Source organism: Mchenga conophoros, linkage group LG3 (genome assembly GCF_057382185.1).
Source record: "Mchenga conophoros isolate Kocher_MC1m ecotype Shallow Benthic linkage group LG3, M_conophoros_male_GT1.1, whole genome shotgun sequence".
NCBI lineage: Eukaryota > Metazoa > Chordata > Actinopteri > Cichliformes > Cichlidae > Mchenga > Mchenga conophoros.
In genome coordinates this window covers 31,167,525-31,311,703 of record NC_140528.1, presented here as the reverse complement: position 1 = coordinate 31,311,703, position 144,179 = coordinate 31,167,525, and the positions used below count along the sequence as shown (strand labels likewise).

The 144,179-nt window shown below is 41.7% G+C and overlaps 4 protein-coding genes across 12 annotated transcripts in view; all 4 read right to left on the bottom strand.

The window, feature by feature from the left end:
- LOC146578130 (protein NLRC3-like) overlaps positions 1 to 17,481 on the bottom strand; it is a 30,542-nt gene extending 13,061 nt beyond the window's left edge. The window contains exons 1-12 of one of the 2 annotated variants that reach the window (XM_085257420.1): positions 17,288 to 17,481; positions 15,391 to 15,495; positions 15,217 to 15,306; positions 15,035 to 15,148; positions 12,711 to 12,821; positions 11,239 to 11,373; positions 10,407 to 10,485; positions 5,660 to 5,864; positions 3,718 to 5,506; positions 2,174 to 2,347; positions 1,707 to 1,880; positions 485 to 658 (exon numbers count right to left, since the gene is read on the bottom strand). In XM_085257420.1, the coding sequence (XP_085113546.1) occupies positions 485 to 658; positions 1,707 to 1,880; positions 2,174 to 2,347; positions 3,718 to 5,506; positions 5,660 to 5,864; positions 10,407 to 10,485; positions 11,239 to 11,373; positions 12,711 to 12,821; positions 15,035 to 15,148; positions 15,217 to 15,306; positions 15,391 to 15,446 (3,101 nt within the window). In that variant the 5' untranslated portion in view covers positions 15,447 to 15,495; positions 17,288 to 17,481. Of the gene's footprint in view, positions 1 to 484; positions 659 to 1,706; positions 1,881 to 2,173; positions 2,348 to 3,717; positions 5,507 to 5,659; positions 5,865 to 10,406; positions 10,486 to 11,238; positions 11,374 to 12,450; positions 12,508 to 12,710; positions 12,822 to 15,034; positions 15,149 to 15,216; positions 15,307 to 15,390; positions 15,496 to 17,287 lie in introns of those variants that run through there. The other variant, XM_085257426.1, reaches the window with a different exon arrangement.
- Positions 17,482 to 26,269: 8,788 nt separating this feature from the next.
- On the bottom strand, positions 26,270 to 43,916 carry LOC146578129 (protein NLRC3-like). The gene is made up of 12 exons (XM_085257581.1): positions 43,808 to 43,916; positions 40,442 to 40,557; positions 40,256 to 40,357; positions 36,362 to 36,484; positions 35,683 to 35,761; positions 35,317 to 35,521; positions 33,381 to 35,178; positions 31,793 to 31,966; positions 31,373 to 31,546; positions 30,956 to 31,111; positions 27,663 to 27,709; positions 26,270 to 27,487 (listed from the first exon to the last, which is right to left on the bottom strand). The coding sequence occupies exons 2-12, from the start codon at positions 40,528 to 40,530 to the stop codon at positions 26,931 to 26,933; spliced, it is 3,504 nt and encodes a 1,167-aa protein (XP_085113707.1). The 5' UTR covers positions 40,531 to 40,557; positions 43,808 to 43,916; the 3' UTR covers positions 26,270 to 26,930.
- An 11,698-nt stretch (positions 43,917 to 55,614) lies between these two features.
- On the bottom strand, positions 55,615 to 86,022 carry LOC146578128 (protein NLRC3-like). Of its 4 annotated transcripts, XM_085257445.1 has the most exons (13): positions 84,872 to 86,022; positions 84,225 to 84,735; positions 84,009 to 84,140; positions 83,398 to 83,505; positions 82,969 to 83,021; positions 80,816 to 81,100; positions 78,492 to 80,283; positions 66,804 to 66,977; positions 66,475 to 66,648; positions 66,089 to 66,262; positions 60,943 to 61,116; positions 56,803 to 56,849; positions 55,615 to 56,627 (listed from the first exon to the last, which is right to left on the bottom strand). In XM_085257445.1, the coding sequence occupies exons 2-13, from the start codon at positions 84,278 to 84,280 to the stop codon at positions 56,095 to 56,097; spliced, it is 3,702 nt and encodes a 1,233-aa protein (XP_085113571.1). In that variant the 5' UTR covers positions 84,281 to 84,735; positions 84,872 to 86,022; the 3' UTR covers positions 55,615 to 56,094. The 4 variants fall into 4 exon arrangements, 3 of the variants coding, with proteins under 3 accessions (XP_085113571.1, XP_085113562.1, XP_085113583.1); XM_085257436.1 differs by having other exon boundaries at positions 84,225 to 86,022; XR_014889972.1 differs by lacking the exons at positions 55,615 to 56,627; positions 56,803 to 56,849 and adding an exon at positions 61,262 to 61,432 and having other exon boundaries at positions 60,977 to 61,116; positions 84,225 to 86,022.
- A 5,144-nt stretch (positions 86,023 to 91,166) lies between these two features.
- LOC146578127 (ribonuclease inhibitor-like) lies at positions 91,167 to 135,420 on the bottom strand. Of its 5 annotated transcripts, none has more exons than XM_085268529.1 (13): positions 135,330 to 135,418; positions 134,420 to 134,506; positions 129,027 to 129,167; positions 123,728 to 123,901; positions 114,034 to 114,207; positions 108,773 to 108,949; positions 105,962 to 106,138; positions 105,015 to 105,191; positions 103,936 to 104,112; positions 102,976 to 103,152; positions 98,757 to 98,933; positions 92,812 to 92,985; positions 91,167 to 91,612 (listed from the first exon to the last, which is right to left on the bottom strand). In XM_085268529.1, the coding sequence occupies exons 3-13, from the start codon at positions 129,143 to 129,145 to the stop codon at positions 91,603 to 91,605; spliced, it is 1,713 nt and encodes a 570-aa protein (XP_085124655.1). In that variant the 5' UTR covers positions 129,146 to 129,167; positions 134,420 to 134,506; positions 135,330 to 135,418; the 3' UTR covers positions 91,167 to 91,602. The 5 variants fall into 5 exon arrangements, with proteins under 5 accessions (XP_085124655.1, XP_085124656.1, XP_085124657.1 ...); XM_085268530.1 differs by lacking the exon at positions 135,330 to 135,418 and adding an exon at positions 134,863 to 134,964; XM_085268531.1 differs by lacking the exon at positions 134,420 to 134,506 and having other exon boundaries at positions 135,330 to 135,420.
- Between the last annotated feature and the right edge of the window lie 8,759 nt (positions 135,421 to 144,179).

Genomic DNA, 144,179 nt, shown 5'->3' with positions numbered 1-144,179 from the left:
TCTATGAGGAGAACATGATATGTTGAATTAGTCCAGTAGCTTAAAGTGTTGTTCCATCTTCCATTTTAAAAATTAAACTGAATACCTTTGCCTTTGGGTAGCTGACATTTCACCTTCTATTATGGTTCATTCTATTATGGTTCATTCTGTTTTCAATTTATATAACCGCAAATGTTCCATCAGTGACTCAATGACTTCAATAATCATTGCTGGATCTTAATCCTCATTTATATTTTGTCATTTGCAGATTCATAGAGTCTCTCATTTCTCATTTCTGTTTTACTTCTGCTCTTAATGTCCCACCATTGAAAGAATCACTATCCATCCAGGCTCTTGAACATGAAGCTGATGATGCTGGTGCGATGGAGATTGATTGTGGTTTCAACTTACTATTTATGTTAAGAAATTTTTATCAAGTTACTCTTTATGCAGCAATATAAATCCGGTTTTAAATGATCATCAGTGGAAATGTTTTAATTCTGACCTGAGAGTTTCCATTTTGCATTGTGGACTCCTCAGTCCAGCAGACAGAAGATTGACTGCTGAATCCTGGATGTCAGAGTTACTCAGGTCCAGCTCTCTCAGACTAGAGGACTGAGAGCTGAGAGCTGAGAACAGAGCTTCATAGCCTCTCTCTGAGAACTTGCAGTGACTCAGTCTGAAAAATGAAAGATACAATATTAAACAAACACGTTTGTTAAAGTGCAGTGGGGGTGCACTGAAGAGTTATTCGATTTAGAATATTTAATGGTGTTTTTTTTCCAGTAATCCTTACTTCCTAAACAAGGTACAACAACAAATGAATAACATTGACATTTACTAGGTAAAATGCACTGCTCCATAAAATACAAACAACATTTTTAAAAAAGGTTCTCAGTATAGTTGTGGATCAATTATGGTATTCTATGGTAAATGCCAATCCAGGTCCACATGGCAGGCAGTGGATTCAGGACTCACAAGAGGATGTTGTGCCCTCAGACTACCCTCATTATGCATGTTTCTAATTGTTTGGTCAGACCTGGCCTGCTGGAGGTAATTTTGCTCTGGCTGTGTTCATTTTGTTTACACAAAGGAGCAGATACCCATTCAGCTATACAGCCCTGTCCAGCTCTCTTAGAGTAACTGACTGTTCGCTGGAATCTCCTCCATGCTGTCGAGATTGTTCTGGGAGACACTCAAAACCTTCCAGTGATGCATATATTGATAACATCCTTGATAAGTTGGACTAAGTGTGCAACCTCTGTAGGGTCCAGGTATTGCCCCAGGCTACCAGTAGTGACGCTGACTGCAGCTGAAATTCATTAATTACTCTCTCTGCTACTAAAAAGATCAGAAAACTATTGGAGATGTTTAACTGATGATGCTATATTCTGATTAAAAAAATCTTTCTCTATTTTATGTCTTTGTTTTTTCGAGTAGTGTATTCTTATTGCCCAAAAGATTGATTCTGTTCATGTGGAAGTAGCATTTTCAGTGGGAGAAACATTTTGTTTTCATCCAAGTAATTTTTTAAGTCTCAGGTCAGTGCATGTTTCCACAACCTTATAAACAGTATATTTACACAATAACTGAAACCAGCACACTGGATTAATAATGGACTGTGAGGTCAGTTCCCCAGTTCCTGATGATTGAGCATGCATCAAGACATATATTATTATTGGTTAATTCTGACAATTGACAAAAAGCAGAATATCACTTGCACTGACCTCAGAGTATTCAGTTTACAGTGTGGACTCCTCAGTCCAACAGACAGAAGCTTCACTGGTGAATCCTGCAGATCAGAGTTACTCAGGTCCAATTTTCTTAGAGTAGAGGACTGAGAGCTGAGAACGGAGGACAGAGATTCATAGCTTCTCTCTGAGAGGTTACAGAGACTCAGTCTGGGGGAAAAAAAACATTTTTATGAATCTTTGTTTTTTTATGTTAAAGAGGTTAGAAATGTGGCAGCTTACCATAGGTTAGGAATAATAACAATAATAGTAACAATAATAATAATAATAATAATAATAATAATAATGATAATAATAATAATAATAATAATAATAATAATAATAATAATAATAATAATAATAATAACAATAACAAGAAGAAGAACTAAAGACTTAAATAACACTGGATAAATCTGACTACTTGTGTAAATTCATAAAGAATCCAAAATATTACTTTATCTGACCTGATTGTTTCCAGTGTACACTGTGGACTGTGCACTGTAGCTGACAGAAGCCTCATCCCTGATTCATGCAGGTTGTTCATACCCAGGTCCAGCTCTCTGAGTCTAGAGGACTGAGAACTGAGGCCTGAGAAAAGAGTTTCACAGCCTGTCTCTGAGAGATAAGGGACGTTCAGCCTAAAAAATAAACAAAATAAAAACTTTGTTATCAAATTAAATAATTTCGTATGTTGAACCTTCACAAGAAAAACAAATGTCAGTGTATATTACAGAAACAAAAAATATTAAAGACTTGGAATTGGCTCATTAAAACAATTATACTCCTAAACAGAAACAGGCGAGGAGCTGGTAGATTAGTTTCCAAATATAAAGATCGGCAATTATTCTGCATAATCAAGGGTCAAGGTTCTAATCCTCATTTATAACATATATAATATATAATAATATATATTAATAATATATATATTATACATATAATGTATATATAATAATAATATATATATAACTGCAATTGCTGCAGCCTCTAAATATTCACCTGTTTCAGTCGTTGGTGATTCCATCTCAAGTTATTATGTGCTTGCTGCTGAACCATTTATGATTTTCATCTCATGGTAATGTGAAATTGTTGCTTTGTGTTTTAAATATTTTATATCCATCAACCAACTTACAGCATATGTATTCACAATATGAATTTTGATGCCAACATTAAATTCCTTAAAAACTATTCAAGATAAAAGCATATATTTAACAGCATTGTTTTCTCTGTTCTAATTAGAATACTTTCTGGAAAATCCAGATTTTTGGTCTACTCAGACAAGACCATGTACTGACATTTTTGTTTTTGTGGTAAAAATTGTCAGTTTGCTCAATCTAGCATGAAAATCTTCTTTGTGGGGTTTTTTTCCGCATTATTACAACTACATGGTGGCACAGTGATCAGCACTGTTGCATCACAAGATGAAGGTTCCTGGATTAAAATGCATGATCTGCCCTTAACAGTGTGAATTTTTTATTAGCATGTGTTCAAATTGTTTGTATGCTAGTTGCCTGTTAGCATCTAGGACCCTGCTATAAACTGCTGAATAATATAAAGCAGGAGCATCATCACACAGTGTGAATCATAAAAAATAATTTAAAAAAGAAATAAACTAGTGGGTCTGGCTAGTACCAAAGTGAAAAAGTTGTGTCAGAGTGATATTTTAGGATGTATCTGTAACTGTTTGAGTATAAGAGCCCTTTGTTTAAGTGGACTGCTGGACTCCTGGCGAAGGTTTTTCAGGAGGCGTTCACAGGGTCATATCTTGACCGACCTACACACACACCCATTGGATCATCTCATGTGATTTTGGTATGAATAAAAAATGTCACAGATTTTTTTTTTTTCATTGTTTTTGTATTTAGTTTTGAGGAATTGATTATAAAACGTCAAGTATAATATACTTCACAGAGTGCTGATGATCATTTAATAAAATATATTTAAGTTTTTAAGCCATCACAGGTTACACTGTTTATGTTATAAATAAAAGCCTGAACACATGTTTACTTACAGAGCTTTGTTTGAGGCTTTGACCACTGGCAGCAGCCTCAGAAGAGCCTCCTCTGAAGCAGAGTATTTCTTCAGGTCAAACACATCCAGATCTTTTTCTGATGACAGTAAGATGAAGACCAGAGCTGACCACTGAGCAGGAGACAGTGAAGAGAGAAGTCCTAATGTCATATGCTGTTGGATTTGATCCACTAGAGAACGATCACTCAGTTCATTCAGACAGTGGAACAGATTGATGCTTTTCTCTGCAGACAGATTCTCATTAAGTTTCTTCTTGATGTACTGGACTGTTTCCTGCTTGGTCTGTGAGCTACTTCCTCTCTGTGTCAGAAGACCTCGTAGGAGAATCTGATTGGTCTCCAACGAAAGACCCAGAAGAAAGCGGAGGAACAAGTCCAGGTGTCCATTTGAACTCTGTAAGGTCTTATCCACAGCAGTCTGGTAGAAATGTTTCTCTGCAGAGTCTTTTGTTTCACACTTCTGGGTGGTTGTTTGGTTTTTCATTAGATTGACTTCAGAATTGATGAAAGTCAAATGGACATGAAGAGCAGCCAGAAACTCCTGAACACTCAGATGGATGAAGCAGAACACCTTGTCCCGGTACAGTCCTCTCTCTTCTTTAAAGATCTGTGTGAACACTCCTGAGTACACTGAGGCTGCTCTGATATCGATGCCACAATCTGTCAGGTCTGATTCATAGAAGATCAGGTTTCTTTTCTGCAGCTGATCAAAGGCCAGTTTTCCCAGAGACTCAATCATCTTTCTGCTCTCCGGACTCCAGTGTGGATCTGTCTCAGCTCCTCCATCATACTTGACCTTCTTCACTTTGGCCTGAACCACGAGGAAGTGGATGTACATCTCAGTCAGGGTCTTGGGCAGCTCTCCTCCCTCTCTGGTTTTCAGCACATCCTCCAGAACTGTAGCAGTGATCCAGCAGAAGACTGGGATGTGGCACATGATGTGAAGGTTTCGTGATGTCTTGATGTGGGAGATGATCCTGCTGGCCTGCTCCTTATCTCTGAATTTCTTCCTGAAATACTTCACTTTCTGTGGGTCAGTGAACCCTCTGACCTCTGTCACCAAGCCGACACAGCCAGGAGGAATCTGATTGGCTGCTGCAGGTCGTGTGGTTATCCAGAGATGAGCAGAGGGAAGCAGGTTCCCCATAATGAGATTTATCAGCAGCTCATCCACTGAGGTGGACTTTCTAGGGTCAGTTAGGATTGTAGTTTTGTGGAAGTCCAGAGGAAGTCGACACTCATCCAGACCATCAAAGATGAACACAACCTGGAAGTCTTCAAAGCTGCAGATTCCTGCTTCTTTGGTTTCAGTAAAGAAGTAATGAACAAGTTCCACCAAACTGAACTTTTGGTCTTTCAGCACATTCAGCTCTCTGAAAGTGAATGGAAATATGAACTGGATGTCCTGGTTGGCTTTGTCTTCAGCCCAGTCCAGGGTGTATTTCTGTGTTAAGACTGTTTTCCCGATGCCAGCCCATCCTTTTGTAAGCACTGTTCTGATTGGTTCATCTCTTCCAGGTGAGGCTTTAAAGATGTCCTCTTGTCTGATTGTTGTTTCTGGTCTGTCTGGTTTCATGGATGCTGTTTCAATCTGTCTGACCTCATGTTCATCATTGACCTCTGCAGTCCTTCCCTCTGTGATGTAGAGCTCTGTGTAAATCTGATTCAGAAGGGTTGGGTTTCCTGCTTTAGCGATCCCCTCAAACACACACTGGAACTTTTTCTTTATCTTAGATTTAAGTTCACGCTGACAAACTGAAGCAGGAATTCCTGAATAGTAAACATTAAAAACACATCAACAATTAAGTAATGTTTTTAAAAGTGGGCACAAAAATTTCCATCCCACATAGTAATGACTGTATACAAGTTTTTTCATCTTCATTAGTAAACGTTTCATTTGAATCTTTAGAGAAACCCCCTTACTGCTCTGCAGTCGGTCAGCAAGCTTTTCCTGCTTCATTCTCCTCAGGAAGTTTAGTGTTATCTTTAGAAATGCCTCTCTGCTGCTCCTCGTCTTCTCATCATCCTCCCTCTGATTCTTTAAGCATTCTGGGTAGTCTGAACTGAGAACCTTCTGGATCTTCTTCAGTTCGTTCTTCACAAAAGTGATGATGTTGTTCTCCAGCAGCTGCAACAGAATAGCTTATGAATGACCCAATCAGACTGATGTCATGGAGCCAAACATCAGATCCATGTTGGACACACTGACAATCCATTGGTTCACAAAGTGCAGGATAGAGATTACTGTGAACAGAATGGATATAAAAGAGTATATAGTCAGATATAGCTGGCTCCACGCTCAATGCTCAGCACTCAGTAGTGGTGCGGTTCTTGACCATCCTGCCAATTGTGGTACCACCACTGTCAACTTCAATCTCCTAGATATAATCTCTTTTACAAGTGAGGGGCATCTCTTCCAGCATCTCTTCACTGACTGCAAGTTTGACTTTCTCTGCGTAACTGAGAAATGGTAACAACCCCATGACTTATCTCAATTAAATTAATTCACTCCTCCTGTTTTTTTTCCATCTATCAGCCCTTTGGAACTGGCCGGGGACCTTGCAATAATCTATCACAACAGGTGGAAAGACATACTGGTGTAATGGTTCAAGTGAGCAGCTGGTGTGTGTGGATCCCTTACCGAGCAGAGCCAGGTCCACTCATACCCACCTGCTGCTAATCAGCTGTAATAAGTGCGGATGCATTTAAGTCCACCGTGACCATCTCTTCTTCGCCAGTCCATCAGCTACGTACAGTACAATATGGCCTCAGTTTTTGTGATTAACGCTTCCTCAATTGGGTACTTACCTCGTCTCCTTATGGTCGCAGCTTGCGCTGCTCTAACTCACACCCTTGTGACTTTTTGAAGCCTCGTGCCAGCCTGTCACTCACCTCCTCTGGAAAATATGGATTACCCACACTTTACTTGCCTGCCTTTCTGCTTCCTTCAGTTCACCACCTCCTCAGGTCAGGGAACTTCATTGTTTATCTGCCTGCCGCTCACTCTGCCGGACCACCGTAGCTCACCCCTGTGCATCCCTGCCTGAGCCTGTGTAGAGACACTCCAGTGTGCCCAGTATGAGTTCATGTCAGCTACGTGTTGTTATCTGTGCTCTAAATAAAAACTGTGAGAATTGATTTCTGTCTGGCTATTGTCTGCTTTTGGGTCCATCTCTTGTGAGCCCAAAGCCGATGCAGCATGTGTTATGGTTTCCATAACACATGCTGATGCCAGCTGCCCCATCGGCTGTCAAAGGAGCTCCACTGCATTGCTTCTTCTTTTGCCTTTTTTAAGAAATGTGATCTCCCTGGCACCTGAGCCCTTCTACAGTAAGTTGGGGGTTCCTTTTCCAATGCTACCTAGTGTCTGACCATTCTCTCCGCTCTTTTCCAGATGACGGTGTCAAAACATCATATCTTGTGGGCATGCTGATGGGAAAGGTGCTTGCATTGGCTGAGGCATATTTTACCTCTGCCGCTATTGTTCTTCACCAAACTGTTGTTTGGTGAAGAACAATGCATTTTCCAGCACGATGGAGCACCGTGCCATAAGGCAAAAGCGATAAATAAGTGGCTCGAGGAAAAAAAACGCTGAAATTTTGGGTACATGGCCTGGAAACTCCCCAGATCTTAATCCCATTGAGAACTGTGGTCAATTCTCAAGAGGTGGGTGAACAAACAAAAACCCACTAATTCTGACAAACTCCAAGAAGGCATTATGACAGAATGGGTTGCTATCAGTCAGGATTTGGCCCAGAAGTTGATTGAGAGCATGCCCAGTCAAATTGCAGAGGTCCTGAAAAAGAAGGGCCAATGGCTCTTTGCATAAATGTCATGTAATTGTCAATAAAAGCCTTTGAAACGTATGAAGTGTTTGTAATTATATTTCAGTACATCACAGAAACAAATGCAACAAAGATCTAAAAGCAGTTTAGCAGCAAACTTTGTGAAAACTAATATTTGTGTCATTCTCAAAACCTTTGGCCACGACTGTAGAATGTGGGAGAAACATGCTTGCACATGGTTGGGTGCACTGAGATGGACCTCATATTTTTACCTCCCTAACTCAAAGTAACATTATGTGTTGTTTGAACACTGCTTGCTTCATGTATGACAAGACAGCAGCCGTTCAACTGAGCCTTGTAAGGTTGGTGAAAAGTGTAATTATTAAAGGACAAGCATTGTAGAATTCCCAGTGCCAATGTGATCATGAGTTTTTAACTGCGCTATATAAATAAAATTGAATTGAATTTGAAATGAATTGAACTGAGAGTTTCTGCCGCCTCTTCTCAACCTCTGAATATAACCCATGTTACACCAGCCAGAGAGGGACACCATGGAGAAGTACATCCAGGAGTCCCTGGCAGCTGGTAACATCTGTCAGTTTTCATCCCCGTTACGTGCTGTTTGTTTTTTATTTGTGGCTATAAAAGCCAGATACCTCTGTCCATGCATTTATTACAGGGGATTGAATGAGATTCCCCGTGAGGAATAAATGCCCTCTCTTTCTCATTGGGCCTGAATTTGACACCATCATTAATCACTCAGCAGTCAAGCTAAAGTTTTCATCCTCTCTTTTTATTTATCCTACTTTCCATCCATCCATCCATCTTCATCCGCTTTATCCGAGGCCGGGTCACGGTGGCAGCAGCCTAAGCAGAGAATACCAGGCCTCCCTCTCCCCAGCCACCTCCTCCAGCTTATCCGGGGGAACACCAAGGCGTTCGCAGGCTAGCCGAGAGATGTAATCTCTCCAGCGTGTCCTGGGTCTGCCCCGGGGCCTCGCCCAGTGGGACATGCCTGGAACACCAACCCCAGGAGGTGCCTAGGAGGCATCCTTGTCAGATGCCCGAACCACCTCAGCTGGCTCCTTTCGATGTGGAGGAGCAGCGGCTCTACTCTGAGCCCCTCCCGGATGGCCGAACTTCTCACCCTATCTGTAAGGGAGAGGCCAGCCACCCTTCGGGGGAAGCTCATTTCTGCCGCTTGTATCCGCGATCTCGTTTTTTCGGTCACTACCCACAGCTCGTGACCATAGGTGAGGGTAGGGACGTAGATCGACCGGTAAATTGAGAGCTTCGCTTTTACACTCAGCTCCCTCTTCACCACGACGGACCGGTGCAGCGTCTGCATTACTGCAGCTGCAGCCCCAATCCGTCTGTCGATCTCCGGCTCCCTTCTCCCATCACTCGCAAACAAGACTCCGAGATACTTGAACTCCTCCACTTGGGGCAGGAACTCATCCCCGACGTGGAGTGGGCACTCCACCCTTTTCCGGCTGAGAACCATGGCCTCAGATTTGCAGGTGCTGATCCTCATTCCCGCTGCTTCACACTCGGCAGCGAACCATTCCAGTGAGAGCTGGAGGCCTCCACCAGATGAAGCCAACAGAACCACATCATCTGCAAAAAGCAGAGATGAGATTCTGAGGCCACGCCTAGAAATCCTGTCCATAAAAATGATGAACAGAATGTTCATCAGGCCATTTACCATTAAAGATGATTTTCCCGAGAATAGGACATATAATGAACGGGTAGGGGACCTTTTTGACTTTTTATGGAGCTGACCCCACACTGAAAAAGTAATTAAAAGAGGTAAGCATCTCTCAGTTCTGTGATGAGCAAGTTTTCTTCCCTTGCCACTCGAGCAGGAAAAGCCCTCCTACCATTCAGCACTGCCTACCTCTGTGAGTGTGACTTCTCAGCTCTGGTTTAACTGAAGACAAAACAAAGTTGCTTGTGATTATAGAAAAGGCATTCGTAGTTCTCCCATAAAGCCAGACTAAATGTGGCGGGAGTAGCTGTGTTCATCAGGGTTTCTCCAACGCATCTGTACTCCAACCTCATCAGTTGGAGTACTTAAGGAGCAGCGTGGCAGCTCTTGGGTGTTGGATTGTTGTCTCAGCCTCAAGTTGGAATTAATCAACCATCTTTTATTTACCAATTTGATAATCAAGGACTTCCTCCTCCTCTGCTTCCTGCAAGTTCATGACGCTCTCTGACCAGCCGCCCTCAGTCTGGAGTTATCAAAGCAAGCAAACTCTCTAACGAATTCCTTGTGAACATTTTTGTATCTCCTGAACTATGCTTCTATCAGTCGTTAACTTCATTCTCTCCTCTTCTCCCTCTATATATTTCAAGTTTCCTATTCATTGTGCTTTCTCATCTCAGTGTTATGCTGGATATTTGTCCTCACTGTAAATAAACCCCTTTCACTGCAACAGTGTCTGTCTGAGTGATCTGCCATCACTTATGTAAAACCAACACCTGTTGATTATACAGCACACGAACTGCATACAACTGGTCACTTTCTTTTTCTTAAATGTTAAACTCATTCTTTATTACCAAACTCCATCATCTTTCATTCTGCAAAAGTAAGGACATCGATCTTAATGATCTGTCCTCTAGCATCGACTACCTCATGGACATTCACGAGTTCTCCACCATTGAAGAGCTGGTTTCCACATGGTATTTTAACTCCCTTTAAAAACAGATGTTTCCTTTTCTGGACACTAGTTTACACTTAAATTACCTCAAACCAAATTTTAACCTTTTTTATATTTCTATCTTCACTTTTTTTTGTTCATCTAGTGTACAGTATTCTTCGGTATTTTGAAAGGTTACTATGAATAAAATGTATTATAAAAAGCAGTTGTTGTTTATGTACAAACCATAAATATGGAGTCCAGGTGTGTTTCTGTCTGCCCAGCAGCATCACTACTGGGAACCTCTGAGCTCTCCTGGTCAACACTGTAGAGGAATTATGAAGAATTGGTTGTCACTGTACCAGACTTACAATCTGCTCAAAAATGGAAAAAACACATTTGCAATAAATGTGGCCAGTTTGGTTGTTTAAATTTACTAAAAGGTTTTTTATGCTTATCTTATTGTATTGTATTTTTAGAGGTTTTCCCAAGAGAGCAAAAATTATCATTCAAATTATACTCAGGTATCCTGCCACTGTTAATTGATAATTACCACCATTGTATTTTTATATTTAGATTTTTTTTTCAGTTTATTCTGGAAAAACACCTGAGTGGAAGTTCCTCCCTACACTGTGTTTGAAGCAAAGTACAAAGAAGACACCTGCTGGAGCAGCTGGAGTCCTAGAGACACTCAGCCTAACACCTAAAACATCCATTCTTTACACTCTGACTGCTGTGTTTGTGGAAACACTCCAACACACACCGCTTCACATATGAAAATAGATATTTGTGTGAAAAAGAGCTGAGCTGTCGTTAAACATGATGGAGGATTTATTTACAAACACTGAGTCACAACAATGTTTAAACACACATCAGGAGAACAGAGGACTGATTTAAAGTCATTAATGACTTTATTTGGTGTTTACAAAGCAGAGATTTGTTTCTATTCTAACATGATCTATTCCAGGACAGTAAGAGACAGTTTAATTGGGAATGACGTGTTTGCACTGCAGTTTTTATCCAATAACATCAAGCAATTAAATAAGCTCTCAAAGAATTCATGTTATTAACAGCTCACCTCTCTACAGCAGACACCGGCTGCACTTTAAAACCTGTGACTGCATCTTTCGACCGGTCACTCTTTAATGACACACAGCTGGTTCCAGGTTCTGGTCTACTTTCAGGTTCAGGTCCAGCAGCTCTCCCATAGATCCTGTTAGAGAAGAAAATGTGCTTTCCATTTGCTGCCACAGAAGCTGAGGAAGACTTAGAATACCTTCATCATCCCAAAGAGAACCTGGATTGCAGGCTGAGCATAAGCAGAAGGAAACTTCAAAAACTAAACCTAGACAGGCATTTTCTAACTGGATGCCCTAAAAAACAGACAGTTTGAACTACAAACACCCGCCAAAAAAAAATAAAAAATAAAAAATAAGGTTTAGGTTTAATCCAGAGCTGTGTCAACTGCAAGTTAGTCTGCATTGGTACCTTTAGGGTTCACCTAGATATCTTCAGCTGCATTTCAAACTCTGATTACAACGAGTCCACTAAGCTATAATATCTTAATGTAATTTGAATGGATACAAATTCATCCAGTTAATTACTGAATATTATTATTAATATTATTGATTGATTTTCTAACTAACCAAGGGCATAACCAATCAGAAGTGGAGAATTAATGACAGACAAAATGTAGGGATTCATAAACTTCCTGTAGGAATCTCTAGGGATCAGGAAGAGAACTTCATTGAATAGATCACCTCTGTGAGAGTCTCCACAGTTACTTTGTTCTGTGTTGAAGTGCCAGCAGTTCTGGAAACTTGCTGTTAGTTTGATTGCAATGGAGGTGTACAGTGTCAGTCAGTGTGCATGTGTACATGTGTATTTAATGGTTTGCCTTTATTTTACTACTTTCTACATCAGTGTTTCCCAACATTTTTAAGGTACGGCACATACTATAAGTTAGAAAAATAACAGCACACCACCAATCAAAAATGTCACAAAAAGCACATTGATAACTTTTCCCCATGCACCAGGGATAGAGGAATTGGCTCGTTTTGTCCCCATTATACATTTTTTGCTTTTATTGGACAACTGCCCATGACTTGATCTCAGTCAGAATTTTCTCCATCTCACCTGCTGCTTTGTCTCACTTCCAGAATGACTATTATGTAATTTCTTCCCTGTCTTCTTCTGTTTTATTGGCAGTTGGCAACTCATTTAATTAGAGCGGGTAATTGTACTGCCCTCTAATGGAAGAGAATGTAATTGTTCTGCTTGTTACTCGCACCTGTCGTGTAGAGTGCTAATCAGTTGGAACCAGATAATTTTCCATGACACCTGATCATTTTCTCACGACACACCTATGAGCTCCGGCACAGTGGTCTCAAACCTGCAGGACATCAGCCCTCAAGGCCTGCAGTTGCCTACACCTGTCCTACAGAGTTGTATTTTAGAATCCATGAAACAAAAACAAAACAAAAAAAATCAACATTCAAGTCAGACACCGAAGCGATTGCTAATAAAGAGTTCATGCTATTCACAGCTCACCTCTTTGCGGCAGATGTCTGCTGGCCTTTAAAACCAGTGACTGCATCTTTAGACCGGTCACTCTTTAAAGAAATGCAGCTGGGTCCAGGTTCAGCAGGTCTCCCATAGATCCTGTTAGAGAAGAAAACTGTGTTTTTCATTTGCAGCCACAGAAGCTGATGAAGACAGAATACCTTCCTGATCTCAAAGAGAAACAGATTTGCACGCTGAGCATGAGCAGAAGGAAACTTCGAGGCCCAAACGTAGACGTACAAACCTAGGATCCAGAACTGAATTCAAAATAATAATCAGGCCCCATTTTATCTTAATGACCTTGTAGTACCATACCACCCCATTAGAGCACTTCGCTCTCACACTGCAGGGTTACTTGTTGTTCGTAGAGTATTTAAAAGTAGTATGTGTGTGTGCGTGTGTGTGTGTGTGTGTGTGTGTGTGTGTGTGTGTGTGTGTGTGTGTGTGTGTGTGTATTCAGGAGAGAGACACTTCTTGCACACTATCTTCACTTTTAAGGTTAGGGCTGGATCAGGTGACCCTGAATCCTCTCTCAGTTATGCTGCAACAGCTGTAGGCTGCTGGGAGATTCCCATGATGCATTGAGGGTTTTTTTTTCTTCAGTCACCTTTCTCACTCACTATGTGTTAATAGACCTCTGCATTCAGTCATACTGGATATCAATCTCTGGCTCTCTTCGACAGCATGTCTTTTATCCTGTTTTCCTTCTCTCACCCCAACCGGTCACTGCAGGTGGCCCCTATGTAATTCTAATCTTAACTATTATAAAGAACATCTTCTTAAACTGCTTCATGAGCCACCATTATTCTTTATTGCTGCTCATTCTGTATATCTATGACACACCTCCACTTCCGTAATCATACTCACCCCATTGCCACTACGGCAAACCCCTAGGGACAATAAGCACGGAGTGTACAAATTGTACAAAGTGTACAAATTGTAAACAATGCAAAACGCCCCAGTTTGAGCACTCAGGTAGCATCAAAGCATTGGGCCGTATAGTGTGAGACCCTGCATCGTGACCTACGAACTTCTAACCCCTGCAAGTCAATCGTACAGTTTGAGCAGAAGCTGGATAACGTGACTGAAACAATCGCACTGTGTGTGCCCAGCTTAACCGGTCGCAGCAGATGGCCCCGCCCCTCCCTGAGCCTGGTTCTGCTGGAGGTTTCTTCCTGTTTAAAGGGAGTTTTTCATTCCATTGTCACCAAAGTGCATGTTCATAGGGGGTCATAGGGGTTGGGTTTTTCTCTGGATGTATTATTGTAGGGTCTGCTGTGTAATATAAAGCACCTTGAGGCGACAGTTGTTGTGATTTGTATAAATTAAATTAAATTCCAGTGGTGAAAAAGACTCTAAATATATATATTGATGGTTCTGATCGTAGCTGTATCATATTATTAAATATGTGAGATGATCACAAGATATTTATTTTTTCTCTCACTGTTAAAATTTTATTTGTGAAGAAGTTCATGAAGTCATTACTAGTTAACGTTAAAGGCATTGTTGGCTCGATAGAGCTCTGAATTTTTGTCAGCCTGGCTACAGTGCTGAAGAGAAACCTGGGGTTGTTCTTATTTAGTAAGATCTTCTAACTTTGCAGAGGGCTTTCTTATAAAGCAAGAAACTATTTCTCCAGGTTAAATAATCATCTTCTAAATTTGTGACATGCCATTTCCTCTCCATCTTATGAGTTTTTTGCTTTAGGCAGCGTGTTTGAGAATTATACCACGGAGTCAGGTACTTCTGATTTGAGGCCTTAGTTTTCACAGGAGCTACAGTATCCAGAGTCGTACGTAGTGAGGAGGTAAAGTTATTAACAAGATAATCGACCTCTGTTGGGGTAGCATTCAGGTAGCTGCTCTGCTCTGTGTTGGTACAGGGCATTGAAGATGATAACAGTGGGTGGATTATACTCATAAACTTAGTTACAGTGCTTTCAGAAAGACATCTACTGTGATAAAGTCTACTCTCCACCACTGTGTAATCAATTATTGTAAACGTAAATGTTATCAGGAAATGATCAGACAGCAGAGGGTTTTCAGGAAACACTGTTAAATGTTCAGTTTCTATGCCATATGTTAAAACAAGATCTAAAATGTGATTAAAGTGGTGGGTGGGTTCTTTTAAAGTTTGAGAGAAGCCAATAGAGTTTAATAAATGCCATGTTGAGGCTGTCATTTTTAGCATCTACATGGATGTTAAAATCACCCACAATAATTATTTTATCTGAGCTGAGCACTAAATCAGATAAAAAGTCTGAGAAATCAGACACAAACCTAAGCCCCAGGTTGATGTTACTAACTGCTCACCTCTCTGTAGCAGATGCCTGCTGGCTTTTAAAACCCGTGACTGCATCTTTAGACCGGTCACTCATTAATGACACGCAGCTGGGCTCAGTTCCAGGTTTGAGTCTCTGGTGTTTCCTGAAAAAGTTCAAATCATCAATGATAGCCTCATCACATATAAACTGATATTACTGACATGAACTCACTCTTTCGCAGATGACTGTTTTTGTTCAAATGTGTTAATGAAATCTTTCACTCGGTTCCTCTCATAGCTGAATTCCGGTCTACGTCGGTCCCTGTGAATAATGATGGAGCAGTGATGTGAGTGCTGAGCTGTGACATGGAGAAGAGTCATGGACAGCTAGAGATGGTCATCTCACCTCTGAGTGGTTTTAGAGGGAGGGACTCCCTCCTCTCTGTCCTCACACTGATCCATGCTGCTGAATTCACATACACATCAGCTCACACACACTTTCTACCTTCACCTAAAGGGGAAACACAAATCATTCATGTGCACATCAAATAGGTGCTGCAGAGGTCATGTCTGATGTTATTGTACTAACATCAACTCCGTCTGAGACACAGCTTACATCAGTTCACTACAAGAAGTGTCTCAAAGACCCGATTTCAGCCACTGAATCCCTCCATTACTGTAGTCCTACAAAGCAGCAGGTCAGACATGACTGTTGAAATGGCAGAGAGCAGCTTTATTGTTGTTACAATGTCCATGACCAAGCTGACTGCTTACACAATGTTCATACTCTAACTGCTAACTGCTTCTATCAGCTTTTTTTTTAGTTATCTCCCTTGGCAGACACTTTGTTTCTAAAGCTGTGATTGGCTGATTAAACACCATGCTTCCATCTTCTGAGCATCTCCGCCTTTCATTTCTTTTTCATAGGTTGGTTTCTGGCTGACTACAACATCCACCATAAACAGAGGGAACCACTGTGTTCCTGTCATCTGTCCATCTCCATCCACTCTTTGACAGTGGGTGGATTTTTTTCAGCACAGTTACATCACTATCTTGCTCAGTCTGATCTTGTATAACGTTGTGGATCTTATCACACCTTCTGGTTCCTGCCATGTGCTGCTACACGTCCAAGTGTAGGACATGTAGCAGCACTTTACAGCACTTTGCAGAGGAAAACTCATATATGAGAAATGTTGCTGCACAGATGACACTGAGCTTGACGCAAAACATATAAGTGTAGCTGTGAGGGACTAACTACAGTGGGACTGCAGGTAATCCCTTAAAGCCTCCATAAATCCATCCAACAGGATCACTGGAGTCTGAGAGCAGCACTAATAAGGAACCAGCAGGGGGCGCTCACCAGGTCCTGTTAAATATTTTCCATGATTTCAGGAGAACATTGAAGTACGGAGGGAGATTTGAGAAAAAAAAAATTAAGCTGAAGTTTTGCGAGATCTCGCAAATCTAATTCGGTATCTCGCAAAAGTTTTGGCCGCATTCTTCGGAGGCCGCCAGCTCGAAGCCGACCAGAAGATCGAGGTACAATGTTCCTACCGACTGTAGTAGGTCTCGACCTCCCTTTAGCTTCGAGATGGTGTGTGTCATGCATCTCCGAAAACATCGGAGCACTTTTGCAAATATGTGATGTCTTGTAAGCCAAGCATTTACACAGCTACATTCACGTCTCAACATATCGCAAAAGTTTATTTTGTGACCCAGAAAGAGTAATATTACAACTAAGTAGCTGCTGCCATTGTTGGAATTCCTATTTTGCGAGACCTCGCAAAAGTTCATCTTAAGTTATTTTTTTTCCCGTGTCCCTTGCGGGGCTCCACATTAAACAGACATGACTGTCATTATCATTCATTAAACAAGTGGAGTCCAGCATTTTACAGTTTGACTGTGAGCCTGTTCAGAGTCCACATGAAGACTGAGTGTGACTGAACATCGCAGCACAATCACACTTCCTCTGTTAAAGAGGATCAAGCAGTGGAAGATGTGTGAGGAACGTTTCATGATGTTGGTACCGACCTGCAGCACAGTCTGATGAAGACCCACACAGACTGTTAGTCTGACGTGATGATGTGAGGAGAACAAATCTGTAACTGCACACTCTGTTTGAAAGGCTCTGATCTGGATGTTGGAGACTTTGTTGTTGCTTTGGAGTCTTTATCCAACACCAGACGCCAGAGATGAAACAAGTCTCCATGTGTTCTCTGCAGAAATATGCTAACGCTAACAAACAGAGCAGCTAACAAACAGCTGCTCTGTGATGAAGAGGAATGAATCAAAGTTGCACTTACTCAGCTTCTTCCCATCAACTTCTTCACTCTGCAGCGCTCTGCTGTCTGCACAAGGTCTGTGTTGAAAGAGAGAAAATCTGCTTCTACTCCGTCAGTCCTCTGTGTTTGCAGGCTGCCGACACATTAAAAAACACCATAGAACAGTCTTATGACGCAGCTCACAGGTCAAAGCTCAACTGCCACACTCTAATATAACATCCTCACTCTTTATAGCAATTTGCAAATAATTTTCAAAAACATAACCTGAGTATGGGTGTTACTTCAAGCTTGAACCCTTTACACATTAAACACTTCACACTATAAAAGAATCTGAAGTTGTAGCTCACAGGTCAAAGCTCAGCTGCTGCTCTCTTATGGGACTTTAGATTAATAGTTAACCTTCAACAAATGGTCATCATCTTTTCTCTCTATGCACATTTCACCTGGTTTTGTGGTGCTCCTGATTTAATATGTTATCCAGCAGTTGCATAAAGTTGATTCTGTATTCTGATCTGCTGTACATCAGTGTTTAACAACTTTTCCACTCTGTTCCATATCTTAATTTTCAGTCAGCATATATGATCTATGTATTTCAGTTGTTTTAAACAACAAAAGTCATAAATTGGGACTGTTTTGGTTATATTTTGTAGTTGTGTATTAGCTATCTTAAAGTTCCAGCTAAGATTTTGTTAGTTGAAATGGAATGTTCTATAACGTGCTTCAGTTTGTCCATAGATAGAGGATGAGGTAGGTTCAGATTTTGAAATAGTGTATCCAAGATCCTTGAAGCTTCTGACATTCTTTGACTTGATTTCTCTAAAAGTTAGATTCTCCTGTTGCATCACTTCTATCCTCATTTAATCATCTAATATGTAGGCCAGACTTCTCTTTCACCCTTTTCTCAGACTTCCTGCATACATATAATATCGTGTTCCAGTCTCTTCCATTGTGTAACACAATTGACTACTTTGCTTTAGCATTTACAGGTTCTAACATCGATGGTCCCTTAGTCAGAAGTACAGACATTTTGTCTCCATTAGTATGTATCTCAGTAATAAACTGTAGATCACTAATCAGCATTAATATATTGTATCAAATATATCATTTGCCTTTTGTGAAATCCGTGTATTCCAGAAAGACAAAGACAACTCCACTTTTCTGGCATAAGAGCTCTGTTGACGTGCCACACATGAGATGGAGGTGGAGCTTATTTGGGTGTGAGAAGTGATTAAGTTTATAACAGCTAACAGGGAAAAAAACTGATCTTTATACAACCTTTGCAAGAGGTTGTTCTGCATAACCAGCAATAAGTCATACTCATTCAAGGTTGGCTGCTCTTAGTCACTGATTCTGTTCATAATTTTCAGTGAGAGAATTTCTTAGTGATGGCCCGCTTGAAGCTGACGCTCCGGAGCGTGTGTCGAAAAAAACAACACACTGGTTCAGAAGCACTGTGTCGAGGCTTGCTTCGTTTGGCAAAAGTCACGTGACCAGTGACGTCCGAAGCTTCATTACGCACGTAACTGCTTCGGTACCTGATTCAAACAGATATAAGGAAGTGAATCATCCACGGGATTCGTGGAGTGTGTTGATGGTGACAGATAGCGACGAGGTGATCATTCCACTGACAGATATGGAGCCAGCGAGGAAGAGAGGACGTTCTGGCGTGTGGGAATATTTTGAGTTGATTTTGCTCAATTCATTTTATCTGCCGAAGTGAAAAACTTGAAATGTCCAAAATCATGTTTTCATAATGTAAATATCATTACAGCATATGACTTTAGGAACACTTCCATGTGAATTAAAGCTGATGAAGACTACAAAAATGTATTTGACACTATACGTACATGACATTGCTACAGTTTAGAAAATCATTTTGTTTATTGTTTTTAGGTGATAGTCTGCAGGACCCAGGAATACCTGCATATCTACCAGCTTGCAGTGTAGTTCCTGCACTCCACAGCCTCTTCTGTTCCATGCAAGTGGATTTTCTCCAGGGCAGGAGAAACTATTTCTAAGAAAAGAAACAGACTCAGCCAGCGCACAGTAACACTAATCCTCTTTTTAAATGTAAATAACAAAAGGGCTACCTTACATTGATCATGTTTTTACTTTGCAAGTTCTTGATTAGGGATGGGTTTTGATTATCGCTTTTCTGATTACAATCCATGCTAAATTGAATAAAGTGATATTGATTCATTAAAATCCCGTGTCGATTTGTAAATTAACGTTATTATGCCTGAAACGCCAGCATCTCAGGTTAAACCTCACAACATGTCGTCAAACACCATGCAGCTAAAACAGTAACTGGGAGCAGGTTTACGGATTCTGCATACAAACGTGAACACAGAGCGCGGACCCGACGCGTCAGAGTCAGATTTTGATGTGTCGTCAGGTCCGCGCTGTGTTTGCCTCTTTTTTTTTCGCTGGCTTCTGCAGCTGCAGGTTTCATAACTCTCTGTTTACATCTCTAATTAAGTCTCACATGTGTCAGCTTTCTTTTAATAGATACGAAATTATGGATATATACTGTTAAATGATCAGACTTGTAATATTTCTGACTGAGGCAAAACTTTCCAGATTCCAATTAAATTGAATCGGATCCTGTATCGAATCAAAATGATTCTACAAATCAGTGACGATGCAGCCGTACTCAGCTTCCTAAGCATTTTCCCTTTCCAGTTCACAATCAATCCCACCCCTAGGTCAAAAATATGTATAGGACAATTGGCCTAATCTAATATTTTGTATGAACCTGTCCAGCTGTCCAGTGATTAAACGACAAGTAGATGGAGGCAGGACTTCACAGCAGGGGCATACTCCATAATGTGCTGTGCATTATCATATGTATATTATATATATTGCTCACTTATTGTATTTACCAACATCAAGGAGTTATGAGCAAAGAAAGGCCACCATAGTGCATGTTTAAATAGGGAAAGTTTATTGATCAAAATGTATTACGCAAATACGCATTACATTTTTTTCAGCCCCCCAATCGAGAAAACAAAACCAATTACATGTTCAAAGCAACGGAACGGTGGCCCAATATCAGAGAGAACTCCACTCTTGAGTGAGCAGCGATGATTGAGCAGTCCGTTTTATTTTGCAGATTCAAGCTGCTCTTCAAAATTTTCACCACCAGATGTCACCGGAGAGGACTGTGTTGAAAAGCTTCGAGTAATGAACCGTTTTTCAATACAAGCTTCAGTGCTTCGGAAAGCTTCATTTGGCCATCACTAGAATTTCTGGGCATAGTTAAATGGTGGCTTGTTACACCCCGGCCTAGGCAACCGGCGTGCAATGCAGGAAAATATAAATAAGGAAAAAACACACGAAAAAAAACCCCCACTAAGGCTCTCCACCAAAATCCCCAAAACAGAAGTGTCTCAAAACGAAAGTATTGACAAAACCCATTTACAGCTATTTACAACAAACTTTTTATTTACAACACGGGGGGAGATCGCAACCATGACATACGGAAACACAGGGCTTAAATAGATAGAAGGAGCAATTAGGGAATGGACCACAGGAGGGAAACACAGCTGGGGCAAATTAGACCTGACGAGACAAGGAAACGTAACCTGAACACACTAAGATAACACAGACTTTCAAAGTAAAGCAGGAAATACATGACAGTCACGCAAAAAACAAAACACTGACAACACCGAAACGTAACATGGCTGCAGCCATGACTGATGGCCTCTAGTTCGCACTGGAGCTGGTGAAGTGGCAGGGGTGAGAATCCGCTCTTCATTCTTTTTTTTTGCCTGTCCCGTTTGGCTCTTTTGCCATCAGAATTATTGTCTAAAGGTGAAGAAAGATGCCCAACGGTTTTACTTTACCAAATAGACCAGCCCAGCCTTGCCGTAATGGTCCATTTGATTCACCTTTTATTGTTTATTTTATTTTATTTTCACTTGCTAAATACGGGACAGACTTGGCTGGGGAGAAGAAAGCGGAGAAAGAAAGAGGGAAAGAAAAACAGAAGGGAAGAGGGATGGGGATAAAGGGTAAAAAACAAAAACCAACAAAATAAGCCGACAAAAAATACATATATCAATCACCTGGATCACCTGTTGAGAAAGAAAAAAGAGAAAACAAGCAGAAGAAGAAAAAAGAGCAACATAATAAACAACATCACGATGATCTATGGGGATATAACAGTAAATACTAAACATTGAACATTATTGTGCAGCAAGTAAGATCGACAGCGCACAGTGTGCTTTGAGGTAGGAGCCAAAAAGGGTGGTTTGTGTTTGTGAGCACCCGTGTGTACACCTGTGAGCATGAACACGCTTGTTTTTAAAAGGTTCCTTCATGTAATGATCTGCTAGAGGGTGTGGGGGGGCCACAGCCCCGTCCTCCAGAGCATGAAGCAGGTATGGAGGAGATCAAAACTCCAGACATATCCAGATATCATAATGCATGTGAGTCAAAGGAGCTTGCAAAGAAAAGCGTCTGGACTTCTTTAAGTTACTTGAAGACGTTTCACCTCTCATCCGAGAAGCTTCTTCAGTTCTAAGGTCAAATGGTAGAGAGTCCCAGATATAAACCTAGTGGGAGTATCCCCCCACAGAGAGACAAAAGGACCCCCTGATGATCCTCTAATCGCCTGAGCCAAGGTGTGAAACTGGGTGTGGGTCCCAATCAGCCAGAGTTTCGGGTGAGTTCATTGTGAAACCTGGCCCCACCTTATCATGCGAATTCCTGAGATCAGATGGCCCAGGATGTGAGTGGGCGTTAAGGCGTCTGGGAAGGGATCTCAAAACTGGATTATAGATGGCAGAGAGTTGGTGTCGTAAACCCCCGCCTCTGTTCAAAGATGGTCGCTCACAGTGGACATAGATGGCTTCTTTCACTCCTCTTTCAAACCATCTGTCCTCTCTGTCCAAAATGTGAACATTGGCATCCTCGAAAGAGTGTCCTTTATCCTTAAGATGCAGATGGACTGCTGAGTCTTGTCCTGTGGAGGTGGCTCTTCTATGTTGTGCCATGCGCTTGTGAAGTGGCTGTTTGGTCTCTCCAATGTAGAGGTCTGGGCATTCCTCGCTGCACTGTACAGCATACACCACATTGTTAAGTCTGTGTTTTGGTTCACCCGAAAGACAAAATGCCAGATATGGTGAGGGAGGGCAGAGTTGAGGCATGTCTCCTGAAGTCCACTGTCATCTCTACAGTTTTAAGAGTGTTCAGCTCCAGATTGTGCTGACTGCACCAGAGTACCAGCCGCTGAACAAAAAGCCAAACTAAAGTCCACAAACAGTCCTGTTTGTAATGTTTGTGTTATTGTCTAATGTTAATGGTGGCCTATAATGTCCTTCAGATGGGCTGACACCAGTCGTTCGAAGGATTTCATGACCACAGACGTCAAGGCGACAGGTCTGTAGTCATTCATTCCTGTTATGGTGTGTTTCTTGGTAATAGGGATGGTGGTAGAGCGTTTGAAGCAGGAGGGAACTTCACACAGCTCCAGGGATCTGTTGAAGATGCGAGTATTTTTAATGTGTTCGGGAGCAGAAGACAGTAGAAAGAAATTTTATTTTAAGCATCAGCTAGCTAGGACTACACAAAGATGAATGAGTCCAACAGTTAGGGGTATACGACTGTGGAACTCTCTTTATTATAATTTAAAGAATTGTATAAATTTACATTGTTTTAAAAAGTGTTACATGTCTAAAACGATAACCCAACATGGAGAATGTGAATGAAATTAATTGAAAAAGGATCCATTATTTATTTTTATTTTTTACTTCATTAATTTTATTTACTTGTCTTTTCTCCTTGTTACTATGTGGAGTGGTATATTCTGATTGTAAATTTGTTGTTTGGTTTGAGTTAGGACTGGAGATAAATGTTAATGTTGGTTTGTTCCTTGACTTTTGGTGCACACTTGCAATATAAGTTGGATTGTAGATAGGGCCAGGGTTTAAAAAGAATATATTCTTCTTCCTGCTCCTTTTCACACATGGTTGCAGTGCTTTACTGATAGAAAGTGTAGTTGGTTTGTCTGAAAGAACTAACTGTGGAAACTGTTGTACCAAGTGTGAAATAAATAAGTAAATGAAATGAAATGAAAAGGATATGGCCGGCCAGTTGGAGCCTTTTGCGTGCAACGATGTTGTGAAGTTTAACTGTGCCACTCCTTCGCAGGATCTCCTCGTTGGTGACGTGGTCGGTGTAGCAGATCCTAAGAATCTGGCGAAGACATAGTTGCTGAAAGACGTCAAGCTTGGTGTTGATGCAGGCCGACACCTTCCAAGTCTTGCTGGCATAAATGGCAGTTGGGATCACGATTGAATTAAGCAAATGGAGTTTGATCTTGAGGAAGATGGTGGGGGAGGACGAGATCCTGTTCATCCTCTGAAATACTGCAGCTGCCTTTTCACTGTGGCATTTGACGTCCACCTCCGCATCACCGTCATGGGAAATCACGCTACCGAGGTAGGTGAATTTCTCAGATTCTTCTAGCTGCTGTGTCCCGATGTAGAGCCCAATCATAAGTTGGGATGTTCACCTGCAACATTATTGTGTGTGAATAGACATGAGAAGACTGTCTGAGGCTGTGTCCTAATTCAGCGACCACACGCTTCAGATTACGCTCAGTTCGCGTACTACGTACGGCATGTATTAGAAAGTACGAGAAGTGTGGAAGTGAGAGGCTTGTGAAATGGGGCAATCTAGCCTTCGTCGCGCTGCTCAGGTTGCCTAGCAACCATGGATCTAACCGCAAGAAACGTTTCATACAGCATTGTTTGACAAAAATGAAGGAGAAAAAATGTTTTGTTCATTCATTTTTTTTCATGACATCACTTTAATTAGTTGAGTATCTGCGGCTAAGATCACGGGACTGTAAAAACATGATTGTTGGGCCTCATTTCTGTACTGAACAGTCATTTTAAGAGTAGGTAGCAAATAACAATTAGCTAATGCTATCCATGAGACTAAAGTCATCTCACTTTGGTAACGTAAATATGGCTAATATTGTAGTTAGTATTATATTTATCAGCAGTGAGCTTGAACTCTGTGTCAAATAAGCTTCAGTAAAGAGTCAAGTTGCAGTTATTTATATTTCCTATAACCTTAAGTCTTCACTCAAAGACAAGTATATTTAACAGTCAATATATAGATGTATCATATATAAGAGACAAATATTGTTCTTTTATTATGTTGGCATTGCTAAACTTGGCTCAATGCTTACATATATGTGTAAAAAGCAAATGTACAAGCTGTGATAACTGTTTCTGATAGAATGGAGAGTAGACTGATATATTAAATATTCCTTTATTGGGTGAGAAAATCATACCATGTCATAACTGCTTTAAGGCATACAGAATAGATAGCAGAGCCTTAAACAGGCTGACTTCTGCTAAATGGGTCAAACTGGGCACAAAGTATACAAACACATAACATCCTCGTAGAATATACAGGGAGTGCAGAATTATTAGGCAAGTTGTATTTTTGAGGAATAATTTTATTATTGAACAACAACCATGTTCTCAATGAACCCAAAAAAACTCATTAATATCAAAGCTGAATGTTTGTGGAAGTAGTTTTTAGTTTGTTTTTAGTTTTAGCTATTTTAGGGGGATATCTGTGTGTGCAGGTGACTATTACACACATAAACACATGTTCATACTTTTATTCCACAATCAGAGAGAAAGAAACAGAGAGAGAGTGCAGGACAGACAGACAGGTGACAGTCTCAGCTGTACACACTGCTACACAACAGCACCAGAGAAGCAGGATTTAGTGTTTGTGTTATTACGAGTGTAAACAAGAAGAGTTCCAGATGGTACAGTGGACACATGTGTGACTGCTGTGATTAAAGCATCTTTCTTTCAGCTTAACGAGTGAACCGTCAGCTCGTTCAAACACACGTTAAAGTCCGTTTGGCTCGACACCACCGAACAGAGGCAGCAATATAACATAGCTAACATTAACAGTGCAGTGAATCCTGCTTGTGCCGTGATATTCAGGACTGCAAACCGAGCAGCATCACTGACTTTCAGCTTGTTGTGTTTGTGGATATATGACTGACTTTAATTATCCACAAAATCATCACATTCTCTGTAAGATTAAAGTCAACTATTGTACGGTGTATATTTTACAGTAAAGACTTTAAAACCAAGTTAATGCTGAAAGCACAAACATCAACAATGTCACATAACTTTGCCGACATGCGGCCAACGGTAATGTTTTAATGTTCTTCATTATTAAACATTCGCACATAAATAAGTGACATTTTTCAGTACTTACTTTTGAAAGTCTACTCTTCAGCAGCGCCGCTTCAGCTGTCTGCCATATTTTTCGGCAAAATTATCCACACCTGCAACCGCACCACAAATTTGAAGAAAATGACGCCGCATTTGGAGTACACATTTGGACAGTAGCGATCCTAGCCTGTTTGGCGCCCTGGGCTAACACTCCCTCTAGTGAGGGAGGCTTTCAAACATCTCTGAATATATTTGATACATACTGTAGATGTACTTTAGAGTTAGATATCACAGTTTGTCACTCATAAATACAGTCTGTGAGCAGCTATTAGTTAAAATAGCTTTCTAGAAATACTAATTTCTTCAGCAGCCTCAGGAACTATATCCTCCTCTAGGTCTTCTTTATGACGGGCATTCAGCACCACTTTGTTGCGTCTGCACTGGACACCAGACGTTCAAACTCTGCAAACTTAATTAGCTTGACAGACTGGTGGTTGGAGGAGCAGCAGTTGGTGTACAGGGAGAAGAGCAGAGAAAGAACAAAACCCTGAACGAAGCCGGTGCTGATGGTCCGGGATTCCAAGACATTCTTCCCCATCCTCACATGTTTCCTATCCATCAGGACAGGAAGCCACATGGAGATCATCAGAGTTACATCAGGGCTGTATGAATCTGATCAATATATAAATTCATGTTCCTTTCATTGGCTCAGTTTTTAAAGCAGCTGTTTTTATGGAATGACAGAAACATGAGAGATGCTCAATCTCTTTAATATTTTATACACTGAGTACTATTGGATGTCCACTTATTCAGCCGAGATAGAAAAATTACATTAAGAAAGAGAAATCAAACATTTGCATTCACTTTAATGTGCTCAGGACATGCTTGTTGAACACGGAAATGTAAAGGTTGTGAACGGAGCTTCAGAGAGACACAGATTATTCACAGCGAGTTTTAGTTAGCGGAAAAATAAAAATAAGATGGCGATCCAGGAATGATTGTACCTTCCATCTTAAACCTCCTAAGATCCAAATTCTTCCATCACATACATTTTTAATTTCACTTTGATATTTGGGCTGATTGTTTTAACATTCATTGGGTCCCGAAGAATCACCAGTTTTTGTTTTTACCTGATTTTTGTTTCTAGGAAAAACGAGAGAGCCACATATGAGGATACTTTTACATTTTGATAACATAGAGCCAGTATAATGTCCTTGTGAGTGGATATTAGGCCGTTGAGGAGCAAAATGTAATATTTTGGTCAAGACAACCAAAAATGTGATGTCCAAATATATGGATGCCAGGTCCTAGGAGGTTAAGGGACTTTACAGTTTACAAGGAATCATTTGGAACAGTTCAAAACATCAACCGATTGACTCCATGAATCTGACAACGTGTTTCTCAGTCAAAGAGACAGACATGTACAGACTGAACTATCTGTTCAACAATCAGAGTGTTTCCCTAACAGGAGGGAGTGCACACAGAGACATCGAACCTCCAGACCAGACTCTAAACCCAGGATAAAGAGGTTCAGTGAATGTGGTGTTGAAGGTGTGGAGGTGGATCAGAGTGTCAGAGGAGATACCGTAGAAGGACAGAGTGCCAGCAGGACAGTCCACATACACTGCTACTCTGTTAGAGACAGAGGAGGAGGAGGAGGAGATGGATGTTTGTCTGTTATTGTGCCAGACAGAACGAGGACGATCATCGGAGCACAACAGACTCCAGGAATGATCATTCCTTCCAAACAAACAGTTAGAGCTTCGTCCTTTCTTTCTGATTCTTCTGTAACTCACTGATATCTCAACTCTTCCTCTCCATTCAACCTCCCAGTAACAGCGACCAATCAAACCATCTCTACACAGCAGCTGAGGATAAAGATCAAATCTGTCTGGATGATTAGGATATGACTGAACCGCCTTCACATATGTCATCTTCCTGTTGTTGTCAGACATTTTGAGGTTTGTGTGTACTGTGTTTGTGTCGATTGTGAGTTGACAGGAATCTGATGGAGAGAACAAACACAATCCAGCTGCAGTTATTGATCCATCATCTGTTCATTGACTGACAGTTTGATGATGACTCATGACATCAGAGATGTGAATGAGTGATGTGACCGTTTGAAGATGGTTAAATGAGTGCTGCTGTGTTTTTATGAACCACATTAAAAACCTACTTACACTTCCTCAGACCTGGTCTCAACCACTGGACTCCAGCAGGCTCCACTCTGGAAAAAAAGAGGGGCGAGACCAGCACAGTTCTCTTTCAGCATGCACACATGGACATTACATGGTATCCATACATGCATCAAACTGCTGAGGATTTCGACTGATCCTGGATCGGTCAGTACCCCACTGTATTGAATGAAATATGACTGATTCCAAGTATCGTGTGTAAAAAAATTTTTTTTTAAAAAGTAAGTATCTTTCTTTACTCGGTTATTTACACTAAAGAATGTGATAACCTAAACATTAAAGTTCATCACAGGCCCACACACTGAGATTAGTACTTACTCCTTGACTCTCACCATTCTCTGGAACACAAATTTGGGGTGATCGGGACCAGTGATGGGAATACCAATGTTAAATTGTGGCATTACTAAACCCTAGTGTGGGCTTAGGTCAGGTTACCTGACATCACTTCAAAAAAACTTTAGGAAGGACATATCACAGTTCTGGATCGGTGACCCAGTATTATGGGTTTTTGGATCATTATTATTATCATCATTATTATTATTATTGATCTTGGATTTTTACCTAGGGTTTGGGTTCTGTTTTGTATTTCTTGCTCTCCAGTTCTTCTTGGTTTGCAATTTCTTGTTCTTAGGTTTTGGTAACTATGTCCTTGTGTTTAGTGTAGGTTTAGTTCAATGTCAAGTTTTTGCATGTCGTGTTTCAGTTTTTACTTTGCACGTCAGTTTCTCATGTCTTGGTTTCTAGTTTCTAGTCTAATTAGTTTTCTGTTCTTTTTGCTGACCAGCATTAAAAGCTGAGTTTTGAGATACATTTTGGGTCTTTCTTTTCTGCCTTCTGCACACAGACCATGACAGGCCAGTCGCTTTCTTTCCAGGCTCCTTAAAATGGTTAAGAGCATATATTTTGATTCTGATTCTCTGTTAGTTCAATAAAACTTTGATTCAATTTTATCTGCCGTATTTTTTGCACTATGAGGCGCACTTAAAATCCTTTAATGATCTCAAAAATCGACAGCGCGCCTTATGTATGAACTCTGGTTGTGCTTACTGACCTCGAACTGAATTTGTGTGGTACACGGCATGCAGAAATCTGTCAAAAAATGTTCTAGTACAACTTTGGTAAGCTATGAAGGCGCACTGCTTGATGGACTGCCAAAGCATTACAGCTACTGTAGTCAGGAGTCTTGCGGAGTAATCTGGGTCAAAAAATCCATCTCCTTCAGGTCCCAAAGGCAAATGAACACTGTGGCATCACTGAGAGTTAAAAATTGTCTAAATTCTTTCATAGTTAATAAAATGATCAGTGTTGCTGCTTTACTAAGTGTAACAACTAAGTTTAACATCCAGGAATCCATGAAAACATAATTTATGAAATTTAATGGAGTTACAAGTTAGCAGGAAGTTAGTTTCGACCTAAACATGACATAATATGTTCTGACTGAGAGATTTCTGAAAAAATTAAAAAATACAGCTCTGCCCATGGCACAAATACAGTAATATAGTGTATTCTGTTAATTGCTTGGAGGACTGCCGCACACTCCTTCAGCTTGGGCTTCGGGGATTGTGACAATTAGTATAACTCAGTGATGTTGATTCAGTTTATTAAGTCTAGTTACATCTGTAACCCTCAACCTGCTGCCCCAGCACGCAACATCATGGGTCAACCACCACATGGGGGGTGGCTGTAGATCAGGAGGTAGAGAAGGTCATGTGCTGATCGGAAGGTTGGTGGTTTGATCCCTGACTCCCCCAGTCTGCATGCCAAGTCTCCTTGGGCAAGATACTTACCCCCACCTACTTTCTGATACACCCATTGAAGTATGAATGTGTATGAATGTGAATGTTAGAAAGAACTGGCAAGTATACAAAACAGTGCTTGTGTGAATGGGTGAATGTGGTGTGTTGTATAAAGCGCTTTGAGTACTCCAGGAGAGTAGAAAAGCACTATACAAGAATCAGGTAATGGTAATTTACCATTTACGATTTGCTGGCCAACCTGAATAACACTCGGAAGTGCAGTCACAAGATTACCAAGCCGGACAGCGGGAACCCAATCCCTGCCCCACAAATGAAGAATCTTCAAGTGGTGTTTACATCTTGCCCCACGGCTGCAGAACAACAGGTGAGTTTACCCTGTCTTCTGCTGTCTCGGAGGCTGTCTGAAAGCTGGGAAGCGTATTTTAATTGGGGCCCCTAATTGGGAAAAACTTCCTTTTAACAGGAAGAAACCTCCGGCAGAACTGGGCTCAGGGAGGGGTGACCATTTGCCGCAACTATTTGGGGTGAGCATAGGAAGACAGGACAAAAGACATACTGTGGAAGAGAGCCAGAAATTAATAACAAGTATGATTCAGTGCAGATAGGTCTGTTCACACATAATGAGTGAGAAAGGTGACTAAAGAAGAAATACTCAGTGCATCATGGGAATCCCCCAGCAGCCTACACCTATTGCAGAATTACTAAGGGAGGATTAAAGGTTACCTGATCCAGACCTAACCATAGAACAGCACCAAGCAGGACAGACAAAGAGTGGTGCGCTCAGCCGAACGCATCATTTGATCAGAGCTTCCTGACCTGCTGTCCATCTACACCAAGTGGTGCAAGAACAAAGCCAGGAAGATTATCATGGACCTCTCCCATCCCAACAGTGGACTCTTCTCACTGTTGAGGTCTGGGAAGTGCTTCCGCTCCCTTCAGGCCAAACCAGAGAGAATGAGGAGGAGCTTCTTCCCCCAGGATATTCAGGCCCTGAACCAGGTGTAGGACTGGAGTTGCATACAATACGTCACTGCACGCACTCTGTTTATTTGCTCACTTCTTATAATTTCTCTCTTAAATTGTTATTTGCACATAATTTTTTAATTTAAATTTCTAAATTTTGTCATAATTTGTAAATCTGCAAATCTGTAAATTCTTCACTGTTGTTTAATGGTTGTGGTTTGCACAGCAGTAAGCATTTCACCACATGTCGTACTGTGTATGTTTGTGTGTGTGACAAATTAAATTTTAAAATTTGCAGTTGTCTGCAAAATTATCCATACATAACTAGTAGATTTTTTCAGTGTCAACCATGTGCATGGAATAGTAAGGCAAAATAATAAGGCAAAATAGTGAATAAATAAATTACTATTATTATGTCAAATAATCTAATTTAATAATGTTATTTAATAACAAAATAAAATAAAAATAGACATTTAGCAAGATTGATATTTACAGTTTCTCCTCATTATCTTTAACTGTTGTTGGTCATTTTTAAAAGAAAAATAATCTTGATCTGACCTGATAATTGTTGAGTTTGGAGTCTTCAGTATGTTCAATGCTGAATCCTGCAGGTTGTTGTTACTCAGATCAAGCTCTCTGAGATTAGATGATTGTGTGCGGATAACTAAGTACAGAGCTTCACAGCTTGAATCTGACAGGTTACAGCCATTTAGCCTAAAACATTTTTTAAACAGAAATAAAATTAAAAAAAAACCACTGGTGTTAAAGTACATTTACAGTGCAACTAGATTTGGCAATATTAAATGTTTTTCCTGTTGATTCATCAATTCTGTCTTAATCATTTAGCCACATTAGCCATGTTAGATTTTTGAATAAAAAACACAAAGATAGAAAAGCACATGGATAAAGTTCAGCCTCTTGGTGATATTATTTTCCTGAATCGTTGACAAAAATGTAAATATCACCTGATCTGACCTTAGAATTTCCAGTTTGCAGTGTTGATTTGCTACTCCAACACACAGAAGTTTCACTCCTGAATCCTGTAGGTCATTATTACTCAGGTCCAACTCTCTCAGACAAGAGGACTGGGAGCTCACAACTGAGGACAGATCTTCACAGCTTGTCTCTGTCAGGTTACAGTCAGTAAGTCTGAAAATTTTGAACGCAAAGACAAATAACACAGTCATTAATATGTATTCATTTTGCAACAAGGAGTCACTAGATTTGGCAATATTTTTTTTCTGTTTGTTAATGAATTCTGACTTGAGTATTAGTTAGAAATTTAAAATTTTTACTAAGATCACAAAGACACAAAAGCACACGGATAAATTTAGCTTCCTCGTATTTTTTTTTCTAACAATCACTGACAAAAAATTAAACATCACTTGATCTGACCTTAGTGTTTCTATTTTGCAGTGTTGACTTGCGACTCCAACACACAGAACCTTCACTCCTGAATCCTTTAGGTCATTGTTGCTCAGGTCCAGCTGTCTCAGATTAGAGGACTGAGAGCTCACAACTGAGGACAGAGTTTCACAGCTTCTCTCTGAGAGGTTACAGCCACTCAGTCTGATAAGACAATAATAGGAAACAAGACAAAATCATTCGTTTTTCTGAGAGATATCAGAGGATTTATTTATAGCGATAGCTTCGGGTAGGGTTGATCGGCACAGCTTAAACTCAGTCATTCTTAAATAACCTCCTATTGATTCATACAATGAGGAGCAGCCTCAGCCATACCAGATTAGAATCTAAAAAACCAATGAAACACAAGTTTCCATCGTACACATTTGCTGTGCCATGCTATTCAACTCAGAATTACACAAAGTGCAAAGCACTTAAGCTTTTCAACCCCACTGCCCCTTGTACTAGGGGTGAGCATTCCATTTCTCACTCTCACTCACTCCATTATGCAACATTCTACCATTTGTAAAAAGCTGTTGTCTGGTGTTGGTTTTTTTGTTTTTTCCAAAACCAACCTTTGACAAGAAAGCCTAATTTCTCAGATGCAATACTAAATACCAGCCAAAAGAAAAAAGAAAAAAAAAAACTTTTTTGGGTTTTATATTTTTTTGGGTCTGACTTCGTGATTGCAAAGAAATATTCAATATGATTTGGCAATGTGTCTGCTATGCACTGAGATAGACTGGTGACACGTCCAGGGTGTACCTTGCCTCTCGCCCTATCGTAGCTGGGATAGGCTCCAGTTCGCAGTTTGTGAGCAAAGTACTCTAATAGGATGATGGCACTAAAAGGACATTAAGATAAAATGGGGCCTAATTATTCAAGACCTTGTATGTGAGGAGCAGGATTTTAAATTGTGGATTTAACAGGGAGACAATGAAGAGAACCCAATAGAGGAGAAATCTGCTCACTCTTTCTAGTCCTAAGTACTCTTGCTGCAGCACTTTGGATTAATTGAAAGCTTTTTTGAGTTTTTTGAGATGCTGATAATAACAAATCGCAGTACTCTAGGATAGAACCCAAGACATGCTTGGGTTTGGGAACGGATGGCCCGTCTGGGGCTACTGATGGCTGGATCTGGGAATATAGATTATGTTTAGGAAGTGTGAGTGTGTGCACATTGTTGATTTTTGTCTGGCCTCATGCTGAGTGAGGCCATTTGTATGTGTGTGATTGCAGGTGGGAAGGCATGCTTTTGTCTGTGTCTAAATCTCTTTTAGAACAATTCAGGCTCCCCCCAGGTTTGGGGGCCCAATTCTCCATGCCACACTCTCTGCAGTTGGTTTGTGGCCCTTCCCGCCAGTGCATAAGTGGTTTGATGTGAGGGGCTTGGTTCTGGGGAGTAAATAAAAAAAAAAAAATCCTAATAAAGGTCTAATAAAATTTGACATACATAATTCCGTTTGCTACACTGCCACCAGACACAACACACACACACACATACACACACGTTGCAGTTAAAGGGTAAAAGGCTATTAAACTGCAACTACTGTGTCTGCTACGGTGAAATACATCTTACAGAGCTCTGTTGGAGGCTTGTACCACTGGAAGCAGCCTCTGAAAAGCCTCCTCTGAAGCAGAGTACTTCTTCAGGTCAAACGCTTCCAGTTCTTCGTCTGATGATAGTAAGATGAAGACCAGAGCTGACCACTGAGCAGGAGATGGTTTATCTGTGGAGAGACTTCCTGATCTCAGGGACTGTTGGATCTCCTCCACTAGAGAACGATCATTCAGTTCATTGAGACAGTGGAGCAGATTAATGCTTTTCTCTGCAGACAGATTCTCATTAAGCTTCTTCTTGATGTACTGGACTGTTTCCTGATTGGTTTCTGAAATACATCCTGTCTCTGTCAATAGGCCTCGTAGGAGCTTCTGATTGGTCTGCAGTGAAAGACCCAGAAGGAAGCGCAGGAACAAGTCCAGGTTTCCATTTGAACTTTGTAAGGCCTTGTCCACAGCAGTCTGGTAGAACAGAGTCCCTGCAGAGTCTTTTGTTTCAGAATTCTGGGATGTTGTTTGTTGTTCTTCCAGCAGATTGAGTCCAGAGTTGATGAAGGTCAGATGGACATGAAGAGCAGCCAGAAACTCCTGAACACTCAGATGGATGAAGCAGAACACCTTGTCCTGGTACAGTCCTCTCTCCTCTTTAAAGATCTGTGTGAACACTCCTGAGTACACTGAGGCTGCTCTGATATCGATGCCACACTCTGTCAGGTCTGATTCATAGAAGATCAGGTTTCCTTTCTGCAGCTGATCAAAGGCCAGTTTTCCCAGAGACTCAATCATCTTCCTGCTCTCCAGACTCCAGTGTGGATCTAGCTCAGCTCCTCCATCATACTTAACCTTCTTCATTTTGGCCTGAACCACCAGGAAGTGGATGTACATCTCAGTCAGGGTCTTGGGCAGCTCTCCTCCCTCTCTGGTTTCCAGCACATCCTCCAGAACTGTAGCAGTGATCCAGCAGAAGACTGGGATGTGGCACATGATGTGGAGGCTCCGTGATGTCTTGATGTGGGAGATGATCCTGCTGGCCTGCTCCTCATCTCTGAATCTCTTCCTGAAGTACTCGTCCTTCTGTGGGTCAGTGAACCCTCTGACCTCTGTCACCCTGCCAAGCCACTGTGGAGGGATCTGATTGGCTGCTGCAGGTCGTGTGGTTATCCAGAGATGAGCAGAGGGAAGCAGTTTCCCCCTGATCAGGTTTATCAGCAGCACATCCACTGAGGTGGACTTTCTAGGGTCAGTTAGGATTGTAGTTTTGTGGAAGTTCAGAGGAGGTCGACACTCATCCAGACCATCAAAGATGAACACAACCTGGAAGTCTTCAAAGCTGCAGATTCCTGCTTCTTTGGTTTCAGTAAAGAAGTGATGAACAAGTTCCACCAAGCTGAACTTTTCCTCTTTCAGCACATTCAGCTCTCTGAAAGTGAATGGAAATATGAACTGGATGTCCTGGTTGGCTTTGTCTTCAGTCCAGTCCAGGGTGTATTTCTGTGTTAAGACTGTTTTCCCGATGCCAGCCCATCCTTTTGTCAGCACTGTTCTGATTGGTTCATCTCTTCCAGGTGAGGCTTTAAAGATGTCCTCTTGTCTGATTGTTGTTTCTGGTCTGTCTGGTTTCCTGGATGCTGTTTCAATCTGCCTGACCTCATGTTCATCATTGACCTCTGCAGTCCCTCCCTCTGTGATGTAGAGCTCTGTGTAGATCTGATTCAGGAGGGTTGGGTTTCCTGCTTTAGCAATCCCCTCAAACACACACTGGAACTTCTTCTTCAGAGCAGATTTATGGTTAAGTTGACAAACTTCAGCCAGATGTTCTGAAAAATCAGCCAAAAAAAAATATCAGTTCATTTTTTACAAATTCCAGATGACAGCTTTGTTTAAACCAATGTTATCCATCTCCTCAAAGACGAAAAAATGTTCTAGTTAATCAGGAGCTAGAGAAATCCTCTTACTGTTCTGCAGACAGTCAGCCAGCTCCTCCTGCTTCATTCTCCTTAAGAAGTCCACTGTGATCTTCACAAATCCCTCTATGCTGCTCCTCCTCTGCTCATCATCCTCCCGCTGACTCTCTATGCATTCTGGGTAATCTGGACTCAGAACCTTCCGCATCTTTTTCAGCTCGTTCTTCACAAAAGTGATGATGTTGTCCTCCAGCAGCTGGAACAGAATACATTATGAATGAGCCAATCAACTGAAATCATGGAGCCAAACATCAGATCCATGTTGGACACACTGACAATCCACTGGTCTACAAAGAGCATCATGGAGATGACTGTGAACAGAATAGATGTGAAAGTAGTTGTTGTACATGTACAGACCATAAATATGGAGTCCAGGTCTGTTTGATGCTTCTGGGCAGACTGACCACTGGGAACCTCCGAGCTCTCCTGATCCACTCTGTGGAGGAATCATGAAAAATTATTTCACATCAACTATGTCCCCAGAGAGACAAACAAAGTGGCAGACAGAAGTTTCTAGTGCACATTTTATCCACCTTGCGAGCCAAGTGACTACTGACTAAAAGTTAGAGAGCAATGGCAAACATTTTGCCATCTTTTAAAAAAATAAATAAAACCCAAGTCCTTATTTGTTATTTTCTTAAGTTTTCTGTTCATGCTTGAGTTCTGATTTCTGCTACATTTTAATATCATTACAGTACTTCAACATGATGTTTGTTGTGTTATTTAATTTCTTTTTCTTTTTTAGTTCCTGTTGAGTTGGTGATGGTGTAATTTCCTATTTTGAGTTCATTACTTTCATGTGTAATTCTTCAGTGCTCATTGTCTTGACCTTTCGTGCTAGTCCATTGGTTCCCCTGTTCTTTGATTTTATGTTGCATCTTGTTTATTGTTAGTCTTCCTGCATTATACTGTACAATTTTTTTATTATCTTGCAATAATTAGTGTAAATAGGACTGAGGAAATGTGTTTGCATTGGAGTTTATGTCCAACAACATCAAGCAGTTAAATCAAAGAGTTCATGTTACTAACAGCTCACCTCTCTGCAGCAGACAGAGGCTGGAATTTAAAATCAGTGTCACGTGGATTAGACCAGTCACTCTTTAAGGACACACAGCTGGGTTCGGGTACAGGTTCAGGTCCAGCAGGTCTACCGTCGATCCTGTTAGGGAAGAAAAATGTGTTTTTAATTTGGAGTCACATAAGTTGAAGAAGACTTAATACCTTCATCATCCCAAAGAGAAAGTGGTTTGGCTGAGCATGAGCAGAGGGAAACTCCAAATTAGCGTTGGCAGTGTAGGAACAGAGCACCACCCAGAGGTAAACAGTCATTTACATTATGCAGGACTATTAATGGTCCTAATGTGAGAAGGAATTTAAATGTACAGGTTTAACATGTTTTAAAGAATTAAGGAATTCCTCTGACTCTGTAGTTACAAAGGCACTTTCTATTGCCTCTCTGAACTACTGTCTTCACCACTGAACAAGTGTAACTTGTGAATTATCTCCAGAGCTGGGCCAGAACTGCACATATGGTGAAAGTCTTTTGTTTTCCTTAGCTCTCTAAGAACTGGACAAATTACTCTAAGGAGTCATCTACACTGTACAAACTATGCTGCACCAGCACTAATATATATATATATATATATATATATATATATATATACCGTAATTGTCGGGCTATAAGTCGCTACTTTTTGCACAAGCTTTGAACCCTGCGGCTTTTAGTCAGGTGCGGCTTTTCTATGGATTGTCCATGATTTTTGTCATATCGTAAGACGATTTGTTTTGTTTGTTCCGCCGTTGTACGGCACTACGTTGCCTGGCGGAAGGGCATGTGATCAGACACACAGTATCGGGGTTCAAGAGTGGTATGTTGATCACATGTCCATCCACCAGGAAACATAGTGCCGGACAAGTAGCGCGAAAAACAAACTTCAAAGTAGCGCTACGCATTCAGCGGGAGGCGTGGATGACGAGCGGCGATAAACTTGCGAAAAGCAAGTTATGCTCAACTCCACCGGTGGAATCTGACAGCGTGGAAAAGTGTGAAAACATCCACGATCACCAACAGATTTCGAAGGACTGGACTGCTGCATGATGGAGAGGAGGACACCGCCACGGCCCTTCTGAGGGTGTTCGACTCTGACACTGACAACGAGGATTTTCTTTGGTTTTGAATGTATGTACAAAACAGGATTTTCCCCTGATTTTAGCTTGTGCGGCTAATATTCAGGTGCGCTTTGTAGTCCGGGAAATATGGTAGGTATATATATATATATATATATATATATATATACATATATATATATATATATATATATATATATATATATATACATATATATACATATATATATATATATATATATACATATATATATATATATATATATATATATATATATATACATATATATATATATATACATATATATACATGTATATATATATATATATATATATATATATATATATATATATATATATACATATATATATATATATATATATATATATATATATATATATATATATATATATATATATAAGCTCTCACAACTTGCTGTCAGGAAAACTTCAGATGGGATTTAGGAAGAATTAATCACTAGTCAATGTTTACCTAACACTTTTAACTTCTGGTGTTTGGCATCAAACATTTTTGTTTTACTCTTAATTTCATCAGTGTTTTTACAGTTTCTGCTCTTCAGTGCTTGACATGTATTCATCTTCTGGCACCCAAAGTAGCATAAGCACATGTTTTAGTTCTAGTTCCTCCCCTCTGCACCAGTTACTTGAATCCAACTGTGAGCAACAGCTCAGACCTGTTATCAGTTTATCCTAACTAAGGATGGGTATCGTTTAGGTTTTATCTGATACCGGTGCCAAATCGGTACTTTTGAAACGGTGCCGGTGCTCAAACCGGTGCTTAAAGAATGGAGAACACAAAATTGGTCCAAAATCCTCTCATGTTCAGCTGGTTTTTTGTAAAAAGATAACAATGTTAGCCTTTTCTGCAGCTATGGGGCATATATGGTATCACTCTTAGCTGGAAGCAGTGCTTAACCAATGGAAAAAACACAAACTTTGTCCAAAAACCTCTCATGTTTAACTGTTTCCCTCTTTTTCTTTGGTCATTTTAGCCTTTTTTGGCCAGGGTGAAGGGAGTATCTGCCATCAAACAAGAAGACAGCCGCATGTGGCTATGATGATGTTTGCTAGTTCACCTTACATGCATTTATGTAATAACGTGGTTAGCCTACTCAACGTAAATTACACACGAACAACATTAAGCTACTCACGCAGAGAAGAACGGCTGCTGCTGCCATCATCATCCTCATCATTTCTGCTACACTGGCAGGGCTAGGGGCCAGGACTCTCCTCTTCGGGTTTTTGGGGGATGTTGCTAAATCCGGGTCCGATAACAGGCAACCCACCAGCAGTAGATGTGCTCGGTGTGAGGTCTCACAGCAAGCTATCAAATACGGCGCATTTCTCGGCTTTTAAAAAAAAAAACGTTATGGGTCGCCAGGTGTTTCATTGGATTCGAGGTGTTACCTCGATTGACAGTATCACAGTATCAGCTTAAAGCACTTGTTGCAGGCTGCTGAGTTTGCATCTTTTGCTGTGAAGTACAGCCAGACTTTTGACCGCTTCGTCTTGGGCATTTTTAATCTGTAGCTCTGCTCTAAAAGAACGTACGTACCTGGCCCCGCCTACTATCCGCGGCAACGTAAAATGATTGGCTAGAAGTGTATCACAGCTCAGGAAAGAAAAGCACCGAAATAAAGCATCAAAATGTGCGCTGCTTTTCGGTCTGGTTACTACCGTTTATGTCAGAACCGGTGCCATGATGGCACCGGACACCGGTACCCATCCCTAATCCTAACACATCCTACAAGACTCAGACTAAAATAAAAAAATTACTTTTGAGAATGATGATTACAACATGAGAAAGACTTTCAGCCAATATTTTAAAATAGTGACATGGTTCTTTTTAAATTTGGTTTTATCTATTTAGTGAAGATCGCAGCAGTGCTCTAACTTGTGTAGCACCTGATTCAGATTCAGAAGACTTTATTTATCTTTGAGTCGGCAATTAAGAGACAGACCTTACCGACAATACACAAACATCACATTGGGGAGACAGGTCAGGCTAGATAGCTGGCCCGTCAGCCACACGAGCAGCGACCCGGAACCAAACAACAATGGAAAATGCACAATATGAGGAAAGACGAGGAGAAAAAAAGAACAAAAATGGGGTGGGGGGGTGAGTATAGTTCTGTGTCAGTGTATATGCGTATGTGTGCGTGTGTGTTCCATGTTCAGCTGAGAGAAAGTGTCCCTTCACCCAGTTAAGCAAAAGTCAACAATCTTCGGTCGATGCGGGTGGCCTTGAATGAGGAGGGAGAAAGGCATAACAAACAGTCTTATTATCTAAGGGAGAATATTGTTATTCCCGTAAGCTTTTGCCTTAAGCATCTAGCTGGCGCCAGGGGCGCCACATGAGATGAAGATGGTAGCTGCTTTGGTTAGTGGGAACAAATTGCAGCTGGTCTAATGTATGTCACTGGTCACCAGGTCTCTCAGTTCCGGCTGTTCTTCTTCAAGACGTTATCCATTCAGCAGAGCCATGACCTTCTCGAAGATCTTATCCATATTGTGTTTTAAAAAATAAATAAAAAATAAATAAATAAATAAATAAATAAATAAAAACAGTGCTCACAGCCCTGCCCATCGTCGATCATGTCGGCCAGTCTTGTGGGATTTTGAACAGCTGTAGCCACTTCTTGTTCTTCGATAAGCCAGGTCTCAGCCAATTGGTAGATGTCCACGTATCTCATATTCAAACACAATCCAACAGGTACTGTAGTAATATGGATTAAATAATATTAAATAAGCTCTCAAAAAGTTCATGTTACTAACAGCTCACCTTTTTTGATCAGATGTCTGCTGGGCTTTAAAATTAGCCTTATCTCCTTTAGAAGCGTCACTCTTTAAAGACAACCTCCTGGATAGAGGTCCAGGCTGGTTCCTGTGAATAATGATGGAGCAGTGATGTGAGTGCTGAGCTGTGACATGGAGAAGAGTCATGGACAGTTAGAGATGGTCATCTCACCTCTGAGCTTTGGTCTGGCTCTCATGTTCCCCACACAGAGTGCTTTTAGAGGGAGGGGCTCCATCCTCTCTGTCCTCACACTGATCCATGCTGCTCAGCTCACAAACACTTTCTACCTGCAGAGGAAACACAAATCATTCATGTGCACATCAACTGAAACCCTGCTTTCCATCATGTGTGCTGTCCAAATATCAGCTGCTGCTTTCCTGCTTCATCTCAGTGTCAGCTGAATGCAGTCAGACAGCAGTGTGAGGCAGAGGAAGCTGCCATCAGCTGCTCTACTATCAGTCCACTAGATGGAGGCATGACACACACGATGCATTCACTGACACAAACTGATTCACTATGACTGGAGGCTTCAGTCCAGTAACACGCAGCCAGTTCAACCAATGAGTCATTGAATTCAACACGTATTACAAACATTTTCAAACATTTCAGCCAATCCATGATTCCAATAAGATCAGCAGAGTTAAAAGTTTCAAACTAATTATTCCTGCTGAGTTTGCAGAGAACTGAACACACAATAATTTACTGATAATAAGACGCTCCTCATAGCTCTTTGTTCAGTACGGCTTTCCTTCTCCCCATAAACCTGGAGGTTGCAGAGTTAAAGATGTAATTGATTGTCACCAATGGGGACACATTTAGACATAAGTATGTCAGACGGACAGCTAGGATCAAACACTGTGGACGCAGAGACATCTGTGCTTTTACTTAAATCACATCTGTTTATTAACAGGAGTTAGTAGTAGTAGTTATTATTAGTAGTAGTAGTTATTTTGTAATAATTATTTTGTAATTATTTCGTAATCATTGTCATAATTACCTTCTATTGAAGCAGATTCAACATTTGTGATGCAGTGTTTTTAATGAGAAGCACAATTTTTTTAATCAAGTTCATGCTACATCTATACAACTACCTGCACTGTTATTATAAAGAATGGATGAACAGCTCCACTATCAGCTATTCCTTCATACAAATGCATCTGCAACTGTGTGTGTGTTTGTGTGTTAAATTATTTTCTCATGTCTCCATAAAATGACCTGAAACTGTCTAATAGCTACCATTTTAACAATATAAGCCTATAAACTACAGTTCCACACACTAACACAAATTCATAACCTATTTAGAACACATACCATCTTTTTCTTAGGGTATGAAGACAAAAGCTATCAACACAAAGCAAAGACGAAAATTTTCGTGTTTATACTGTAAAAACATGAACAAGAACAAGTAAAAACAAGGGCTGCAGTGTGACTGCTCATCAGTTGAAATTCAGGCTCTGGCTGCTGTGCTGGGGTCTGCAGAGACGCAGCTTTAACGTCACTCTGTGTTCTTGGCTAGCTCTGTGTTATCATGCTGTCTGTGCAGATGGTTTGATGCCACTGTACCTAACTTAACTTTTACAGCCTTTCATTCTCTCTGGCTGTCAGTTCTAGTTGAGCAATATAGCTTTTCGTTTATTGTGTAAATACAGTCTCATTAACTTCTGTTATTGTTAGATTTTTTGTAACTGAGGATTATATTTAGCATATATTTATGGTGAATTTAATGACTGGAATAACTTTATGTGATTCAAAGTTCAAAATAATAATGTCTATCATTTATTTAATTTCTTTCAGTTCATCATCTTTCTGAAAGCCATTTGAATTCTCCTCTTTCTCTCTAACCCAACTCTCTTCTGATGGCTGCTTTTACTTTGTCTCTACAAACAGAATCTACTGCTTGAAGATACCACCTCATCCACCAAGGCCGTCTCCCGTGGCTAGTTAACCAGTAGAAAGTTGGCACACAGACCAGGTAAGGTATAAGGTATAAAATATTATAGTGATCCCAATAATATTTATAATATGACGACAGAGAATAGAGGAAGTGGGTCTTGAGGCACCCATTTAAGTCATTATTAGCTCTCTGCTTTGTCTTACATCATGTTCGTGATAAACAAAAATGCTGTGAATGATGTTGCGTGTCTTTAGCTAGCATAATACAAAAGAAACAATCTTCCGTGAAAGTTTAAACTGGAAAAACTAGTAACTGAATGCATCAAAGTTTCAGTTTGCGGTTCACCTGATCTTTGTGAAGCAGAAACAATAACAAGATGTTAGCTAATAGATATATATAACATCAAAACACAACAGGAATTTCTTTGTTTTACACTTTAATTCAGATCATACAGCAGATTAATTTTATGTAAAGGAAATAATACATAATAAAAAATACACCTGCTGTTCTGCTCTCAGTTCCATCAGTCTCTGTGACGCCAGAATAATTACCTGTCAGCAGAGGAATTTTTAAACCAACACTTCCTCATGTTTGAGCTTGTCACGCGTTGTGTGTGTCTGCATATTTACTACATACTATTAAAATTATATTTTAGTGAGTTCCTTCTGTTTTTACAGTCTGGATTAGGCTGCTTCCTGCTCTGTAGGTCTTCATCTCTGCTGATCAGGAGGTCTCAGACTAGATCTTTTAGACATGAGCCTCTGATCCTGTTAAAGTAGTTCAGATCTTTACGTAACTTAACATTTCCAAAAGACTGAAATCGCACTGAGTTATCCGAGTGCGTGCTCTATAAGGACTCTGATATTAGATGATCTGTATTATTCCGGAAAACAGGTTAAAGGGGAAAAAAAAGTTTGAAGCTTTTTTTTTTTAATTCAAAGGCTTGGAACCTCAGAGGAGGGTAATACACAGTGAAACTCAAGAGACCACATTCTGACCTACTATTGATGATTAAAACCTTTAAACTGAAAAATAAAAACAAGAATAATAAAAAAAACCTCAAATCCAGCAATTAAAATCACAGAATTCAACGTGAACATGAACGTGAACGTGAACATGACAACAGCACAACACAAAGACATGGAAATGTCTGCTACATCTAAATATTTTTCTGCATGTTATGCATGACTCGAGTCAAAGCCCAGTTCAGGTTTACTCCTGCAGAGTAAACCTGAACTGCTTTACTTTGTGTTTTGTTTTTAATTTATTTGTTTGTTTTTCATGAGACTTAAGTAAAAATCTGAATTACAACTTTTTAACAAAAAAACTGATTTTATCAGATTGATCTTCCCTTTAACTGGATACAATGTTCAATCAGATTAATGATCAGTGTCTGATTAGTCTAAAGTTTCACACAGATCTATTTAAACTGTTTATCACAATAACAAATGTTTTAGTGCAGACCTACTGACTGATAACATGTGTGAATTCAATCAGTCAATAATCTATAATCATGTGGAATTGTCTTCAAACACAAAAGTGATCAAAGTTTGTCCTGATATAAGAGCTTAACATTTGGTCCAAACATCACAGAGCGGAAACAAGCAGTCAAACTGTTAAAGAAGGAAACAAAGCAAACTTACAGTTTCTTCACACGGAGATACAATCAACAAGCTCCACTCCACACCTGAGTTTGTGTTTCCAGCTCAGACGTGTTAAACGCTGCTGCTGTGCTACATTTGTCATTTCCTGCTTTCACTACCATCCATGTCAAAGCGCTGAAGTCATCTGATCACTTTAATGCAGTAAAGCAGGAGCTGTAAGTCTGACATTTATTTACTGTCATCACAAACACACACAGCTGGATTAGCACCCAGACAAAGGGCTGAAAAGCTGAAAATCATTCTTTGATTATTATTATTATGTATCCTGTTTATGTGGAGGCAGTTTTCCATCTGTCAGTGCTGAAGAAGACGTCACTGATCACATGACTCTAAGGGATGTTTCCTGCACCTCGCTGATTCTGAGCCATGAAGATTGAAGGCAGCTCTGAAGGCAAAGCAGGTCTGAGCCTGTGTTAGCAAGCTGTACCTAATAAAGTGGTAGTAAGTGTGTCAAGGACTCGGTAAGTAATGATAGCAGGGGGCAGCACAGAGAGGTTAGGCGCTGTCAGAGAAGCAGACTCACATCAGACTGGTCATATTCCATCATCTATACCTGAAATAATCATCAAACACACAGCAGACTTGAAACATGTGGAAACATCTGGACCTCAGTCTCAGCCTCAGACCTGCTCCTCTGCTTCCTGTTTACAGCGCACACATCATGCTGTGTACTGAGAGTCATGTGATCAAAGCGAGGACCTGGTACTCTGACACAGAGCTAGCACAGTTATCCTAATGTGTGATATTACTTCTAACCAGAGAGCATTTAGCTTTCACAGCCAGCCAACATCCTTTAACACTGAGCATGTGCAAACACAGCTCGCAGCTTCCATTACTCACAAGCTCCAGCCCTCCACTTAAAAGCCCAGAACAAACCTTGTGAACAACACAGTCCAGAGAGGTCATGTTAACGCTCTGTTTCGGGTGGGAAACTCAGCTGTGGTGTGGCTGTGCCTCTCCTACAATCTCTGATGTCAGAGCTGCTAAATTAGACTGAACTGAAGCCAGATTCAATCTTAAAACAGCCACAAAGTCTCAGAGAGAGAGAGCTCCATCTCTGGACCCAAGTATATGTTCCACCACCACGCTGCGATGAATCTTGGGATAGGGTGGGTCCACCTGTCCTTCAGATCCAGGAAGAAGGAGGACACAATTGCGGGAGCCTTGGATTAGCAAGATGGCACGGCCACGTCCAGACACCTTCCCGACCGCTCCGCACAGACTATGCACCTTTTTAGTTGTTAACTTATTTATTGCTTTGTTCTATGTTCCAAAATCTTCTGGCTTTTTAGTTTACGACAGCAGATTGCTTCTCAACATTGGTAATGTTACGGCCCTAGCAGGGCCTCTCTCTCTCCTGAGGGTGCCTGTGTGGGCGTGTCCCACTACCTCCTACCTGAGATGCCATCTTTCCCTCCAGCACAGCTGACTCCCATCAGCAATTAAGGGTATTTAAGCCCAGAGCAGGGTGAGCTCTGGGCCAGAGTGCCATTTGTGCGGGTACAGCTAGTGAGCTGTGTTTTCCTTTTGGCATTACTGACCAACGCCTGAGTTTTGTTTGTGTTACTTTTATGGTGATAGCGGCTTGTCCTAGTGATGGTGAGATGAAGCCTCATGATGAACTGAAGCTTTCCATCCAATTGGTCGACTCATGGTTCGAAGCATTGTGATTAGTGATGGGCAGATGAAGCCCCATGAAGCACTGAAGCTTTTCATCCAATTGGTTCACCCCAATGCGAAGCTTCATGAAGCTTCATTTGCTCTAGCAGGACACCTACTGGACGTAAAAAATAATAGGTGGCATGAATTTGAAGAGTGTGGCATTTTGCACACAGCCTGTAAATGTCAACAACAAAAGGAGTGTGTAAAACATGTATATTGTAGTGATGGCAGTATACTGTGTATATTTATAGTGGCAGTATGGAAAATGATTATTTGGAAATGCTTGAAATGGAAATGATCATTTACTGTGAGGTGAGGTGTGGTTGGGGTGTGGACAGTAGTTGTGCTTTTGTAACGTTGAGGTATGGACAGCTACACACTGAGGCTTTGAGCCTCAGTCCTGCCTGTTCATATTTTATTCTGTAAAAACTACATTTTCACTGCTTTTATGGCCTTTTTAGTGGGGAGAACATAGCTGGGATTTAATGATTTAACAAATCTTTTGAATCCTTTGTCCTCCACAATGCTAAATGGCTGGGAGTCCTCAATCACCATGGTAACCAGGTCTTCATCTATTTGAGATTGTTCTCCTGAGGAAAGACAATAAAGATAAAGCACAAATATAAATATCACACACGTAACTTATAACAGTTGTATAATATTGTTATATCATTTAGTAACATTACAGCATGCTATATTATCATTGCATTTGATGGCTCACCTGGTCTTGCTCCACAATCGGTGTCCCCCTTATTCTCATGCAAAGCTCTGTAGTGCCTAAGCATGGATGAGGTGTAGTTGTTATATCCCAGCTCCCTGGCACATAGCAAACACTTCACCTTGTACAAAAGTACAGACAGCTTAACATAAATTGTATTGCACCATCAGTATTATGAAAATACATCTTCTGTAGAAATTTACATACCTTGTTGGGAGGAATAAGATCAAAATGTTCCCACACAGGGGAGGACATCCTCCTCTTCTTAGCTGGCTCCATTCTCTCCTGACTTTCTCTCCTCACTCTCATAAACCTCCAAACTGTCTCCAAACTCTCACTAACCGCAACTCTCCATCAAACACCCACATTTTGAATGAAGTCTGAGGGCTTTATATCGCTGTCATATCTCGCGGCAAAGTTCGAACCAGTCACGTGGTACAGCCGGGCAGCGAGGCTTCGGACGTCATCATTTTCAGCTCCTCCCATAAATGAAGCAAGCCTCGATACGCGCTTCGCGGAAACGCCCCCTCCATTACTCGACACACGCTCCGAAGCCTCGATACAGAACGTCACATCACTAATTGTGATGATTCATTTGCTCTACTGCGCCATCAAGTGGACAATTCAAGTGAAGCGGGCTCTTTGATTATAATGATGTGTAAACCTTATGTACATCTGGATAATGACACAATAGTGTTTGGTGCTTCACTTTTTAATAAACTAAAAGACAGAAATCAGATTATAGGATGTGTAGTGTTGTTTATTTATATTTTGGTGTTTATCATTTGTGATATTTATTACTGTGTGCATACTTTATTAGGAGAGACAAAATTAAAAAAAAAAAAAAAAACATCTCTTCCTTGCTGGTTCCATCGAAGAAGAAATGCACAAGTAACTATGTAGCCCGTACGTAATCCAATTCCACAACACGGTGTGATGGGGAATCAGCTGTTTTCCTGCCCATGTTATTTCGAATCTGGCGCGAACCGGTGAACCAGTCCCTGAATCAGTCACGTGGTACGGACTGCCCGCGAGGCCTCGAACGTCACTGTCTACGTAATCAAAGCAAGCCTCGATACGCGCTTCAGAAAAACGCCCCCGCGATTACCCGACGCACGATTCGAAGCTTCGACACACAGGACACATCACTAGCTTGTCCGTCTCTTTTAGTTTAATTACTTCAATAAAACTGTTTTATTTAACTGTTTCGCCTCTTGACTCCTTTTTCTGACCCGGTCACTTTTGTTACTTCCCCCTCCCCGCCTAGACCCCCCAGGGGAACGTAACAAGTGGGGGCTCGTCCGGGATATTTGAAAAGGGAGTTCTGTGTTGGATTTGGTTTTTTTGATTATCTCGCTTTGTCACCTTTTAGAGATCCATAACTTCCCAGTTAATGTAGGTGAGTGTCCAGCTGAGCTTTTTAAGTTCCTCCTTCGGGCACTCTTTTGTTATTTTGCCTTTGTTATTTTTGGAGTAATCCTGGGTGGGGATTAATTCTCTGTCGGGGGTAGGCAATTCAGGGCTCCGGTCGCTGAAGTTCTGCCTTTAAAGTTGCCTCGAGCCCAGCACGCTCCGGAAGATAGGTAGGGCAAGGTTGTTGTGTTTAGGAACTGTGTTAGTTGTTTTTGTTAAGGTGGGTGTGGCGAGAGGTAAGTTGGTCAGCTAAAGTAAATTGTGTAGTTGTCTGTTAATTGTCTTAATTAGGTTGTGTTTTTCTAACCCTTCACCATCCCCAAAATGGTTGACACAGCTGCTAGTGTACAGGTGTCTAGAGGCTCGTTTGTGAGCAATAACATTCACCTGGTTCCAGACTTCTGTGAATCCAGTGTTCACAGCTTTTTCAGTGTGTTCGAACGCCTGGCAACTGCACTGCAGTGGCCTCAAGATGTGTGGGGGGTGATGTTGCTGTGTCGGTTGACAGGTAAGGCTCAAGAAGCGTGTTCTGGTCTGTCTGGGCAGGACGGCCTAGTTTATGAAAAGATCAAAAGGGCCGTCCTCAAAGCCTATGAACTGGTACCTGAGGCCTACAGGCAGCATTTTCGACGGTTGGAGTTGGCGCAGGGACAGTCCTATCTTGACTTCGCCAGGGAGAAGGCGAGGCTCTTTGATAGGTGGTGTGCGGCAAGCCAGGTTAATGATGTGGGGTCCATACGTGAGCTTATGCTGGTGGAGGATTTTAAAAACTCTGTTCCTAAGTCTGTGGCCCTTTATTTAAGTGAACAGAGGGTTACAACTCTACAGCAAGCTGCCACCCTGGCAGATGAGTTTAAGCTGACTCATAAAGCAAGTGATATAGGACATGATATCCATCTGCACCATAGCGCATCCTGGAGAGGTAAGAGTGGGCCAGCTAAGAAGGAAAATGCAGTTATGGTGTTAGGACCTAGGCCCAAACTGTGTTTTTTCTGTCACAAGCTTGGCCATGTGGTTGCCAATTGTGTCAAACTGGCACTCAAACAGAAAGCCCACTCAACACAAAAGGGGCCTGTTTTGAGAAAAGTCGTGGCTCTCAAACTGACAAGCTTGCCAGGCCTACGGAAAGGCTAAACCTGGAGCACAATTGCTCGGTAGCACCCCGTAATCAGTGTACGAGGCCAACTAACCCTGAGTTGCCGCTGGTTGACCCTTTCTCCGGTTCATGTTTAAAACCACCATTCAGACCTGCACCCCTTGCTAACAATCATGTCTGTGTTTCAGTGAAGCCTGCTAGCTGCCTGCTGGGTTCTCTACACGTGATAGTTCGAAGCCCTGGCTATCCCATGGGACACTGTTTCGAGGGTTTGGGGCCACTCTCTGGGAATGTTGTGAACCCACTGAGATGGGATTGGCAGTTTCCGCAGGCAATGCCTAACCGGTGCTATGGGGTTTGGTAGGTGGAAAGCCTGCAATTTCTTCACGAAACGGCTATGGACTCACTTTATGTTATCGTAAATTTGACAAACCATGGGTTTGCATTTATGGGAGGGGGTGTTACGGCCCTAGCAGGGCCTCTCTCTCTCCTGAGGGTGCCTGTGTGGGCGTGTCCCACTACCTCCTACCTGAGATGCCACCTTTCCCTCCGGCACAGCTGACTCCCATCAGCAATTAAGGGTATTTAAGCCCAGAGCAGGGTGAGCTCTGGGCCAGAGTGCCATTTGTGCGGGTACAGCTAGTGAGCTGTGTTTTCCTTTTGACATTTTGGCATTACTGACCAACGCCTGAGTTTTGTTTGTGTTACTTTTATGGTGATAGCGGCTTGTCCGTCTCTTTTAGTTTAATTACTTCAATAAAACTGTTTTATTTAACTGTTTCGCCTCTTGACTCCTTTTTCTGACCCGGTCACTTTTGTTACTTCCCCCTCCCCGCCTAGACCCCCCAGGGGAACGTAACAGGTAACAAGTTTGCACATGTAATCTTAGACGCTTAAACCCAACCCATCATGGCTGACTGAGATACTCCGTGGCGCAGACAACAACAATGGACAGGTTGCTTACCTGAGGTGAAGAACGAAGAAGCACCCGGGGAAATGCGCTGGTGTTCAGAACAGCCGGAGACAGCAGGCACGTCACATAGCATTCCCCAGTATCCTGCTGGCTAATCTACTGTTGCTGAAGAACAAGCTGGATAACCTAAAAGCAAGAGTCACCTTCCAACGAGACATGAGGGACTGCAACATTCTTTGCTTCACCGAGACATGACTGACACCCACCAGCTGTCGGATTCATTCTCTGTGCTTCACGTTGACAGAATGGTAGAGTCAAACAAAATCAGGAGGAATGTGTTTCATGGTAAACACAAAGTGGTGCAACGCCAACAGCATTTCTATTCTCTCCAGTGGCTGCTTGCCCCTTCTGGAAAAACCTGAGCATTAAGTGTCACCCTCATGCCCTATGAGTTCACTTCGGTAATCACCATGGTGCTCTACATCCCACTCCAAGCGGACACAGGTATGGCTCTGTCTGAACTACATGATGTGCTGAGTACATTTCAAAAGAAGAATCCGGGCTCAACCCACATTGTAGCAGGAGATTTTAATAAAGCAAACCTCGGACAAGTCATGACAACTTGGTAAACGGTAGCAGGAAATTCTAAAGAACAATAATTAAATATAAACCCAAGCACCAACAGTTCATGTACTTGATGTTCCTAGACTATTTAATAGTAGAATGGGAGGGAGAGCCTTCAGTTTTCAGGCCCTACTTCTGTGGAACCAGCTTTGGAAGCTGGTTCCAAACTTTCAAGATTAAGCTTAAAATTTTCCTTTTTGGTAAAGCATATAGTTAGGGCTCGACCTAGTCCTCCCTTACTTATGCTGCAATAGACGTAGGCTGCCGGGGGATTCCCATGATGCATTGAGTTTTTCCTGTTAAAGGTTTCTTCCTGTTAAAAGGGAATTTTTCCTTCCCACTGTCGCCAAATTGCTTGCTCATAGGGGGTCATATGATTGTTGTTTTTCTCTGTATCTATTTTGTACAATATAAAGCGCCTTGAGGCAACTGTTGTTGTGATTTGGTGCTATATAAATAAAATTGAATTGAATGTTTTACTAAATGTTCATAACAGTCTCATTCCTCCAATTTAAAAAAAAAAAAAACTCCATACATACTGGTTCAGTGTTTAATATATTCGTGGCTCATTTGTCCAGCAGCTTACGTTTACAATGGCTTGCAAAAGTATTCGGCCCCCTTGAACTTTCCCACATTTTGTCACATTACAGCCACAAACATGAATCAATTTTATTGGAATTCCACGTGAGAGACCAACACAAAGTGGTGAACACGTGAGAAGTGGAACAAAAATCATACATGATTCCAAACATTTTTTACAAATAAATAACTGCAAAGTGGGGTGTGCGTAACTATTCAGCCCCCTGAGTCAATACTTTGTAGAACCACCTTTTGCTGCAATTACAGCTGCCAGTCTCTTAGGGTCTGTCTCTACCAGCTTTGCACATCTACAGACTGAAATCTTTGCCCATTCTTCTTTGCAAAAAAGCTCCAGCTCAGTCAGATTAGATGGACAGCATTTGTGAACAGCAGCTTTCAGATCTTGCCACAGATTCTCGATTGGATTTAGATCTGGACTTTGACTGGGCCATTCTAACATATGGATATGTTTTGTTTTAAACCATCCCATTGTTGTCCTGGCTTTATGTTTAGGGTCATTTTCCTGCTGGAAGCTGAAACTCCGCCCCAGTCTCAAGTCTTTTGCAGACTCCAAGAGGTTTTCTTCCAAGATTGCCCTGTATTTGGCTCCATCCATCTTCCCATCAACTCTGACCAGCTTCCCTGTCCCTGCTGAAGAGGAGCACCCCCAGAGCATGATGCTGCCACCACCATATCTGACAGTGGGGATGGTGTGTTCAGAGTGATGTGCAGTGTTAGTTTTCCGGCACACATTTTGCATTTTGGCATACTTTTCTGTTTGAGCTGATGCTTCATCTTTCTTTCTGTCACAAGTATATGAGAGAGCCACACTTGGAAGATCAGTAGACCCCCTCAAATACTTGGCAGCACATCAGACACTTCCAACAAATCCAACAGTGTGGAAACTGGCAGATATCTGTTTATTCCTGCATCACCAGTGCCAGGTGAAATTAGATTTCCTAAAGCTGCTGGACTGCTGAGCCAGAGGAGAAGTCCACTGAGGCTGCCACAGGAGAGACAAAATGATTTTGGATGAAAAACCTGTGAAAAAAATCAATCTTGCACCTGATTCTGTTAATAATCATTCCTAATGTACCACATTATTCCCCAAATGACTGATTAATCAAAGTCGATCAAAGATCAAAGACTCGAAGCTTTGAATCTTTTTGGGTGTAAATAGAAGTAAAGCCTCCAAGCTTAATGAGGCTTCACCTGCCCACCACAACATGTTTCTTCACATTTCATAAGCCTCCCCTCAATAAGGCTCCACAGTAACTTCCATTTTCATCCAAGCTGATGTTTAGTGTGAAACAGCTGGATTAAAGCAGACCAGGATTCACTGTTTCTATCACATTAACTCTCAGAGGCACTGAAAGGAGCTTTAAACCACAGGGCTTTTCTCTGCCAGCTCTACAGTGTGGGGGCTGAGTCCAGCTAATATGTGTGTGGGCCGGGCATCTCCACACCTCTGAAAAAGGTTTAACTTTAAATCTATGTGTGTGCAATTATTAGATTAATAGTAGATTTTTTTCAGTTTTAGAGCCAAAGATCAGTAAATACATTCCTCAATGAGACAACACATGCTTGAGAATAGCACACGTGATCATGACATGACACATGATTAAAAAGCAGCATCCAACCATTATAATGTGGCTTCTTTTATTCCAAATGAGCACACATGCACTTATAAAAGAAAACAGCCAATGTTATTGTTATCATTTTTATTTATATAGCACATTTAATTACAACAGCAACACTGAACAAAGTGTTGTACGGAAATACAAAATAACTCATACCAAATCATTTATAATAATAGTACCAAATACCAAATAACTCTCATAATCTATTAAAAAGTCAGTGAATGCAAATGGTTTTTTTGTAGATGAAATTTGAAAATATTGACAGTAGAAGCCTGATGAGTAAGGGGTTGAAATCCTTGATCACCTCTTTAAACCAGCCTAGACCCTGCTATGGCTAAAAGCAAAGAATCATTATCATTTGATCTAAGAGATCTAGAGGGTGGATAAGGTTGCAAGAGGTCAAATACTGACCCAAAAGCCTGTCCATTCAGGGCTGTTTAAGTCAATAATAAAATTTTGAAATCAATTTGGATGTGAAAAAAGGAAGCCAGTAAAGAGAGGCAAGCACCAGGGAACTAAGTTGACATCTTTATTTCGTGTCAGAAAACGAGTTGTAGCACTTTGGACCAACTGCAGCCTTGCAAGGTAGGTCTGACTACCTCCAACATATACGGAGTTACAATAGTCCAGCTGGGATGTAATGGAAGCATGTATCACCTGTTCAAAGTTTTTAGAATATAAAAATGATTTCACCTTGGATAAAAGCCTCGGTTTGAAAAAGCATCTGAGTTAATCTGTTTTTCAAAGGTGAAATTGCTGTCAAATATAGCCCACAAATTTTTGCCATTCGACTTAATAAAAGGCTCAAGACTGTGTAGATTAAAATGAGATGTGCTGGGATTACACTTGGTTCAAACACCATCACTTCGGTTTTGTTCTCATAAACATTAAGGAAGTTAGAGGCCATCCAGACTTTAACTTCATCAACAGACTAAAGGAAAGGTAAAAGTGGAGCAGAACAGCTTCTCTTCAGTTGAAGAGAAATCTGAATGTCATCGGTGTATGAATGGAAACAAGCATGTAAACGCAGAATAAAATTGGCCCCAATATAGATCCCTGAGGAACACCGCAAGTACAGGGAGTTAAGGAAAACATAAAATCTCCAAAACCCACTGTTTGACGGCTATAACATGACCTGAATGTGTCATTATTTTTTTTAGCTCTAGACTGTGAAGACCAATAAAGGTTCTCCATTCACTTAAACAGTCAGATCCAAAGTGTGATGAAAAAAACGTGATCTTTTTGGAAGCATTACTGTCGTATATAATACCTGTAAAAGTTTTGGACTCACCTTTTTTTATTTAATGTTGTTTTCTTTATTTCCACGACGTTTACATTGAAGATTCTTACTGAAGGCATCAAAACTACAAATAAACACATATGGACACGTATGTACTAAAGACAGCACAGAAGCATGTTGATTAGCATAGTTCCACTATCAGGCCAGGGACTTTCTGTGTGGTTTCTATGTTCTCTCTGGGTATTCCTGCTTCCTCCCACATTTCCAAGAGTCAAAAAGTTAGTGGGGTTAGGTTAATTAGTAGTTCTATATTTTCACATGAATAAGAATGGTTTTCTGTCTATGTGTCAGACTGGCAACCTGCCCCTCACCCTAAGACAGCTGGGTTAGGCTCCAGATCTTCTGACTAGGATAAGCAGGAGAGGATGGATGGACAAAATAGTGTGAAATAACTTAAAAAATGTTTTATATTTTATATTCTTGAAAATAGCTGCCTTTTGCTTTGATTACTGCTTTGCACTAGTAAAATAATTATAAAAAATAAATGTCAGGGGCTGGGTCTGTGACCCTGCGTTTTCATTTGTTTTCTGATCTTCTTTATTATATTTGGAACATAATGTTAAGTTCTAGGTTCATTATTTAGTTGCCTCAAGTTTAATCTATTTGTGTTTCACTTACATCTTCTGGTTAGTCTCATGTATTTCTTGTCTTTGATTTCAGGTTGTCAGGTGTGTATTATCATGTCTTCATCTCATGTTTCCTGTTTTATTTTGAAGGTTTGTGTCCTATGTCAGAGCAGTTGGCGTCGCTTCCTTTGTCTCGTTATGTCAGATTAGTGTCAGCTGTTTCCCCATGTGTATCCACTTCCCCTAACCACCCTTGTGTGTATTTAGTCTGTGTGTTTCTGTTCGTTCATTGTCAGGTTGTCTGTTGTTCTTGTCATGTTTCCATGCTTCTGTGTCTCCAGGGTTTTCCAAGTACAGGTTTTTGCCACGTTCAAGGTTTTGTTCTTCATCTTTTGTGTTTCACATTTATTTTCTCCCAGTTCGGTTCTAGTTAGTTTCTTCCTAGTGTATATGCTTTTTGTTCTTGTACCTTTCTTATCAGTCATATTAAACGGCTTGCATTTTGTTATATTCAAGTTTTCTTCTCGTTCCTTCGTGTCTGCATTTCAGATCCGATCCTCAAATTTATACAGTCAGCTTCGCAGCCAGACTGTGACAATAAATCCCCAACGGTATCACCAGCAAAGCACCATCACACCTCCTCCATGCTTCATGGTGGGAACCATGCATGTAGAAACCATCCGTTCTCCTTTTCTGCATCACACAAAGACACGTCAGGTGGAACCAAAGATTTCATCAGACCGAAGCACAGATTTCCACTGGTCTAATGTCCATTTTTTGTGTTTCTTGGCGCAAACAAATCTCTTCTGCATTTTGCTTTTCCTTAGTTGTGGTTTTGTAGCAGCTATTTGACCAGAAAGGCCTGATTCACACACACACTCCTATGAACGGTTGATGTAAAGATGTGTCTGCTACTGGAACTCTGTGTGGCATTTATCTGGGCTCTAATCTGAGGTGCTGTTAACCTGCAATTTCTGAGGCTGATGACTTGGATGAATTTATCCTCAGCCGCAGAGGTGACTCTTGGTCTTCCTTTTCTGGGGTGGTCTTTACGTGAGACAGTTTCGTCATAGCTCTCGATGGTATTTTTTTTTACAAAGTCTACTTTCAAGGAGAATGTGAAACAGGCAGAAATGTTCAGCTCTGACTCCCTCCTGTTCTCTAGTTTCTACTTTCAATAGAGAAAGTGGAAATGTTTATATAACTTGATTCTAATCTGCCGCTGAGTCTCTTTCACACTGCTGGAAACACAAAGCAACGACCACAAATACCTGTTCAACCAATTACATTTATTTCACTTTGATCTGCCACAAACAGCAGCGATTTCCACGTCCCCTTTATCAGGCTGTGGGACAGTAAGTTTTAATGTCTCAATGGAGTTTAAAGTTTCACAGCTCCAATGTGCAGCCGTCACCTTAGAAATAAACAGCAGCAGTGAGAGCGCACTGGGCCCTTTACTACGAAGACACAGTTTGCTGTCTTTAACAGTCTCAATGTTTTTCAGACATTAAATGTTGCTTTATAAACTATTGAGCCAATACATTCATCTTATATGGCTGAAGCATTTTCAACTTATTAGTTTGCAAAAATGATTGCTAAAGTTTACAAGGAATCATTTAACAGTTTAAAACATAAACTGATTGAATTTATGACTCTGAAAATGAGTTTGAGCGAAAGAGACAGACATGTACAGACTGAATTATCTCTTCAAGAGTCAGAGTGTTCTCTAACAGGAGTTCACTCTTTACACTCAACTTAGCACAGACTCACTGAGGAACTAGAACAGATCGAAAATCCAGGATAAAGCATTTCAGTGATTGTGGTTTTGAAGGTGTGAAGGTGGATCAGAGTGTCAGAGGAGACTCTGTAGAAGGACAGAGTACCAGCAAGACAGTCCACATACACTGCTGCTCTGTTAGAGACAGAAGAGGAGGAGGAGGAGGAGATGGATGTTTCTCTCTTATTGTGACAGACAGAATGAGGACCATCATTAGAGCAGCGTAGTCTCCAGGATTGATCATTCTGTCCAAACCTACAGTCATAAGTGTCTCCTTTTCCCTCGATTCCTTTGTAACTCACTGATATATCAACCCTTCCTCTCCACTTGACCTCCCAGTAACAGCGACCAGTCAGACCATTTCTACACAGCAGCTGAGGATGAACATCAAATCTTTCTGGATGATCAGGATATGACTGAACCCCCTCCACATATGTCACCTTCCTGTTGTTGTCAGACAGTTGCAGGTTTGTGTTCACTGTGTTTGTGTCGATTGTGAGTTGACAGGAATCTGATGGAGAGAACAAACACAATCCAGCTGCAGTTATTGATCCATCATCTGTTCATTGATTGACACTTTGATGATGACTCCTGACATCAGAGATATGAATTAGTGATGTAACAGTTTGAAGATGATTGAATGTGTGCTGCGTTATTTTCATGAACCACATTAAAAACACACTTACACTTCCTCAGACCTGGTGTCAACCATCGGACTCCAGCAGGCTCCAACCTGAAAGGAGGAGGGCGTCAGACAAGCACAGTCTCTTTCAGCATGCACACATGGACATTACATGGCTCGCATCCACATACTGTTAGACACTGATAAAGGAACTAGAGATGGACCGATCCGATATCACGTATCGGTATCGGTCCGATACTGACCTAAATTACTGGATCGGTTATAAATAAATATAAATAAATAAAAAATGTAATCCGATCCATTAAATATCATGAAAACACCTCACAAAACTTGCAACACAGTGTAACTCGGCTCATAACCGTAGCACGTCGGAGCAGTATGCGTCACGTGATAGAGCGGCTGCATGTATTTGGAGCTTCGCTACCAAACCAGTATTTCATCTCCGAGAAAGTTATCCCAGAGAGAAGTAAAGCAAGTGTGTAAGTTCATCTATGAATGTTTGTTCCCATGTTAAGCTTAACAACCGATATACGGAGCGACTGCCTCTCTCTCTCTCTCTCTCTCTCTCCTGCTGCTACTTCAATCATGAAACTGATCAATGATCAGCTGATCGGCTTTTCTGTCGCGAGTCCGTCTCTCTTCTTTGCTTTTGGCCCACTTTGCACCAGAAAGAGGAAACCAGCGGCTGAACAACTGCAGCACGTTTAAGCTTGATAAGCTGTTGTTAGAATTTATTTAATATTACTTTCTACTCGAGGATCTTTTTCTACGTAGCTGACGGCTGTAACTGTGCAGGGGCGGATCTAGCAAAGTTTAGCCAGGGGGGCTGATAGGGCATGAACAGGGAAAAGGGGGCACAAAGACACACTTTTCTTTCTTATTCTCATTTAAAATGTCTAGCTTTTAATAAATAATTATCTGAATCTTACACCCATTTTACATCTGATTTAAAATGTATAGAAGTCCATTACTGTGTATAGTAACTGTTAAGTCTAATATACCCTAGTAAGCTATAGTACTTTTTCCTTTGGGAAAGTACCATCTGTGAATTCTGCAATTCTGTTGAAGAAAGATGTTGAATCTATTTAATTATTGTGGAAAAATAATTTATTTCTGTGTATTTTTTTTCACATTGCATCAAATTAAAGTTGATTACGTCGATTAAGAATCATGAGGTGGGGGGTGGTTCCCTATTTTTTCTTTTGCTGGGAGTTTGCAACCCCATTAGTTATGTTGCTTAATATTTCTGCTAAGTACTCTTTAAAATACCAGAATATGGAGGATGGTGCAGGTTTAAGTTTATTAGATTGATCAGTGTTGCTGAACTATGAAATATTTTGTGCACAGTGCATTTTTTTACATACAGGTTTAATAGAATAGCTTTATTGTTGTTGTTTATTTAAACTTAAGTATGAACTTATACAAAATGCAGCAAGATATAAAAAAAACAGTATTTATTAAAAAACACACTATATCGGATTCATATCGGTATCGGCAGATATCCAAATTCATGATATAGGTATCGGTATCATAACAAAGTGGTATCGTGCCATCTCTAAAAGGAACAGTCCAACATTTTCTCTACATAGAACCCCAAAACAATGTGTGAGACAGTAAAATGTTCGCCTATCAATTTTTGCTCCCATTGAAAAGCTTCTCATTTTTGTACTTGGATTTTAATATTTTCAAATGTAGTTTCAATTCAAAATATTTTAAGAAGTATGATACATTTCTAGGCATTTATACTTCACATAAGTATGAACCAAATCTGAAACAACAATTTATTATGAAATTTAATGATTTGTTGTATACTAAAGTAATGGAATTCATCTTCAAAGAAAAATCCATGTTACTCAAGTGTGTTGAACAAGTTTGTTCAAAAATTGTTTTATTTAATCACGTTTTTACAGTTCAGGAGATTAGATCATATTTGAGATATTTGAGGGTGGGTTACATGTGAGCTCATCTGTTTGAACATGAATAATATTACAAAAATTCAAAAAATTTCAGCTGTTCTTAAATTTGTGGTCAGAAGCTTACATGCATTTATTATAAGCATGAATTTCGTGGTAATTTGGAGCTTTCGAAGGTTACTTGAAAAGTTATCCCCACTGTCAGCGTCAACCCACATATTTTAGCCTGAGTCTCACCAGGCTAAGACAGCTCAAATAAAAAATAAGGCAGTGACATCATTTTAGAGAAACACGGCCTCATTTATCTTTGGTTATGCAATATGCTGAAGAACAATCCCTACATAGCAAGCAGGTCTGGCCCGGATCTGGTATCAAGCCGGCACTGCTGACTGACTTCTGGCACGGTAAGTGGTATGTCATCCAGATATGGGCCAGGGCTGGCATAGATGGCACTGTCTATGTGATGGCATATGTTTTGGGTTATGTTGCCCAGGCTCATAGAAAAGATGTCTGGCCAGATGTGGCATTAAGCTGTCACTTCTGACTGACTGACTGACTAGTGTCATGGTAGACTGTATGGCAGCCAGATGTGGGCCAGATCTGTTTATGCGATGGCATGCCATATCTGTCCCGATTGTGGTTTTGGTTGATGTGGCATTCAGTTCAAAGAAAGTGTTTGATTGCATGAATGTGGCATGTTGTATAGAGCATTTTGAGTAATCCGGGAAAGTAGAGGAGCGCTATATAAGAATCAGTCCATTCACTGTCTGAACAGAGTTTCCTTTGCCAGAGTTAATCCACACATGGGCCAGCACAGGACCACCAGTGTGTCTGCAACTGGCCTTGTGCTGGCTCATGTGTGGGCCACCTCTGGAAAACCAGATCTGGGCCACCAAAGGGCCGTCATTCTTTGCGGTGTGTGGGCCATACCAATTTTGCTATGTGGGATATGTTTGTCAGCCACAGGGCCACCATGACAATACATTGTGATTTTTAGTTAAGTTGGAGTTGAGACTGGAGAGTGTCAGAGTGCAGCTGGAAAGCTGCATGCTTGGGTGCCAAGCCAGAAAACAATGAAGAGGCTGCCAGTAGTGTGTGTCATGGCAATCAAAGTGGAAAATAAACATGGACAGTGTTTCCACTTGATGACGTGGCTGCTGCATATTACATGGTGGCAATGAACAATAATCAGGCTGTGGTGCAGCAGAAGCACCTGGCAAAACTTCAGGCGCATGTGATTGGCAGTAGCAGAAGTGGCAGGTCGGGGCTACAGCATCACCATCCCCCATCCACTGTCGGTGTCGCTGCACAGGATAGGGGAGGGAGATGACTCCCAGGTCTTCCTGGAGACCTTTAAGGCCACTGCTGAGGTGTGTCAGCGGCAGAGTGGGCACCACAACTGTTGCCACTGCTGTCAGGGAAGCCCCAGATGGCGGCCCTGAATCTGCCACCGTGTCTGCTACTGAGCTCTAAGTAAGATCTTCTAGGCCGGAAGCTGCATGATGCAGCGGTGAGGTGGCAAGAGCCCGGGGAGTCAGAGAATGAGGCCCGCATGAATGTGTCTTTAGTACATTTTTATGCAGAGATTAATTTGATATGAATCAGGGTGAGACAGAGAAAAATAATTTAGCAGTGCATTGTTAAACATAAAGCAATCTATCCAAATGGTGAAAAAAATATGAGCAAAAGACATTTATTATTGTTCCTGGAAAAGTTCTCCTCGGAAATTGCTACATATTTATCTCTTCATTGTTCAACTAGACTACAGTTTATGCTGTGAACAAAGAAAAACTGTTCCTACATGTGTGATTGTTCATGTTACATCTGCATGAAACAAACAGAAAGTGAATGAAGAATGTAGGAAATCCCAAAAAGTTGATTCTGTACATCTGAACGTAGTGTTGTTAGTGGGAGAAAATGTTTGTCACTCATTCAAGTAACTTCTTCAGTAACTGCAGGTTTCCCCAAACTTATAAACAGTACATTTGCACAATAACTGAAACTAGCACCATTGAATGAACAATGGGCTATAAGGTCAGTTCCATTATCATTATTATGCAAATTATCATGACTATTGATCAACAACCATTGATCAGTAATCAATGGCCATGAGTACCATTCCCAGAGAGTTGGGGAATGGCTGCAATCACAGCTTTCTAAGATGGTGAAAGATGTACTCTTAGGTCCCCTCCTCAATTCAGAGAAGGGCTTTCCCTTTGCACTTGAAATGTATGCAGCTCTTCCTTCTCAAACAGACATTCTCTCCATACCTAAGAGTGTCCAGTCTCCAGCGTGGATCCTTAAGTCCAGCCAACAGCAGCTTCATTCCTGAGGCTCCTGGATGATTGTAGCTCAGGTCCAACTCTCTCAGATGGGAAGGGTTGGAGCTCAGAGCTGAGGCCAGAGAAGTACAGCCTTCCTCTGTGATCAGACAGCCTGACAGACTGCAGACACACAAAACAACAATCCATCTGTAACCAATGACTTTCTGTTTGTTAGAAACAATAACATCTAACCATCTGTTTGATTTAATTTAACTGTACTTACAACTAAAAAGAAAAACGAATTAGGCAGCGCAAGTTAACTTACTGTACAATATAACTTGCTATGAAATATCAGCAAGAAAGCCCCATCAATAAGACCATCAGTGTGAGGAGCACTTTGTAGCATTGGGGATCAAGACTAGCCATTTAACATGGCTGTTTGGGTGGGAGGTGGGCACAGGGGGATGTGCACGAAGAGAAAAGAACAAAAGACAAACTGTGGACAGAGAGGACAAAAGTTAAGGATATGCATATAAAAAGCATTACGAGTGAAAACAGAAAAAATGCTCAGAGTATCATAGCAAATCTATGAATAGCCCGAGCCTATAAGGAGAATAATGGATAAGCTAGCTGCTTCTCATAATACAAAATATAAATGAATCAGTCTTTAATTTCTGAGATCTGTTTGACTTCAGCACTCAACGTCCCACCATAACCCATGGAGAAAATTAGGCACCTGAACATGAAGCGGATGAAGGTGGAATATTGTGAGGATTGATAAAGATGATGATGAAGATGTGAATCCAGGAGGAGTGGGTGGATGGTAGCATCACCATGCAGGATCAGTGTGAGAATATATCATCATCCACAAAGCAGCACCCTCCATGGAGAAGGAGACTGTAGACTAAGACTAATAACAGACGTGGAAAACACCAGCTACTGGTAGACCGTGCAATCAAACGAGACTGCAAGACCAGGCTGACCAAACTGTGAACTACATGATTTGATTACAAGAAGGCCTATGACTCAATGCTTCATACCTGGATCCTATAATGCCTAGACCTATACAAGACCAACAGGACCTAAGAGCCTTCATCATGAACTCAATGGGAATGTGGCAGACAACAATCCGTCCCTGCTGCTGTTCTACATAGGCCTGAACCCCCTCAGTAAGATCATTGACAAGACTGGCTACGGATACTGACTACAGAATGGAGCAGTTGTCTGCCAAGAGTGGATGAGACATCAATTCACTGATCCATATTAAAAAGGATATACAGAAATGACATTGGAATGTCGTTCGGACTGGAGAAATGTAGTCCAATGATAACAAAGAGACGGAAGGTAGTCAGAACTGAGGGGATTTAACTACCAGAAGGCAAAATTGCAGATAAAGAGGACAGTTGCAAGTACCTGGGGATCCCACGGGCAAATGGGAACTATGAAGAGGCTGCTACCAACAATTACCTGCAGAGAGTAAGGCAAGTCCTGAGGAGTCAGGTGAACGTTAAGAACAATATACGGGCTATCAACACCTACGCATGATCAGGTACCCTGCTAGGATAATAAGGTAGCCAAAGGAAACAATAGAAACAACTGCATGCATGGAGGATTTCACCTCAAATCCACACCCTGAGGCTGTACGCTAAGCAGAAGGAAAGAAGTTGGGGATTGGTGAGTGTCAGTATTACCATCCAGGATGAGACAATGACCATTCACGAATACATCAGGAAGATTATCCCAGCTGAATGCTCAGTGAATACCTCAGGCATCAGAAACTAGACTTGTAGTCAAGACCGCCTAATCCGAGACCAAGACAAGACCAAGACCAGAGGGTATCGAGACCAAGACCGAGACCAAGACCAGAGGGTATCGAGACCAAGACCAAGACCAAGACCAAGTTGAGACGAGACCAAGACCGAGACAAAAAAAGTCTTTAAACTGCAGCCAGATGCTATTCTATATACATATGCAGGACACCTTAAACTAGTTTTTTAATTAAGCAGCAAGGCAGAAGAAAGTCGGGCCTGTATCGAGACACGAGGACTAAACCCCAATTCAACCAGACCCAGAACTGATCCGGAATTAAAACAGGACTACAACAGTAACCAAGACAGAACCAGAATCAGAACTAGATGATAGTAGCACTAAAAATTCTACCAAAGTACAATATTTAGATTGAGAAAAGATTATATAATTATTTAGCCTTGTTGTGCAAACAAGCCTGCATAACTTAATAAATATAGAATTTGAAAAGGAACAAATGGTATCTAAAAAGAAACACTAGGCACATGTTCTGATGAGTTTTGGCAAACAACCATTTGACTAACGTGTGTCTCACCTGCTCTTGTTCATCTCTGTTCTGTCGTCATTCTCTCTCTCCCTCTCTGTTCCTCTCTCTCCCTCTTTGTGCTGACAATCAAGCCAAACAGCAACATCATCAAATATACAGTTGAAACCAGATATTTACAAACTCTTCAGATAAAAACACTTTTTAATTGTAACATCAAATCAGACTAAATGTTTATTTTTTTAGATTGATAAATATAAAAAACATATTTGTTAACTTTAAGAGTAAAGAGAGAAACTATCTGTATTTCTTAATTGCAAATGGCACCAAATTGTATTCAAAATTGAGCCACACTTATGGAGCTCCACAGTTCTTTTCCTGGTGTTTTGGTTGACATCTCTTGATTTTCCCATGTCACAGAAACAGGCTCTGTGTTTTGCCTTATATGCATCCACAGGTGTGCCACCAATTTACTCACATGGACTCTACTAACCTATCAGAAGCTTCTTCAGCTCAGAATCGAATCGTCTGGAGTTTCTTATTAATTAACAATAAACTTAGTGTACACGTGCTCCTACATTTGATCAAAGTGATTAAAATAGACAGCTCCTCTTTTTATTCTGACATTTAACTAATTCAAAAGATATTTCAACATTTATTTATCTAAAACAAAAGTTTACTCTAAATTGATGTTTAACAGTAAAAAAAAGTTTATGTTTTCTCCATAAAGTGTATGTAAATATCTGGTTTCAGCTGTGAATATACTGCTGTGTATTGAAATTCCTCTTGTTTTGCATAGATATACTGAACAACATCCAAAGCATAATATATAAAATAACATCTACCTGAGTTTTTTCTTTGAAAGAAGCTCCTTATGTCCATTGTTGTGTACATCAGTACACAATTGAAACCGATTTAGAGAGTTTGTTTAGCCGTGGAGGGTAACAACTGAAAATATGAAATGTAAGCTAAGACTCTCTAAAAAATCAGCATTGCTGTTCGGCTTTTTATTTATCCATTTGTTGATTCACTCGAAGAGCAAGTAACGCAACCAAGTGATCAGTTTGATATCAATCTTTTGTGATACACCGTCATATTTACATTATTAGTTCAGTACGAATGATTTTCTTTGATACCTGGTCAAACTTAAGCTCTCCTCTGTCTGCAGCAAACTCGCAGGCAGCAGCTTCTCCCCCCTCGTTCACATGGGTGCTGTGCTCAGTCGCCTAGTGCCTGAGCTCGGATCATACCAAAATTAGGGGGAATTTATGACGGTGCGCTCTGTGCTTCGTGTGTTGTTTTTGTTTTATACAGTTGTCAGTCAGGCATCTAACTAAAAAATTACACTCCAAAAGATCCCATGCTTCTGAAAAAAATGACCCGGGCTTAAGCCCCGTAAGCCAGCCACCCCCCCCCCCCCCCCCGCTCCGCTGATGGTTGACTCCAAATCTCCCAAACACTATGTCGATTTGAGAACGCAGGACCGAAACAGCGAGACCAAGACCGAGACCAAGACAAAAGTCCGTCGAGACCGAGACCAAGACAAAAGTCCGTCGAGACCAAGACGAGACCAAGACGAGACCAAGACCACGTAAAAGTGGTCTCGAGACCGGTCTTGGTCTCGAGACCGGTCTCGAGACATCCAACTCTATCAGAAACTCAAGAAAGAGGAGGAAGAGGAAGAACCATCATGGAACTACAGGCGCCTGTATGATATGGTATTTACCATGGGCAGATAGAGGAACTGACAGACATCCAGAAATCCTAACAGTGGCTAGATAAAGCTGGACTGAAAGACAGCACAGAGGCACTAATCATGGCAGCACAGGAACAAGCTCTGAGTACAAGATCCATAGAGGCTGGGGTCTGTCACACTAGGCAAGATCCCAGGTGCAGGCTGTGTAAAGATGCCCCTGAGACAAGGGTCCAAGATTCTAGCAGGCCAGTAGTAATCGGAGCACTAGGAAGTGGAGATACCAGCAACAAAATTGGAGATATCTGTCGAGAAGAACACAGTCCAAGGAACAGCTAAGATACTGTGTAGAACCCGCAAGCTCCCAGGCCTCTGGTAGAGGACTGGGCTTGAAGGATAGGGTTAGGGGTTAGGGTTAGGGTTAGGGTATTTTGTGGGAGTTCTGTTCTCCCTGACCCAGTGTTTCCCATAGGCAGTGTTTTCAGGCCTAGCATGTTTTCAGTTTTCAATAAGTTTGTAGTTTTCAGTTTCTCTCTTTGTAGTTTATGTTTTAAATCGCCTGCTGTGGCTGCATGGGAGTGGTGAAGCAGCGGGTTCAGGGGACAGTGCCAGGGAAAGCTGGCTGGCACAGCGGATATCCATCACAGTAAACATGTCTTCCCTATTCCAGTTGCTGCTGTTCCAGAGGAAGAAGAGTGTGTGGTACTGGGCTGAGATGACAGTTGAAAAGTTGAACACTGAAAATCTCTGAACAAAACATTGACTTGCATTGCAACACTGTGTGCATTTGGGTCCCTCTATCACACCTTCTTCCAGCCAAATAAATGAGTCACTTTTAGTTTTACTAAAACTAGGTCCTTATTTCATTTACACTCCACATAGTCTCAATAATATAAAGAAACATGGACAGTAACCAACACTTAAACATATCATTCCAACATTTTCTTAGGAACTTGGTATGTTATGGAAGCAAAACTGCACTAAATTTCAAAAAGAGCAGAAGAAATTATGAAAAAGTTCCACCATGAAAAAATATAAGACAGTAATTTAGAAGGTAATAATCCATCCAAAGGCAAAGCTGACGATCCATCTTCTATAAAGATGATCTATTGATTCAGTTATAAACATAATGTGTTCAATGATCTTTGATGGAAAATTTTTAAACTGACCTGAGAATTTCCAGTTTACAGTTTAGACTTTCCAGTCCAACAAATAAATGCTTCACTCCTGAATCCTGCAGGTCAGAGTTACTCAGGTCCAACTCTCTCAGGCTAGAGGATTGGGAGCTGATAACCAAGGAAAGAGCTTCAGAGCTTCTCTCTGAGAAGGTGCATTGACTTAGTCTGAAAAAAATAATATGACCATTAAAAGAAATGCCCTTGTTAAATTGTAACAAGGGTGCGGTGAGGAACTATTAGATTAAGCGATATTCTTTTTTTCAGAATTCTTTAATGCCCTACTTTGATAAAACAACATATAGATGGGCTTGACATTTATTGGCTAGATATTTGATTTGTTAATTAAACAAACAAATATAATTTGACCTCAACCTGACCTCAGCGTATTCAGTTTACAATTTAGACTTTGCAGTCCAGTAGATAGAAGTTGCAGTCCTGGATCCTGCAGGTGGTTGATACTCAGGTCCAGCTCTTTCAGACTTGAAGATTGAGAGCTGAGAACTGAAGACAAAGATTCACAGCATTTCTTGGGGAGGTTACACACACTCAGTCTGGAAATTAAAAAAAAAAACATGAAAAATCAATAATTAGCAATGATTAATCCAAAATTTTAAATAATTTTTATTGCCTTTTGTTTAACAGGTTGTCTTGAAATTTTATAAATAATGAAAAATAATAAGAAACTACAACAAGCACTTGATCTGACCTGAGAATTTCGAGTTTAGAGTGTCGACTATCCACTGCAGCAGACAGCTTTATTACTCCTGAATCTTTCAGGCTGTTGGTACTCAGGTCCATCTCTCTCAGACTAGATGACTGGGAGCTGAGAACTGACAACAAATCTTCACAGACTCTACCTGAGAGGTTACAGCTGCTCAATCTAAAAGCAAACAAACAAAAATAAATAAACTTAAAAATTGTGTCTGGAAAAAATAAAAACATTATAAAATAACACAATTATACCAACATAAAAACATTATAAAATAACACAATTATACCAACATATCTAAAAGGAAAACAGGGAAGATTTTAATATCTGTGTATATTCAGGCCAAAATAAGTCCTATTTGTCCCGTCTTGGACCATTTCTCTCATTTAATTCTCTATCTGAAGCAAGCAACTTGAGCTTCTTTCCTTTTACTGTCACTAGCCTTGCCAGACTAGACTGGCCAGTTTCAGGACATCTGCTGAAGGGCAGCACTCGGTCCTTAAGAACAGCACCGCTTTAGCTTCTACTTCTGAAAACAAACTTTGATCACGATTGAAAATAAAGTCGTCTCATGCTGATGCAAAAATTACAGAACCCGATTCTGGAATATGATAGTGGAAATCCACACCATCAAAAATTACAGCAAGATACATCTTTGTTTTCACATTATTACACTCATTACTAGGGCTGGGCAATATCATACCGTTCACGGTAATACCGGTATAACGATGGGCAGCGATAAGAAAATGAAATATCGCGATAGAATATGGGTAAAACACGCATGCCCAGTGCCTTTGTTTTCATACGCACATGGCAGATGCTGCGATGCCGCTGCAGTTTTGGTGGTGGTGATGTGTACGGCTGGCAGTGGGAGAGCTGCAGCCGTTGAATTTACTGTTACAGAAAGGATTATTTTAAGAATAAATGATGCTACGAAGCATGAAAATGCCATTGGGTCTGGCGTGGTGGCGATATTTTTTTTTTTTTTTTTTTTTGAAAAATTCTAAGTGCACGCAAACCAGTAAAATAAATTAAAACACATACTGTTGATAAACTATAATACAAAAATTACAATTAAAATTCTCAACAACAAAAACTGGTAAAAATATAATTAATATGTAAACAAATTCACAGGAGCGGCAAGTCCAGCGACGTGGCTGTTTCGTCTTTGCCGAAAACGAGCAGAACTCAAAGTAAATAATCAATCTCACTAGGCTAGTATCAATCCAATACCGATGCCGACTTGGTATCGGTACTATCGATATTTGGATCGATCCGCCCACCACTACCGTATTGTGTGTATATAAGTTTTGTGGATATTATACATGGTTATGTAGAGGATATAGCCATTTTCCACTAGAAATGCCTTTTTGTTAAACTGTCAGCAAGGAATTTACATTTGCACTGTTAAATTTTTATATAACTTTAATGCACATAATAAACAGCTGCTTGTTTAAGTGAAAATACGTTGATTTTTTTTTTTTGCACTAATAAAGTTGTGGAGTTGTAAAGTATTTGTCTAGTGTCAATTATATCGTCAGTTATATCATTATCACAAATTTTCAAATGTATATCATAATAAATATTTTTGGTCATATCGCCCTGCTCTACTCATTACCTATTTAACATAATATATAATGCTGGATTACAAACATTAATGATATAAAAGAGCCCCCCAGTTAAAAGGTGCATTTGAAGAAGATGATCTGAAGTCAAAGGAGCTTGCAAAGAAAAGCGTCTGGACTTCTTTAAGTTACTTGAAGACATTTCACCTCTCACCCGAGAAGCTTCTTCAGTTCTAAGGTCAAATGGTGGAGAGTCCCAGATATAAACCTAGTGGGAGTAACCCCCCACAGAGGGACAAAAGGACCCCCTGATGATCCTCTAATCGCCTGAGCCAAGGTGTGAAACTGGGTGTGGAGTTTCGGGTGAGTTCATTGTGAAACCTGGCCCCACCTTATCATGCGAATTCCTGAGATCAGATGGTCCAGGATGTGAGTGGGCGTTAAGGCGTCTGGGAAGGGATCTCAAAACTGGATTATAGATGGCAGAGAGTTGGTGTCGTAAACACCCGCCTCTGTTCAAAGATGGTCGCTCACAGTGGACATAGATGGCTTCTTTCACTCCTCTTTCAAACCATCTGTGGGGGGGTTACTCCCACTAGGTTTATATCTGGGACTCTCCATCATTTGACCTTAGAACTGAAGAAGCTTCTCGGATGAGAGGTGAAACGTCTTCAAGTAACTTAAAGAAGTCCAGACACTTTTCTTTGCAAGCTCCTTTGACTACGATGACCTGGATGACTGAGAACCTTCACAGACAAGATGATCTGAAATGCCAAATTAATTTAACAATGATTGCTGTCAGAAAACACAAAAGGAAAAGCAAGAAGCAAAATGTATTTCTGTGTGAAAGATTGTTACAGTAGCCTTCCAGAACCACTGAATCCAGTTATAATAATACATTACTTCTGAGAAGAAACAATTTCAGTTGAGTTTTTTCTCCATACTCGATGGTTTTTCTGATGGCTTATTTTTTTCTCTACAATTACAGGAGCCACGTCATAAATGTAAAAATCAGATCTCTGCACTGAAGATGAGATATAAGGTATGAGCTTGGATTACCAACATAAGAAGATGTACTAACATTCTTCTGGCTAAAATAGAATGCTTCAGAAAGGAAGAACAAGACTCCAGGAATTAAGACAAGATTGTGAGTGAACAACTTAAGACAACTAAACCTCCTAAAGATGTCTGAAGAACCGTACCTAATATCCCAAGAATATTCTTTCGCTAAAGATTCAGACTGGACCGTAGCCTGGGTCAACTGCTTCTTGTCCCCACACATCCAAATGTTTTATGTGCAGAAGCAAATTGCAACTCCAACAGCAAAGCTACAGCGTACTTCGTAGCTCCACACACCTGTCAACACCAGGTAGGAGGGACAAGCTCATCTTCGCGCACCTGCCTTTAAACACCATCAGTGTTGGGGAGTAACGGAATACATGTACTGCCGTTACGTATTTAAAATACAAAATATGAATAACTGTATTCCATTACAGGTGGTAAGGTGGTATTCAGAATACAGTTACTTTGCTGAAATAAAGGGATTACACTGTGGTATTTTCCTGTTTCATATGTTCAGCTATGCCCTCTCTATTTTTGGTTTCCACGCCCCAAAGAAAACACGCATTAAGAGGCTCTAATAACTATGTCTCAATCTCACGGCCCATGTCACTTCTACTTGCGGCCTGCATAATGACGTGAAGAAATATTTAAAAAAATTATTCACAAAAATGATTTAATATGAAGGCAATAGGCAGAGTGTTACAGGCATAGCCCTAAAGAATGTAGCTTCATGGGCAGTGTAGTCCATGCTGCAGGGAGAATGGACTGCCATACCCGTTATGTGTCTGTGAGCGCGAGGAGGGAGAAAAAGGAAAAGTATGAGCTGTCACCGAGCAGAAACGGGAGCTGGAAGCATGCAAATATAATAATAACCACTAAAGCCAAAAAGAGTGCCTGACGAGCCCAGTTGTAAGTAAGCTATTAAGACCCAGCTGTACACTTTTTTCGTGTTTTCCTCCGAAACAATAAGTTCCATTGGAATGCCTCTCTCTTTCTCTCGCTAGCAATTTGGCCCAGACAACAAAGTAAAGCTAGTTTTCGGCTATGAGCCCGACACGGAACCCAACGTATTTGCCAGAGGGGGGGGGGGGGGATTGCACTGGGCTATCAGGTTTTCCTTCATCCCCCATTCGCTACGCAGCATCAAGATTTTCTAGTACCAAACTTCCGGCACCGAGATGTCTGCCTCTTTCTGTATCCCTGATTTGCAATGAAGCAGCAAGCGTCCTGTCAATGAGTGGCCAGTTTCACTGCATTTATCATCACAACAGCAGCAGCAAACCTTCTGGCATTGAGGTGCCAGGTTCTTCTGTAGTAACATTCAGATGTGTAGTGATTTTGGTGAAATTCGGGGGGTGAATGTAGCATATGTGTTAAATACTTCTGAATTTCACCAAAACATCCTGCCTATGTCTGTGTGTGTTGTGTGGTTATGTGCTGCGTGATAACGTAGGCACATGCATGTGTGCCCCGGTCACGGCTCCTTTCAGCATTGCCATTGTCACGTTGCTTTGAGCTAACAAAAGTTCCCTAAGGCCTCAAGCTGCAATTTGAATATACCCGAACTGCTGCGTTTTGGTCACTTGTTAACAGACTCATTTGGTGTAATTTTGGTAGGAGGCTGAGTTCACTAATACAAGTTTTTAATAAGTTTTAGACCAAGGATGCAGCTGTAGTACTTGCATGCTAAGTTAGCCTGATCACTAGCAGGAGCTGAAAGGAATCGCTGCCGTATTTTGCTAACGGCATGCACTGTGTTCTGTCAGGAGAGGTGTCCTAGCAGGCGCGTGACACACAGATCACAGACCTGAATTTCTATGTGTTGCAGGTATCGAGATGGTTTTTTGTTCCGGGAATGTGGTTTTTCATTGATTGTGTTTGTGGTACAGTGTTGTATTGCCTGTTGAATGGCGTTTCTTAATATGATTGTATTTGAGTTTAATGTTTGAATTATAAGCACCAAAATGTTGGGTCCTGGTTTTTGGGTTATATTTGCTTGTCTGATTGATGTATTGTTTTGTGTATTTTTTCCTTCAAGTGGTTTTTGGCTATTCAACAGTGATATATTTATTATTTTGTGCTTTTGTTGTTTTTTTGAGAGCTTAAGTTAATATTTTAAAACAATTTATTGCATTTGGTTTATTATATTATTGTGGAATTGATTAGGCTGCAGGAAACAGCTCCTTTCACCATGGCTGGAGGAGAGGTACCCTAGCAGGTGTGTGACACACATACTCCACAGACCTGTATTTCTATGTGTTGCAGATGTTGCAGTATAGAACCCAAGGATCCAGTGTTGTCTCCTACCTCTTATTTACATGCCAGAACACAATCCATCGACAGGTGTAATACACAAACAGGTTACATCCAGTGTTGGAAAGGTTACTTTTAAAATGTATTACAGAATACATGCCCCAAAATGTATTCTGTAACGTATTCCGTTATGTTACTCAATGACAGTAACGTATTCTGAATACTTTGGTTTACTTAATATATTATCATGCTGTTTACAACTACGTGAATGTAATATTGCTGTGATTTATTACTGTTACTGAAGGTCTGCAGCTCCGAACCGTAGTAAAGGGACCTCTGGCTAATACGGTGGGTTCCGTGTCGGGCTGGTAGCCAAAAAATAGCTTTACTTTGTTGTGTGGGTCAACTTTGCTTGCGAGAGACAGAGAGAGGCGTTGAAAGGCTGCTCCAACGGAACTTATTGTTTCGGAGGAAAACACGAACACAGTGTACAGTCGAGTCTTAATAGTTTACTTACAACTGGGCTCGTCAGGCACTCTTCTTGGCTGCTGTAGTTATTATTATACACTCAACAAAAATATAAACGCAACACCTTTGTTACTGCTCCCATTCCCCATGGGATGGACGTAGAGACCTAAAATTCATTCCAGATACACAATATAACCATCCCTCCCAAACAGTGGTCACAAATCAGTCCAAATGTGCGGTAGTGGGCACATCTGCTATATTGAGATAATCCATCCCACCTCACAGGTGTGCCACATCAGGATGCTGATCTGACATCATGAGTAGTGCACAGGTGTACCTCAGACTGCCCACAACAAAAGGCCACCCTGGAATGTGCAGTTTTTTGCGCTATTGGGGGTCTGGGGACCCAGAACCGGTCAGTATCTGATGTGACCACCATTTGCCTCATGCAGTGCAACACATCGTCGCATGGAGTCTATCAGATTGTCAATTGTGGCCTGTGGAATGTTGGTCCACTCCACTTCAATGGCTGTGCGAGGTTGTTGGATATTTGTGGGAACTGGTACACGCTGTCGTATACGCCGGTCAAGCACATCCCGAACATGCTCAATGGGTGACATGTCCGGTGAGTATGCTGGCCATGCAAGAACTGGGACATTCTCAGCTGCCATCTGCCCTGAACAATGTGAACCATGATTCATCCGTGAAGTGCACACCTCTCCAACGTGCCAGACGCCATCGAATGTGAGCATTTGCCCACACAAGTCTGTTACGGCGACGAGCTGGAGTCAGGTCAAGACCCCGATGAGGACGACGGGCATGCAGTTGAGCGTCCCTGAGACGGTTTCTGACAGTTTGTGCAGAAATTGTTTGGTTGTGCAAGCCAATTGTTCCAGCAGCTGTCTGGGTGGCTGGTCTCAGACGATCTTGGAGGTGAGCCTGCTGGATGTGGAGGTCCTGGGCTGGTGTGGTTACACGAGGTCTGCGGTTGTGAGGCCGGTTGGATGTGCTGCCATATTCTCTGAAACGCCTATGGAGACGGCTTATGGTTGAGAAATGAACATTCAATGCACGGGCGACAGATCTGGTTGACATTCCTGCTGTCAGCATGCCAATTGCACGCTCCCTCATTGCTTGTGGCATCTGTGGCATTTTGCTGTGAGACAAAACTGCACATTCCAGGGTGGCCTTTTGTTGTGGGCAGTCTGAGGTACACCTGTGCACTACTCATGATGTCAGATCAGCATCCTGATGTGGCACACCTGTGAGGTGGGATGGATTATCTCAATATAGCAGATGTGCCCACTACCACACATTTGGACTGATTTGTGACCACTGTTTGGGAGGGATGGTTATATTGTGTATCTGGAATGAATTTTAGGTCTCTACGTCCATCCCATGGGGAATGGGAGCAGTAACAAAGGTGTTGCGTTTATATTTTTGTTGAGTGTATTTACATGCTTCCAGCTCCCGTTTTTGCTCGGTGACAACTCGTACTTTTCCTTTTTCTCCCTCCCTCGCTCACAGACACATAACGGGTATGGCAGTCCATTTTCCCTGCAGCACGGACTACACTGCCTATGAAGCTACATTCTTTAGAGCTATGCATGTAGCATTCTGCCTTTTAGCTTAGCACAACAACAACAAAAAAGCGCTCTCTCACCCAGGAAACACGCAGAGAGAGAGAGAGAGAGAGAGAGAGAGAGAGAGCGTCACCCTGTAACCATGGCAACCGTAACGCTGCCGCCTGGAACAACAGAACATAGCTGTCAAACAAAACCCAAACAGTCCTGACCCGCGACAAAATGAAACAGGGAAGTACCGCCGTGTAATCCATTTATTTCAACAAAGTAACTGTATTCTAAATGTCACCTTTTTAAACGGTAACTGTAACAATCATAGCAGCAAACTTTTCTATGAATGAGTCGCCAGTTTCCCTTTCCTGTATCCCCCATTGGCAAAATGCAGCAGCATGCTTTTGGAACCAGGATGCCAGTTTCTCTTCCTCTATCTGTCCTATGCAAATGCAGCTGCAAGCTTTGGCACCGGGATGCCAGCTTCTTCCAAAGCTGCTTACCATCACTTCTGTTCATTTCAGAAATCGGCACGGTAGTTATCGCTACCTTACCCAAAGTAAATTGTCGCCAAAGTGCTTGTTTATAGGTGGTTATACGATTGTTGGGTTTTTCCTCTAGATATTATCGTAGTGTCTTAAAGCATCTGTCACTGAAAACTGAATTACTTCAAAGGTCTTTAACCTTCATAATGCAGAGTTTTTACTGCCCTAGGGAATGCCTTCTTTGGGGATCTGCCAGGACCGGGAGCAGCCACCAGTCTCCTTCGAGGCTTTCCCCAAGCCGCAGCTCAATTCTGTCTGAGCTTTACCAACTAAAACGCTATCAAAACCTAAAATGAGGATGCTGGCCCAGCTAGTGAATGATTGGACATCTGTATAGCTGAGCGCCAATGGTGTGTGTCTTACAAATGGCTGGGCATTAATCTGTTCAGACCAGCGTCTACCACCCCCAGACTCGTGGGGCAGCTTAAAAAAAAAACTTTAAAGTTGATTGTCAAAGGAGTTTGCAAAGAAAAGTTGATTAAAATTGATTGTAAGTTTGATTTGTAAGTTCATTCATGAGGATGAACGCAATTTGAATCACTGGTTGGACCCTTTGTTTTTTGCAGGACATGAGGTGCCGCAGGCCTCCACTGCATTTTCTCCCTTTGAGATTCTGTTTGGTAGAAAAGTGCAGTGCAAATTCTGGACCTGAGAGTCAAGATATACAGTTTGAGAAGGTTGTCACGAGAGAATTTACTTACTCAGCCATCTGACCTCAGGAAATCACATGATAGGGTGGGGCCAGGTTTCACAGTGAGCTCACCCGAAACCCTGGCTGATTAGGTCCCACACCCACTTTCACAAATTGGCTCATGTGATTAGGTAGAGGATCATCAGGGGGTCCTTTGTCCCCCTTTGGGGGAAAACTCCCAGTGGGTTTAAATCTGGGACTCCCCACCAATTGACCCTTATAACTGAGGAAGCTTCTTGGATGAGAGGTGAAAAGTCTTCAAGCAACTCAAAGAAGTCCAGACACTTTTCTTTGCAAGCTCCTTAGTCTACGATGACCTGGATGACTGAGAACCTTCACAGACACAGGTCTATACAGTTCAGTGTTGATTTCAGCAATGTAAATGATGTGTCATAGTTTAAAACCTACCCAAAGTGGATCTGTACTTTGATAACAACTGCATATACAAATGTCTCAGAAATCCTAATACTTTCTGCTGCTGTGACACATTAAAGGTATGATACACCTGACTGAGTATATCAGTGGGTCTGTCGTATACCACAACAGACCCACTGACATTTCCATGCTTTGCACCATGCTTTATTTACACAAGCTATTTACACACAAGGATGCTTGCTTGGATGACTTCTCGGCTGCAGCTCTCTTCCTGCCAGCCACACGTACACAACAACAAGAACGCAATCAAAGGGAGGAACAGCTTTTTATGCCACCGAGATGTTGGGGGCAGGGATAGCTCAGTAGGTAGAGTGGTGGCCCCATGATCGGAAGGTCGGGGGTTCGATTCCCCTGAACAGCTACCCTGAGGTACCCCTGAGCAAGGTACCGTCCCTACACACTGCTCCCCGGGCGCCCAATGGCTGCCCACTGCTTCACTGAGTGAATGGGTTAAATGCAGAGAGCGATTTTCCCCACGGGGACCAATAAAGTACACTTTCTTTCTTTCTTTCTTCTTGTACATGCTGCGCAGGTGCATCCATAACACCTGCAGTGGCATCACAGATGACGTCCCGCCACAGTGCTGCGGTTTATATCCATTATATACAGGCTAGGCTGCGCCTGTATCACCTACGACAACTGAGGAAGTTCAGGGTCTCTCCAAAGATCCTCAGGATTTTCTATACAGGCGCTGTGGAAAGCATCCTCACACAGAACATGACATCGTGGTTCGGGAACAGCTGTGTAAAGGACCAAAAAGCTCTCCAGAGAGTGATCCGTACAGCAGAACGCTGCTGCAGGATTGCTCCCCCCCCCCCCCCCCCCGCGCTTCAGGACACCTACACCAGGAGATGCCGGACTAGAGCAGCGCAGATACTGAAGGGCCCGTCCCATCCTGGCAACAAACTGTTCCAACTTCTGCAATCTGGTAGAAGGTTCCGCATCTTCCGGGCAAGGACAGAGAGACTCAAGAGGAGCTTCTATCCCCAAGCCATCCGGGCCCTAAACACACACACCCGCCCTCTCACATCATCTATAACTGACTGAGACAGGACTCTCTTCCAGACACTCTAAACCAAGGCACAATGTACATTTCAAATTCCTTTAATTTTAAATATGTTTATATTGTCTATCCTGTAAAATAGTCAGATGTCTATTCATTTTAATGTAAAGAATTCACCTGCTTGCTGCTACTACTGCACACTCACCCAATGTATATACTAATATATATATATATATACAGTGGGGCAAAAAAGTATTTAGTCAGCCACCGATTGTGCAAGTTCCCCCACTTAAAATGATGACAGAGGTCAGTAATTTGCACCAGAGGTACACTTCAACTGTGAGAGACAGAATGTGAAAAAAAAATCCATGAATTCACATGGTAGGATTTGTAAAGAATTTATTCATAAATTAGGGTGGAAAATAAGTATTTGGTCACCTCAAACAAGGAAAATCTCTGGCTCTCACAGACCTGTAACGTCTTCTGTAAGAAGCTTTTCTGTCCCCCACTCGTTACCTGTATGAATGGCACCTGTTTGAACTCATCATCTGTATAAAAGACACCTGTCCACAGCCTCAAACAGTCAGACTCCAAACTCCGCCATGGCCAAGACCAAAGAGCTTTCGAAGGACACCAGGAAAAGTATTGTAGACCTGCACCAGACTGGGAAGAGTGAATCTACAATAGGCAAGCAGCTTGGTGTGAAAAAATCAACTGTGGGAGCAATCATCAGAAAATGGAAGACATACAAGACCACTGATAATCTCCCTCGATCTGGGGCTCCACGCAAGATCTCATCCCGTGGGGTCAAAATGATCATGAGAACGGTGAGCAAAGATCCCAGAACCACACGGGGGGACCTGGTGAATGACCTGCAGAGAGCTGGGACCAAAGTAACAAAGGTCACCATCAGTAACACACTACAACGGCAGGGAATCAAATCCCGCAGTGCCAGACGTGTTCCACTGCTGAAGCCAGTGCATGTCCAGGCCCGTCTGAAGTTTGCCAGAGAGCACATGGATGATACAGCAGAGGATTGGGAGAATGTCATGTGGTCAGATGAAACCAAAGTAGAACTTTTTGGTATAAACTCAACTCGTCGTGTTTGGAGGAAGAAGAATACTGAGTTGCATCCCAAGAGCACTATACCTACTGTGAAGCATGGGGGTGGAAACATTATGCTATGGGGCTGTTTTTCTGCCAAGGGGACAGGACGACTGATCCGTGTTAAGGACAGAATGAATGGGGCCATGTATCGTGAGATTTTGAGCCAAAACCTCCTTCCATCAGTGAGAACTTTGAAGATGAAACGAGGCTGGGTCTTCCAACATGACAATGATCCAAAACACACCGCCCGGGCAACAAAGGAGTGGCTCCGTAAGAAGCATTTGAAAGTCCTGGAGTGGCCTAGCCAGTCTCCAGACCTCAACCCCATAGAAAATCTGTGGCAGGAGTTGAAAGTCCGTGTTGCTCAGCGACAGCCCCAAAACATCACTGCTCTCGAGAAGATCTGCATGGAGGAATGGGCCAAAATACCAGCTACTGTGTGTGCAAACCTGGTAAAGACCTATAGTAAACGTTTGACCTCTGTTATTGCCAACAAAGGTTATGTTACAAAGTATTGAGTTGTATTTTTGTTATTGACCAAATACTTATTTTCCACCCTGATTTACGAATAAATTCTTTACAAATCCTACCATGTGGATTCATGGATTTTTTTTTCACATTCTGTCTGTCACAGTTGAAGTGTACCTCTGGTGCAAATTACTGACCTCTGTCATCATTTTAGGTGGGGGAACTTGCACAATCGGTGGCTGACTAAATACTTTTTTGCCCCACTGCACTGTATATATATATATATATATATATATATATATATATATGTGTGTTCAGTGTTCTTCCTCTACCCCCCCCCCCCCCCCCCACACACACATTTTTGCACATGTCGAGGAGCGTGTCAGGCTACATTTCACTGTGTGTTATATAACTATGCATGTGCCAAATAAAGAACCTTGAACATATTTTTTAAAGGGGGCCGAAATCATTACAATGTTTATGTAAAAATAGAAATGAGTACAAACGTACTCACAGAGCTTTGTTGGAGGCTTTGGCCACTGGCAGCAGCCTCAGAAGAGCCTCCTCTGAAGCAGAGTATTTCTTCAGGTCAAACACATTCAGATCTTTTTCTGATGACAGTAAGATGAAGACCAGAGCTGACCACTGAGCAGGAGACAGTTTATCTGTGGAGAGACTTCCTGATCTCAGGGATTGTTGGATCTCCTCCACTAGAGAATGATCATTCAGTTCATTCAGACAGTGGAACAGATTGATGCTTTTCTCTACAGACAGATTCTCAGTGATTTTCTCCTTGATGTACAGTGCAGTGTCCTGATTAGTCTGTAAGCTACTTCCTTTCTGTTTCAGCAGGCCTCGTAGCAGAGTCTGATTGGGCTGCAGTGAAAATCCCAGGAGGAAGCGGAGCAACAAGTCCAGGTGTCCATTAGGACTCTGTAAGGCCTCATTAACAGCACTCTGGTAGAAGTGTTTCTCTGCAGATTCTGTTATTTGAGACTTGAAGATTATTTGTCGTTCTTCCAGCAGATTGAGTCCAGACTTGATGAAGGTCAGATGGACATGAAGAGCAGCTAGAAACTCCTGAACACTCAGATGGATGAAGCAGAACACCTTGTTCTGGTACAGTCCTCTCTCCTCTTTAAAGATCTGTGTTAACACTCCTGAGTACACTGAGGCTGCTCTGATATCGATGCCACACTCTGACAGGTCTGATTCATAGAAGATCAGGTTTCCTTTCTGCAGCTGATCAAAAGCCAGTTTTCCCAGAGATTCAATCATCTTCCTGCTCTCTGGACTCCAGTGTGGATCTGTCTCAGCTCCTCCGTCATACTTGACCTTATTCACTTTGGCCTGAACCACGAGGAAGTGGATGTACATCTCAGTCAGGGTCTTGGGCAGCTGTCCTCCCTCTCTGGTTTTCAGCACATCCTCCAAAACTGTAGCAGTGATCCAGGAGAAGACTGGGATGTGGCACATGATGTGGAGGCTTCGTGATGTCTTGATGTGGGAGATGATCCTGCTGGCCTGATCCTCATCTTTGAATCTCTTCTTGAAGTACTGCTCCTTCTGTGGGTCAGTGAACCCTCTGACCTCTGTCACTCTGTGAACATACTTAGGGGGGATCTGATTGGCTGCTGCAGGTCGTGTGGTTACCCAGATATGAGCAGAGGGAAGCAGTTTCCCCCTGATCAGGTTTGTGAGAAGTACATTAACTGCAGTGGGCACTGTAACATCAGTCACACTCTCAGTGTTGTGGAAGTCCAGGGGAGGGCGACACTCATCCAGACCATCAAAGATGAACACAACCTGGAAGTCTTCAAAGCTGCAGATTCCTGCTTTTTTGGTTTCAGTAAAGAAGTGATGAACAAGTCCCACCAAGCTGAACTTTTCCTCTTTCAGCACATTCAGCTCTCTGAAAGTGAATGGAAATATGAACTGGATGTCCTGGTTGGCTTTGTCTTCAGCCCAGTCCAGGGTGTATTTCTGTGTTAAGACTGTTTTCCCAATGCCAGCCACTCCCTTTGTCAGCACTGTTCTGATTAGTTCCTGTTTTTCAAGTGAGTCTTTAAAGATGTCCTCTTGTCTGATTGTTGTTTCTGGTTTGTCTGGTGTCCTGTTTGCTGTTTCAATCTGTCTGACCTCATGTTCATTATTGACCTCTGCAGTCCCTCCCTCTGTGATGTAGAGCTCTGTGTAGATCTGATTCAGGAGGGTTGGGTTTCCTGCTTTAGCGATCCCCTCAAACACACACTGGAACTTCTTCTTCAGGTTGGACTTAAGTTTAGGCTGACAATTCTGAAGACTATCTGAATAAAAAAAACATTAAAAAAGGAAAAAAACATATCCAGTCAAACCTGGTCTGGGGGTGCTATGTGAAGAACTTTGCCTGCTGCTTATTATATTCATTATATTTTTTTATGCTCATTCTACCCAAAATTCATCAAAAAGGGCTCCGGGATTTCCTAAATGTAATTCCTGAAAACATTAAACCCACAAAATAATGAATTACTTTACAGCTTTTCGTATGTACCCAATCCTAACATACTTTACTTATGATATGTTCATTTTTTTTAAAGCAATCAGTTTCCATGGTTTTACCAAGTGAAGAAGACTGGCGTTTATTTAAATGCTGCTCACATTTGATCTTCTAAGTAGTTTCATAGGTTTATAATAATCATCAAAATACCTCCATGTCCTCTGGAAAATATTTTGCAGCCTTTCAACAAATCCAAACATATGTTATAGAATTAGGTTTCTTACAATTAATTCTGAGGTTTCACACTTTTATACCTCAACAAGCTGAAAGGTGACCATTCATTTAGAGATAAATGAGCTTACCTTGCAGAGCAGATGGATCAGAGTATAAATGCAGTTGAAAGAAGAGAGAAGGATCTATGGTCTGAAGGTGTCTGATCATTATCTTGCATGCTTTGTCTCCTTTTTTCCTCACTGTGTCAATAAAACAACGTGCCTTATCAGCTCTAACAGGGTTCCCCTCCAATATCGATTCTTTCTCCAAATCATTGAAGACACTTTCTGTTACAAGGGCCTCAAGCAGCTGTATAAGAATTTCTGGTGAGACCCTCCACACAAAGGTTGTCCGTACCCTGGCAAGCTCCTCCTCTACAGGAACAAGAAAGAGCTATAAATGTACATCTCACTCACTCTTTTAATAATCAGTGCCAAAGAATAATTAAGACATGATGCAACAGAGACATTAAAAATTCCCCATTTGCCCATGTGGGTGGTCTAGACCTTGAAGCTCAGGTCCTCTACCACAGGGCTGGGAGCTTGAGGGTCCTGTGCAGTATCTTAACTGTTCCTAGGACTGCGCTCTTCTCGAAAGACATCTCCAATTTTTTTCCTGTGATCTGCTGGAGCCACTCTCCTAGCTGGGGAGTCACTGCACCTAGTGCTCAGATTACCACTGGGACCACTGTTACCCTCACCCTCCACATCTCCAGGAGCTCTTCTCTGAGCCCTTGGTACTCCTCCAGCTTCTAATGTTCCTTATTCCTGATGTTGCTGTCATTCGGTATCGCTACATCTATGACTACGGCCCTCTTGTTCTGCTTGTCTAGTACCACTATATCTGGTTGGTTAGTGTAGTGGAATTTTTGAGTGATGTCTGTACCACACATCTGCAATAAACATAAGATATTTTGCTCTGATGTAGCAAAACTATCATCTGTCTACAGTCAGTAATGAACACAATACAATAAAATCTCCTTAAGGATTATATAATCATGTATACACACACACTATAAAACTACACTGGGGTATTTATCAGTATGTTAAAGCATTTACCCAATATATTTGATATTTAGTCCAAGTATTCACATGTATATCATAAGATTATGCCCCTTGCTGTGTTAACTTTTGAATGTGCCGTGACCTATTTTGATAAGCCAAAGCAAAGGGTTAATCAAGGTTACCCATCTGCGGATGACCCTTAGCCATAGTCTTGACTCTGTCCCTGGCCGTACCTGAGCCTGCACCTGCTGTTTTTGGCTGGAAGACAAGTGGAAAGATGCTCAGCACCAGCGGGTCGGGTTACTGGTCCCTATAATACTGCGCCAGAGGACACTCCGGTTCTCTGCTTTTTTCTGTCTGTCTCTGTGTGGCTCTGCTGTCTTTGCCTAAGACTCTACACCCCGGGGTTTGCTTTGCTTGCTTTGCTATCTGTTGTCTTGCTGTTTTCTGTATTTATTTTATTGCTGTCCATACGATTTGGTGTATTAAACAGTGTTCCAAGAATTCTGCTCTTTTCCAGAAGTCCTTTTTTACTGATTTAACTGATTGAAATTGGATCTATAAAAAACAAACAAACAAACAAAAAACTTGGAGCTCCACATCGTAGGTGGAATAAGGTTATCATGTTGGAATTAAAATTTGTGACCACATTAGCCATCATCATTTTGTTCGTGTATATCGGGAAGTCCCACAGGATCTTAGCTCAGACATTCTCCACCACCCTAGGGAGCATCTCCCATTTTGATCTTTGGACTTCCAGGCCATATGTGGCACGGATGTTTCTGTATACTCTGCTGGCCACTTGTTTATGGTGTTCCATGTATGCCCTGCCTGGTACCATCTTGTGCCCTGCTGTTATGTTCTGGATTCTCTCAGGGTCATCTTGACACAACCTACACCTGGGGTCTTGCCGGGTGATAGACCCCAGCCTCTATGGATCTTGTACTCAGAGCTTGTTCTTGTTCATGATTAGTGCCTCTGTGCTTTCTTTCAGTCCAGCTTTGTCCAGCCATTGGTAGGACGGCCAGTTTCTCTATCTGCCGGTGGTACAAATCATACCATGCAGGCGCCTGTCCTTCCATGCCGGAGCACACGGTATGACTTCATATTTCTCTCTCTTGATCATGTCTGTGGTAGGCTTAATTATCTAGGGGGGTTATCTAGGACCCTTACTGGATACAAAATTAAATTTCCTTTTGACTCCCGCTCTGAAGACATATAGTTTTGCAATATCCTACCTGCTGATGCTGTTTTGGCTGATGGTTCCCTCTGCTTCTCTTTTATCATATTTCTACAAAAAAAAACACGAGTTGATCCTTTTTTACACAAGAAATGAAGTTACTGTCCTAAATTAATGAATATGATGGAAGACACTGTGACAAACATTTAGTGCATGAGCCATATACACCCCAAACTGGTGTTGGCAGTACAGTATTTAAAATAAAGTCCAATTCAAGGTTTTATTTTTTGAAGCACATTTAGAACACCTTGGAGGGATTTTTTTTTTTTATTAAGTAGCAGAAGAGGAATTTCAGTTCTTTCAAAAACAAAGTCTGGATTTTAAGAAAATGTCTAAATAAGACTGATGTGTTTGTAATTTAAATAGGATATTTAGGGTAGCAATAAACAGTTAATCAGTTAAAAAGTACATGTTACTAACATCTTACCTCTCTGCAGAAGACAGTTCTTGTCTTTCAAAACCACTAGAGCACCTTTCACACCAGTCACTCTTTAAGGACACAAAGCTGGGTTCAGTGCTAAGTCCCTGATGGACGCTAAAAAGAAGAAAAAAAAACATAAAACTCTTTACTGCATGGAGCTATGCGCGATGACGAAATATATCGGATGATGAATTAAAACATCTATCGTTTCATGTCTATCGTTTGTTTCATGGTGTTGCGAAATATTGTTGTTTTTTTTCTTCTACCGCCTACACAACAATCACATGAAAGAGTATGGAGAGAATTTAGAGATGAGAAGCAAAAAAGAGCCGTCAAGTGCTCAAAGTAAACCTTAGACTCAAACATTAAAACAGGCTTTTCCCCACAGCAAGAAAATAGCAGCCGTTAAAACTCATGTATAAAAATAAATAGTTTCAAAAAACTCAACTCCAGATATATGACACCCAGCTGAAAACACTTCACCCAAGTCGAGTTGCCCGAGATTCACAGAATATATCGTTATCGGGATATGAGATTTTGGTCATATCGAACAGCCATATCACTGCATATAAACTGCCAATAAGTGTAGTGATAATTTAATAGTGACACAAACTTACCTTTTCTTAGATAACTGTCTTCTTTTTGTGAATCTACAAATAAAAAACTTCATGCAGTTGCACTGTAAGCACACGCAGCTGGTTTCAGGCTCAAGCTCGGGTTCAGGTCCAAGTTCAAGCCCAGGTTGGTTCCTGTGAATAATGATGGAGCAGTGATGTGAGTGCTGAGCTGTGACATGGAGAAGAGTCATGGACAGTTAGAGATGGTCATCTCACCTCTGAGTGGTTTTAGAGGGAGGGACTCCCTCCTCTCTGTCCTCACACAGATCCATGCTGCTGAATTCACATCCACATCAGCTCACACACACTTTCTACCTTCACCTGAAGAGGAAACACGAATAATTCGCGTGCACATCAACTAAAATGATCATTTCCATCATGTGTGCTGTCCAAATATCAGCTGCTTCTTTCCTGCTTCATCTCAGTGTCAGCTGAATGCAGTCAGACAGCAGTGTGAGGCAGAGGAAGCTGCAATCAGCTGCTCTACTTCTGCTATCAGTCCACTAGAAGAAGCCATGAAGCACACATGATACATTCACTGATACACAGTGACTGCTGTTACTGACAAGCTTCTTTCATCAAAAGCCAAAGTGATCTGAATGAGCAAAATTAAGTTTGCTCATGCAGATAAACTGCGTGAGCGCAAAGCTGCTGCAGCGTGAGCATAGGGGAAACTCTGGTGGGTGTGGGGGCGTCTTTGTGCGAGTGGCTGCTGGGTTCTGCTTGCCTGGGTTGTTGAATTTGGTGTAGGAGACCGGAAATAAAAAGACACATATTATTGTGTGAATAAATCAAACATGAGCTGAACAAACAATAAAGTTCCTAAATACAAACTGTTAAAGAAGGAAACAAAGCAAACTTACAGTATCTTCAAACACACACACCAGCAATAAGTTCCACTCCATGAAGTTCAGGAAGTGAAAGTGAACTCTAAGCAGGAAGGAAACACGCAGAGAGTGGTGAGGTGATTCTGGAGCACCTCAGAAACTCTCTGAACTCTGGCATGTTGTCATTTATTTCTGCTGGTTTTCCTGTTTGAAACACAAACATTCAGTTCAATTCAGTTGAATTCAATTTTAGTTATACAGCGCCAAATCACAACAGTCCCCTCAATGTGGTTTATATTGTAAGGTAGACCCTACAATAATACATACAGAGAAAAAGAGAAAAAAAAAACATGACCCCCTTTGAGCAAGCACTTTGGCGACAGTGGAAAGGGAAACTCCCTTTTAACAGGAAGAAACCTCCGGCAGAACCAGGCTCAGGGAGGGGCGGGGCCTTCTGCTGCGACCGGTTGGGGTGAGAGAAGGAAGACAGGATAAAGACATGCTGTGGAAGAGAGACAGAGGTTAATAACAGATATGATTCAATGCAGAGAGGTCTATTAACACATACGGAGTGAGAAAGGTGACTGAAAAAGAAAAACTCAATGCATCATGGGAATTCCCCGGCAGGCTATGTCTATTGCAGAATAACTAAGGGAGGATTCAGGGTCACCTGGTCCAGCCCTAACTATATGTTTTAGCAAAAAGGAAAGTTTGAAGCCTAATCTTGAAGATAGTGTCTGTCTCCCGAATCCAAACTGGAAGCTGGTTCCACAGAAGAGGGGCCTGAAAACTGAAGGCTCTGCCTCCCATTCTACTTTTAAATACTCTAGGAACAACAAGTAGGCCTGCAGAGCGAGAGCGAAGTGCTCTAATAGGGTGATATGGTACTACAAGGTCATTAAGATAAGATGGGGCCTGATTATTCAAGACATTGTATGTGAGGAGCAGGATTTTGAATTCAATTCTGGATTTAACAGGAAGCCAATGAAGGGAAGCCAAAACAGGAGAAATATGCTCTCTCTTTCTAGTCCCTGTCAGGACTCTTGCTGCAGCATTTTGGATTAGCTGAAGGCTTTTCAGGGAGGTTTTAGTTATATAAATAATAATATATAAATAACAATGACTTACAGTAGTCCAGCCTAGAAGTGATAAATGCATGAACTAGTTTTTCAGTATCACTCTGAGACATGATGTCTCTAATTTTAGAGATGTTGCGCAAATGGAAGAAAACAGTCTTACATATTTGTTTAATATTAGCACTGAAGGACATATCCATACGGTTTTCAGGGCCGAATACAATAACCTCAGCTTTATCTGAATTAAGAAGCAAAAGGTTAGCGGCCATCCAGGTCTTCATGTTTTTAAGACATTGCTGCAGTTTAACTGCATAGCAGTGAAAATGTATGCTATGTCTTCTGATGATACTGCCTAAGGGAAGCATGTATAATGTAAACAGAATTGGTCCTAGCACTGAACCCTGTGGAACTCCATAATTAACCTCAGTGTGTGAAGAGGACTCTCCATTTACATGTACACATTGGAGTCTATTAGATAGATATGATACAAACCACTGCAGCGCAGCACCTGTAATACCTACAGCATGTTCTAATCGCTCTAATAGGATATTATGGTCAACAGTATCGAATGCTGCGCTAAGGTCTAGCAGGACAAGCACAGAGATGAGTCCACTGTCAGAGGCCATAAGAAGATCATTTGTAACCTTCACTAAAGCTGTTTCTGTGCTGTGCTCTGAAACCTGACTGAAACTCTTCAAATAAACCATTCCTCTGCAGATGATCTGTTAGCTGTTTGACAACTACTCTTTCAAGGATGTTTGATATGAAAGGAAGGTTGGAGATTGGCCTATAATTAGCTAAGACTGCTGGGTCTAGAGATGCTTTTTGAGTAAAGGTTTAACTACAGCCAGCTTGAAGGCCTGTGGTACATAGCTGATTATTAGAGATAGGTTGATCATATTTAAGATTGAAGCATTAATTAATGTCAGGACTTCTTTGAGCAGTTTTGTAGGAATGGGGTCTAAAAGACACGTTGATGGTTTGGAGGAAGTAATTATTGAAGTTAACTCAGAAAGATCAATTGGAGAAAAAGAGTCTAACTTAACGTCAATGGTACTAAGAGTAGCTGTAGATAATATTACATCTGTGGGATGATTATTGGTAATTTTTTCTCTAATGATAAAAATTTTATTTGTGAAGAAGTTCATGAAGTCATTACTAGTTAACGTTAAAGGGATGGTTGGCTCAAAAGAGCTCTGACCGTGTGTCAGCCTGGCTACAGTGCTGAAGAGAAACCTGGGGTTGTTCTTATTTACTTCAATCAGTGATGAATAGTAAGATGTTCTGGCTTTGCGGAGGGCTTTCTTATAAAGCAACAAACTATTTCTCCAGGCTAAATGATGATCCTCTAAATTTGTGACACGCCATTTCCTCTCCAGCTTACGAGTCATCTGCTTTAGGCTACGTTTTTGAGAATTATACCATGGAGTCAGGTACTTCTGATTAGAGACCTTAGTTTTCACAGAAACTACAGTATCCAGAGTCGTACGTAGTGAGGAGGTGAAATTATTAACAAGATAATCGACCTCTGTTGGGGTAGCGTTCAGATAGCTGCTCTGCTCTGTGTTGGTACAGGGCATTGAAGATGATAACAGTGGGTGGATTATATTCTTAAACTTAGTTACAATGCTTTCAGAAGACATCTACTGTAGTGATGGGAATTCCAGCTCTTTTTAGAGAACCAGCTCTTTCGGCTCCCAACTGGCTCTTCAGGTTGTTTTGTTGCTTTAATTGATTTATTATCAACAACAATATAAACTTATGCACAAAAGGAATTACTAACGTAAAAAAATGTGGTTTTATTTATATGTTTACATATAAATATATACAGCGGCCCTAGAGACAAAGCACGTACAAACTCCAAAGCACATACAAGCATCAAAAAGCACGTACAAACTCCGAAGCATGTATGAACTTCAAAACACATTTCTAGCTTTAACTGACCTTCCCAAAACAGAGCTACCTAAATCATACAAATTACACAATTGAAAGCATATGTGTATTGTTTGTGTATTTATATATTTAAATAATTAAAAAAAGAATGTGCATTATCTGTTACTACCACACACCAAATCCGGTCGTTGGTACTTGCTGGCTTGTGTAACAAAAGCTCAACACTGTGCCTAGCATTCTGGAGCACTTCTGTTGTGTTTTGGAGTTTGTACGTTTTTGGAGTTTGTAAGTCATTCTGTGTTTTTACGTGCTTTTGAGTTTGTATGTGTTTTGGAGTTTGTACGTGATTCAGAGTTTATACGTGTTTTGCCTCTAAGGGCCACCGTAAATATACTTTTATTTATTCACTCCACATAAAATGTAATAAATAATAAATAAATAAAAACCAACTATTCACATTTCAACTTTTAACTATTTACATTTTCAGCACGGTGGCACGGTGGTTAGCACTGTTGCTGCACAGCAAGAAGGTCCTGAGTTCAATTCCACCATCAGGCCGGGGTCTTTCTGTGTGGAGTTTGCATGTTCTCCCCGTGCCTGCGTGGGTTCTCTCCGGGTACTCCAGCTCCCTCCCACCGTCCAAAGACATGCAGCTTGTGGGGATAGGTTAATTGGATAATCCAAAATTGCCACTAGGTGTGAATGTGCGAGTGAATGTCAGTGCAAATGGTTGTCTGTCCCTTTGTGTTAGCCCTGCGACAGACTGGCGACCTGTCCAGGGTGTACCCCGCTTTTCGCCCTATGACAGCTGGGATATGCCCCTCCCCCCTCTGCCCAGTGCAAAGCACAAGGCTCGCGTGCGGAGTGAGGCGGAAAAAAAGTGCGAGAGAGAGGGTGAGAGAAAGAAAAGAAAAACACCGCACCGGATCGCGTCGTTCACTCCAAAGAGTCAGCTCTGAGAGCCATTTCATTCGCGACTGACACATCACTACGTCAGATGTGTGGAGGCCAGCCAGGTGACAGAGTTGTTACAGGTTTGTATTGGCAAACACTTGCTTTCCTCGTTTTAATGAATTTTTAATACCAATTATAACCTTATGCGACTTAGACACCGATTACTTTGAGCCTGAGCCGTAGTGTTGTCGTGCACTGAACAGAACGGAATTCGTGAGTTTGAACTTTTAATTGACTGTTTGTGGGGCTAGCAGCTGACGCTAATTGGCTGCTGCCGGTGTTCCAGGTTAACTGGCGTCACAGATTAACTGGATTTGGTCGAACAGATGTGTGGCAGACTTGCTTTTCAGGAGCTGCTACTGACAAACCAGCAAAAAAAATGTGTTATCTGTGACACTTGTGATGTTTTCTCAAACAAACTCCGTCAGTCATGCTGCTGTTGAACAACAAAATGTTTTAAAATGTCGCGAGTTTACCTGGTGATATTCTCATGCGTGACGCGATCACGAAAACAGCAAACAGTTAACACCCCGCCGATGATTCTTCCCCTTGTAGGTTTTATGTCTCCGATTTTCAGCGTTTCACCGCCTGTGTCGCCCGTATCAAAAACCGCTACTGCTTGTGACACACACATCTGCAACACGTTTGAATTCGTTTCATGCACAATACATTTGTAATTTTCAATTGGGTCTGTTTGTGCGTCATGCAAATAACCTTTGCATGAATTGAATGAAATGATATGTATTCATTTTTGGCCTACAAGTGCTGAACAACACAGATCAAAACAACTAACAAATTAAAAATACCCTAAAATCATAAAAAAAAATAAATAATAAAGGTGTCAGTTTCCTACAGAGTTAAAAGCCAGGGAATAAAAATAGGTTTTCAATCTGGACTTAATAACCTGCATTGATGACGCTTGTCTAATTTGGAGGGGAAGGTTATTCCAGAGCATCGGAGCTGCAATTGAAAACGCTCTGTCTCTGCATTTCAGCTGCGACTTAGGGACCGACAGCAACAGCTGTTCAGCTGAACGGAGCGAGCGAGGAGGAACATGTGGCTTCAGCAAATCAGATAAGTAGACAGGAGCCAGACCATTTAAAGATTTAAAAACCAATAAAAGGACTTTAAATTTCAATGGTAAGCCAGTGCAAGGAAGCCAGAACCGGAGTGATGTGATCGAATTTCCTACTACCGGTTAAAAATCGTGCCGCCGCATTTTGCACTTACTACACGCGTGACAAGGTGCCTGACCTAACCCCTATTAAAAGGGAATTACAATAGTCCAGACGTGAGGTGATAAAAGCATGAATAAGAGTTTCCAAATTGGGTTTGGAAAGGAAAGGCTTAACCTTCGACAGGCGTCTGAGGTGATAAAAAGCTAATTTTATCACTCCATTTACATGACCTTCAAAAGTAAGCGCGGAATCAAGTTTAACACCAAGATTAGTGATTGAACTTTTCAGATGAGAGGTCAAATCACCAAAATCAACATCTGGAGAATCAGTAGAGCGATGCGGGCCATATAAAATTGCTTTCGTTTTGCGATCATTAAAATTCAAAAAAAAAATTTGCCATCCATAATTTAATATCGCTAAGACAGTCAAGCAGTGATTGACATGGGGAGGTATCCAAACGTCATTCTGATAGTCTCCCAGGTCAACCTCTACTTGACTGCCTTACTGATGTTAAAGCATGGATGGCAAAACACTTTTTAAATTTTAATGATCGGAAGACAGAAGCCATTTTATTTGGCCCAAATCACATTTCGATTATTGCAATTCTCTTTAATAGGGGTTGGGCAGGGCACTTTGTCACGCTTGCAACTAGTGCAAAATGCTATGGCACGATTTTTAACTGGGAGAAGGAAATTTGATCACATCACTCCGATTTTGGCCTCTCTACACTGGCTTCCAATTGAATTTAGAATCCGCTTTAAAGTCCTTTTATTGGTTTTTAAATCTCTAAATGGTCTGGCACCTGTTTATTTGTCTGACTTGTTTAAAGCCCCATGTCCCCACTCGTTCCCTTCGGTCAGCCGAGCTGTTGCTGCTTTCGGTTCCAAAGTCACGGCTGAAACTTACAGGAGACTCTCTGTTGCAGCGCCGATGCTTTGGAATAACCTTCCTCTCCATGTTAGACAGGCTACATCAGTGCCAGTTTTTTAGTCTTTATTAAAGACCTATTTTTATTCCCTGGCTTTTAACTCTGTGGATAACTAACGTTTTTTTTATTAATTTGATTGCTTTGTCTGGTTTCTGCTATCTTATTACTATATCCATATTTGTATTGTACAGCACTTTGGTCTGCCAGTTTTGTTTTTAAAGTGCTGTATAAATAAATTATGATGATTAAGCACGAATTCATCCACTGAGGCTCAAACTGCACACATACATGAAAACATGATATTTATCTTATAAAAACATTATGTTTATTATTCATAATGGAAAGCCTTTCCAGGTGAATTTGATCCAGGAGGGTTTGAAGCCAGTGTCAGACAGAGACTGTGAAGAGACTATAGAATGACAGAGCAGCAGCAGAGCAGTCCAGATACACTGATGATCCTCTGTCAGATCCAGAGGGACACACAGGGGTGATGCTGGACTCTACATTGTGTCTGACAGTGGAGCTGTTCTCAGAGCAGTTCACTCTGCAGCACTGACAGTCATCTTTTCATGCATCTGTCAGTCACTGCTGGATGAAGCTCTCCTCTCCACTCCATCTCAAAGTAACATGGCCCAGTCAGAGCGTCTCTACACACAAGCTGCTGCTGCTTCAACCTCTCTGGATCATCAGGACACAGCTCCTCCTCTCTCAGCACGCACATTGTCCTGTTTACCCTCATCACCTCCACCTGCAGAGAGAAGAAGGAAGAGCAGAGGAGATAAACGAGTGTTTCCAGAGACTCTTCATCAGCTGTCAGTCAGTGATGCAGCACATCCAGTATAAAGAGGAGCAGGGCCTTCAGTGCTGAGACTGTACTAGTACTCGTTGTTTCACTTTTTCTAATCTGTACTTTGGATTTTTATTGAAGTTGATAAAAATGTTTTTCACTCCTAGTTTATTTTGGACTTTCATTAATTAGAATAACCTTGGTCTGTCCACTTTGAGCTCTTTAGGAACCCCAACAACAAGCCCAACAATCCAGATGGAATGGTTCCAGCTGTTAACTGGAGGAATTCCATCCAAACATCTGGTCTCACTAAATTCTTCCTCACCTACAGACTGTGCTGTCTGTGAAGGTTCTCAGTCATCCAGGTCATCATAGTCTAAAGAGCTTGCAAAGAAAAGCGTCTGGACTTCTTTAAGTTGCTTGAAGATGTTTCACCTCTCATCCGAGAAGCTTTTTCAGTTCAAGGGTCAAATGGTGGACAGTCCCAGATTTAAGCCCTGTGGGAGTATCCCCAAAGGGGACACGGACTCCATATTGATCCTCTTCCTAATCACACGAGACAAGGTGTGAAAACAGGTGTGGGTTTTGGGTGAACTAATTGTGCAACCTAGCCCCACCCCATCAAGTGATATATTGAAGTCAAAAGGCCCAGGATGTGAGTGGGTGTTAAGGAGTCTGGGAAGGGATCTCAAAACCAGATTACAGTTGGTGTCGTAAGCCACCTCATCCGTTCAAAGATCGTTCACAGCGGACATAGATGGTTTCTTTCACTCCTCTTTAAAACCATCTGTCTTCTCTGTCCAAAATGTGAACATTGTCATCCTCAAATGAGTGACCTTTGTCCTTTTGATGGAGACTGCTTGAAACTTGGAAATAATTGCAGTCATTGGTCTGCACGCTACTTTGTTGAGAGAGCTGATTGGCTGCTGACCGTGTTTGATGAGAGCATGTGAGCCGTTACTATGGTAACCATACAGCTCGCAAAAAGGTAGAAACAGGAAGTGTTTGTGTCCAATTCTGAAGCCTGTTACCATTCTCTTCTAACAGCTTCACTGAGAAGCTGCAGCTTTACAGGAAACACTTGATCTTTGTTTCGTATTGATTGTGTTTAGTACAACACTGCTGACAGCACCACCCACTCACTCCAACACTGTACTGACCTCAGAGTCTCCAGTCTGTAGTCTGGACTCTCCTCAAGATCACACAGCTGCTTAACATCTGGATACTGCATATTATTTTCAGCCAGGTCTATCATTCTCAGATGGGAGGGGTTGGACTTCAGTGCTGCTGCCAGATAATCACAGCTGATCTTTGACAAACCACAGCTCAACAATCTGTATAAAGAATGAAAGATGTAAGTTTATTAGACAAAGTGTGTTCTTGAAATCATTCAGTGTTTCATCATCTGTTCAGAGCTGAAGAAGGTTCAGAATGTAGAAGTTTAGAAAATGGAAACTCCAAACTGCTTAAGCCAACAGGAAGCAGCTTCAAACAGGAAACTGTGCAGATTTTTCAGACTATATGCCCCGATGCAGCCAGTTTGATTTTGGTGATTTAAATCTCTGTTCCTTGAATTATTTGTTCCATACAGACAAAGTATTGGACATGTGTTGTGACTCCATTAGGGGAGCTTCTACATAGAATAGATAGAATAGAATACCATAGAACAGAATAAACCTTTTTAATCCCATGAATGAGAAATTTGGGTGTTACATGGCTCTTATAGCAAGAGGAATATAAAAAAAGACACAAAGTAGTCCTACATAAATAAACCTAAATTCGAACAGATAAAAAAGTGTACAGAGATATGTACATAAGTGTGTGGGGGTGGGTTGTGAATGATCCTAATGAAATATACAGTGTACACACAAGCTGCAAATAAGAAGCAATTAAAAAACACAAGATATGTCAATTAAACAGGTGATTAGTAAGATAACCATGTTAAACTGTGTTATAGAGTCTGACAGCTGCTGGTAAGAATGACCTGTGGTAGTGTAAAAGACGACCGTTCAGCGGTCGTCTGTGGGTGTAAACGACGACCACTGAACAAGCTGCTCAGTGCTCATTACAGTCTCATGCAGGGGATGGAGAGGCATTGTCCATGATGAATGTTAGCTTATAATAATAATGGATTGGATTTATATAGCGCTTTTCAATGCACCCAAAGCGCTTTACAATGCCACTATTCATTCACTCTCACATTCATACATACAGATGCGCTTCCCAACCCCCTGAGCCACTTGGACAACATCCTCTCCTACCCAACCTGCTCAATGAACTTCAGAGGAAATTCCAGGACAGAGCTGGCCCTCTTGACCATTTTATTAATTTCCCCCTGTCCCTCTCTGCCATTCTACCACTCCAGCACCATAAAAGGCAGCAGATGCCGCCAGTGTCATTAAACGTCTTTAGAAGAGTCCTGTTCACCCAAAGGATCTCAGCCACCGTAGCAGATGAAGACAACTTAGACCCTTTTTATAAAGTGTATTTGCATTCATGGACCAATCCAGTTTGTTACTGAGGTAAACACCCAGGTATTTGTACTCCTCCACCGTTTCTGTTAGGGGGTGGTGAGTAAGAGAACCCAGACGCGGTCCGCTCGTTAAGGTTGAACAGTGTCTTTATTTACAGTGAAGCCAATCCAAAGTAATCCACAGTGCAAAATCCCTTCCGTGCTCCCCTCGTGTGTCCACACGACTTTCGTGAACAGTGACGTCTCTCCTCTCCTATCTCCGTCTCACTCGTAGCCAGGCTTGGTGGAATACTCCAGCGCTGTCTGTCACTCAGCCACACCATTAAATAGCTCTGTTACAATGGTGGATGATTGGCAGCAGCTGGCGAGGAATCAGTTGCAGGTGGAACCGCTCAGAGTGGCGGCACTTTCGGGTCGGACATCTCCCGTTGCTACGCAACCGCGTAACAACTACAACGGAGACAAAAACAGAGCGGGAGAACAAACACACATACACACACAGGTCGCCGGTCGGGGCACCGTCGGACCTGACAGTTTCAATGTCCAAACCCTGGATGTTCACTGGTGTAAAGTCAACCACCAGTTCCTTCATGTTGCTAGCATTGACGCCAAGATGGTTCACACCAGCTGACAAAGGCATTGATGACCCCCCTGTATTCCAGTTTGTTTCCCTCCGACAACCGACTCACAATGGCCTGAGAACTTCTGGAGATGGCAAGTGTCTGTGTAATATCTGAAGTCCGCGGTGTACAGGGTGAAGAGGAAAGGGGCAAGTACTGTTCCTTGTGGGGCCCCCGTGCTACAGACTACCACCTCAGACACCCAGTCCCCCAGCCTCATATACTGGGGTCTAGTGGTGAGGTAGTCTACAATCCATGTGGATGGTCCACACCCACTCCCTGCAGCTTCCCCTTAGCACTGAGGGCTGGATTGTGTTAAACATTAGGTCTCTCTCCTCCAAGTCTCTGTTAGTACATGACTTAATAATTGATCAACAAATCAATTTACTCTGCCTTACAGAAACCTGGTTGACGCAGGATGATTATGTTAGTTTAAATGAATCAACACCCCCGAGTCATTCTAACTACCAGAAATCTCGAAGCACAGGCTGAGGGGGCGGTGTGGCAGCAATTTTTCACACCAGCCTAGGGCTGTGCGATATGACCAAAATCTCATATCCCAATGTAAGACATCTATCGTCCCAATAACGATATAAATCACAAAAATTTAAAATTTTTTGTAAATTCTGTGAATCCGGGCAGCTCGACTTGCGTGAAATGTTTCCAGCTGGGCGTTGTGTACCTGGACTCGAGTGTTTAAACCAATGCATGAAATTATACATTTTTAGACATAAGTGTTACGGCCGCTGTTTTCTTTGTGATTATTTATTACACGGCGTGCTGCGGGGAAAAGACTGTTCTAACGTTTGAATCTAAGGTTTATTTTTTAGCACCTGGAGGCTCTTTTTAGCTTCTCATCCATAAAGACTGCATACTCTTTCACGTGATTCAGTTTATTTTGAAAAGTCTCAACAGGATCTTGAGCTTTACTGTGAAAGGTTTATGTGGAAAATAAACAAGCAGACACGCGATGTTTTTACCGTCGTTGTTGCTAACGACAATGTATAAAAACAGTCGCTTGTCCGTCCATAGTGTGATTGTATTAAATATAAGAGAAGGAGAGAACTTTAAGAAATTAATATAGCCACTACAGTGACCATCAAAACGATGAAAAAATATTGCCGTAAACAGTTTATTTTGCAACACCACGAAAAATAAACGATGGCATAAAAGGAAACTATAGATGTTTTTATATCGTCATCCGATATATATCGTTATGTCGGACAGCCCTACACCAGCCTATTAATCAACGAAAGACCAAGACAGACTTTTAATTCATTTGAAAGCCTGATGCTTAGCCTTGTCCACCCCAGCTGTAAAACTCAGAAACCAGTCTTACTTATCATCTATCGTCCACCTGGGCCTTACACAGAGTTTCTATCTGATTTCTCAGACTTTATATCTGATTTAGTGCTCAGCTCAGATAAAATATTTATTGTGGGTGATTTTAACATTCATATAGATGCTAAAAATGACAGCCTCAACATGGCATTTAATCTGTTATTAGACTCAATTGGCTTCTCTCAAAACTTTAATCTTTAACCACAGTCTAGATCTTGTTTTAACATATGGCATAGAAACTGAACATTTAACAGTATTTCCTGAAAACCCTCTCCTGTCTGATCATTTCCTGATAACATTTACATTTACAATAATCGATTACACAGCAGTGGAGAGTAGACTTTATCACAGTAGATGTCTTTCTGAAAGTGCTGTAACTAAGTTTATGAATATAATCCACCCACTGTTATCACCTTCAATGCCCTGTACCAACATAGAGCAGAGCAGCTATCTGAACGCTACTCCAACAGAGGTCGATTATCTTGTTAATAACTTTACCTCCTCACTACGTACGACTCTGGATACTGTAGCTCCTGTGAAAACTAAGGCCTCAAATCAGAAGTACCTGACTCCGTGGTATAATTCTCAAACACGTACCCTAAAGCAGATGACTCGTAAGCTGGAGAGGAAATGGCGTGTCACAAATTTAGAGGATCATCATTTAGCCTGGAGAAATAGTTTGCTGCTTTATAAGAAAGCCCTCCGCAAAGCCAGAACATCTTACTATTCATCACTGATTGAAGAAAATAAGAACAACCCCAGGTTTCTCTTCAGCACTGTAGCCAGGCTGACAAAAAGTCAGAGCTCTGTTGAGCCAACCATCCCTTTAACGTTAACTAGTAATGATTTCGTGAACTTCTTCACAAATAAAATTTTTATCATTAGAGAAAAAATTACCAATAATCATCCCACAGATGTAATATTATCTACAGCTACTTTTAGTACCATTGGTATTAATTTAGACTCTTTTTCTCCAATCAATCTTTCTGAGTTAACTTCAATAATTACTTCTTCCAAACCATCAACGTGTCTTTTAGGCCCCATTCCTACAAAACTGCTCAAAGAAGTCCTGCCATTAATTAATGCTTCAATCTTAAATATGATCAACCTATCTCTAATAATCGGCTATGTACCACAGGCCTTCAAGCTGGCTGTAGTTAAACCTTTACTCAAAAAGCCATATCTAGACCCAGCTAATTATAGGCCAATCTCCAACCTTCCTTTATATCAAACATCCTTGAAAGAGTAGTTGTCAAACAGCTAACAGATCATCTGCAGAGGAATGGTTTATTTGAAGAGTTTCAGTCAGGTTTCAGAGCTCAGCACAGCACAGAAACAGCTTTGGTGAAGGTTACAAATGATCTTCTTATGGCCTCTGACAGTGGACTCATCTCTGTGCTTGTCCTGCTAGACCTTAGTGCAGCATTCGATACTGTTGACCATAATATCCTATTAGAGCAATTAGAACATGCTGTAGGTATTACAGGTACTACGTTGCAGTGGTTTGTATTATATCTATGTAATAGACTCCAATTTGTTCATGTAAATGGAGAGTCCTCTTCACACACTGAGGTTAATTATGGAGTTCCACAGGGTTCAGTGCTAGGACCAATTCTGTTTACATTATACATGTTTCCCTTAGGCAGTATCATCAGAAGACATAGCATACATTTTCACTGCTATGCAGATGACACCTAGCTCTATCTGTCCATGAAGCCAGATGACACACACCAATTAGTTAAATTGCATGAATGTCTTAAAGACATAAAGACCTGGATGGCCGCTAAATTTCTGCTTCTTAGTTCAGATAAAACTGAGGTTATTGTACTCGGCCCTGAAAATCTTAGAAATATGGTATCTAACCAGATTCTTACTCTGGATGGCATTACCTTGGCCTCCAGTAACACTGTGAGGAACCTTGGAGTCATTTTTGACCAGAATATGTCCTTCAACGAATTTAAAATCCTGCTCCTCACATACAATGTCTTAAATAATCAGGCCCCATCTTATCTTAATGACCTTGTAGTACCATATCACCCTATTAGAGCACTTCGCTCTCGCTCTGCAGGCCTACTTCTTGTTCCTAGAGTATTTAAAAGTAGAATGGGAGGGAGAGCCTTCAGTTTTCAGGCCCCTCTTCTGTGGAACCAGCTTCCAGTTTGGATTCAGGAGACAGAAACTATTTATACTTTTAAGATTAGGATTAAAACTTTCCTTTTTGTTAAATCATATAGTTAGGGCTGGACCTGGTGACCCTGAATCCTCCCCTAGTTATGTTGCAATAGACATAGGCTGCCGGTGGATTCCTATGATGCGCTGATGATGTGTTAATAGACCTCTCTGCATTGAATCATATCTGTTATTCATTTCTGTCTCTCTTCCACAATATGTCTTTATCTTTATCCTGTCTTCCTTCTCTCACCCAATCGGTTGCAGCAGGTGGCCGCCCCTCCCTGAGCCTGGTTCTGCCAGAGTTTTTCCTTCCCACTGTCACCAAAGTACTTGCTCATAGGGGGTCATATGATTGTTGGGTTTTTCTCTGTATCTATTATAATAGGATATGCTGTACAATATAAAGTGCCTTGAGGCGACTGCTGTTGTGATTTGGCGCTATATAAATAAAATTTTAATTAAATGTTCATCTCAGCACAAATAAAACATGGTGACTGACCCCAGAGTTTCAAGTCCACATCCTGGACTCTCTAGAAAACCACACAGCTGCTTCACTCCTGAATCCTCCATCTTGTTGTTCTCACTCAGGTCCAGCTCTCTTAGATGTGTGGGGTTGGACTTGAGCGCTGCTGCCAGATAAGCACAGCTCGTGTCTGACAAACCACAGCTCCACAACCTGTATAAAGAATGAAAGATGGAGGTTTATTAGATAAAGTGTGTGCTCTTCTTCTGTTTAGCTTCTGCTTCTCCAGTCTGAGTGACAGAGCATCACTTGAAATCACAGAAAGTGATTGGTCAGCTGCAGTGATAGTGGCGGAGCAGTATTATGCTGTAGACCAACAGGAACAGGGGATATCAGACTGTTAAGTGGGTTTAGTCATTCCTGCTGCACTGTTTGTCCTTCTTATTGACGTGACCTGCTGAGAACTCACACTGTTCTCTGTAGAAATGATTTCAGTCTGACTCATTACATGTTTGGAGGCATGTTCAATGTTTGCTCTTCTGGAAAATCTCACTATAAGATATGGAATATGCAAAAGAATAAAGACACGCTTCAATCTTTATGGACCCGTTTCCATACCTGCCACCATCATCCTACATGTTTGTACATAAGCTTATGAAATCCTGCCTGCTGTTAAAGTCTTTATTTATTACTCTACACCTGTTACACTGTGACTGTGCAGGCGGAGGTGCCTGAGCTCACTTGACCTGCTAAAGTGAGTCAGCTGTGGATTATTCATCGTTGTTTCTGATACTTAGACCTGTGAACAAGAAAACTACACAGTTAGTCAGGCTCTCCTCTCTTTGAATTAGGAAAGGTAAGCAGGCCGTGAATGAGGCACGGGCCATTCATTGAATATCATTATTTGAAATACAGTGAGTGTAGAATTATTAGGCAAGTTGTATTTTTGAGGAATTTTATTATTGAACAACAACCATGTTCTCAATGAACCCAAAAAACTCATTAATATCAAAGCTGAATGTTTTTGGAAGTAGTTTTTAGTTTGTTTTTAGTTTTAGCTATTTTAGGGGGATATCTGTGTGTGCAGGTGACTATTACTGTGCATAATGATTAGGCAACTTAACAAAAAACAAATATATACCCATTTCAATTATTTATTTTTACCAGTGAAACCAATATAACATCTCCACATTCACAAATATACATTTCTGACATTCAAAAACAAAACAAAAACAAATCAGCGACCAATATAGCCACCTTTCTTTGCAAGGACACTCAAACGCCTGCCATCCATGGATTCTGTCAGGGTTTTGATCTGTTCACCATCAACATTGCGTGCAGCAGCAACCACAGCCTCCCAGACACTGTCCCAGACACTGTTCTCCCTCCTTGTACAGTGGGGCAAAAAAGTATTTAGTCAGCCACCGATTGTGCAAGTTCCCCCACCTAAAATGATGACAGAGGTCAGTAATTTGCACCAGAGGTACACTTCAACTGTGAGAGACAGAATGTGAAAAAGAAAATCCACGAATTCACATGGTAGGATTTGTAAAGAATTTATTCGTAAATCAGGGTGGAAAATAAGTATTTGGTCAATAACAAAAATACAACTCAATACTTTGTAACATAACCTTTGTTGGCAATAACAGAGGTCAAACGTTTACTATAGGTCTTTACCAGGTTTGCACACACAGTAGCTGGTATTTTGGCCCATTCCTCCATGCAGATCTTCTCGAGAGCAGTGATGTTTTGGGGCTGTCGCCGAGCAACACGGACTTCCAACTCCCGCCACAGATTTTCTATGGGGTTGAGGTCTGGAGACTGGCTAGGCCACTCCAGGACTTTCAAATGCTTCTTACGGAGCCACTCCTTTGTTGCCCGGGCGGTGTGTTTTGGATCATTGTCATGTTGGAAGACCCAGCCTCGTTTCATCTTCAAAGTCCTCACTGATGGAAGGAGGTTTTGGCTCAAAATCTCACGATACATGGCCCCATTCATTCTGTCCTTAACACGGATCAGTCGTCCTGTCCCCTTGGCAGAAAAACAGCCCCATAGCATGATGTTTCCACCCCCATGCTTCACAGTAGGTATGGTGTTCTTGGGATGCAACTCAGTATTCTTCGTCCTCCAAACACGACGAGTTGAGTTTATGCCAAAAAGTTCTGCTTTGGTTTCATCTGACCACATGACATTCTCCCAATCCTCTGCTGTATCATCCATGTGCTCTCTGGCAAACTTCAGACGGGCCTGGACATGCACTGGCTTCAGCAGCGGAACACGTCTGGCACTGCGGGATTTGATTCCCTGCCGTTGTAGTGTGTTACTGATGGTGACCTTTGTTACTTTGGTCCCAGCTCTCTGCAGGTCATTCACCAGGTCCCCCCCGTGTGGTTCTGGGATCTTTGCTCACCGTTCTCATGATCATTTTGACCCCACGGGATGAGATCTTGCGTGGAGCCCCAGATGGTGGGAGATTATCAGTGGTCTTTTATGTCTTCCATTTTCTGATGATTGCTCCCACAGTTGATTTTTTCACACCAAGCTGCTTGCCTAATGTAGATTCACTCTTCCCAGTCTGGTGCAGGTCTACAATACTTTTCCTGGTGTCCTTCGAAAGCTCTTTGGTCTTGGCCATGGCGGAGTTTGGAGTCTGACTGTTTGAGGCTGTGGACAGGTGTCTTTTATACAGATGATGAGTTCAAACAGGTGCCATTCATACAGGTACGAGTGGAGGACAGAAAAGCGTCTTACAGAAGACATTACAGGTCTGTGAGAGCCAGAGATTTTCCATGTTTGAGGTGACCAAATACTTATTTTCCACCCTAATTTACGAATAAATTCTTTACAAATCCTACCATGTGAATTCATGGATTTTTTTTTCACATTCTGTCTCTCACAGTTGAAGTGTACCTCTGGTGCAAATTACTGACCTCTGTCATCATTTTAAGTGGGGGAACTTGCACAATCGGTGGCTGACTAAATACTTCTTTGCCCCACTGTAAATCTCACATTTGATGATGGACCACAGGTTCTCAATGGGGTTCAGATCAGGTGAACAAGGAGGCCATGTCATTAGTTTTTCTTCTTTTATACCCTTTCTTGCCAGCCACGCTGTGGAGTACTTGGACGCGTGTGATGGAGCATTGTCCTGCATGAAAATCATGTTTTTCTTGAAGGATGCAGACTTCTTCCTGTACCACTGCTTGAAGAAGGTGTCTTCCAGAAACTGGCAGTAGGACTGGGAGTTGAGCTTGACTCCATCCTCAACCCGAAAAGCCCCCACAAGCTCATCTTTGATGATACCAGCCCAAACCAGTACTCCACCTCCACCTTGCTGGCGTCTGAGTCGGACTGGAGCTCTCTGCCCTTTACCAATCCAGCCACGGGCCCATCCACCTGGCCCATCAAGACTCACTCTCATTTCATCAGTCCATAAAACCTTAGAAAAACCAGTCTTGAGATATTTCTTGGCCCAGTCTTGACGTTTCAGCTTGTGTGTCTTGTTCAGTGGTGGTCGTCTTTCAGCCTTTCTTACCTTGGCCATGTCTCTGAGTATTGCACACCTTGTGCTCTTGGGCACTCCAGTGATGTTGCAGTTCTGAAATATGGCCAAACTGGTGGCAAGTGGCATCTTGGCAGCTGCACGCTTGACTTTTCTCAGTTCATCGGCAGTTATTTTGCGCCTTGGTTTTTCCACACGCTTCTTGCGACCCTGTTGACTATTTTGAATGAAACGCTTGATTGTTCGATGATCACGCTTCAGAAGCTTTGCAATTTTGAGACGGCTGCATCCCTCTGCAAGATATCTCACTATTTTTGACTTTTCTGAGCCTGTCAAGTCCTTCTTTTGACCCATTTTGCCAAAGGAAAGGACGTTGCCTAATAATTATGCACACCTGATATAGGGTGTTGATGTCATTAGACCACACCCCTTCTCATTACAGAGATGCACATCACCTAATATGCTTAATTGGTAGTAGGCTTTCGAGCCAATACAGCTTGGAGTAAGACAACATGCATGAAGAGGATGATGTGGACAAAATACTCATTTGCCTAATAATTCTGCACTCCCTGTATGAACATTGTTCTGCTACAGTCAATGGACTAAACCAGAGAAGAAGAAAACAGCCTTTACCATGAACATCCTCCAGTATATACTTTTGCCAGTATAATATCAGCCTTATGTCTGTAATTTACTGCCAGCACAACTTTCACATCATATTCATCTCAGCACAACTAAAACATGCTGACTGACCTCAGAGTTTCAAGTCCACATCCTGGACTCTCCAGAAAACCACACAGATGATTCACTCCTGAATCCTGCAGCTTGTCGTTGTCACTCAGGTCGAGCTCTCTTAGATGGGAGGGGTTGGACTTGAGCGCTGCTGCCAGATAATCACAGCTCATCTCTGATAAACCACAGGTCCTCAATCTGTATAAAGAATGAAAGATGGAGGTTTATTAGACAAAGTGTGTGCTTGAAATCATTCAGTGTTTCATAATCTGTTGAGAGCCAAAGAAGGTTCAGAATGTAGAAGTCAGGAAAATGGAAACTCCAAACAGCTGAAGCCAACAGGAAGCAGCTTCAAACACAAGAAAAGGAACAACTCTGAATTTTTCACATTAAGGTCATACAATGATCATAAAAACATGAAAAATTGTCAAGTTTTATCCTGTGAAATCAAGTCTGAGAGGTGAGCAGTCTTCCGAAGCCTTCACTGTCTGATAGTGATGTTTAAATGTTGGCTCAGAGCAGGAGTTTTATCATTAGTTTGCTTTTCTTATTATGTTTATCTTCTGCTTCACAGATATTCTCTGAAATGTTTCCGCACTGTTGGACACTGTTTCACAGATTGCTGAGTGCCGTGACCTGCTAAAGAGAGTCAGCTGTTGAGTATTCATTGTTGTGTCTGACACTTAGAACTTTGAAGAAGAACGTTACACAGTTTATGAGGGTCCCTCTCTCTGAATTAGGAAAGGTCAGCAGGCCGGTTGGCACCCTGTGGAGGGCCGCGGGCCATACGTTGAATATCACTGTTTGAAATGTGAAGATTGTTCTGCTACAGTCAATAGACTAAACCAGAGAAGAAAACAAACTTCACCATGAACATCCTTAGAGTGGATCAGTATTATATCAGCCTGATGTCTGCAGTTTAGTGTCAGCACAACTTTCACATCATATTCATCTCAGCACAACTAAAACATGGTTACTGACTTCAGAGTTTCAAGTCCACATGCTGGTCTCTCCAGAAAACCACACAGCTGCTTCACTCCTGAATCCTGCACCTTGTTGTTGTCACTCAGGTCCAGCTCTCTCAGATGGGAGGGGTTGGACTTCAGCGCTGCTGCCAGATATTGAAGGCTCTTCTCTGACAAACCACAGGTCCTCAATCTGTATAAAGAATGAAAGATGGAGGTTTATTAGACAAAGTGTGTGCTTGAAATGATTCATTTCATTTCCATAATCTGTTCAGAGCTGAAGAAGGTTTACAATATAGAAGTTTAGAAAATGGAAACTCCAAATAGCAGAGGTGAACAGGAAGAGGCTTCAAACAAACACAACAAAAGAGAAAAAAATTTCACACTAAAGTTGTACATTTCCACTGTGTGAAATGGAAAAAGAAATATCAGAGTCCAAAAATATTACCAATTCAGGAGGCCGTCAGTGGGACTGTGGTGAAGGCTCTACACTAAAGCTACACCAAAAGCTGAAGTATTCCTATTATTATGTTTAGCTTCTGCTTCACAGATATTCTCTGAATATTTCCTGCTGTTGGACAAACTAGCACAGTTTCTTCATTCAGGAGATGTCCTGTGGAGTTCATCTGTGCACACACAGAGCTACCAAACTCATCTCATACTGAGCACGCACACTTTGTAGAAATCGTTTAGCATTTCTCCAGTCTGAGTCACAGAGCATCACTTGAAATCACAGAAGCTCATTGGTCAGCTGCAGTCATGGTGGTGGAGCAGTATTAATAATGATGCTGTAGACCAACAGGAACAGGGGATATCAGACTGTTAGTGGGTTTAGTCATTCCTGCTGCACTGTTTGTCCTTCTTATTGAAGGACCTGCTGAGAACTCACACTGTTCTCTGTAGAAATGATTTCTGACTCATTACATGTTTGGAGGCATGTTCGATGTTTGCTCTTCTGGAAAATCTCACTATAAGATATGGAACATGTATAGGAATGGAGCCACGCTTCAGTTGTTATGAACTTGGTTGCAGTCTATTGTCAGCACAACTTTCACATTATATTCATCTCAGCACAACTAAAACATGGTGACTGACCTCAGAGTTTCAAGTCCACATCCGGGACTCTCCAGAAAACCACACAGTTGCTTCACTCCTGAATCCTGCAGCTTGTCGTTGTCACACAGGTCCAGCTCTCTCAGATGGGAGGGGTTGGACTTTAGTGCTGCTGCCAGATAATCACAGCTGATCTCTGACAAACCACAGCTCCTCAATCTGTATAAAGAATGAAAAATGTAAGTTTATTACCCAAAGTGTGTGCGTTTTCTAATAACTTGTGCAACTTTTTGTATTTACAGTTTTGTCTTAAATTAAATTTAACTAGCAATATATGTTTAAAAAAAACAAACAAAAAAAACAAATTGATTTTCAAATTTTTTTTTTTTAGTTTATTGAACTTTTTTGCAATTAATGTCGTTACTATGGACTTAATACATACATAATGCATTAAAATTTGGGCTATAACAGTTGTATTCATGTATAGCAACTTGAAATGCTCCCAAAAATGGCACTGCAGCATATAAAAATAAGAAGATAAGCTTAGGGGGACTTGGTTCTATGGTAGGTCTTAAAGGGTTAAGCGTAGCATGTCTTTATGGCTCTGCAATATTGATAACATCTTGGAGAAAATGTCTCCCCAATGTGATGTTTGTGTATTGCATGTACGGTTGGCAAGGTCTGTCATCTCGGTTGTGGGCAACTGCAACTGACAAATAAAGGCTATCATCATCACCTATCACCTTAATGTCACTGTTGACTCTATTCGGCAGAGCCAGGTAACTAAGACGTGATCTGTCATGTCTGCATGTGTGCGCAGACCATAGGTTGAGTATCACTGTTTGAAATGTGAACATTCTTCTACAACAGACTTTACCATGAACATCCTCAGTGTGGATCAGTATTATATCAGCCTTATGTCTATATTTAGTGTCAGCACAATTTTTACATCATATTCATCTCAGCACAACTAAAACATGGTGACTGACTTCAGAGTTTCAAGTCCACATGCTGGTCTCTCCAGAAAACCACACAGCTGCTTCACTCCTGAATCCTGCAGCTTGTCGTTGTCACTCAGGTCCAGCTCTCTTAGATGGGAGGGGTTGGACTTGAGCGCTGCTGCCAGATAATCACAGCTCATCTCTGACAAACCACAGCTGTCCAATCTGTATAAAGAATAAAGATGGAAGTTTATTATTATTATTATGCACTGGCTCCCTATTAAATTTCATATTGATTTTAAAATCTTATTGCTCACTTTTAAAATCATAAATAACACCGCGCCCAGCTATCTTACAGATCTCCTCAGCTGTTATACCCATGGGAGCGCGCTTAGATCAGCAAGCCAAATGCTCCTGGTGCGACCTAGATCTCGGCTGAAGACCAGAGGTGACCGCGCATTCGCCACTGTCGCACCCTACCTCTGGAATAACCTCCCTCTAGCTATTCGGGGATTTGATTCAATTCAATCTTTTAAATCTCGATTAAAAACTTATTTGTTTAGCCTTGCTTTCTCCGCCTCCTAGATCCCGCATTTTTAGTGTACTGTAAGTTATCTTTTTCGCTTTATTAATATTTATAATGTTTTAACTTTCAGCCTTTCGTGTTGTGCCTACTATGCCTGGTGTATTATTGGTTAGTTATGTCACCCGCCTGTTAGTATATTTTATTTGTATTTTGTGTTTTGTATTTATTATTGCTCTTAACTCGTTCTGTGAAGCACTTTGGCATACCTGTGGTTTTTTAAATGTGCTATATAAATAAAATTGTAATTGTATTTATTAGACAAACTGTGAGCTTGAAATCATTCAGAGTTTCATAATCTGTTCAGAGCTGAAGAAGGTTCAGAATGTATAAGTTTAGAAAATGGAAACTCCAAACAGCTGAAGTCAACAGGAAGCATCTTGAAACAAACACAACAAGAGAAAAAACTGAATTTTTCACATTAAAGTCATACATTTATCATAAAACATGAAAAAAATGTCAAGTTTCATTCTGTGAAATCAAAAAAACTGAACAAGAAACATCCAGGTCCAAAACCGAAAAAATTACCAGCTTAGGAGGCCGACAGTGGGACTTTGGTGGAGGCTCTATATTAAAGCTACTCAAAAGAGCCGAAGTGTGAAGCTGAAACTGTAAACCTCTGAGTGAAATAGCTACAGTATCTTTCATGTCACAAGAAACGTTCTTAATGCCATGCTGATGAAAGCATCATACTTTTTTGTCCTGCTGCTTTTATTGAGTCACACTATGAAACTGTGCTGAGCCACAGCTGAACCAGCATCGCTGTACAGCAGACACTTATAGCACTTGGCTGCTTCCACTGAACTCTCTGTAAGGAGTTTCAGTTTCCTCTTCTGGTCCCTAAGTTTAGAACAACAAGGTTTCAAATAACTTTGCTCTAGCAGAATCAGCCACAGAAACGCAGAGAAAATGCTTTGGATCTCTTCGTTGTGTTGTATGATGCTGTGTTTCCATATCTGGCGTCTTTGTTGCTTTGTGAGGATGGATCACTAATCTACTGCAGCTTCTGATAAACAAGCTGGACCTGAACCTGGGATCTTCACTTAGAAAACACTTGTGAGTGGAACGTGTGAGAAGTTTTGTGCAGACAAGTGTGGATTTAGGGTCTGGGACGAGCTCTCCACAGTCTTTGTGGAGATCCACATTCTGTATACTGCCTGTGAGAAGCTGGAGACATTTCTCCTCCAATTCCACTGAGCAGCTGCTCTTGGTGGTGTTAGCTTCATGCACAGCTGGTTATTGTACTGGGAATGTGCTGCATACGAGTGCAAGCAGTCACAACAAAGCTCAGTGTAGACGATGCTGTGCATGCTCCAATGCTGATTGGTTGGAAAGTGGGCGAGAACAGGGAAGAGAGTGACAGCAGCATTCAGCACAAACATGGAGGATAAAAGAAGAAGAGCATGAGAAACTCAGAGGCTACAGTGGACACTTTTCATTGTTTTAATGCTCGCTTTCACTTCATCTTTACCAACAACAGCACAAGCAGAGTAGTCTACTGACTGCATGACTGCGACAGCACCCCCTAGTAACTGTAATCCACTACAGCATGTAGATGGCCGTCTGCTGCTTATCCTGTTTTTCACTCTCATTGGTTCTTTTGTGCTTGCTTTTAGAATAGTAGTCATTCCGATTGTTAAAAGAAGGCAATCAGCTATGATTAAATGTAGCTCCTAAAGCAGTGCTGCTAATAACTACTGAAGCAAATCCAGTATCAAAGCTCAGGGCCATCTGACCTCAGGAATTCGCATGATAAGGTGGGGCTGATTGGGACCCACACCCAGTTTCACACCTTGCCTCAGGCGATTAGAGGATCATCAGTAGTTCCTTTTGTCCCTCTGTGGGGGGTCACTCCCACTAGGTTTATATCTGGGACTCTCCACCATTTGACCTTAGAACTGAAGAAGCTTCTCGGATGAGAGGTGAAACGTCTTCAAGCAACTTAAAGAAGTCCAGACGCTTTTCTTTACAAGCTCCTTTGACTATCAAAGCTCAGGAATCAACAGGTACCAACTCCAAACTGTTTCTGTTTCACAGATTGCCATGAGCCGTGACCTTTGACCTGTGAGGGCCACGTGTGGGCCACGGGCCATACGTTGAATATCACTGTTTGAAATGTGAAGATTGTTCTGCTACAGTCAATAGACTAAACCAGAGAAGAAAACAAACTTCACCATGAACATCCTTAGAGTGGATCAGCCTTATGTCTGCAGTTTAGTGTCAGCACAACTTTCACATCATATTCATCTCAGCACAACTAAAACATGGTTACTGACCTCAGAGTTTCAAGTCCACATCCGGGACTCTCCAGAAAACCACACAGATGCTTCACTCCTGAATCCTGCAGCTTGTTGTTGTCACTCAGGTCCAACACTCTCAGATGGGAGGGGTTGGACTTAAGCGCTGCTGCCAGATAATCACAGCTCATCTCTGACAAACCACAGTCCTCAAATCTGTATAAAGAATAAAGATGGAGGTTTATTAGACAAAGTGTGTGCTTGAAATCATTCAGTGTTTCATAATCTGTTCAGAATGTAGAAGTTTAGAAAATGGAAACTCCAAACAGCAGAAGTCAACAGGAAGCAGCTTCAAATAAACACAACAAAAGAAAAAACTATGAATTTTTCAAATTGAAATTGTATATTTATCATAAAAACATAAAAAAAACTTGAAAAAGTCATGTTTCTCATTCAAGTAACCACAGACTTCACTTTTAAAGGTGAAGTTGAAAAGAAACTGACATATTACAAGTTCAACAACACTTTATTTCCAGTCACATTATTAAAGCGGACAAACTACGAGCTCATTTCTCTATGTGCAGCTGGCTGTGAGACCAGTGCTCAGGGAGCGTCTACAAAGCGCAACACTGAAAGAACATCACACACCAATTTGCTTCCAGCACTTTCACACAAACATCTACTGTCATTATTTTCACCAAACTCTGTGGAGTCTTTTATTGGAAATTCAAATGTGATTCTAATGGTCAGACAAAAGAGGGTTATGAGGAAAGATGATGAAATGTTGTGTATAAGCAGTTATCGAATCATTTTCCTCATAAACCAAACAACATGACTCACAAACATGTTTTTACAAACTCAGTGTTGGACTTTGATCAGCAGGATAACCCTGATGTTTCAAAGTTTATGATGATTTCCTTAGTCTTCTCCACATTCAGGGACAGGTTGTTGTTGCTGCAACACTCAGCCAGATGGTTAACTTCACTATTGTAGTCGGTCTCATCGTTGTCGCTGATGTGACCTACCACAGTTGTGTCATCTACAAACTCGATGAAGAGGTTGGAACTGCGTCATGGTGTGCAGTCATGGGTCAGCAGAGGGAAGAGAAGAGGAATCAATAGGTATCCTTGGGGAGCCCCTGTATTCAGTGTTCTTATGCTGGAGATGTTGCTGCCGACCCATACTGTCTGCTGTCCTCCTGTCAGGAAATCTAGCCACCAATTACACTGATCCCCAGCAGATCCAGTTTGCGAATGAGTTGCTGGGGGATGATTGTGTTAAATGCTGAAATGAAGTCTATGAACAGCATTCTAAAGTATAAGTCTCTAGTGTCCAGATGTGTGAGGGCTGAGTGAAGGGCAGTTGAAATTGCATCATCAGACAAGCGGTTTGACTGGTATGGGAACTGAAATGGATCAAGGTTGGGGGGAAGAGATGTCTTGATTTGACGCATGACTACCCATTCAAAGCACTTCATAATGATTGAGGTGAGTGCAACCAGTAGTCGTTGAAGCAGGAGGGAGACGACTTCTTTGGTACGGGAATGATGGTGGAGGCTTTGAGACATGTGGGAACGACAGCCTGGCTCAGTGATGCATTAAATATGTCAGTGAATACATCTGAGTTTCACAGATCAGTCCCTCAGCGCTCATACAGGGATGTTGATAGCACCTGAAGCTTCATATGTGATCCTACCTACGCACTATCTGAGGATAGTGTCACCACCTGTTCATTGGGGGTGTGTGGAAGTCTTCTGTGTGGGGGTGTAATTCTGTGCCTCAAAGCGAGCAAAGAATTACTTCAGCTCATTTGGTAAAGAGGTGGAACTGACGGCGGTCTGCGGTGCAGGCTTGTAGTCACCTCATCCCTGGCTCTGAAGGCCACATTTCTCACCCTCAGAAGCCTGTAGACCTCACCTGTGAGCCATGGTTTCTGATTGGCCCTGACAGTGATAGCCCTGTTCTCTGAGATACCATCCGTGCATTTTGAAATGTAGGCAATGACAGTTTCTGTATATTCCTAAGGTCTAAGTTGTTGTCATGTGCGATGGCCTGTTTAAAGATCTGCCCATCTGTGGCCAAAAACACTCTTGCAGTGCCTCTGAGGACCATTCTGGGCATACACGTACCTGCTTACAAACTGGTGTGGTGACTTTGACCATGGGCCTGGTATTAGCATAACAGTGATGTGATCAGAGGCAACAAGGTTGGGGGCAGGGTGCTTTGTAATCTCCTCTCTGGGTGGTGAAAACATGTTGTTTCCTCATGTAGGAAACTTAATGTGTTCATGCAGTTTGGGAAACACAGTCTTTGGGTCTGCATGATTGAAAACACCTGCTAGGATGAGAAAAGCATCTATGTGGGCTGTCTGCTGCTCACTGACATGCTGATACAATTCATTTAGTGCCTCACTTCTGTTGTTGATATTGGAGCAGGGAGGGATGTAGACAGCAACAAACAGCATGGCTGAAAATTCCCTCTGGAGGTAAAATGGTCTGTACTTGATGATCATAAGCTCCAGCAGAGGTGAACAGTGTTTTCAGGCCACAACAGCATCACTACACCAAGCATTGTGGATGTAAACACAGAGTCCTCCTCTGCTAGTCTTACCTCTTTTGGCGAGAGATCTGTTTGCTCTAAAGCATATTAGCTGGTCAAGGGGGCCGAATAATTTTGCAAGCCACTGTTAGTCTACATGATCCAGCTTGTTGTCCAGGGAGCGCTCGGAGGACAGTACGATGGTGTGAATAGCAGGTTTCTGTGAATTAGCTGCTAGCTGACTCCACATGCATTCGTCATTACCCCTCTTCTGTTTCCTCTTGTACCAACTGAGACGTTTCTACTGTGGACGAGATCTAGTAGAGGGGGTCACTGATAGGGATGGGTATCGTTTAGGTTTTATCCAATACCAGTACCAAACCGGTACTTCTGAAATGGTGCCGGTACTTAAACGGTGCTCGAACTGGTGCTTAAAGAATGAGAACACAAACTTTGTCCAAAAACCTCTCATGTTTAGCTGTTTTTTTGTAAAAAGAAAACAATGTTAGCCTTTTCTGCAGCTATGGGGCATATATGGTATCACTCTTGGCTGGAAGCAGTGCTTAATCAATGAAAAAAACAGAAACTTTATCCAAAAACCTCTCATATTTAGCTGTTTCCCACTTTTTCTTTGGTCATTTTAGCTTTCTTGGCCAGGGTGAAGGGAGTATCTGCCATCAAACAAGAAGACAGCTGCATGTAACTACGACAGTGTTTGCTAGTTCACCTTACATGCATTAATGTAATAACGTGGTTAGCCTACTCAGCATAAATTACACACGAACAACATTAAGCTACTCACGCAGAGAAGAACAGCTGTTGCTGCCATCATCATCTGTCATCATTTCTGCTACACTGGCAGGGCTAGGGGCCAGGACTCTACTCTTTGGGTTTTTGGGGGATGTTGCTAACTCTGGGACCGATAACAGGCACCACACCTGCAGTAGATGTGCCGGTGTGAGGTCTCGCAGCAAGCTATCAAATACGGTGCATTTCTTGGCTTTAAAAAAAACCGATATGCGTCACCAGGTGTTTCATCAGATTCGAGGTGTTACCTCCTTTGCACAGTATCACCTTAAAGCACTTGTTGCAGGCTGCTGAGTTTGGATCTTTTGCTGTGAAGTACAGCCAGACTTTTGATCGCTTCGCCTTGAGCGTTCTTAATCTGTAGCTCTGCTCTAAAAGAATGTACATACCTGGGCCCGCCTACTACGCTTGCAAAGGTAAAATGATTGGCTGGAATCCAAAGTATATGACATCACAGGAAAGAAAGCACCGAAATAAAGCACCGAAATGTGCGCTGCTTTTCGGTCTGGTTACTACCGTTTATGTCAGAACCGAACAGATACCGGTACCCATCCCTAGTCACTGATGGTGCCTCCAAAGCAGTCTGTAGTTCCTTACTGTAACTTGTAGCTCTTGTTAGAGTTGATTATTTTAATAATAATAATGGATTGGATTTATATAGCGCTTTTAAAGGCACCCAAAGCGCTTTACAATGCCACTATTCATTCACTCTCGCATTCACACACTGGTGGAGGCAAGCTACAGTTGTAGCCACAGCTGCCCTGGGGCAGACTGACAGAAACGAGGCTGCCATATCGCGCCATCGGCCCAGTAGGCAGTAGGGTAAACTGCCAAGGACACAACGACCAGGACAGAGAGCCCGGGGATCGAACCGGCGACCTTCCGGTTACAGATACGCTTCCCAACCCCGTGAGCCACGGTCACCCCATGTTCCTTACTGTAACTCGTAGCTCTTGTTAGAGTTGATTATTTTAAGATTGGTATTTGTGCAAAGTCACATGACCATTGCTTGCATTTCTGTTGATAAAATGTTTTTTCCTTATTAGGTCGTAGCTTCTGTACATATATGAGATGCAAGCAGCCTCGTTGCTATAGTTTTCCATTGCACATTTAGAAACCACAAGGTTTTGTTCTTCGAAGGTGCAAGACTGCTCACCTCTTCTTTTTACATGCTTAGTGCACATGTTGATTTGTTAAAAGGTTGCCCTATATGGAGCGACTGGAGATCTTGTGAAAGGTCATGCCATATATGGTGTCAGGAAAAACACACACACAGACGCTGAAGTTGCTCACATATGCTTGCCTTGAATGTATAACCGTTTTCACTCAAATAAAAGGAGCCGTAAGGGGATTGAGGTTTGGAGTTGGGTGAGCTTAGGTGAGGAGTGAATGACTCTCTCAGAGATCCTGGCCGGGATTTCCTTGTGACAAGTAAAAGATAAAAGCACTGTGGTTTTGCTCTGTTTACAAGAATTGGTCTTTGAGACAGCGAGGTCTGTGACTTTAGACCTAACAGCTCTTTCACGTATGAAAAGTTTGTGCAATTTCTTCTGTTGATTTTAAACAAAAAAGAACAAGAAAAACAGGAAAACAAAGATAGGAACACTCTTTTGCCAGGACAAAGAGCAGCTGCTGCTTGTGTCCGCACCGCCATTGGTTAGGAATGACAGCTGTGGATTAATCAGGGTCCCCTCTCTTTGAATTAGGAAAGGTCGGCAGGCCACTCAGCACCCTGTGGAGGGCCAAGTATGAGCCGCCAGCCATACATTCAGTATCACTGTTTCAAAGGTGAAAATTATTACAGTTAAAACATTAAACCCGAGAAGAAGAAAACAGACTATACTATGAAGATCCTCAGTGTGGATCCGTATAATATCAGCCTTATGTCTGCAGTTTAGTGTCAGCACAACTTCGTCATCATATTCATCTCAGCACAACTAAAACATGGTGACTGACCTCAGAATTTCAAGTCCACATCCTGGACTCTCCAGAAAACCACACAGCTGTTTCACTCCTGAATTCTGCAGGTTGTTGTAGCTCAGATCCAGCTGTCTCAGATGGGAGGGGTTGGACTTCATTGCTGCTGCCAGATAATCACAGCTCATCTCTGACAAACCACAGGTCCACAAACTTTATAAAGAATGAAATATGCAAGTTTATTAGAGAAAGTGTGTGCTTGAAATCATTCAGTGTTTCATAATATATTCAGAGCTGAAGAAGGTTCAGAGTGTAGAAGTTTCAAAAATGGAATCTCCAATTAGCTAAAGCAAACAGAAAGCAGCTTAAAAAACCCACAATAACAGAAATAAATGTTCAAATTAAAGTTATGCATTTCTAGAAAAAGTATTTTAAAGACAGCGTCGCTATTGATCATCTTCTGTTCAATAAAAATTTGGTTTTCCACATGTGAGTGTTTATGATGCACAAAAGACTGAGTGCAAAGAAGGAGCGAGGATGACAGAGAAATGGTACAAGAGCATCAACACCAGTGAGGAAATTTCCAGAAGGATTTTGGAACCTGTTGGATTAAATCACAAAACCAAGTTGTTACAAAGAAACTCCATCATATTATTGCTTAGCATGTCCCAGGGTTCCTCTGGGATGTTTGGAACTTGTAGAAGTGCAACATTTTCTAATGATTATAGCCTAAAGTCAGAATATGATCCAATCACTAATAATTGATCAACAAATTGATTTACTCTGCCTTACAGAAACCTGGTTGCAGCAGGATGATTATGTTACTCCAAAAGTTAATTCTGCTAATCTGGACGTAGCGTTTTCTGGGGAATCGTTTCGTCACTCATCCAAGTGACTTCTTCAGTCACTTGAAACCACTCCAGACTGAAGAAGTCACTTGGAGGAGTGACGAAACGATTCCCCCAGAAAACGCTACGTCCAGATGAACAGAATCAACTTTTGGAGATTTATTTTCCTGGATGATTGAGAATGCATTAAGACGATGATTATGTTAGTTTAAATGAATCAACACCCCCGAGTCATTCTAACTACCAGAAATATCGAAGCACAGGCCGAGGGGGCGGTGTGGCAGCAATTTTTCACACCAGCCTATTAATTAATGAAAGACCAAGACAGACTTTTAATTCATTTCAAAGCCTGATGCTTAACATTGTCCACCCCAGCTGTGAAACTCAGAAACCAGCCTTACTTGTTATCATCTATCATCCACCTGGGCCTTACACAGAGTTTCTCTCTGATTTCTCAGACTTTTTATCTGATTTAGTTCTCAGCTCAGATAAAATAATTATTGTGGGTGATTTTAACATCCATGCAGATGCTAAGAATGACAGCCTCAACATGGCATCTAATCTGTTATTAGACTCAATTGGCTTCTCTCAAAATGTAAAAGAACCCACCCACCACTTTCATCACACTCTAGATCTTGTTTTAACATATGGCATAGAAACTGAACATTTAACAGTGTTTCCTGAAAACCCTCTCCTGTCTGATCATTTCCTGATAACATTTATATTTACAATAATTGATTACACAGCAGTGGAGAGTAGACTTTATCCCAGTAGATGTCTTTCTGAAAGCGCTGTAACTAAGTTTAAGAATATAATCCACCCACTGTTATCATCTTCAATGACCTGTAACTAGAGCAGAGCAGCTATCTGAACGCTACCCCAGCAGAGGTCAATTATCTTGTCAATAATTTTACCTCCTCACTAGGGGTGGGCTATATAAACGATATACGATAGAAACTATATAAATTTGGCCAACGATAGAGATTTTGAATATACTGCTCTATAGCGTTAGCGCATGTTGATGTCATCAAGCTGTGCCTGTTTTGGTCGAAAGCATCGCAGCGGCTACAACCATTATCATCTGCAAATTATCCCGGGCGACAGTCATAGCAAAGAGATGAAGCACTTTTGAAATATGGGGAAAGCCAAAAACTGCACTTCCTCCACTTCCGTAACATTGATTCATTAATGTTGAATTCTCTGGCAGCTGTTTTATTCCCATGTTGTTGCAGTATATTAATAACTAACCTCGTATTGTGGATGAATAATCACAGTTGTTCTCCTCACTGAAGTTTGCACCGTGTATAGAATCCTGCTATACGATTGCATTTGTCCCTAACCACCAGAATCCCTCGCGTTAACTTTTCTCGAGTGGAAAAAAAAGTTGCCGTTCATCCTCCAGCTTCACTGTGCTAATGTTATGCTAACATAGCTGTGTCGCTAGCAATCACGTAGCACAACATTTTATACCAAGTAGTCCAACTTCAGTAACCCTTCATTTATGTGGAAAGTGGTAGCAGAGGCCTCAAATCAGAAGTACCTGACTCCGTGGTATAATTCTCAAACACGTACCCTAAAGCAGATGACTCGTAAGCTGGAGAGGAAATGGCGTGTCACATATTTAGAGGATCATCATTTAGCCTGGAGAAATAGTTTGCTGCTTTATAAGAAAGCCCTCCACAAAGCCAGAACATCTTACTATTCGTCACTGATTGAAGAAAATAAGAACCACCCCAGGTTTCTCTTCAGCACTGTAGCCAGGCTGACAAAAAGTCAGAGCTCTGTTGAGCCAACCATCCCTTTAACGTTAACTAGTAATGACTTCATGAACTTCTTCACAACTAAAATTTTTATCATTAGAGAAAAAAATACCAATAATCATCCCACGGATGTAATATTATCTAAAGCTACTTTTAGTACCATTGATGTTAAGTTAGACTCTTTTTCTCCAATTGATCTTTCTGAGTTAACTTCAATAATTACTTCTTCCAAACCATCAATGTGTCTTTTAGACCCCATTCCTACAAAACTGCTCAAAGAAGTCCTGCCATTAATTAATGCTTTAATCTTAAATATGATCAACCTATCTCTAATAATCGGCTATGTACCACAGGCCTTCAAGCTGGCTGTAGTTAAACCCTTACTCAAAAAGCCATCTCTAGACCCAGCAGTCTTAGCTAATTATAGGCCAATCTCCAACCTTCCTTTCATATCATAAATCCTTGAAAGAGTAGTTGTCAAACAGCTAACAGATCATCTGCAGAGGAATGGCTTATTTGAAGAGTTTCAGTCAGGTTTCAGAGCTCATCACAGCACAGAAACAGCTTTAGTGAAGGTTACAAATGATCGTCTTATGGCCTCTGACAGTGGACTCATCTCTGTGCTTGTCCTGCTAGACCTCAGTGCAGCGTTCGATACTGTTCGACCATAATATCCTATTAGAGCAATTAGAACATGCTGTAGGTATTACAGGTACTGCACTGCAGTGGTTTGTATCATACAGTGGGGCAAAAAAGTATTTAGTCAGCCACCAATTGTGCATGTTCCCCCACTTAAAATGATGACAGAAGTCAGTAATTTGCACCAGAGGTACACTTCAACTGTGAGAGACAGAATGTGAAAAAAAAAAATCCATGAATTCACATGGTAGGATTTGTAAAGAATTTATTCGTAAATTAGGGTGGAAAATAAGTATTTGGTCACCTCAAACATGGAAAATCTCTGGCTCTCACAGACCTGTAACGTCTTCTGTAAGACGCTTTTCTGTCCCCCACTCGTTACCTGTATGAATGGCACCTGTTTGAACTCATCATCTGTATAAAAGACACCTGTCCACAGCCTCAAACAGTCAGACTCCAAACTCCGCCATGGCCAAGACCAAAGAGCTTTCGAAGGACACCAGGAAAAGTATTGTAGACCTGCACCAGACTGGGAAGAGTGAATCTACAATAGGCAAGCAGCTTGGTGTGAAAAAAATCAACTGTGGGAGCAATCATCAGAAAATGGAAGCCATACAAGACCACTGATAATCTCCCACCATCTGGGGCTCCACGCAAGATCTCATCCCGTGGGGTCAAAATGATCATGAGAACGGTGAGCAAAGATCCCAGAACCACACGGGGGGACCTGGTGAATGACCTGCAGAGAGCTGGGACCAAAGTAACAAAGGTCACCATCAGTAACACACTACAACGACAGGGAATCAAATCCCGCAGTGCCAGACGTGTTCCGCTGCTGAAGCCAGTGCATGTCCAGGCCCGTCTGAAGTTTGCCAGAGAGCACATGGATGATACAGCAGAGGATTGGGAGAATGTCATGTGGTCAGATGAAACCAAAGTAGAACTTTTTGGTATAAACTCAACTCGTTGTGTTTGGAGGACGAAGAATACTGAGTTGCATCCCAAGCACAACATACCTACTGTGAAGCATGGGGGTGGAAAAATCATGCTATGGGGCTGTTTTTCTGCCAAGGGGACAGGACGACTGATCCGTGTTAAGGACAGAATGAATGGGGCCATGTATCGTGAGATTTTGAGCCGAAACCTCCTTCCATCAGTGAGAACTTTGAAGATGAAACGAGGCTGGGTCTTCCAACATGACAATGATTCAAAACACACCGCCCGGGCAACAAAGGAGTGGCTCCGTAAGAAGCATTTGAAAGTCCTGGAGTGGCCTAGCCAGTCTCCAGACCTCAACCCCATAGAAAATCTGTGGCAGGAATTGAAAGTCCGTGTTGCTCAGCGACAGCCCCAAAACATCACTGCTCTCGAGGAGATCTGCATGGAGGAATGGGCCAAAATACCAGCTACTGTGTGTGCAAACCTGGTAAAGACCTATAGTAAACGTTTGACCTCTGTTATTGCCAACAAAGGTTATGTTACAAAGTATTGAGATGTATTTTTGTTATTGACCAAATACTTATTTTCCACCCTGATTTACGAATAAATTCTTTACAAATCCTACCATGTGAATTCATGGATTTTTTTTTTCACATTCTGTCTCTCACAATTGAAGTGTACCTCTGGTGCAAATTACTGACCTCTGTCATCCTTTTAGGTGGGGGAACTTGCACAATCGGTGGCTGACTAAATACTTTTTTGCCCCACTGTATCTATCTAATAGACTCCAATGTGTACATGTAAATGGAGAGTCCTCTTCACACACTGAGGTTAATTATGGAGTTCCACAGGGTTCAGTGTTAGAACCAATTCTCTTTACATTATACATGCTTCCCTTAGGCAGCATCATTAGAAGACATAGCATACATTTTCACTGCTATGCAGATGACACCCAGCTCTATCTGTCCATGAAGCCACATAACACACACCAATTAGTTAAACTGCAGGAATGTCTTAAAGACATAAAGACCTGGATGGCCGCTAACTTTCTGCTTCTTAGTTCAGATAAAACTGAGGTTATTGTACTCGGCCCTGAAAAGCTTAGAAATATGGTATCTAACCAGATTCTTACTGTGGATGGCATTACCTTGGCCTCCAGTAACACTGTGAGGAACCTTGGAGTCATTTTTTACCAGGATATGTCCTTTAACGCACATATTAAACAGATATGTAAGAATGCTTTCTTTTATTTGCGCAACATCTCTAAAATTAGAAATATCCTGTCTCAGAGTGACGCTGAAAAAACTAGTTCATGCATTTATTACTTCCAGGCTGGACGACTGTAATTCATTATTATCAGGAAGTCCTAAAAACTCCCTGAAAAGCCTTCAGCTAATCCAAAATGCTGCAGCAAGAGTGCTGACAGGGACTAGAAAGAGAGAGCAGATTTCTCCTGTTTTGGCTTCCCTTCATTGGCTTCCTGTTAAATCCAGAATTGAATTCAAAATCCTGCTCCTCACATACAAGGTCTTAAATAATCAGGCCCCATCTTATCTTAATGACCTTGTAGTACCATATCACCCTATTAGAGCACTTCGCTCTCGCTCTGCAGGCCTACCTGTTGTTCTTAGAGTATTTAAAAGTAGAATGGGAGGCAGAGCCTTCAGTTTTCAGGCCCCTCTTCTGTGGAACCAGCTTCCAGTTTGGATTCAGGAGACAGATACTATCTCTACTTTCAAGATTAGGCTTAAAACTTTCCCTTTTGCTAAAGCATATAGTTAGGGCTGGACCAGGTGACCCTGAATCCTCCCTTAGTTATGCTGCAACAGACGTAGGCTGCCGGGGATTCCTATGATGCATTGAGTTTTTCCTTCCCAGTCACCTTTCTCACTCCGTATGTGTTAATACACCTCTCTGCATCGAATCATATCTGTTATTAATCTCTTTCTCTCTTCCACAGCATGTCTTTATCCTGTTTTCCTTCTCTCACCCGAACCAGTCACAGGAGGTGGCCCCGCCCCTCCCTGAGCCTGATTCTGCCGGAGGTTTCTTCCTGTTAAAAGGGAGTTTTTCCTTCCCACTGTCACCAAAGTGCTTGCTCACAGGGGGTCATATGATTGTTGGGTTTTTCTCTGTATCTATTATTGTGCGATCTGCTGTACAATATAAAGTGTCTTGAGGCGACTTTTGTTGTGATTTGCCGCTATATAAATAAAATTGAATTGACTTGAATCACTTCGACATACAGGGAGTGCAGAATTATTAGGCAAATGAGTATTTTGTCCACATCATCCTCTTCATGCATGTTGTCTTACTCCAAGCTGTATAGGCTCGAAAGCCTACTACCAATTAAGCATATTAGGTAATGTGCATCTCTGTAATGAGAAGGGGTGTGGTCTAATGACATCAACACCCTATATCAGGTGTGCAAAATTATTAGGCAACGTCCTTTCCTTTGGCAAAACGGGTCAAAAGAAGGACTTGACAGGCTCAGAAAAGTCAAAAATAGTGAGATATCTTGCAGAGGGATGCAGCAAAATTGCAAAGCTTCTGAAGCGTGATCATCGAACAATCAAGCGTTTCATTCAAAATAGTCAACAGGGTCGCAAGAAGCGTGTGGAAAAACCAAGGCGCAAAATAACTACCCATGAACTGAGAAAAGTCAAGCGTGCAGCTGCCAAGATGCCACTTGCCACCAGTTTGGCCATATTTCAGAGCTGCAACATCACTGGAGTGCCCAACAGCACAAGTTGTGCAATACTCAGAGACATGGCCAAGGTAAGAAAGGCTGAAAGACGACCACCACTGAACAAGACACACAAGCTGAAACGTCAAGACTGGGCCAAGAAATATCTCAAGACTGATTTTTCTAAGGTTTTATGGACTGATGAAATGAGAGTGAGTCTTGATGGGCCAGATGGATGGGCCCGTGGCTGGATTGGTAAAGGGCAGAGAGGAAGAAGGAAGAAGTCTGCATCCTTCAAGAAAAACGTGATTTTCATGCAGGACAATGCTCCATCACATGCGTCCAAGTACTCCACAGCGTGGCTGGCAAGAAAGGGTATAAAAGAAGAAAAACTAATGACATGGCCTCCTTGTTCACCTGATCTGAACCCCATTGAGAACCTGTGGTCCATCATCAAATGTGAGATTTACAAGGAGGGAAAACAGTACACCTCTCTGAACAGTGTCTGGGAGGCTGTGGTTGCTGCTGCACGCAATGTTGATGGTGAACAGATCAAAACACTGACAGAATCCATGGATGGCAGGCTTTTGAGTGTCCTTGCAAAGAAAGGTGGCTATACTGGTCGCTGATTTGTTTTTGTTTTGTTTTTGAATGTCAGAAATGTATATTTGTGAATGTGGAGATGTTATATTGGTTTCACTGGTAAAAATAAATAATTGAAATGGGTATATATTTGTTTTTTGTTAAGTTGCCTAATAATTATGCACAGTAATAGTCACCTGCACACACAGATATCCCCCTAAAATAGCTAAAACTAAAAACAAACTAAAAACTACTTCCAAAAACATTCAGCTTTGATATTAATGAGTTTTTTGGGTTCATTGAGAACATGGTTGCTGTTCAATAATAAAATTATTCCTCAAAAATACAACTTGCCTAATAATTCTGCACTCCCTGTATAAATGGTAAATGGCCTGTATTTGTATAGCGCTTTACACTACATTCAGTCATCCACCCATTCACACATACATTCACAGACCGGTGATGGCAAGCTACATCAACACATATTTAAACATGGTTGTAATCAAACTGCATCAGATTATTGGTGATCAACAGAAATCCTTGGGCTCAGCTCCACAAAGATTTCCAGTTTGTTTACTGTTAATGCAACATGTACAGCAGGTCCTGAGAAACATTAGCAGTATGACAGCTGAGTGTCACCACCTTCTTCTCATTCATCACACTTTGTTTTCATTCATGTCCTCCTCATTTTTACTTTTTAACATTATTACAGTTCAGTCACAGATTCACTCAAACACATGATCATGATTCATGCAGATTTGAGGAGCACACATCTGTTAGCTGTTCTTTCTTTCATGGTTAAGCTTGTACACTGATCTACAGCTGACTGACACTCTGAGTCATTTCCTCATTCATAAAGTCAAAGCTCGGTGGAGAGTGTACATCTGCACAAATTTACCTTGTTACAAAAGCAGAAATCCCAGTTAAACATTGGTTTGCTAAACATAAAGCTTTTACGGCCAATCAGTCATCAATATATCAGGATGGGGACGGCAATGACATCACAGATTTACCATCAGATCAGAATAAAATCTATGACCTCCATCTTTGTAACTCTGAGACTCTTTGGATAGTGTGTTGATATCAGATTGGAAGTTTCCTGCACTGCAAACATTGACTGTGTTACACACTGATCAGTGATAAGTCATTGTTTGATTGGAATCAATCACACTGATCGATTCATCTGATCAAAGTTCAAGCTGCTCAATGATAAGCATAGACATTATAATAAATGATGGATTTTGTATAAACTTTATTGAGTCTATGATGATGACCAAGTGACCCACACTGATTCAAACTCTTCTTCCTCCTGTTTTTATATCACTCTCAGCACTGACACGTCTTCATATTCCTGCTCCTCTGGATTCACACAGAGCTTTTGCTATTTATTTACCCGTTGCCATTGTGAATCATAGTGTCGGACTCCGTGACTCAGACTGAGCATGCTCAGAGCTGATTGACCTGACTCTGATCAGCTCATCTGCAACAGGAAGGTACTTCCTGGAAAATAGCTTATTATCTAATACGAGCTGATTATTGTTATTAATGCCTTATTCTCGTCACAGAGCACTGCACTTTCAGACTGCAGGCTTACTTGTGCTTCCTGGGATATTAAAAAAATAGACGTTTAAAAGTGTTTCTAATAAAAAGCTTTGAAAATAAATGCTTGTTTTTTTTAACTGTTGCTGGATCACTGATTTCACACTGTTGCAGTCAAAGGTGGAAATCATTCACAAGTAAACTTCATATTCACCAAAACGCAGTGTGATGTCATTAGGAAATGTCTCAGCCTCCAGCTTACAAGAAAGCATCTGACTACCCGACCGGGTAGCATTACCCATCATGCCGTGCAGCAGTGTCAGTTTGTAAATGTGCAATAATTCCTGCTCCAGGAATTACAGTATTTCACAGATGCTTTCTGCTGTGAACTTTGACCTGCTAAAGAGAGTCGGCTGTGGATTATTCATTTTTGTGTCTCATACTTAGACCTGTGAATAAGAACGCTACACAGTTAACCAGGGTCCCCTCTCTCTGAATTAGGAAAGGTCAGCAAGCCATGTGTGGGCCACGGGCCATACATTGAGTATCACTGTTTAAATGTGAACATTGTTCTGCTACAGTCAATGCACTAAATCAGAGAGGAAGAAAACAGACTTTACCATGAAAATCCTCCAGTATATACTCCTGCTAGTATAACATCAGTCTGATGTCTGCAGTTTAGTGTCAGCACAACTTTCACATCATATACATCTCAGCACAACTAAAACATAGAGACTGACCTCAGAATTTCAAGTCCACATCCTGGACTCTCCAGAAAACCACACAGCTGCTTCACTTCTGAATCCTGCAGGTTGTTCACGCTCAGGTCCAGCTCTCTCAGATGGGAGAGGTTGGACTTCAGCACTGCTGCCAGATAATCACAGTTCATCTCTGACAAACCACAGATCCTCAACCTGTATAAAGAATAAAAGATGTAGGTTTATTAGACAAAGTGTGTGCTTGAAATCATTCAGTGCTATTCAGAGCTGAAGAAGTTTCAGAATGTAGAAGTTTAGAAAACGGTAACTTCAAACAGCTGAAGCCAACAGGAAGCAGCTTCAAACAAACGCAACAAGAGAAAAACCATTAAAGTTTTACTTTTCTAACAAGAGTATTTTAAAGACAGCGTCACTGATGATCATCTTCTGTTCAGCAAATCTTTGGATAACCTTTCTGTCTTTATGTTCATCAGTGACGCTGTAACTCTGTGACTGTCCTGGGACTGTCACCAGTATTGTTACATCTTTTTTTCCTGAATTTCCACAGCTCTTATAACAGCAGTGTACATTAACCTGCAGGCACACACTGCCTCTGCTTCAGCACTGTTTATGATGCACAAACTGCAGGAACCAAACTCATACTGGCTTATTTGAATCATGTCTGTTTACAAAGACACTTTGAGGCTTTTATCAGTGTGTTTCCTGTCCTACTAGGAGTGATCAAACTGTTCTGGATCAGTAAGGGATGGTTTCCAGCCAAAGAAAGACCAACACTGTACTTCTTGTGCATTTATGGCAGGAACATCAGCGCTGTATCATTGGAACAACACAACACGCCCGATGAACAATGAGGACAAAGAAAAGGTGAGCAAGAAGACCATGGTGGTGTAGAAAGACCGGTAGGGGCTCCAAGACTGAGGAACAGAGACATCAGACTGAGTACCAGCTGAAGGTGCTGCAGTGATTCGGGGAGCTCATTCCAGTCTGAGGCTATACCGTGTGAAATACGTAGACCACAGTTTCTTCACCGACTTCAGCCAAATGAACATCTGGAGATCCATCAGTGCAGGAGCGAGTGATGAGCCATTTTATCATATACACAGATTCTCTCATCAGCTGCTCTAATGTGAGTGCACTGCTTGAATCTGCTTGAGCAGCAGTATATTGCTTGTGTTGTTCCTTTCTAATCAAAGATATGGGACTGAGCCACAGCAGCTCTTTATCCTGTTCTTCACTCTCATTGGTTCTTTGTGCGCTTGCTTTTAGAATAGTAGTCATTCTTATGGTTAAAAGAAGACAATCGGTTGTGACTAACACTTAGCCCCTTTAATATGATCCAGCCCAGGCTGCTGAGGGAGAAGTTGGAGGACATGCAGGCGGAGGTTCCACTGGTCCAGTGGATCAGCGACTGCCTGGCGGGATGACCACAGTTTCTGAGACTGCAGAGCTGTGGTCAGAGAGCCTGAACAACAACATAGGATCACTCCATAGAACTGCGCTGTGCACTTTCCTCTTCACCATCTATATGGCCAACTTCAAGTACATCACAGAAATTTGTCTCCTCCAGAAATTCTCTGATGACATGGCCATTATTGAAACCATGGAAATGGGACGAGAAGAGGAGTACAGTAGACTGATTGGTCGCTTCGTGGTGTGAGGAGAAACACCTGCAGCAGAATGTGGCCAAAGAAAGGAGCTGGTGGTGGACTTCAGCAGAAACAGATCCCGACCCTCCTCTGTCCGCATTTGTGGGACTGACTTTGAAATAGTCACATCCTACAAATACCTGGGAGTTCAACTGAATCACAAGCTGGAGTGGTCTGCCAACAGAGACAATACCTTCAAAAAAGGTCTGAGCCCACTTTACTTTCTATGAAGGCTCAGATTCATCAATGTATGCAGCAGACTGCTCTTTGTTTTATCAGTCTGTTGTTGAGAGTACCATCTTCTTTGCTGTGGCAGAAAGAAGGAGCACGAGAAGCTGCAGAAGTAGCAAGGGCTCAGAGAAGAGCTTGAGAAGACGTGGAGGGAGAAGGTCTGCAAAGGCGAGTGAGGAATTAGTTTTAATATAAATCTTTATCTGTTTAGTGTGGAACAGTCTTTCAAACAGTGATCTTATGAAACACAGTCCCAGTTAAAATGTGTTGTTTCAAGTAAAACATGACTTATACTGCTCTGCTGCAGTTTATGACATCTTTTGTCCCAGTTGTTAAAATAGAAAAAGGCAGCCTACTGGACATTTAACACAGGGGCTTAACTGTGACTAAAAACAGACCTTCAGTACAAATGTATTTTGGAGCAGTGTGTGAATAAAAAGTCCCCCAGTTGTAAACCCCTTCCTGACACTATGACACCCCCCTCCTCCAATCCCTCTCTCAGCAGCAAGACATCTTCTTCTCCCCCTTCCTCCCAAACATCTCCCAGTGTCACAGTGGATCAGGTCAGGAGACAACTGAGGAAGCTTCGCCCCAGAAAGGCAGCAGGCCCAGACAAGGTGTGTCCTAGGATGCTAAAGGCGTGTGCTGCTGAACTTGGGGAGCCGCTACAACGAGTCTTCAATCTCAGTCTGCGACTGGGGAGAGTGCCCGCCCTATGGAAGACATCCTGCATCGTCCCGGTCCCCAAAAAGAACCGGCCCAATGAGCTGAATGACTTCCGACCGGTGGCACTGACGTCACATGTTATGAATACTCTAGAGCGGCTCTTCCTCAACCTCCTCCGACCACAGGTACAACATGCCCAGGACCCACTACAGTTTGCATACAAGGCGGATGTTGGAGTGGAGGATGCCATCCTGTACCTCCTGCATAGAGCCCACTCACACCTGGATGGGGGAAAAGGCACGGTCAGGATCCTGTTTCTTGACTTTTCCAGTGCCTTTAATACCATCCGGCCCTGTATGCTTCAGGAAAAACTGAACAGGATGGAGGTGGACCCCCCGACTACCTCACCGACTACCTCACAGTACGTCAGGCTGAAGGACATCATGTCTGACACTGTGGTCAGCAGCACAGGAGCCCCACAGGGAACTGTGCTGTCCCCTCTTCTCTTCACCCTGTACACCTCTGACTTCTGCTACAACTCTGAATTATGCCACATTCAGAAGTTTGCAGACGACACAGCCATCATGGGGTGTATCTGGGATGATCAGGAAGAGGAGTACAGAAGTCTGGTGAGGAACTTTGTCGCATGGAGTCACACAAACCACCTGCAACTCAACACCTCAAAGACTAAGGAACTGGTTGTGGACTTCGGGAGGTCCAGAGAAGGTCCACTGCCGGTTCAGATAGAGGGGGAGGAGGTGGAGGTGGTCAACAAGTACAAGTACCTCGGGCTGTGGGTGGACAATAAACTGGACTGGTCATGCAACACAGAGCACCTGTATAAAAAAGCCCAAAGCCGACTGTACTTCCTCAGGAGGCTGAGGTCTTTTAACATCTGCAGGAAGCTCCTAAGGATGTTTTACCAGTCAGTGGTTGCTGGAGTACTTTTCTATGCTGTGGTGTGCTGGGGGAGCAGCACAGCAAAGAAGGACTCATCCAGGCTGGAGAAACTGATCAGGAAGGCTGGCTCTGTGGTCGGCATGAAGCTGGACACTCCGGTGACAGTGGCAGAGAAGAGGACATTAAAGAAACTGATGGACATTATGGACAATGCTGGGCATCCTCTGCACACGGCCATTAACAACCAGAGGAGTCTGTTCAGTGACAGGTTGCTTCTCCCCAAGACAAGAACCAACAGACTTAAAAACTCCTTTGTCCCACACGCCATCAGACTGTTTAACTCCTCTCTGGAGGGGAGAGGGAGGGGAGACAGGAGGACAAAGGAGGGGGGAACAACTAAGCTGTAGTGCCTCTTCAACGGTGCAATAGACTCCATACTTGAAATGTGCAATTCACTTGTATTTTTTATTTTTATTCCTATTTATTCTATTTATCCCCTTCGTATATTTTATTTATATTTGTCTCTGTATTTATATATGTGTGTGTGTGTGTGTGTGTGTGTGTGTGTGTGTGTGTGTGTGTGTGTGTATATAATATTCTGTAACTGTAACTTCTGTCGGTGCTGTCCTTTTGGAAACCGAATTTCCCAGATGAACCCACCCGAGGGATTAATAGAGTTTTATCTTATCTTAAACAAAAACTCTGATCACAACAGTAGCAGTGATGATGACGCTGGTACAGTTTAACTCGGAAACTTAGTCTGTTTACACAAACTGAGAAAAGAGGTTGTAACTGAAATAATGCACTAAGATTGAGTGTATCATAAGATATGAAGTCCAAGCTTTACCTTTGAATTGGATACAATTATGGCAGCCATAACAAATAAAAGAGGCACTGGACTCGAGATTAGTTTCAAACCAAGTCACGACTAAAACATCAGAAGTGCTGTGAAACAGAATTTGCCCCATCCTAATTTCTTTTTGATCATTTGTTACATGTTGTTTTTTGTTTGTGTGTTGCTAGTAATACTGACTCAAGCTTTCCAAAACTGCGGTTCAGGGCAATTAACTTTTCATATAGGGGCAAAAGTCCTCACGCTGATGTGAAAGACTCATTGAAATTTATTGCAAATGTAGTTCTTGTTGCCATGTGTGACAGAGCCAATTATGTAAAGGCGCAGGGTAGGTTTGGTTAGCTTTTTCCCCACCTTAAAAAAAGGAAATCATCACTTACAAACCTCTTTTTGTATTTAATCAGCATCTCTTTCTCTAATATTAAAATTTGTTTGATGATCTATAACATACAATTATGAGAAATATGCAAAACAAATAGAAACCCTAACCCTTGGTGGATTAGTGTAGTACAGATGAATAACAGATGTGTAATTTTATCAAAATTCACAGAGTGCTTCACATCTGCCCTCTCTGATTGTTTGGAAACACTTTGCATATTTAATGAATATTTGAAAGTTTTACATCTGAAGGTAAAATATGGTTTTGTTCCCTGTGATTAAATCTGAGCATCAGTACAGTGTTGTCCTGATGGAGGTGTCATTAACAGCAGCCAGTATGATCCAGGCTTTAGCTGCTGGGTCCCTGTGTGACCTCTCAGACTGTTTAACAGATCAGACACAAAGAGAATCAGAGACAGAGCAGATCTGTACTTTAAAGACAAACATGAACCCACTCAGTACACACTTTCCCCAGAGATATGAGCATCACTGTCCTCAAACAGCAAACTACTGAGTCTAATATTTTTACCTTTGTTGTTTCATTGTTTTCTTTTTAATGAATCTTTGTAAAAATCTAAGGATGTTTCAGGTCATATTTATCCAGGAAAACACAAACATCTAAAGAAGCTCATGACAGGTCTCTGACCTAGTTTGTCCAGGTTCAGCACTGAAGTCTGGAGGTTGAGGTTTGGACCTGTCACTCCTCATAGATGGACAGCTGGCTCCTGCAGACTCTGCTCTGTTCTCCTCGTCCTCCATCATCATCTTCTTGCGGACTTCAGTCAGTCTGAGAGGTAAACCACAAACACTCAGTGAGTTCACATTAACAGAAGTAACTGAATTAAAGTCGCTGACCTCTGACCTGTCATGTAACCTAAAAACCAGGTCACATGGTCCACATCAGGGATCACAGAAACCTGATCTTACCTGCAGAACATTAGGAACAGCTCTGAGTCAGATGCAGTCAGCTCTCTGCAAACTCCAACCTCCGTATAAAACTATATTAAAAGCTCTTTTATGGCCATGCAGACACTTTAAGATCACATGATGTTCACACGTGATTTCTGTGACTGTCGTAGTTTAACATGTTAACTCCGTACATGTAACATTCATGTTGATGCAGATCTCAGCTCCACATCAGCTCTGCTGAATAGTCTAAAGTTTCTCTGACACAATGAATTCAAACAGTCTGAGGAAACAAGGATGAACTTAAAGCTCTGACTTTATTGCTAGAGACGTATGAATCAAATGTTTAATCCACATTTGGACTATTTTGTCTCCTCAGTTTGAGCTGAAGAGATTTTTTTTTTGTTGAAGTGCTCAAAATCTATGTTTCCTTTTAATAATGTTTATTTCCCTCGTGTCTTTAAGAGCTCTTATCATTAACTTAGCGTTAGCGCTCTGCAGGTCTCTGCTGTGTAAATACTAATCACAGTGACAGTAAAGGAGGTAAAGGCCATAAATAAACACTGCAGCTGAGCTGTGACGTCATCACGTAGGCTGCGATCTCGGAGTCTGCGGACTCTGGCTGTGTCCCAATTAAGAGACTGCACGCTTGAAGTACGCATTCCAAGTGCGGTTACGTCACCGCCACGCGACGACGGCTGTCCCAATTCGAAGTGTGCTTCAAATGCATACTCCAAATGCGCCGCCGATCTCCCCAAATATCAAGCGTGGTCCGGTGCACGCTTCGTGGTCCCATATATTCATAGCGCGGCGGTGGGTGCCGCAAAATACGGCAGAAGGGAGCGGCCGAAGTGGTTGTTTTTTTCTTTTTCCAAACTTTATTGAAATCATAACGCGAACAGTCAGTCATTCCAGTTCAGTTTGTACAGTAGACATACAAGGCAAATAAGAGTGACAATATACAGCACAATGAAATAAGAAGGATAAATAAATAAAGGAGAAAAAAAAAGAAAAAAGGGGGAATGTGACAGACTTCATAACAACTTTGTACTTGAAAGTTGTGACAGCTCATTCGCTAAACATTTCTGAATGAATTTCAATCAATGATAAACCTTTTTTATTGGAAGTTAATTTAAGAGAGTTTAAGTAATATTCAATTTCAATCAAAAACAAATTAAATGATGGGGTTGAGTTTTGAAATTTACATTTATGTATGTGGAATTTCCCTAATAAGATGGAGCGGCCGAAGAGTGAACTGTCAAAAGTACTGAATATGACGTCACTTATTTATGTGCGAATGTTTAATAATTAAAGTCAGTCATATATCCACAAACACAACAAGCTGAAAGTCAGTGATACAGTGGGGCAAAAAAGTATTTAGTCAGCCACCGATTGTGCAAGTTCCCCCACTTAAAATGATGACAGAGGTCAGTAATTTGCACCAGAGGTACACTTCAACTGTGAGAGACAGAATGTGAAAAAAAATCCATGAATCCACATGGTAGGATTTGTAAAGAATTTATTCGTAAATTAGGGTGGAAAATAAGTATTTGGTCACCTCAAACAAGGAAAATCTCTGGCTCTCACAGACCTGTAACGTCTTCTGTAAGACGCTTTTCTGTCCCCCACTCGTTACCTGTATGAATGGCACCTGTTTGAACTCATCATCTGTATAAAAGACACCTGTCCACAGCCTCAAACAGTCAGACTCCAAACTCCGCCATGGCCAAGACCAAAGAGCTTTCGAAGGACACCAGGAAAAGTATTGTAGACCTGCACCAGACTGGGAAGAGTGAATCTACAATAGGCAAGCAGCTTGGTGTGAAAAAATCAACTGTGGGAGCAATCATCAGAAAATGGAAGACATACAAGACCACTGATAATCTCCCACCATCTGGGGCTCCACGCAAGATCTCATCCCGTGGGGTCAAAATGATCATGAGAACGGTGAGCAAAGATCCCAGAATCACACGGGGGGACCTGGTGAATGACCTGCAGAGAGCTGGGACCAAAGTAACAAAGGTCACCATCAGTAACACACTACAACGGCAGGGAATCAAATCCCGCAGTGCCAGACGTGTTCCGCTGCTGAAGCCAGTGCATGTCCAGGCCCGTCTGAAGTTTGCCAGAGAGCACATGGATGATACAGCAGAGGATTGGGAGAATGTCATGTGGTCAGATGAAACCAAAGTAGAACTTTTTGGTATAAACTCAACTCGTCGTGTTTGGAGGACGAAGAATACTGAGTTGCATCCCAAGAACACCATACCTACTGTGAAGCATGGGGGTGGAAACATCATGCTATGGGGCTGTTTTTCTGCCAAGGGGACAGGACGACTGATCCGTGTTAAGGACAGAATGAATGAGGCCATGTATCGTGAGATTTTGAGCCAAAACCTCCTTCCATCAGTGAGAACTTTGAAGATGAAACGAGGCTGGGTCTTCCAACATGACAATGATCCAAAACACACCGCCCGGGCAACAAAGGAGTGGCTCCGTAAGAAGCATTTGAAAGTCCTGGAGTGGCCTAGCCAGTCTCCAGACCTCAACCCCATAGAAAATCTGTGGCGGGAGTTGAAAGTCCGTGTTGCTCGGCGACAGCCCCAAAACATCACTGCTCTCGAGAAGATCTGCATGGAGGAATGGGCCAAAATACCAGCTACTGTGTGTGCAAACCTGGGCCCTGTGCTTCGTACGTCGCTTACTACATCCAAGATCAAATGAAACATCCAAGACCAAATCATCGCGCTAACTCTGAGCTCGCTATTCCGGTTCCCCGAACACACCTGTTGTTGACGATTAGTATAGCTGGATGAAGTAATGTGAGATCACTGGGTGCCGTAAAAGGGGATACGCATCGATAGCAGAAACAGTGATCGGCAACCCGCTGATTGGTTGGCGAAAATGGCGAAGGGGCGCTCTCGGTATTTTTCGGCAGCAGAGCAAGAACTCATGAGTGAGGGATTTCAGGAGTTTCAGAGTTTAATTAAAACGCAAGGGAACACTGCAAAGGCTGCAAAAGCAAGGAGAGAGGGCTGGCAGAAAGTTGCTGACAAATCAAACTCGTAAGTAATCCAATAATAACAATAATAATGGAGTGGATTTATATAGCGCTTTTCAAGGCACCCAAAGCGCTTTACAATGCCACTATTCATTCACTCTCACATTCACACACTGGTGGAGGCAAGCTACGGTTGTAGCCACAGCTGCCCTGGGGCAGACTGACAGAAGCCAGGCTGCCATATTGCGCCATCGGCCCCTCTGGCCAACACCAGTAGGCGGTAGGGTAGATTTATCATATCACACCATATTATCCAATATTATATTACATTATATTATATTATAATATGTTATATTATATCCCCTTTCACATTAGAGCCACAACAGGACCCACTAGAACATGGGAACAGGTAAAAGTGAAATATAAGAATATTCTACAGAATGGTAATATTTATCACTTATATTGCTTGTCGTCTCTTGGAAAGAGACCCTGGAATACTCTGTTTGTTTGTTCATAACAGCAACCAAGAAAAGGGCAGAGCAAAAAAAAAGACAGGTGGTGGTCCTGCACCCCCTCGTCAACAAGTTGGTTAAGTGAATAATACCCTCACGGGAAAATCGATATCTCTCTATGAGCACACTGTCGCGCTGAGCTAAAGGATCCTGTCTGTCCCGCAATATACGCTGAATTCTGAGGACTCTCCTTATCAATCTTGCACCTTCCACAATGGGTGGCTCGCGTATACAGACAGGACATGGCTGCGACAGACTTCCCAAATCCACCTTCGCTTTTATAGCCGTGGTCTCTCATCTTGATTACACGAAGTAATTTACAATTACTACTCTGAAATATGAATTACATCTGTAATAATCACATACATGTAACAGAATGTTAATAGTACATTTCCCTTTTTTAGGGAATGACCTGTATGTATCTGTGTGAAATCAATAAAAGGATCAAGTGCTGCATTATCTTTAGTTACATTGATGTTATTTATTTATGGTGAAACAGTGGTGGAATATCGCTGTTGCTTTCGTATGAATGACGCGGACATACCTGCGTGGCCACGATCTAATCCTGTTTACATAAAGTAAACCTGCTCCCCAGCAGGTTTACGCTTACGGCTCTGTTGCTATGACAGCAAGTCCCGGATGGGCTTCGGGGAACCGAACGATCCAGGATCACGCGAAATCGTCAACAATCTCATCCAGCTAACTCACTTAGCGCGGTACGAAGAACAGGCCCCTGGTAAAGACCTATAGTAAACGTTTGACCTCTGTTATTGCCAACAAAGGTTATGTTACAAAGTATTGAGTTGCATTTTTGTTATTGACCAAATACTTATTTTCCACCCTGATTTACGAATAAATTCTTTACAAATCCTACCATGTGAATTCATGGATTTTTTTTCACATTCTGTCTCTCACAGTTGAAGTGTACCTCTGGTGCAAATTACTGACCTCTGTCATCATTTTAGGTGGGGGAACTTGCACAATCGGTGGCTGACTAAATACTTTTTTGCCCCACTGTATATATACATATATATACATATATATCATAATAATCTGACAATACTATAATATTGGCCATATTATATTTACATTGCCACAGTGAGATGACTTTGGTCTCATGAGCAGCATTAACTAATTGTTATTTACTAACTAATCTTAAATAACTGTTCAGCACAGAAATGAAGCCCAACAATCATGTTTACAGTCCCGTGGTCTCAGCCTCAGATACTCAACTAATCAAAGTGATGTCATGACAAAAATGAATGACTAACAAAACATTTTTCTCCTTCATTTCTGTCACACAAAGCTGTATGTAAGGTGTCTCACGGTTAGTATCATGGTTGCTAGGCAACCTAAACAGCGCCGGTTGTTCAGTGATGACGCGACGAATCCTACTTCCGGGTCTAAAGTAGTCTGCGTTTAATATGGCTTTTGTGTTGTTAACATGTTTAATGTTTTGTATTTTCTTCTATTTGATCTCAAAAAGCTCCTAAAACAGTCAGCGATCACTGTTGACCTCCCTCGGCTTTTATTACTGCTAATCATTTATTTAAGCTCAGTTTTTAAAACCTTAGGATGTAACTACAGCCCAGCCCATGCAGCAGTATATGAATGACTAACCTCGTATTGTGGATGGATTATCTCAGTTGTTCTCCTGGCTGAAGTTTGGTCCTTTTACAGCATCCTGCCATGCGATTACATTTGTTCCTGACAACCGAAAACACTCACGTTAACTTTTATCGCGTGGAAAAAAGGTTAGCTTGTTTATATTATGCTAACATAGCTGTGTCGCTAGCGGTCACGTAGCACATCATTATATACCAGCTAGCCCAACTTCAGTAACCCTACAAACGTCACTGCTGTTTAGTTTTCTGTCTTCATTTATGCTGGAAGTGATAGCAGAGCTGTACGTTTGAATTTGTTTCCAAAACCCCGCAGTCAGGACATGCTATATTGTATTTAGATAGAAGCTAGCGAGCTAACTTCCTGCTAACTTCTAACTCCGTTAAATGTCATAAATTCCGTTTTCATGGATGCCTGGATGATAAACTCAATTGTTACACCTGGTAGAGCAGAACGCTGATCATTTTATTAAAGATGAAAGACTTTAGACAGTTTTTCAACTCTCAGTAATGCCATAGCGTCCCATTTCACAAGCCTCTCACTTCCGCACTTATAGTACGCACCGTACGTAGTACGGGTAGTGCGCGTACTTCAAGCGTGCAGTCTCTTAATTGGGACTCAGCCTCTGAGTGAACTCAAAGTACAAACTATAAGTACACAAACAAGAACGTAGCTCAGAGTGGCGGACACACTCGGCCTCATTGGTCCAGCTGTGAGTCCGTTACCGTGAACTATGGAGCGGCAGATTTGTGCTGTTTGTGCAGGAACTCAGCTGCACACAGCTGATGTTAGCCAGGAAAACATTACACACTGACTTTGATGGAGAGAACGGAAATGAAACATGAGCTGAACAAACAGTAAAGTTCCTAAAGACAAACTTTTAAAGGAGGAAACAAAGCAAACTTACAGTTTCTTCACACACACCAACAACAAGTTCCACACCTGGACAATAAACACGAAAAAACAGGTGAGCTGCTTCCTGGCAGGAGGCGGGATTCCACCGGAAGCAGAACAGGTGGGAGGGGGGGGGGGTGCAGATTTTCACAATAAGAGCACTTAGAAAAAATTCAGTTAATCTCAAAATGGCATCAACAACTCTGTGCTATTTCTTTCTCAGAGCAGATTCGGGCATTACTCAAATAATAAAGGCTTTTTTTAAAAAAAATATTATACTTTTCATTAGTCTCCAGTTTTATGATTATAAGGCTAAAAATCAACATGAATTTGGTTCTAATCAAAGAAGCTCCTTTAATGTCATTAAAATCCTCACACAGACTTAAAAAGGCGACATTAATGTTAAAATAAATGAATGAAACTTCAGCTGAGAGCTTAATGGAGTCACCATAAGCAGTTCATAGTAGTCACAGCTCTTAATTATTCAGCTTTTCATGAACTAAAGTCATGGTGTGTCAAAGTTTGTGTGAGAAGCTACTTTATGGACAGCTGTAGAACACATCATTATTATTTCTTCATAAATTAAACACACAAGTTTGTCTGTAGATGATTTAAAGTGTGTCATTGTGCAGTTAAAGCTGTTTGTTTGACGCCTTGACCTCCTGTGAAACCAGCTATGAATGAAAAAAAAGTTTCACTTTGGTACAAAATCAACATGTTAACATGAAAACCAGAGAGACTGCAGAACATCTGGAACATCTGCACTTTGACCCAAACTGCTATACTGAGAATATTGTCTACATATTACAGACATGAAGCAAACCTTTATTTTTATTTCTTACATGTTCATGGGTGGATGGACGTGTTGCTTCAATGTCCCACATCTTCTATTTAAATATGAACTGTGAACTACATATAATCATCTGTAAATGGTTTGAGGCACACTGATGCCACCTACAGGGCTGGTGGGGAACAGCAGTGATCTGAAATCATGTGAGATGTTAATGAGTGAGAAGTTAGATAAAAACGTACTTAATATAGCTGTAAGTGATAAAAGTTCATCTAAAACAAAAGATAAATCAACTGAGTCTTTGTAGAGTTCATCTGGTGCACACATGAATTATGTGATGAAAGCTTTATTTCACTGAATGTTTCGTCAAAGCTCATTTCAACACGTTGAAGCCATGAATGAAAGAGAAGACTGAGAATGGATCACATGATGTTTAAGGTGTGTCATGAGCAGTGTTCGTCAAGGTACTTGAAAAAAATAGTCAATAACTAACGACTGATTACTTCTCCAAAAAAGTAATCCCGTTACTTTACTGATTACTTATTTTTAAAAGTAATTAATTACTTAGTTACTTAGTTTAAAAACACAATTTACAACCTGGACAGGTAATAAAGCAATAGATCCTTCAGCCCAATTCTACTTTTTCTGCATAATCCATCATACAAAACGTAATCAAATGGAAAAGTCTCTTTTAAAAACTTGTTTTACTAGTTGTAATCTTTTAACTTCATGCATTTAACTTCATGCTGGCTAAGGGTAAACGTAAATTCAGTAAAATCATAATTCACGTCGGCAGTAATGACACCCGGTTACGCCAATCGGAGCTCACTAAAATCAATATTGAATCGGTGTGCAACTTTGCCAAAACAATGTCGGACTCTGTAGTTTTCTCTGGTCCCCTCCCCAATCAGACCAGGAGTGACATGTTTAGCCGCATGTTCTCCTTAAATTGCTGGCTGTCTGAGTGGTGTCCCAGAAACGATGTGGGCTTCATAGATAATTGGCAAACCTTCTGGAGGAAACCTGGTCTTGTTAGGAGAGACGGCATCCATCCCACTTTGGATGGAGCAGCTCTCATTTCTAGAAATATGGACAAATTTATTAAACCCCCCAAAATATGACTATCCAGAGTTGGGACCAGGAAGCAGAGTTGCAGTCTTACACGCCTCTCTGCAGCTTCTCTCCTCCTGCTATCCCCCCAAAAACCCATCTCCATAGAGACTGTGTCAGCTTCCAAAAAGACAAAAAACAAACTAAAAACCAGCAACAAACAACTTAAACATATAAAAATCACAAAGAAAGAACAATACAGTATCCATATCTGAACCAAAGAGTAAAACAGTGAAATGTGGATTATTAAATATTAGGTCTCTCTCCTCCAAGTCTCTGTTAGTACATGACTTAATAATTGATCAACAAATTGATTTACTCTGCCTTACAGAAACCTGGTTGCAGCAGGATGATTATGTTAGTTTAAATGAATCAACACCCCCGAGCCATTCTAACTACCAGAAATCTCGAAGCACAGGCCGAGGGGGCGGTGTGGCAGCAATTTTTCACACCAGCCTATTAATTAATGAAAGACCAAGACAGACTTTTAATTCATTTGAAAGCCTGATGCTTAACATTGTCCACCCCAGCTGTGAAACTCAGAAACCAGTCTTACTTGTTATCATCTATCGTCCACCTGGGCCTTACACAGAGTTTCTGTCTGATTTCTCAGACTTTATATCTAATTTAGTTCTGAGCTCAGATAAAATAATTATTGTGGGTGATTTTAACATCCATGTAGATGCTAAAAATGACAGCCTCAACATGGCATTTAGTCTGTTATTAGACTCAATTGGCTTCTCTCAAAATGTAAAAGAACCCACCCACCACTTTAATCACACTCTAGATCTTGTTTTAACATATGGCATCGAACCAGAACATTTAACAGTGTTTCCTGAAAACCCTCTCCTGTCTGATCATTTCCTGATAACATTTACATTTACAATAATCGATTACACAGCGGTGGAGAGTAGACTTTATCAAAGTAGATGTCTTTCTGAAAGTGCTGTAACTAAGTTGAAGAATATAATCCACCCACTGTTATCATCTCCAATGCCCTGTACCAACACAGAGCAAAGCAGCTATCTGAACGCTACCCCAACAGAGGTCGATTATCTTGTTAATAATTTCACCTCCTCACTACGTACGACTCTGGATACTGTAGCTCCTGTGAAAACTAAGGTCTCTAATCAGAAGTACCTGACTCCGTGGTATAATTCTCAAACACGTAGCCTAAAGCAGATGACTCGTAAGCTGGAGAGGAAATGGTTTGTCACAAATTTAGAGGATCATCATTTAGCCTGGAGAAATAGTTTGCTGCTTTATAAGAAAGCCCTCCGCAAAGCCAGAACATCTTACTATTCATCACTGATTGAAGAAAATAAGAACAACCCCAGGTTTCTCTTCAGCACTGTAGCCAGGCTGACAAAAAGTCAGAGCTCTTTTGAGCCAACCATCCCTTTAACGTTAACTAGTAATGACTTCGTGAACTTCTTCACAACTAAAATTTTTATCATTAGAGAAAAAAATACCAATAATAATCCCACAGATGTAATATTATCTACAGCTACTTTTAGTACCATTGGTATTAATTTAGACTCTTTTTCTCCAATTGATCTTTCTGCGTTAAGTTCAGTAATTACTTCTTCCAAACCATCAACGTGTCTTTTAGACCCCATTCCTACAAAACTGCTCAAAGAAGTCCTGCCATTAATTAATTCTTCGATCTTAAATATGATCAACCTATCTCTAATGATTGGCTATGTACCACAGGCCTTCAAGCTGGCTGTAGTTAAACCTTTACTCAAAAAGCATCTCTAGACCCAGCAGTCTTAGCTAATTATAGGCCAATCTCCAACCTTCCTTTCATATCAAAAATCCTTGAAAGAGTAGTTGTCAAACAGCTAACAGATCACCTGTAGAGGAATGGCTTATTTGAAGAGTTTCAGTCAGGTTTCAGAGCTCAGCCCAGCACAGAAACAGCTTTAGTGAAGGTTACAAATGATCTTCTTATGGCCTCTGACAGTGGACTCATCTCTGTGCTTGTCCTGCTAGACCTCAGTGCAGCGTTCGATACTGTCGACCATAATATCCTATTAGAGCGATTAGAACATGCTGTAGGTATTACAGGTACTGTGCTGCAGTGGTTTGTATCATATCTATCTAATAGACTCCAATGTGTACATGTAAATGGAGAGTCCTCTTCACACACTGAGGTTAATTATGGAGTTCCACAGGGTTCAGTGCTAGGACCAATTCTGTTTACATTATACATGCTTCCCTTAGGCAGCATCATTAGAAGACATAGCATACATTTTCACTGCTATGAAGATGACACCGAGCTCTATCTATCCATGAAGCCAGATAACACACACCAATTAGTTAAACTGCAGGAATGTCTTAAAGACATAAAGACCTGGATGGCCGCTAACTTTCTGCTTCTTAGTTCAGATAAAACTGAGGTTATTGTACTCGGCCCTGAAAATCTTAGAAATATGGTATCTAACCAGACTTTTACTCTGGATGGCATTACCTTGGCCTCCAGTAACACTGTGAGGAACCTTGGAGTCATTTTTGACCAGGACATGTCCTTCAGAATCAGAATCAGAATCAGAATCGTGTTTATTGGCCAAGTATATGTGGAGACACATACAGGGAATTTGGTTCCGGTAGATGGTGGCTCTCAAGCACAGCCATGTAAATCTCACACACACACACACACACACACACACACACACACACACACACACAGACACACACACACACACACACACACACACACACACACACACACACACACACACACACACACACACACAAGTGTCTATATATACACATTACACATACATACACAAAGCTGTGTAAACCAACTATAAATAACGAATCTAAACTTATATACATAAAATACAGAAATGAATGAGGTGGAATGAATACTACAGAATGTACATAAGGTGCAGTTGCAGTCTGGCAGTGGGAGCAGTGTGACAGGTCAACTGTTAAGAAGGGAGATGGCGAGGGGAAAGAAACTGTTCCTGTGTCGGGTGGTCCTGGTCTGCAGGCTTCTGTACCGTCTGCCAGAGGGCAGCAGATCAAAAAGTCTGTGTGCAGGGTGTGAGGGGTCTGTGATGATTTTCCCTGCCCGTTTCCTGGTTCTTGAGAGGTACAGATCCTGGATGGAGGGCAGGGGGGCGCTGATGATCCTTTCTGCTGCCCGTACAGTCCGCTGCAGTCTGCTCCTGTCCTGTTTAGTGGCTGCTCCATACCAGACTGTGATGGAGGAGCACAGGACAGACTCAATGACCGCAGTGTAGAACTGGATCAGCAGCTCCTGTGGAAGACTGTACTTCCCCAGTTGTCAAGTACATCCTCTGCTGGGTCTTTTTGAGGATGGAGTTGATGTTGGTCTCCCACTTCAGGTCCTGGGAGATGGTTGTACCCAGGAACTTGAAGGTCTTCACAGTTGACACAGGGCTGTCTGATATGGTGAGGGGGAGTAGAGTTGAGGGATGTCTCCTGAAGTCCACTGTCATCTCTAGAGGGAGATGTAGAGGGAGAACAGTAGTGGTGAGAGGACACATCCTTGAGGGGCACCAATACTGAGGGACCGGGTTTCAGAGGTGATCTCCCCCAGCTTCACTTGTTGCTTTCTGTCTGTCAGGAAGCTGGTGATCCACTGACAGGTAGCTGGTGACACGCTGAGCTGGGAGAGTTTGGAGGAAAGAAGTTCAGGCACAATGGTGTTAAAAGCCGAACTAAAGTCCACAAACAGGACCCTGGCATAAGTTTCCGGGCGGTCAAGGTGTTGCAGGATGTAATGCAGCCCCATGTTCACTGCATCATCCACCGACCTGTTTGCCCGGTAGGCAAACTGCAGAGGGTCCAGCTGGTGGCCTGTAATGTCTTTCAGATGGGCTAACACCAGTCGTTCGAAGGATTTCATGACCACAGACGTCAAGGCGACAGGTCTGTAGTCATTCAGTCCTGTGATGGTGGGTTTCTTGGGAACAGGGATGATGGTGGAGCGTTTGAAGCAGGAGGGAACTTCACACAGCTCCAGGGATCTGTTGAAGATGCGAGTAAAGATGGGAGCCAGCTGTTCAGCACAGGTTTTGAGGCAGGAGGGTGAGACGCCGTCTGGTCCGGGGGCTTTCCTGGGCTTCTGTTTCTGGAATAGTCGGCTCACATCCTGAGTGTGTATTCTTAGTTTCAGGGAGGAGGAAAGGGGGGTGAGAGGTGTGGTGGAGGTCGTTGAGTCTGGATTGGAGAGGGTGGTGGTGGTCGTTGAGTCTGGATTGGGGAGGGTGGGGGTGGTCGTTGAGTCTTGATTGGGGAGGGGCAGGGTGAAGGGGGGAGAGGTGGAAGGTGTGTTGGGGGTCAATGTCTGAAGCAATGTCCCTGGGGAGGGGAGGGTGGGGCGTGGGAGTCTGTCCGTCTCAAACCTGCAATAGAAAGTGTTTAACTCGTTGGCCAGGTCTTTGTTTGCTTCAATAGTGGGTGGGGGGCGTCTGTAGCTGGTGATTTCCTGCAGGCCCCTCCACACTGATGCAGGGTCGTTGGCTGAGAGCCGTTCTTCCAGCTTCTGGGAGTAGATGCTTTTAGCTGCTTTGATCTCCTTGGTCAGTGTGTTCCTGGCTTGCTTGTACAGGACCCTGTCACCACTTCTGTAGGCGTCCTCCTTGGCCTTACGAAGATGTTGGAGTTTAGGAGTGAACCATGGTTTATTGTTGTTGTATGTGCAAAAGGTCTTTGTTGGCACACACACGTCTTCACAGAAACTGATGTATGATGTCACAGTGTCCGTGAGCTCATCTAGGTTCTCAGATGCAGCTTCAAAAACAGTCCAATCAGTGGAGTCAAAACAGTCCTGCAGTTCCTGCTTTGCTGCGTTAGTCCACTTCTTCACAGTTTTGACTACAGGCTTGGCACGTTTGAGTTTTTGCCTATAAACTGGAATAAGATGGACCATGCAGTGATCAGAATGTCCCAAAGCTGCCCGGGGCACAGAGCGATAGGCATCTTTTCAACGCACATATAAAACAAATATGTAAGAATGCTTTCTTCCATTTGCGCAACATCTCTAAAATTAGAAATATCCTGAGAGATTTATGAGATGACAACGACTCAGGTCAAGAAATGTCATTACTTCCAGGCTCGACTACTGTAATTCATTATTATCAGGATGTCCTAAAAACTCGCTGAAAAGCCTTCAGCTAATCGAAAATGCTGCAGCAAGAGTACTGACAGGGACTAGAAAGAGAGAGCATATTTCTCCTGTTTTGGCTTCCCTTCATTGGCTTCCTGTTAAATCCAGAATTGAATTCAAAATCCTGCTCCTCACATACAAGGTCTCAAATAATCAGGCCCCATCATAGCTGGATTGGCCATCGGGCATACCAGGCATTTGCCCGGTGGGCCGCTGGCAATTTTTTGTTTTTATGGGCCGATGGATTTTTTTTTTTTTAGGAAGGGTATATATAATGAAAGGTGTTGGATTGGCCAATTGGTCATGATCGTCTCTGGGCTGGACCAATTACAGCCGAGGAGGCCGGATGCACCCTCCCCCTTGTTTAGCAATCACGTGATTTTTGCGCATTGCATGCCGGGAACTAGTGGCAAAACAATCCAAGTGCCGCATCAAATGCAAGCATTTGCAGCACCGCAAAACGTTCATTCTCCGGTTCCAATACCTTCTTGTTTTTTCTTTGCCGCACAAAAAAGGAATGTACAAAACAAAAGGAGAACAATGCCGGTCCATACAAAGACAGACTCGACGAAAAGACAAAGAAAAGATACGAGGAAAAAATCAAAGGAGTGAAAGGGTCACACCACACAGAGTGGACAAAAGACGTTAGCGTGCTGCCCAACTTTCACCACGCTCAGATTTATAATTATACAGTTCTTGGAGTGAGTGCATACACTCATGAAGTTTAGTAACTTCAGGTCACTGCAACAAGCCCAGGTACAGTTTACTGACGGATGGGTACAGGACCTTGAAATGCACCGTGTAGAATGAAAGACCATCATACGAACAAAGGTAAGTTTACCAGTCTCACAAATCGTCGTCATAAATACACATTCGTTAACCGTTTATTAATATAACCTTTGAGCTCAACGGTAATTAATTAGTAGTGGAAATAATTTCTGGTAGCATTACAGAAATGTAGCAATGACAATAATATTGTATGTTGTAATCGCACTGGACAATTAGTGATACAAAACAACTGTTTTCTCCTGTGAATAAAAGTATATGTTTTTGTCAATGTACCATGGTAATAACAGAAGCGAAACGTAATATTGTGTCAGGACAATTCACTATTTATGCACAATAAATAAAGGAGCATAGCGCGACCATTTCTGTTCAGCGCCAGACTTCCTTGTAACCTGTCACCAATTATGTTTAAAAAAAATGACATATTAACTACTACAAAACTCTGACCTTTGTGGGAATGCTTGGAGCAGACTAACTTGTGAGCTGGAGTGTTCTGAGACGTTATATTTGGTATATCCAGACCATCCGTCGGCTCTTACTTCAGAAACATGGCTTAAAAAATGTCTCTTCAACGACGTAATCCGATAAAAAAAATGATCTCTCTACCCGTCAGCTTCCCGTGGCTATCATGCGACCGGCTATTGAAGTTAATAATACAACAGCTTCTTGCCATTTTTTGGGTTTCTTTTTATCGCTGTGTAACTGAGTTCAATTGAAAGCCTGCGTGCGCTAGTACCTCTTGCCACAAGTTCCCAGAATCCTTTGTGGTTTTACCCCTGAATGACGTCACATTTTCAATCTTTATCCTGGTGGGCCGGTCTCTTGTCAAAATGCCCGGGCCGATTTTTTTTCCCAGTCCAGCCTTGGGCCCCATCTTATCTTAATGACCTTGTAGTACCATATCACCCTATTAGAGCACTTTGCTCTCGCTCTGCAGGCCTACTTCTTGTTCCTAGAGTATTTAAAAGTAGAATGGGAGGCAGAGCCTTCAGTTTTCAGGCCCCTCTTCTGTGGAACCAGCTTCCAGTTTGGAT

What these genes read in the sequence shown, in the direction of transcription:
- LOC146578129 (XM_085257581.1), bottom strand. Translation starts at nt 40,530, where the DNA reads ATGGATCAGTGTGAGGACAGAGAGGATGGAGCCCCTCCCTCTAAAAGC. An exon ending in ACCTGGACTCCATATTTATG is followed by an intron (nt 35,522 to 35,682) that starts GTCTGTACATGT and finishes ATTCTGTTCCAG; the next exon opens with CTGCTGGAGGACAACATCAT. An exon ending in TGCAAAATAGAAACACTAAG is followed by an intron (nt 31,547 to 31,792) that starts GTCAGATCAAGT and finishes CAAAATTTTCAG; the next exon opens with ACTTACTGACTGTAACCTGA.
- LOC146578128 (XM_085257436.1), bottom strand. Translation starts at nt 84,280, where the DNA reads ATGGATCTGTGTGAGGACAGAGAGGAGGGAGTCCCTCCCTCTAAAACC. An exon ending in CCCTCTAAAACCACTCAGAG is followed by an intron (nt 84,141 to 84,224) that starts GTGAGATGACCA and finishes CATTATTCACAG; the next exon opens with GAACCAACCTGGGCTTGAAC. An exon ending in GAACTGTCTTCTGCAGAGAG is followed by an intron (nt 83,022 to 83,397) that starts GTAAGATGTTAG and finishes TTTTTTTTGTAG; the next exon opens with AAATATGATAAAAGAGAAGC.
- LOC146578127 (XM_085268531.1), bottom strand. Translation starts at nt 129,145, where the DNA reads ATGATGATGGAGGACGAGGAGAACAGAGCAGAGTCTGCAGGAGCCAGC. An exon ending in TGTGGACTTGAAATTCTGAG is followed by an intron (nt 108,950 to 114,033) that starts GTCAGTCACCAT and finishes TTCTTTATACAG; the next exon opens with ATTTGAGGACTGTGGTTTGT. An exon ending in TGTGGACTTGAAACTCTGAG is followed by an intron (nt 98,934 to 102,975) that starts GTCAGTCAGCAT and finishes TTCTTTATACAG; the next exon opens with GTTGTGGAGCTGTGGTTTGT.